The 142,615-nt window shown below is 46.1% G+C and overlaps 1 protein-coding gene across 2 annotated transcripts; it reads left to right on the top strand.

The window, feature by feature from the left end:
• Positions 1–43,446: 43,446 nt before the first annotated feature.
• Positions 43,447–140,145, top strand: TP63 (tumor protein p63; the record flags this gene model as incomplete). 2 transcript variants are annotated; one of them, XM_084212298.1, is made up of 15 exons in its annotated part: positions 43,447–43,574; positions 43,725–43,814; positions 60,791–60,919; positions 61,665–61,797; positions 93,602–93,856; positions 120,845–121,031; positions 122,708–122,823; positions 123,121–123,230; positions 123,466–123,602; positions 124,605–124,687; positions 125,610–125,746; positions 135,960–136,117; positions 137,008–137,152; positions 137,957–138,050; positions 139,290–140,145. In XM_084212298.1, 15 exons carry the CDS (start codon positions 43,567–43,569, stop codon positions 139,584–139,586), a joined length of 2,079 nt encoding a protein of 692 aa, XP_084068424.1. In that variant the 3' UTR covers positions 139,587–140,145. The 2 variants fall into 2 exon arrangements, with proteins under 2 accessions (XP_084068424.1, XP_084068423.1); XM_084212297.1 differs by lacking the exons at positions 43,447–43,574; positions 43,725–43,814; positions 60,791–60,919; positions 61,665–61,797; positions 93,602–93,856 and adding an exon at positions 75,717–75,758.
• Positions 140,146–142,615: the final 2,470 nt, after the last annotated feature.

The following is a 142,615-nucleotide window of genomic DNA, read 5'->3' as shown; positions in this document are numbered from 1 at the left end:
AACTACTCCTGAGAAGTAGAATTTTGAGAGCTTGCTGACATATTTCCGATGCAAGATGCAAATTTTTTGTTTTAAAAGGTTGCATGAGAAAATGTGAATTTGTTTCATTGGGGATTTTTTATTATTTGCTTTTTAACCAAGAGCAAAGCAAGAGAATAAGATGCCTTACATCATTTTAGTGGGCAAAAGTGTTACTCTTTCAGTATTTTAAATGTATAGCCCATGTTATGCCATAGAGCAATGTTTCCTTCTTGATGGAAGTGAGAAGCCACAGATGTTGTGATCAAGGACAGATCCTGCAAGGGCAGAGCAGTATGAACTGCCTGGTGACATCTGGGCTGCCTTTTGGGCAGGGTGCCTCTCTTGTCATTCAGTCCATGCTCTCCTTCATCCTGTGGTGTGGATGCAAACCCCACCGTGGGCTGTGGCTCAGGTGACCTGGGAGCAGTGGGGGGAGAACTCAGTGTCTCGTGCTATCCCTCACCATGCACCATCCTGCAGTGCCAATGGCACAGTCATGTTTTGCCTGACCTGGCTTTCCCCTGCACCTCCTCCCTCCTTGCAGCAATCCCAGGTGAGGAGAGAACCACTCTTGGAAAGGCCCCCAAGACCCAGAGCTGCTGAGGTCAGTGCTCCTCTGAGCTCGAGCCAGCACGGAGCTGAGCAGACATTTGCTGGTGAGCTCATGTGGCTCTACGGAGCCCTTTCTTGCTGGGCCCACACAGTGCTTGGCCTGGCCCCAGGGCTCACCTGCACTGAGAGCAGCAGGTGATTTCCAGAGCAGCCTTTCTGGGAGATGCAGCCCAGGATGGCTGGGTTCACCTCCGGGACGGATCCCGGGGGTTCACTGCGGGCCAGGCGGGAGGAAGTCGCTGCTGCTGCCTGGCTTAGATCTTCCAAAACTGCTGAAGGCAGAAAGGAGAACAAGCAGCAGACAGCAAAGGGAAGATTAATTGGCCAGCTGCCCGAAGGGCTGGTTGGGGTTGTATTTCTTGTTCTTACCCTTGCAAATTTCTCCAGGATTGTAAATCTTGAGCTGTTTCCCAAATGGGGAGACTTCAGGTGTGTTTTTTTAAATAAGTAAACCTGAGCATACTTAACTTTGACTCAACACCCAGGAATTCCCATTGGCTTTATTACACACTGACAAGCGTGCTGGGGAAAGCAGAGCAGATCAATGGCTGTGTTTGAAGCGGGCCATAAATCACTTGTGACACCAGGCAGCAGATTGAGTGACTCGCCTTGTTCCTCCTCCCCTCCCAGCAGCCCAGCGCTGACCCCGGCTTGCCACCGAGCCCCGGGGAGAGCTGCCCGTGATTAATGCTGCAAATGAGATTCTGCCCCAGTCAGCAGCAGGCAAACTTGAGCCAAAGGTCTCTGCAGGGAAAAGTCAGTGGACAACAGAACGAGTCCGACAAGGGGTAAATTTAAATGGGTTAAATCCTGCCCGGCTCCCGGCGCCTTTGCTCCGTGCTGTACCCACCCTTTTCTCTGTGCCCCTGTGAAATCCTGGCTTTCCATGAGTGCCTGTCCCTGCCCCAAACAGGCTGTGAGAGCCTTTAACGTCATGGGTTGGGCAATGATGATGTTAGAGCTGCAAATGGGAGAGGAGCCTTTCTGATGCCAGACGTGGGAATTTGGCCTCTGATGGGTTTTGACTTTTCGGAAGGAGCCGAGATGGGCAGATGGTTTTGAATTTAATACTTTCTTCACTGGAAATTGTAGCCTTGGGGTGATAGAAAATCAGACATAGCCCTGGTCTAGACAGGAGAGGGGTGTGAGAACCTCCAGAGTGCCAAGCACTCTCCTCCCCTGCCCCTGTGCGCCAGGGCTGGCGTGGGAAGGCAGGGACAATAAGGAAAACTGCTGGAAAAATCACACCATTCTCTTTTGAAGCTTTCAGACCGCTCTTTTGTATTTAGTGATAGATTGAGATCAAAATTAGGGAAATTACAATTTTAAAAATGAAAGCAATAGAAAGCACAGCCACTCATCCAGTCTGGTTGAAACCTTTCTTTTTGGTGGGAGGACAGAACGAGATCTATATTTTCTTTGTGGAGGAAATAGTTAAGCAACTAAAAGAAACCTATCCCTGTGTGCACAGAGCTTGCTCCTTCCATAGGAGCGCAGGATACTGGGAGTGCCTTGTGCTGGCAGATAAGAGATGCCAGGACTGTGGGTCTGCCCACAGGCAAGATCTTAATTAAAAATTATCTGTATTATATCAAATATTTTCCTGAAATTTTTCAAAGTTGTTTCCATGTCTTGTGCTAAAAAGTAATCAAGGGAATATTTTGCAGGATCCTGACATTCATACTTATATCATCAGCATCCCTTTTTTGTTCTAAAATAATCCAAGCCCTGTGCTGATACAGAGTTTGGTAAATAAGAGGTCTTGGTAACATTGACAGAAAATTCTTCTTTTTTTCTATGTCAATAAGAACTGTAGGAGAAGCAGGAAATGCCATTCATGATAGCATCTTCAAGCTTTTCCTCTTGAAAAAGCAGACCTGTAATGGACACCTAAGGGCCCTGCCCTGTCTGTGCAAATAACCTCAAAACTCAGGAAAATGCAGTAGAAATCAGCCACTCTGGGGATGGGACCCTTCCAGCCTTGCAGGCAGGGCAGTGTTAGCACATACCAAAGGACTTCTGCCAGTTGTGAAAAGGGAGTTTGATGTTTGTTGGCACTTTGGTTCCTGCGCTCTGGGAGCGGGCAGGCCTGGCCAAGTTGCTTTCCTTTGTGGTTTTTTTTTGGTTCTTTTTTTTTCTTTTTTTTTGGGGGGGGGGGCAAAGCAAAGCATTCAGAAATGGAAACTCTGGTGAGGAGATAGATTTTCTTTCCCTGCCATCATGCTCCTCTCAAGCACCACTCAGTTATACTTTACAGGGTTTCCCTTTCATCTGAAACCTTCCAATTTCAGGCAGGTTAGCTTGCCAAGGTGCACCTTCCCTTTCATAAATATTGCAGTAGCTACAGGCTATGGAGAGTTAGCCAAGCAAGTTCTCTTCATCTATCATAATCTCACCCCTCCCTTAACCCCCTCCTCTCCCACTCTCTCATTAAATAAGAACAAAAGGTAAACCATAACCCTCTCACATGCCACATTAATATATGGTATAATTTTCCAGTTCTGCCCAGTTCTGGTATGGCAGCTGTGTGCTTCTGTAGAAAATGGGGCATCCCTCATGCTGGGAACACTAGCAATCTTGTGTCAAAACTTGCTCCATGCTGGGACATCCTGGTCTGCCCAAATGCTGCTCAAATAACGAGCTATTTGGCACTTTTTGCCCTCCGGGCATTAGAGGGTGAAGGACCCACCCCTGCTCCCCAGAACCTCTGAGGCAGCTTCCAAAACTCCTGTTTCCCTGGTCTTCAGCTCATGGAGGGTTAGCAGAGCTGCTGTCCCTGATGTTTTAAGGGTCAGGTCTCTGGGTAAGTGGCCCTTGGTCTGCCTTGCCTGCTGTGGAGGTTTTCCTTCTGGGCCTGGGGCTCCAGGAGCTCTGCAGCTCATGCTCCTGCCAGGAGCCAGGGCTGCTCTGCCTCCCACCCGGGCTGCAGAGGAGCTCAGTTTAGTTCTGCAAACAGAAATGACTTGAAATACAGGTTCCCAGTGCTCAGCTAAGGAGGGGATGCTTTTCATTCCCTGTGGCTTTCTGGCACTGCTAACACACAGGAGAGTGGGGTTTGTGTGCACCCTCAGTGCTGGTCTGTTTAAGGCTCTGTACGCAGGCAAAAGGCAAAAAGGCACTCTTTAAATCAATGTGCTTTTGCCTTGCTTCCAGGATAAAATTACTTCTGGTTAAAGCAGTCAAAGCCAAAGATAAGCAAATAATATCTCGTGGAATTAACTCATGGAACCACTCCTTTGCTCTAATGTCATAACACCAGATGCTGAACTGTGCCTAGTCCTGTTAGTGGCTGCATTACAGCGGTGTCCAGAGCCCTGGATGCTCTGACCACGCTCACCCCTGTGCACAGTGAAGGTTACGCATGCATGTAAGCCTGAGCACATAAGATGATTAAATGGGTGAAGGATGAGACCAGAATCTGTGAAATGATTTGAAAAGGTTCTCCTCAATAATTTCATGTAAAGAAGGATAGTAAGAAAAAAAATTCTTCTGTCTGTTTTCAAATTTTCAGGGAAAATGTGACATCCAAACCATTGGCATTTTGTTTTTTGTGGTTTTGTTGTTGTTTGGGTTTTTGTTTGTTTGTTTGTTTTTAGAAAGCACAAACAATTATAAATAAAGTACAAAACTGCCATAAAATCTTAACATTTCCCCAGAAGATAGCTCATACATTGCCACTTACATGCAAGTTATATGGAATTGATCTCACAATCACAGCAGTGACTATGTGATGAATGTAGTCCAAAAACCATATTTCCCTTATGCTTTCTTAGAAACTTTCTAACAAACTCTGATCATCACTAGACAGAGCAGGTTATGTGGAGGTGGGCTTTAGGGCAAACATGCTTTGCCCTTAGCACCACCCTCCATTGCTCTCAGAGCAAAGATGCACTGCTCTGCATTTTCTCTGGTCTCATTCCCCTTCACCCTGAGTGCCTTTCGTGAACTGTTCATCAGGGGCTCTGCTGGACCCTTGGTTGCTGCTGAGAATGGTTTTCCCTCCTTCCCTCTTTCTAAAATGTCTCCCCTTGCATGCCCACACTTACATCTGTCAAGGACACCAACAGGTGACACCTTCCTCCTCCCCATCCTGTCAAGGCTAGAAAAGGCTGTGGCAAAGGGAGCACTTACAAATAAGGCCAGATTTGGGGACCGAGGTCCATGATGCATTTTTTTATTTATACCCATGCACGCACGCTCGCGTGTATGTTACAATGACTTCAGGGGACTGAGGGGACTTTCCACAAGGATTAACTGAGTGTGCCTGCAAGGTAACACAACGAGCTGGCCTCGACTGCTGCGTGCTCAATTAGGGCTTTTTGTCACATGGGAACTGGTCTTTTAAAGAGCTTAATGTGGTTAACCAAAGATACACTGGATCCTGCAGTCCTAATCTGGTGAAAACCTCACAAGAAAACTAAGCAGGTTTTTAATGGGTCTTCTTTTAAAATCATTGCCAGGTTGCTGATAGTGCAGTACTATAGAGATGGTGTTTGCTAGTTGCCATCTGTATGTGAGCAATGAGTCCCTGCTCCAAAGAGTGCACAGATCCAGATGCTGGGTGCAATCTGATGAAGAGTGGAGAAGATCTGAAGACTGAAAAATGTGCTGAATTTGTGCCAAGTACAATTCTCTCCCTAAAATCCAAAGTATATATGCGTTATGGTTGAACTGGATCCTGAAAAAAAATGAAGGGGGAAGAGTATGGACTTTCCTTTTGCACAACCTTTACCTCTGTAAACACTCAATTCACCAGGTGGATCTTTGCAAGAAGGTCACAAGGTCTTTGTGACCAAGCAATGGTCACAGAAAATGCTGCTGGTGTGGTGACAAGGTGAAGCATCCAAGGGTCTCCCTCTCAGACATTATGAAGAATTACCTGTAGTACAGCATCTTCTAAGGAAGCACGTCTAGTTCATCATTACTTTAAGGCATCCAGACAGTGCTTCGTACTTGCATTACCTATAAGGTACAGAGATCTGTGGGCATCACTCATTGATGCTAAAGACCTTTCCTGAGACAGAAATGAAGAAGTGGAGTTAGGAAGCTGTGGGTAGCACGCATATGAGCAGCAGTACACGTAATACATAACTAACATTTCACCATGGAAGATGCAGTGAGTGCACCCTGAACACTGGGTGTGTAACAGGGTATTTATTGAGCTTTGGGACAGGTCTTCTGCTGTGGGTGGTACATGTGCATTTGAAGGCTCAGGTCTCAGGGAGCCTTTACAAAGCATGAGAACACTGCCACTGACATCATGGGGCCAAACTTCCCTTTGATGGCATATGCAGGCATTTGAGTCTGAGCTGTATGTTATGAAAATAGGCCAATTTCCAAATGAGAGGTTTGGTGCTTACCTGTCCCAGAAACTGTCACAAAGGTGGGGTAGAAAGGTTGTTGGCTAATAGTTTTGGGTGCAAGATGAGGAGCCAGTTGTGTTGGTGCCCTAAATTGAGTTGAGAATGCTGTGAGGGTAGAATTTCTGAAAAATAACCCAAAACCCAGAGCAACCTAAAAACGCATCTAGGTTTCTGGAGGTTATGCTACAGTGCTGGAGAATGACAGAGTTGATGCATGCAGGAATCAGGAGATTCAAGTGAATTTAGACTTTTTTCAAAGGACAGTTTCATGTGCTGCAGGAAACTGAGAGAAGGGATCAAAACAATTTACTTTTATTCCATCAGGGGAACCACCCACTGATTGTGGACCTCATGGGACCATTGAGTGGCTGTAAGGCAGAAGTGAAACTCCTGATGTGAGTTTTCTCCTGCACTCTGAGCATCAGTGGGGGAGCTGCTCCTCAACAAAGGTCTTGCCGTGGTGCCTCCCAGACTTACCACACTGCAGTCACGGGGAGCAGGAGCTTCATCCTCTCCTTCACCTGCTCTCACCACAGCTCCTTTCATGAGTTATGTGCACACTGCATTCACGAGCACAGGCAGCCACTGAAGAATAATTTAATAGGGTTAATTTGCACAGCTTGACCCCAGCATGTTTCTGCTCATCCCAGGAGTCAGCTGTAGAAGTAAATTATGATTTTGACTAACCACATGCAGTTTAGTGTCTGTAGAAGCACTTGAGGCTCTTCAACACTCATACTTGCAAGAAACACCTACGTGGGGTGACCAGAAAAGATGAGTGGAAAGAGCTTTATCCTGCCCAAAAACCCAAGAGTGCTGGAGAGAGCAGGAATGGCTCAGCAGAGTGGCAGCTGAGAGCACATACTCTGCAACACTTGGTGGCTCTTTGCTTTCCTTCCTTCTCTTTTTCTGGCTGACATCTATGCTGTAGGATAGGCAAGGTAGTATTTTCAAAGTCCCATTGTCCCAATGGGGATGTAAGGGGGTTTTGGCCAAAGGTCATTACTCATGAAGCACTGCAGAATTTAGGGAGGCTGAACTCATTACCGTGTTGTTGGGCTCTGGTTGCAGCACTACCAGAGCCTGGCCAGGCAAATTCCTACTGGTTATTTCATGACTGCCAAGGTCTCTGTGCTGTTTTATTACATAGCATCAAAGCTCTTTGCTTGTCAGTGGGACATTAATGGAAGCTGGGCTCCTAAAGCCCCAAGGGTTCAGGGATCAGCTTTCTACTTGCCCTCCTGTCCAAAACCAGCCTCATCTTGAAAGCTTGGGATGGCTGAAAGTGGTTATTCCTGGTGACTGGGAACTTTGCTCCTACTGACAGAGTATTGATGGATGAACTCAAAAAGGCCTGGTTATCCTCCATCAAGGAAGTATCAAGCATTTGAAAAATTACCCTGCTTAGCAGTTTAATCTTTTGATACTTCTATGAATGTAAAGCAAATTGAAAGTTTTTTCTTGACAGGTTTTTATTTTCTTCCTCTGGTATCCCATGGAGAAAATAAGAGAATTTAGCCATGTACTTTACAAGGGTCTATTCACTGTTGGTGGGGCTGAGTCACATGCCTGCTCTGACTGATGCCATCACACCCATGAAACACATAACATGTTATTGCTCAGTGGCTTAGCAACATGCACCATAGCCTGCCTCCTGCAAGCCTCTCACCTTTGCCTTCCCTTCAGGGCCAGTATTTAGCAAACACAATTTGCAGTGCCATGGTTACCAGCAAATAGGGCTTGGGACCTTTGAGCCATTTGCCAGTGTCTTGGGTGATTTCATTAGCTTATAATATTGTAGCACCTTTTGCTAATTCAGCATTTCATAGGATTGTAGCTGCTGAAAGGGGAGTCAGATTTTGGGGAGTTTCAAGATGGTGTCATTTTGTCTCTCACTGCAATGACAGCTGGAGCTTTCACATGCTGAAAGCCAAGAGAGAATTAGGGAACTTGTGTTTAAGCTTTCCATACCATCTGCCAGCACTGGCCAGTGAACTATAATGTGTGTACTGTAATATAATGGGTATCTAAGCATTTATATGGGAGGGAATTAGTTCCAGGAGGAGCACTCCAGGTGCCCAGAGGTCTGCTAAAGGCTGAGGACTGGAGTAACCCAAGCGCTGCCTCTGGCTGTACCCATTTATGGCTCGGAATATGCCTGAAAACAGGACACGTCCTGGTGCTCGCAACCAGGTGCTTTCCCAGACCATCCTGATACTTTCATGATACTTAATAGCTGCAAATTCCATGCATGTGTTTGGCCACCTCTTCCACTCCTTTAAGCTTTTAGGGATCTGCCCTTTCCTTGAGCTGATGACCCTGGGCCACAGTGCCCAGTGCTGCACATCTCGCTGCCATTGAGTGGCAGAATCTTGCTCGTTTTTTTCTTAGTGTCCTGCCTCCTGGATGTGATCCTGGAATATGGCTCTTACTTGGCAGACCATGGCCTTTCCCATCCCAACAGCTGTCAGAGCATTGCTGAGGTTGAGGTATGTTAGGTCAGGACCTGGCAGAGGAAAAGGGGGCCCTCAAATAGAAAATGTCTCCTTTTGTCTCCAAAATCCAGTGTAACCATCACCTCTCACCTCAAGAGTCAGAATTTAATTTTATTACCTAATTTTCTCCTGAAGTCTGAGCTCATGTTGTGCAAACAGGCAGATTTACGAATTTGTTTGTGTGGAATTATTCACCCCAAGTCTGCTGGCTGTGTATCCACCCTGCTGGTTATTCAGATGTTCTCCAGTGCAGGGATTGTTCTGACTGTGCACCAGTCAGCAGCTGCTCCCTGGGGTGTCTCATCAGTCACCCACTTCACGAGCACAGCTCTCACCCCTCAGTGAGCTGAAGCCCACAATATTTTCATGGTGCCCACACAAGCACTTTCAGGGTGAATGTGCCTCAGTGAAGAGTGTTTGTGAACCTTCATTGTCTTTCTCCAAGGACCTTGCCAAAGGAAAGGACCCTCCTTTTTCTTTTTTAAGGAAAAATGCTCTCCATTTTACATGAAGTGAATGCACTTGGAGGAAAATTGTTCCATGAAATCTAGTATTTATTCAATATCACAGATGCAGGTATTTAAGTACCTGAGGCTTCATAGAAGCACCCAGAGGCACCAACTTTCAAACATCCCTTGTTCTGCAATGCCAGGTTTTTTCCAGACACTCTCAGGAGAGGTGAGAGAGAGTCTGGAAGACAGCCCAGTTCCGAGACAGTGCTTAGTCCATATTTTTCTCTGTAGGTAAAGTCTCTTACAAAATGAAAGCTAAGAATTTGGGAGTTTAATGCCTCTGGGGAATTGCAGCTCAACCTCTGTCTTGCTTTATGCATCTAGTTTTCTTATCAATGCTTTGCAGGATTGCATTTCTTTGACCAAAATCATGGAGGATTGGCTCAGCTGGATCCATGAGCCTGGCTCCCATCGCTGAGCTTTAGGTACACAACTCCCTGATGGAGTTGCAGAGAGACAGAGGTGCCTTATTCAAAAAGACTGTCAATATAGAAGCAGTTGACAGGAGAGCTCTCTCTGATTGGTGTTCAGATTTTCAGGATCTTTCCTTTCCTAACGTTTTTGCCCAAATTCCTCCTGTTTTACAAGCCACGCCATTTTACAGAGTTTTCATTTAACAGGTTGAGCTCCTGCCTATTGTGTCAAATGCAGCTCCCTAGGGAAGGACACAGGCACTGCTCCCTTTAGAGGAGTCCAGCAATATCCATTGTCATATGATAACAGTGCACACACACAGACACCTACTTTGCAGTGAATTGCAATTTAACGTGAGGAAAGAGAGCCAAGCTTCATTTGCTGCAGGCAAAGCCCAGGACATAATCTCTTGCACCATGTCAGGAGATGTGCAATAGCTCATTAGGCAATAGCAACTTCATCACACCTCAGATCCTCACATCCTGACCAGTGTGGGAGGAGGACGGGAAGTAGACCATCCAATTTCCTGACATCCTTGTGTGGTTGTGTCATCACAGTAGCTGCAAACCTATCTTGAAGGTATTTTTACTCAAAATTTCACTCCAGCCCAAAACCAGTGTGCACACTCCTGGTTGAAAAGAAGCATGTCTCCAGGCAGGCAGCTGGCCTCAGATCTCTCAGAGTGGCAATAAATGTTCTCCAAGGAGCAGGACAAATTCAGAAAAACTGTTGAAGGGTCCTTGGCATCATCAACTTCCACTTTGGTTTCCACTTAGCATCTTCCTGAGGCTAGGCAGATCTCCCTCCACCTGTGCTCTCGTGTGCCCTTGGTGCTGAGATCACAGCACGGGATATTTTTGTAAATTATCTAATGACCAAACTGAAAAGATAGTCTTTCTAAGGTTACCACTGAAGGCAGGGCACGGCTGCAGAGCACAGTATCCAAGCATCTTTGCTTACCCTGGGAGGGTGGTTGGCTGCAGTGGCTGCCCTGTGCACCCAATGAGAAGGGCTGCAGGGCTCGGGATCTCCGTGATACCAGCCCCCATAGGGTTTATGTCATACCTATATTTCAGAAGTTACAGAATGGGGAAGATATTATTACCAAAGAAGCATGTTGCAGAGCCAGCTCCTCTGGCCTAACGACACCTTCTTTTTAAAGGTGTCTGTGTAATGCAAATTTAAAATAAGGGCTGTGGAGTGGTTCTTTCTTAGAAGTAATATGAATTCCTCTGGTCCCTTTATGCAGAGAATGGAATGGTTGTGCAGCAGTAAATGGACCCCAGGAGGAGTCCAATGTGTAAAGCTGAGGTTTGGTTTGGGAGAGCACAGTATTAGCAAGGGCAGGTCTTGTGTTCACCATGACACTCACAGTCTCCCTTCTGTACCTGCTGTGAAGCTGAAATTATTTCAGGACATGAATACTGTCATATTGATCCTGCTGATGCATACGTTAGTTAAACACACTGTTCAAATATTGTAGTGTTGGAATTCAGATTTTTTTTAATGGTTGTGAAGACAAGCAAAATGTTTGTCCTTGTTTTTTAATGGAAAATTATAGGTCCTTTGGTTTGTGATTTTTGATCCTACTGAAATATTTTGTTTACTTGTAATCCTGTAATGTGAATAAGTTTACAGTAGATCTAAAAAAGGGAATCTAAAGTTGGTGGTGTTGGTTAAAAGAACTTTTCATTTAACAATTTTCTTCTCACTTTAGTTTACACTGTGGTGTTTGAACTTTTATACTCTTTTAAGCAATCTCTCCTGGTTAGACCAAGTATTTCCTTCAGAAGCAGTCTTTACTTTCCATAGGAGCTGTGCAAGGAAATCACCATGCTTCTTGTCTGCACCCCAGGGCAGCAGAGTTCTCTCATTCTGATTATCAAAACTGCCTGTGATAGGAAAGCAGTGATTTTAGTAGTTCTGGGCCTTGGGCTGAGCGAGGGCTCCTGCTCTCCCCTGGAAGGAATGCCAGATCTCTGGTCATGCCCAAGAGCATCCATTCCTAAATCTGGGACCAAGCCCTTGACCATGGCTGGAGCATTTTTAGGACTAGAGCACGTAGCACAGCAATGGTGGTCCCAGAAGTGACTTCAACCAGCAAATGGCAACTAAATACGGTTCTGTGCACTAAAAACTAGCATAGGAAAATTCTGTGGCCAGCTCTAATGGAACAGGAATTTTATTCTTACTTTTTCTATTACTAACTGCGCCCAAGTGGCAGTATCTTCTGTTTTGGTGAGTGGAGAACTCTGGAGGTGTATCTCATCCCACAAATGCAACGCCAAAAAATTGTTGTAGAATGATTCAGAAAGACTTTATTGCCTTTGCATGGCCTAGTCCCCATCATTCCCCCAGAGCTGGGAAGACTTGGAATAATTCACTGTACCACCTGATTATACAAATTGGGCTGCTGTGAAGGAGGAACCCCCAAAAAAGTACAGCAGAGAATGAAATCAGGGCAAAGTTCTCAGTCATGGCTCTGAATTAGCAGAAATTTTCACTGTGTACAGGAAACAAGGCACACAAGCCCAAAGGTTCATAGGCATATGTGAATACTTGCCCCTCAAGCAACAAGGAATTGTTTAAAGGTAGGATACTGGGGAGATCAGGTTGTAAGTTAAGAGGCAGTTGGGGCATTATGAAGGGTTCTCCTGAAGTTCATCTGGAAAACTGTTTTGCTTTTTGAGAGAGAGGATCATACACAGGTGGCTGTCCTTTGTAGGGATAGAGTCTCCTTCAGGAGATATGAAACCTCTTTGGATGCTTGAGGTCCTTATCTGGCTTTGGAAAAGAAAAGATGCAAAACCCTTTTTTAAAGGACAGAAAATGGGGCAACATTTAACTTAGTCCATTTCCAGTCCTAATTCCCTCTGCAGATTTTTGCTTTTAAACAATTTTCCTAGCCTTTTTCCTTTCCCTACACCATCTCTAAAATTGGTTGGACAATATCCCATCTCTGTGCCTGACTTTCTGTGCCTGACAGGCAATTCTTCTTTTCCCTCCTCCCAGGAGTCACCAAGCCTAAGGGGATGATGGGCAGGAGTGACTGTTTGCAGGATGGTGTGAACTGGAAAGCCCTGAAAGGGTCACCAGGTGTGATCTAAGGCTTGTGGAGTTTTGTAGGGTTTGAGGAACAAAACAGTAGAAGCCCAAAGTGTGTTTTTGCTTTCTCTCTCCCGACTTCATTTACTTGCTCATTAAACTCAGAAGCATGTAGCTACACCCAGAGAAAATTACTGCATTTCGTAACCTTTAATTGATTTGCCTATTTATGGGGAAACTGGTTTCGGGACTATCCAACTGTGCCATCGCTATCACCTTTCCATGGGTCTCTGTCTGCTTGGTTGCTGCAGAGAAGCCCTGCTGTGTGCTTGCCTGGCACAGAGCTGGCAGACCCATAGGCTGAATTCCTCACTGCAGGTTACTGAAATTGGGAGAGCTCTTATTTGTAGATGGGGCAGATATTAGTTGCAGCATGCTCAGCTCTGTTTGTTTGCCTGGGTGTTGGTATTCCAGCAAAGATTTTGAAACACATCAGCGTGGTGTTTGTTGCTGGTTATGTTCCTTTTCTGTACTGTTAGGAAAGGCAGGGACATGGCTGGCATGGAAAGTGCTTCAGCCCACAGTTACTGACAGGGTAATTGCTCCCCATGTTACCTCTCTCAGTCTCCTGGGATTTTCAGCCATTGTAAATTCAGGGATGTGGTAGGATGTCCATGTGAGCTGGGAAGGAGGTAAGGGTCCTCCCAACTCCTCTTCTGTCTCAAGTTGCTGAAAATCCAGTTCAGTGGCCCCAGCCTTTGCTTTGATGGTCAAAGCTGTAAGGAGACACTGCAGGACAAGAAAATGCTGCTTAAACCACTTTGTTGACCTCAGTTTTAACTTCTGTTCCTACCTTTTGAGGCTGGAAAGCCTCACAGATAATGTGCTGGCCATGAAGACTGATAACTCAGTGTCCTTCCTGTTGCTATTGCTGGGTTTGGAGCTGGTTATACTGCTAACCCTGCTGGTGTGAAAGGTATTGCTTCAGGCTTGGATGTTACAAGAATATTTCCATGCATAAGTAATGATTGAGCTGTCCAAAATAGCCCAGGACACGACCACCCAACCTACAGCTGACGTATGTCAGAACTGAGGTTCAGCTCCAGCCTCAGCTGAGGGGTTTGCAGCTGCTCAAAGGTGGTGCTGGGTGCCTGGTCCAGTAAATCCCTGCTCAACAAGCCTGGTTTCCTCAGGGAGAGCACAGTCCCAGTGTGCTCTTCCCTGCTTCAGCAGGGATTTGGAAGATATCAGCAGAGTGGGTCCCTGCTGTGGGGATGTCCAGACCTTCTTGGTGAAGCTACAGCCAGCTTGGGGCAGCCCAGGGTGTGCTGGGGGACAGCAGGGCAGTGGTGGCAGGGAGACCACGGCTGCTGCTGCCAGCTTTAGGAAGTGATGTTCAGCCAAGCTGCAGCGTTGGCAGGAGGACAGGCAGGGCAGGCAGGAGGCTCTGCAGGAAGCTGAGACCGTATGACACAGCAGTGAGGAGAAGAACCTGCAGCCCAGAGGCACCTGAGGTCACTCTGTGGCAGCTGGGATTCACTGAGGCTTTCAAGCCAGGCTGGCTCACAGCAAGCTGAGGGCACTGCATGACCGTAACGTGACCTGCCTTTCTACCCCAAGAGCATGAACACTTATTAAATTTTCTGTGTCTGGTGGGAAACACCATTCCTCAGCAGCTAGAGCTGATGCAAGAGTACTTTGTGGAAAGCAAAAAGAACATTCATCTGTAAAACACCCTGCCCATGCAGTGGGACCTTGCAAAAGTGTTAACCCAGGGTCTCTTTGCAGCAGAAACTGGAACTGTCAGACAGGGCTGTATTCACAAATGCAAACCCAACAAAAGCAACCAAAGAGGAGAAATAGTCTGTGTTTTCTTGAAAGCATTTCCAACACTTCAGTCTTTATGGGTTTTCTGTTCCCTACCTCCCCCCCCCACACCCCATTGTTTCTCTCTTCTCTTTCTCCATCTCTTTCTTTCTCTTCTTTTTGGATGCCAAGTTATGCCCGTTTGTCCAAGCATCTCTGCAAACCCCAGTCTGAAACCAGTCACATCATGTGAGAGCCTCATTTCACTCCATCCAAACTGTGGTCCTCAGAGGGGTCGAGCTGACTGGGGCCAGGAGCTGGATTTTCCTTTGCTGCACTTGGCCCGGTGCCTGGAGCTTATTGCTACACCAGAAGCCATCACACACCCTCTCCCTTGAGAAAAACGACCTCAGGCCATGCCACCATCTCCAGGTTATCCCCTGCTAATTGCAGGACATCCTGGGGAAGATGGTGGCATTTACACCTTTGATCCCAGTGCTGCAAGGTTGGGTTCTCTCTGCTGCAGGCTCCGGGAGAGTGTAGGTGTTTGCTTTAGGCTACGATGACATGAGAAATACCTTAGTGAGGCGAGGTGTGGGTGTATTGGGGCGTGACTCAGAGGAAGTCAATGTACAGGGATTTGTTTTGTGTGCAAGAGATCTATTCACTTTAGTTACCAGCATGGGTGTAATTACCTCTTTTTTTTCTTTTTTCTTTTTTCTTTTTTTTACATTTTATTATTTTGATTATTAATCATGGCTTAAGAACGGCTGAGCCAATGAAGATTATGTATGCAACTTCAAAATGTCCGAGACACATATTACCAAAAGCTGACTTGAGAGAGCCAGGGAATTTGATGACAGTTCTCTAGATTCTGACGAGGGACCAGTGCAAATCAAAGGGGCTGGTAGCCTAGGGCAGGATATCTTTCTTCAGAAAGAGAATAGTGAAGGATATACTGAAAATTGGGCTTGGAGCAGTCTTGTCAAGAAAACTGTGGAGAAGATCAGTATGGAAACAGCAAGATTCAAAGAAAAGATTCAAAGAAAAGGAAGCTGCTTGTTTAAGTAATCCAAATGTACTTGGATTTGGAGTTAGACCTCTTTTATTTGTTTTAATTGACAATAGACAAGATTAACTACAGTTCTTATCCAGGACAAGAATCACTCTGAGGTTATTCAAGTTTGCAGAGCCCTTAGTCTTGTCTTAAGACATGCAGAGTCAATCTCTCTGCAGCAAAAATCTTGCCACAGTTTGGGGGCCCATTCTGGTTCTGGACCCCTCAATTCAGGAAGGACATTGAGGTGCTGGAGCAAGTCCAGAGAAGGGCAACGAAGCTGGTGAAGGGTTTGGAGCACAACTCCTATGAGGCATGGCTGAGGGATCTGAGGGTGTTCAGCCTGGAAAAGAGGAATGTCAGGAGGGACCTTATCCCTCCCAACAACTCCCTGAAAAGAGGGTGCAGCCAGGTGGGGGTCAGCCCCTTCTCCCTGACAACCAGCACCAGGATCAGAGGACACAGTCTCAAGCTGAGCCCAGGCAGGTTTGGATTGGACATTAGTAAGGAATTCCTCACAGAAAGGGTGATTAACATTGGAATGGGCTGCCCAGGGAGGCAGTGGAGTCACTGTTGCTGGAGGTGTTTTAGCAAAGGCTGGATGTGGCACTCAGTGCCATGGTCTAGTTGACATGATGGTGCTTGGTGAGAGGTTGGACTCAGTGATCTCAGAGGTCCTTTCCAACCTAATTGTGACCTGATTCTGTGATTCTGTGATTATGTGCCAGTAGAGTGTGTCTAGAACAAATCTGAGGAATGCACAAGGACCACACAGCCCTGCTGCAGGAAAGCTCCCCTTGTCACCACCCTGCTGCATTCAGCAGTGAGATCACCACAGTAATACAACAATTTATGCCAAACCAAGTCAGCAAGCAGGTTGTAAATCCTATAAAAGTTAACTTGAGAGAAATATTACTTCAAAGCAAATGGTAATTCATTTTCCGAGAAGAATAGGGTAGATTGAAGTGAGAGGCACATGAATCATGCTGCCTGTAATTTGACTTCTGCCCCAGTTTGAGACTAAAATCACCATGTTAGGAGGTGAGTCAAGAGAAGCAGCTGGGCTGTCTTGTACTGATCAAAACCAAAAAAAGTTCCTACAAACTGTGCAAGCCTGGAATGTTCTAATAGGCAGGTTCAGAGGATCTGAGAATGTATTTCTGTTCCTCTGGAAACTCTAAGATGTGTTTGCATTCATCCTAAGAGGGAGAAACAGTGTCAAGACATTCAGGAAATAATGAGGGGATTTTTTACAACGAAGTATGGTATGTTGGTCTGGACATATTCTATAAAACTTCTGTAATATATTTGATTAAAATGAAACTTTTATTGGGTCTGCAAGTATTAAGAATTCTGAAGCAGTTCTCAAAAGTTGGTTTAAAATGAAAGGTTTTGGTTTGCTTAGAAATTTCAATTCAAATTATACTTGAGCCAAGACAGGCAAGAGGAAGAGTGAGGTCTGAAGGTTTTTGTCATGGGAAGAACTGGGTGGTTTTTCGAGGGCAGAACATAAAATTGTCAACTGGACACAGGAGACAGTATGTGCAGGCTGGAAAAGTGCCATTTCAGTGTGTTAACCCTGCTCAGAAACAAAGTGCCTGGGTGTGCCCAGCAATGGCTGGAGCTGTGGCCAGGCCCCCTCCAGAGGTGGTGTTAGTGTGCCATCAGCCCAGGATGATGTGCATGCACTGCCTTCACAGGGTCCTGTCTACCCAAGGCTGCCACGTGCTGAGCTGCTGGGGCATCTCTGCACCTCCTGCACTGACACACCTGTGTCTGCTTTGGGAGGAGTGACACTCTCACTGCAGCCTGGATGCTTGTAGGTCTCCTGGAGAATCAACCAACCTTCTTCCCTTTTCATTTCCAGCGCTGTCACAATGCTTCCTCTTTTTGTTGCTGGTCACTGCTGATGTTGAGGAGTTCTCAGCCTGTAGTACAGAATACATGAAATTACAAAGGTCTCTTATCAAGGGCAGAAAAGGGAAAGAGACAGAAAGAGGCCAGGACTGGTGAGTGTCAGGCACAGTGAGGACTAGGAAAACTTCCAAGCTCTTTCTTGCAGTTTGTCAAATCCATGGTTGACTTTTCCACAACTCATTCCTTGTACCTTATAAATAATACTTAAGTCAACGCAGACAATTGTGGCTACTGGTGAAAACCACAGAGAGCGGCTAAACACAATGGAAATTACTTATTCCACCATTTGGTTTTACTTTGGAGCAAGCAAAAAACTTATGAAAAGAAATGAGTCATTTCTTTTTTTCAACTGTCTTGGCTTTTGTCTGCTCAACAACATGTCCTTTTTGTGTGTCGTTGTGGTCTTAATGTTTTCTTGTTGTTTTTTATTTATTTACTTTTTTTCCTGCTTTGCTTTCTTGGTTTATGATTGTCTCCCAATGACAACTGCTAGCACCACAGGGCTAGAACCTGGTAAAAGACAAAGCAAAACCACCATGCCTTTGGGGAAATGACTCTGCTACCTTGCCAAGAAACATGTTTGGCAGGTTTATAAGCCAAGGTGGAGTTGGAGTTCTCTGAGCCCTTCTGCCCTCCTTGAAAGATGTCAGGTGGGAACCTCAGCAAAGCTAATATCTTGAGTAGCATCTCCAGGGTTGGGCAAACTGGTTCAGGTAGAAGGAACTGCAGCTCAGACTGAACCTTTGCCCATTTCTTGATGGGCTGAGCCTAAATTTTGTCTTCTTCCATCTCAGAAATCTAAACCTGGAATATGTCTGTCCTCAGAGCTTAACCTTCACAGGCATTGAGAAATGTATAGCTGGTATCTTAAATCTCCCTCCTGCATGTCTGCCCCTCTGCCCTACCTTGAGGCTGATTGTTTGAACATCAGGCAGAATTTACTGCATGCACACCTATCCCAGAGTGGTGTGGGCTTCAGGCCTCCAGTAGAGATTTACTCCCCACAGGACCAGAAACTGATGTGTTCCTCTGGCTCTGCCAAGAGGGTGTTAGAAAGCAGGGGCTGTGGGGATGCATGTGGTTAGCCCAGGCAGCCTCTTGTCATTGTTGGAGAGTCTGTGTGGTTTTTGTGAGGAAAGGGATTGAATAGCCTTCCTCTCAGTTGACTAAGAAAAAATAGAGTGAGGGGCTACATGGAGAGGTTTATTTTTGCCCTTAGGGCAATCCTGTCATTACACCTCCTTAAAGAACTGGTCTTTGCACAACAAAGTTGTTTTTCACTTGTACTAGCCCTAGCTCATTGCTGAAAGGGTTACAAGCTGCTCACCCAGCCTTGGTCCCAGCTGCTCTAGGAGGAAGAACAATTAGCCAGATTTTGTAAAAGGACCCTTGGTGTAGGGAAAGATGATCTGCCACAGAAGTAACCTGTTAAAGCATTGGTCCCTCCCAGGTCATGTAGAATGGGAAGTACAAGATGGCCCAGTGATAAAGAGATGCCCAAGGAAAGGAGCCTGCAGGGATGTGGCTGCAAGAGGACATGTAGTATACAGATGGAAAGAAGGGCTACAGGACACAGAGCAATGGGAGAAGGCACAGAAAAGGGAACAGCTTCTGACAGGGTAATCAGAAGCATTTGCTGGCTCAGCATCTTCTGACATTTACCAGCCACGGGAGAAAATGGTGAGTGATGAAGAGCAGGGCTATGTAGTGTATCCCTGAAATCTGGGATGGGCTCTGGACTGAGAATGTCTGTCTACATTTTGTCAGCAAGCCACAATGAGCAGGACAACACCAAGATTTGTTTTAAATTAAATTAAGATTTTTGGTTTAAAATGGCTCAAAATCCAGACTGCTCCAGTCTGTTGTCTTATTTTGCAACTGCAGCTGAATCTGTAAACTCCTGATGCCTCTGCCAAAGGGATGGAGGCACCCTTAACAGCTGCTCAAGCCTATAACATCAGCAGCTCCTCTAAGCAGAAATCAAAGCTATTGAGTTAGCAAAATAATGCTCCTCTGGCCTGAAACTCAGCTCAGAAAATGCTTCTTGGGCTCCTTATGCAGCTGCTGCCCTACTGCAAATCTTCATAGAGCAGAGAGCCTTCTGTTTATATTTTTGCTCGAAGTTGGCAGGGGTTGGCAGGTTATCTGAATACTCTATCTCTGTCTATATTTGCCTACTTCTGATCTGTTGACAGTATAAGAGTGTCAATATTTTTTTCCTTGTAAGGTGATATAAGCAACTGCTTAACTGTTGACTCAACTGAGGATTACTAATTCCAATAGCTAGTTAACAAATCAGCCTACACTCCAGGGAGAAGGTAAGTGCCTGCCACTTCTGAAAGAGCCCTGGGAAGCCAACAGTGATCAGTTGCTTGGAGCCCAGGGCTAAGCCAGGGTGGAGCACAACGATTCTCCCTCTGGGAGGTGGCTCACCTGGCCAAGAGATAACCTGGGTGGGGCAGGAGCAGGAATGGTGCTCCATGGGATGCCTTATCTCTTCTTCCAGTTGTTTGGATGGTAGTTTCCAGTTACTCTGCATTTAAACTGTGGCAAGTAACTGTTGGACTTCCTTTCGTTCTCCTAGCATGATTTTATAAAACTTATCCATCTTGCTTCAATCTCTTCAGAGAGAGAATGGAAGAACAGGCTGTAGTTAAGGTTTGTAAAAATGCTTGCAGGGAGATTCCCAGTCCCACCTGGCTGGGTCAGAGTGAGGTTTTTTTTGCCATGTGGCAGCTGTGGAGTGCTTTTAAGAAATGGGTTGGTTCCATGTTGTGCTGAGCTGTCTTCCTCCAAGCATACAGGCATTGACTCTTAACATGCACAGTGTGTGCAACACCTGTGCCTGCTCAGTAGTGCTTCCACTCTAATTTTTACTTTTTGTAATTTTTGAGATACTAGACAATATCTCACTAGAAATCTCCTGTTCCATTTCTCTTTGTCTTAAAGGCTCTTGAGATGGCCATGAGAACATGGCACAGGCTGACTGTATTTATCTGGCTCTACTTTCTATTTGTTCTGCAATTATCTTGTAAAACACTGTGTATGCTTTTAGGTGTGTTTTGTTTTGTTTTTTTCCCAGCTCTGCTCATCCTTTTCTTTTTCATGTATGCACTTACAGTTAATGTTTTCTAATGGAAATCATGTCCTGCAAAGGTCTCGGGTTGAGAGAAGGGGAGGAGCTGTGTGTGAGCTCTTTTCATTACACTGGAAATGAGCGTTGATCAAGTTCCACTGGAGAATTTAATGTAACAATAGACTGGAGAAAAGTTTTTTTGTCTTCTTTTTACAGTTCTGCCATGTGTATGAGCAAAACAAGCTCAAAATCTTAGTAAAAGATGTTGTGGTGGTGGGAGATGCCCATCTTGGCAGTCTGGGCACATGCCCACATTGCTCTGTTAACAGTTGGTCTGGTGTCCCTAGCTTTCGTGAATGTTTTTGTCAGCTTCTGTGGAAAATACTCCAAAACTATCAAACCTATTCTTATTTTCTGTCAGCGCTGAGGGACATCCATTGTGCCTACAAAGCTTGCATTTCAGCATTCAATTATCCACCCAAATGCCCCGTGACACATGAAAAGCAGCTGGCAGCTCTGCAGGACCAAAGCCACAGTTTAGTTACAGGTACTGTTCATTGCCACAAATTCTGGGTGCCTTGCTGTTTCACACCCCTTTTACATGTGGAAGGACTTCTCACACAGATGGAACAGACAAAGAGTGGGAGATAGGAAATATTGTCCCTGTTTCTCTGTGGGTGAATGATTGCCCAGACAATTTCATCAATTCATCTGAGGTTGTGTCAGGAGCTGTAGGGAGCTCTGAACTGCAGTGGAGTGTGAGAACATCACCCCTCTTCTTTCTACACAGCTGGGACAGTCGGGGTGTTGATGTGACAGAGGGAGCTGTGCACCAACTCTGGTGTCAGCCCGTGAGCAGAGAAGCTTCCCAAGGCCCTCTAGGTCTGTGCAGAGACACAAACCTGCACCTCCTGGAGACCCACTCTGGGGCTATTTTGAGCACTGGAGACCTTCAATTTACAGACTCAGCTACAGTTTCAAAATAATCCAATGGAGCTGGATTTTGAGCCACTTTAAATCAAATCTCTAATTTGGATTAAAATAAATCTTGATAGTTTGGATCCATTATTTCTCTTTCTGTGATTAAAAAGTTCCTATCCAGGTTGGTTGGGAAAACTGCTTGCTCCTTACCTTCTTGACAAGAACAAGTATTTCCCTGCTTATCTCACTCAAAATCATCTATTTCACATTCATCATCTGAATTCAATTAAAAATAACCTGCAGCTGTAATTGTTAAGGGCTGTTTTTAACTGAACTCCCTTCATCCCAGAGCATGTGGGATTTCCCCCTACAGTTTTAAGAGCAGGTGGTCAGTGGGAAATTCCTATAAGCTCCTCAGTGTAGGGTTGCTCTTGGGGGCTGTTCTGAGAGTATCAGATGTAATTTAGCATTCATCCCTCCAAAGCAGAAGACTGATTACTTCCCTGCTGCCCTTTCTATCAATACTTGACACAAGCTCTGTGAAAAGGGGGGCTATGGGATGCAGACTCATCCCTGAGTTCTCCAGAGCATGTGTGGGCTATTTGCAATAGCCAGCCAGAGCATCCTCCTGCAAATAAGTTTGTGCAGCCTGCACTACAGTGCAGGGGCAAGATGTGCCACAGAACCATTTTGGTTCATTTTGAACATACAGAACAGAAGTTCCCTGAAAAACTTGTGTGACTAGCATAGTTTATATCATACAACCATTAGAAGTGAATGGTTTTGGAGAGTATGTAAGCATTCATTTGTCATCCATCTCTTATTGTTAATGGGAAGCTTCCTGTTAAGAACTGGGTGAGGCACTGCCTGGCAGAAATGTGTACAAGCAGTGTGAGAGATTCTTGCTTTTGTTTCTACTTTGTGGGAAATGTGCAGGGTCTGCAGCTCAGCCTGAACTTCTGCAAAATCCACACCTCAGTCATGGAGACAGAACTTACTGTAGATATAGAAGAATGTGATTTGGCTTGAGTTGTCTTAGCTTTCCTATCCCCTGTTCTTTTTTCAGGAATCTTGGTTAAATGTACTATCCTTTTTTTTTTTTCTGTTTAATTAGAGTGATTTTTTTTTTCTGTGGAAACTCAAGGCTCAGTGGTTAACTCTCCTCTCTGACTAATAGCAGAGAAAAATGTTAAAACTTGTTACTCTTTATTCAACTTGGCACGTGAGGAGAAATAGTTTACTCAGAGAAAATTTGGCAAGGGAGTTATCTTGATTTCATTCAAGGTCTTTGAGTGTTGTAGTGAAAATGGATTTTGATTAGACAAAGTCAAAAGCCCTTGAAATTCTAATATGTACAATGTAAGAAGTGGAATCCTTCTCTTGCAACTTGTCATCACCGTGTAAATTTGAGCTCTTGGTACCTCTTTCATTGGCTTTGAAAAGGCTTTGAATCCAAGAGCTGCTCTTAGAGAAAAAGGCTTCTGCTGTCTGCTTTTTTACCTGACAACATGGTCTTTCACTTGTGGTCCAAGACAGAGACACTGTGCATGTCCCACCCCACTCAAATAGGAGCAGTCAGCGTGGAGCAATGCTCCCCACAGCCTGCTCTGAATTAGGGATCTGCTTGCACATTCTGTCATTTTTCAGCTGCAGAAGCTCCATTTCTGCTCCAGCTAGGGAACTTGGTCTCCCCCACACCTGCTTCCTCATCCCTTAATGCAACACTAAAAGTGAGGCTAAGTACCTTAGAAAGGTACTTGGCATCCAAAATAACACACCCACACTGGAGCTTGTCCAAAGCAACTAATCCTGTGCCCACTGATGACTTTCTCCAGTGGCAGGGTGGGTGTCCCTGAGGTCCAGAGACACATCTTCGCAGCCATTCCCTGGAGCAATGTTTGGCTCCTGTTCCCATGTGAGTCCCTCCCAAAGCCCAGCTCAGGTAGGCAGTTTCACTGCAGTGATGCTCAAGTGGTTGCAATCAGAGCTGCAATCACAAACCCCACCTCGTGTCACTTGTGTCTTGCAGGGTTCCCTTGCATGTGCTCATCTGCTTCGAGTGTCCCCAGGCCAGCCCTGTCCCTGCAGCAGGGACAGGAACCCAGAGCTGCTTCCCTCTGCAGCAAATCCACCCCCAGCTCCCTCCCATGCCAGTGGGAAAGCAAAGCTTGTAAAATGAGTGCTTTTCCAGGCTCTCTTTCTCCATGCTGAGACAGACCATGACATTTTTCAATTTTAACAATTTTCAATTTTAACATTTTTCAGTTAGCAGCTGGGCTTGGTGATTGGCAGACAATGAAGTCAGATTTCCTAGGGCTTTGTCTGGTGGATAATGAAGGGCTGGCTTTGTTTGGGTTTTTTTCCAAGACTTTCTTTCCCCTACTGCATAATATTGAGGCTGCAATGTAATAATAAGCATTATATATGCAGAGCAGAGAGATCCCCTGATGGACAAAAGGATCCTCTGCTGTTCAATAAAACAGTCTCCCCCGTGGCTACTTCTCCTACATCCTAGTTTTGTAGATGTTCTCATTAAGATTAATTTAAACCTGATGAAGGCTGAACCATTTCTTGCATTCTTCCCTTTAAAGAACATAGGGCACTCATGTTTTCTACCTACCTTATCACCAGGCAGCATAAAATTTGTAAGAATTGGGAATTTTCCTGAGCATCTGTCAGCAGCAGTGGGAACTAACCAGTTCCAAAAGGAAAGTAGGGAAGTTGTAAAGGCAGAGGGAGGAAAAGCATGTTATTGCAGTCTTCCTTAAAGCTTTCTTGCAAAGACAGTACCACCTTCTGCTGAAACCTTTGTAAGGAGAAATGGGAACAAAGCATTCAGACACTGTCACAGTGCACCAGACCCTGAAGAAAGACACCCTAACTGTTCTCTGGAGGTTTCTGTATGTGTGCTGTAGGGATGCAAACTGGAACACAAGTTTCTTTTTCTTGTGCTTGAGAAAATGGCTCAGTTCTTGCAGGTCTGTCTCTCTCTAGTGGCTTACATTTCCTGTCCTGTTCCCCAGCACCACCACAGATCTCCCCTACACAGAATGGTTTTCATTCACTGATTCCTAGAATGCCTTACCAAGTAAGAAGAGCTTACCAGGTTAAGAAGAGTATCTGGATGTGGTTGGCAAACAGATCTTATCTGAGCCAAGGCCCCACTACAGCTCTTCTTTGCTCCTTTCCATCTCTGCCTGGTACTTCTTAAGGGATGTGTGTGCATCTCCTAGTGCTGTTGAATCCCAAGCTACAAGGCTTTACAGAACCATCCAAAGCAGTCCAGTAATGTCCCTTTACTCTGTGCTGATCACATGGCAATTTCAAATGACTGGAGCATTTCACATTTTTGTGTAATCTCCTTAATGTGGGGGCACTTGGGGAGCTCTCGGATTGCAGGGAGCTCAGGGTAACTTGAACTTGTTGGAACACTACAAGTTTCCACAGATCTGAGCGTGGATGTTTGGTGGGGTTAGGAGCTGCAAAGCTTGCCTGGGAAATCAGCAGGTCCATTTGCCTTTCTGCTGGCATTTACTGAATGAGTAAGGACACTGGCTGTCACCTAATAGCCACCTTGCAGGGATGAAGGCACAAGGAGAGCTCCATGTGGTATTTTGCAGAGGTGATATTTCAGATTGAAGTGGATGATGATGCTGCCTGGAAAAGTTAATGTAGGTACTCGCTGAAGAGTTGGACTTCCTTTTACAAGGTTACCATTCAGTCAGGTTTTATTGACAGCTCATTGACACACAGATTATTATGCAAATTCTCAGAAATGCTTATCTGTGGTTTGTCACTGTTGATCTATTCACAGTTATAATCTCCTTGCCTCCATAAATTTTCCTGCTCTTTGGAGATGTAAATTGTTATAGGAGTAAAAGCTATTTAGGTGGAGCATTTACCCTGAGTTTCTTGCTCATTTTATTTCCCAGTGAATTTTTGGGAAACATTTAGGTTTCTGGTAATTTAGTCAAGATTCAAAAGAATCAATTGATGAGTAATGACATGAAGTAGTTCTGATAATTGAGACAGCTAAGGAGGTGATAATTCCAGCCTCAAAAAAGTGAGGGAAAGGGGAAGAGGAGTCCACTAACTAGTGAGTGACATGGAGAAGGTTATCCAGATGCTTCCTGCTCACTTTCTCTCAGAAGCTGGAACATAAAAGTAAATTGGTGGCTGTGAAGTGCAGAACAATCCAAAGGAGAGAGCCTGCAATTGCAGCTGTGTGTTTCTTTCCTCTTATCAGAGTTGCTCGTGTCACACTTAGCCATTACATGGTGTAACTTGTTACTGGAGGAAGCTGTGACTACAAAAAGCTCCTTCCAGTTTAAAATTAGGTACCTAATGAAAGATATATCACTGGGTTATTAAATGCAATATTAACACCTCTGACTTTACTCTGACTATTCTGGCTTCCCAAAGCTGGAAAACATTAAAGAATGATAAAGTGCTGCAGGTAGGGTCCTGGTGAGGCTGGTGTGCTGTAACCCACCACTTTAACCCAAGGAGAGCCTGGTCCCTCTCCCTTGAGTTTCTCTTTGGGGTCCGAGAGAACAGCAGAAAATGTGGGAGGTGAATTGTCCTGTATCAGCTGCAGGATAATGAGACTTGCAAGGCACCAGCTCAGCAGGAAAGATATTGCTGTGGTTGAGATCCCACCATCCCCAGGTGGTGCAGAGGGAAGCCTGCATTGAAAGCTGGGTTCAGCCCTCAGAGGGCAGATTTTCTGTCAGCCTCAGTGGGGATAAGGTGATGTAATAAACTTCAGCCTCCCTCTTTTTTTTTTTTTTTTTTAAAGAAACTGTGTCTCCTCCTTGTCCTTCATCCTCTAGCTGAAGCCCAGAACATGAAATGAATCTTTGCCTTGTGCTTGTGCTTGGGAAATCATGAAGAGAACAAATACTGAGCCCAGGCTGAGTCTGCTCCAGCAGTCAGATAGAGATTTTGCAGGGTTATGAGGAACATCTGGGGCTGAACACAGCACTGACAAAAACCAGAACATGCTGAAATACAGTGCTCAATAGGTGTTGTCTGGCTGCAGAGAAGCTGGTTCTCCCTGAGGTATTAGTTCTTGAAACAGAGGACTGAAGTCTGAGAGGTTTCCTGTGTGCCAGCTACCCCCAAAGCCTGAGGGCACCCTGGTCCTGCTCCATGCTTGGTGGCAGGGTTGGGGCTGCAGATGCTGGCAGCATCCCTGCCTCTGCTGACACCTGGGAGAGATGTGAGGAAAAGGAGCTTGCTGCCTTCAATAGCTAGACTGCAGCTGATTGTCAAAGGCAGCCTAATTTAATTAGAGTCGAACTGGATCTTTATTTAATGAGATCTGAGACTAATTAATTTTTGGAGTCACAGTATGAAAGATGCTTTGTTCCTTTTGAATAGGTAATTAAGTGAGGCATATGCAGACAGTCAATGCCCTGCTGCATTTGCAAAGGGTTTGTTCTCCTTCTTATCTTCATCTTCTTTGTATAAGCACTTTGGAATTAGGAATTAATTGTTTTGTTGCTAATGATGTTGGGTATAATTATCTTGCTTTAGAACGACAGACTTTGTCCAAGTCATGGGTCATGGGTACAGAGCAGAAGACAAGCTGCCCAGGATGATGAGTTGTCTTTGAACTTCCCAGAGCTAAAGCTACTTCTGCTCAGGAACAGAGTGGCCAGCTGGGATCCACTGCAGAGTGGCAGGTGACAGCATTTCTCAACATCAGCTCCAGCTGGCTTTCCAGTGTAGACAAGTTGTCTTTCATGTGGTTTATCCTACCTGGTTCTACCAGAGTAGCATGGTCACACCACAATATTTAGCTGCCTGGTTCTTGGAGAAGGAGATTTTTTTGTCCTTTTTCTTTCATTTGTAGTGGTGCTGTGTGTGCCACTGCACTGGATCAGAACAGCTTGGCTGTTTTGATCCTCACGCCCATAAAAGCCTCAGGGGCTCCAATGTTTGCAAGCACAAGGCAGCATCTCCTTAATTGAAGTGACATTCATTTGCAAGCCAAGAATTAATATTTTGAGTTCTGATGTTTATGAAATAATCTTGTGTGACTTGTTCCCCATTGGCTCCAGCAAATAACCCACAATGTTCAATATCTAGCAGGTCATTTCCATTAGAAAGCAAACTTGGTGTTTGAGCCCAGCATTTCTTAGCATGCCCTTGATGAATCTTTTTTCATTTGTGATGCTCAAGACAGAGGTTCATGGTCACTGGCAGCTGAGTTAGCACATAGCTTTGATTTTTTCCGAGGACCATCTTTGTCCTGACTATTTTGTAGGCTCTCTTTTCCACCTCACTGCACATTTATGCACATCCTCTGTACCTGGGCTGTACATCTGCATGAGTCTGCAAGGAAACCAGGTGACATTCACAAGAATTTTCTTCCATGTGCACATGTTCTTTGTTGTAAAAGCTCAGTCTTTGAAGGCTGTGGGTTGGTACCAGATCATGGCTGTGTGATCAGTTCAAGCCATTGGCATAGTGTATCTACTAAAACTTCTGACCTCAGCTCGACCCATTAATCAAAAAAAAAAAAAAAAAAGAAAATTGTAACTTCTTGGCGACTCAACTTTATCAGAAAGAAAAGGCAATACATAGAAGATAGGGCAAAGAGAGTGTATCCCCGTCAGGATAGACCCTGCCACATCTCTAGACTGATTTCTTATTTTTCCCTCCCATCCATATCTTTGGAGATCCATTCTCATGTTCCAATGTCTTTCCAAGATTGTAGCAAAACCTCTTCCAGCAGGCTGCTCCAGAATGGCACATATTTCAGACTTGTACTGCAAACAGGTCAAACCATTTCTGCCAACCCTAGTTTCTACAGCTACATATTTAACTTTGGAGGAGACCTGTACTCAAACACATCTTCAGAGAATCCCTACAGCCTTAACTTTGGGACTCCAGCCTACCCTCTCTGCTGGGGTCTGTCTGTGCTGAATACAGTTTGCTATAATCATGCTTTTTCATCTTTCATTGCTTAAGGGCTGCTTTCCTATTCCCTGACAGAGTCATTAATTTTTTCCTACACTTATGAACCTCTTTCTACACTTTTAGATGGTCCAAACCTCTTGGATTTTCTTCAGAAATTCCCCACAAGAGGCATCTGGTGCTCTTGCCTGTAGGGCAGTCTCTAACCACAGGCAGTCGCCTGTGCTAGCTGGCTGCCAAAATGCAAGGCAGTCCTGGCAAAGTTGCTCTCCATTTCATTGAGACTGGAGCCCAAGAAAGCTTTGCTGGTGGCCACACCAGCTGTGTGCCTGCTGCAGGAAACCTTGGCCCGTATGGCTCTTGCAGGGCAGGGATGTTTGCAGAAAGGGGCTGCTGTTCCTTTCATCCTTTCCACGTGACAGCCAAGCAGTGACCGCAGGGCTCTTTGGCCTTCCTCTTACCCTTTCCAGCTCCCTATCCCAGCTCTGCCTCTCTCCCTGCCCCTGTTCCTGTACTGCTGGGAATTCCTGCGCTGCCTCAGGCACGGAGAGGTGCATTGGGCTCGCATTGATGTGGCAGTGCGGGAGGGCGAGGTGAGGGTGCCGAGGGCTGGAGCAGGAGAGCCTGGGAGCAGGTGCACTGTGGTTAGGGCATATGACTCTACCCACTTAATCACCTCTGAGCAGGTCTCCACCTATTCCTCCCTCTCCTTTTCTGGAAAGTTACTGTAACTTGCATATTTGTGATGCTTTCTGCTGCTGCAAGCAGGATGACTTGTTTACCTTCAAATAACTTGTTTTTGGTCAGCTGCATTATCTAAGGACAGCCTGAATCTGCTGAATGGCTTCCCAGCCTGGCTTGCACAGTTCTGACCATTGTGAAGTGCAGGAGTTTCTCCTACAGCCTATGGTTGTTCTGAAGTGAGATGATGGGGCACAGAGCCCTGCAGGATCAGACTGGCTGGATGGGGAGGATGGCAATGCAGCATTTGCAGACAGATGTGAGCCCTTCTTTGGCCTGGACCAAAGCCAGCACTAGACTGAGGCATGGCCATGTTGGTGCTGAGTATATTGGTCTGGGGTCTCAGCCAGACTCAAAAAACTGCACAGCTTTGGGTCCTGAACTGAATCTTACCTGGCTGGGACTGAGCTTGCCATGGGTCTGCTCAGAGTCTGGCAGGACAACTCAACATACATGTCTCACAGACACGGCAAACTTGTCTACAGAATCTAGTAGTTGATCCATCCAGATTCCTCACCATTAATCTTCATCTGGTATCACACATCTTGAGGTCAACAGTGATGAGATCAGCCAAAATCAATATAATTCTACATTGTGAGTGTATGCTCAGTGCAGTGCAGCTGTCCTTGCTATGCAGGGAGCATAACTTCATCTCCCAGAGCGACGTGTTGAATTTATTGCTTGGGATGTTCAGTGAACATGGTGTGGTAGGTGGGGAAAATGCAGGGGTTTGATTCAGAATTTGTGCTATATCTGTGAGTAAGAACACATACCTGACTCAAAGCACGCAGCTCCTCTTTGGGCTCCTGTCTTCCACAGTGCTGCTTCCTCCTCTCTCGGGCTTTGCAGTACAGAACTGGCTGGCTCAGGGGTGCAGTAAAGGGAGATCAGGAGCAGAAATCATATTGAATAAAATTGATGATGTGTGGGAAGAAAAGCAGGTTTTTATCCTTGTATGCAAGGGGGAGGGGGGATAATTCAAATGAAGAGATTGATTCCCTTTTAACTTAGCTCTTGAAAAATGCCACAGTGAATTATTTAATCTCCTTAAGCAGATCCCCTCATCTGGCTTCCTTGCAGGCATTTGCTCACAGTGTCCATGTCAGGCTCAGCACAGGGAAAGTTGCTCACAGCTCTGACTCCTGTGCTAAGAGGGATTTCTGCATACCTGCTTCACAGGCTGCTTGCTTGCTGAACACTCCCCAGGGCATGAAAAGTGGGAAAATACAAAAAAGGGAAAGATACAGCCAGAGCCTGTTAATTAAACTGAAAACAATATCCCAGTGGCCAAAACCTTACTTAAGTCAGTGAGAATACTTTTGTGACTAGAATAAGGACAGTTTCAGCCTAGACCTGGATCCATGTGTCCTGTTTATATTGGTGTTGGGTCATTTAAACCTCTGATGCTTATATTTAGGTTTTGAACTTCATGTTGCACTCTTATCCATGGGCTTCTCTTGGCTCTGGTCATTTCTCAAATGGTTCCTGAATGCAGCACCAAAGTGCAAACCAAACAGACCTCTGTGGCAGAAAGGGAAGACACCAGCTTTCAGGATCTTTGCAGAGATAAATAAGACTTTTCTTTGCCCGAGGGCATAACTCCACATACGGTTCTGGAAAGCTTTAGGAGGTCTTTGGAGAATGCTAGACTTTGTTCTGCTTCTTCCTTGAGGCTGAAGCAACTGATATTATTCTGCTGTTGCTTTCCTTATGGCCTAAAGTTGAACTAGAATGACAGAGCAGGATTTTCTGGCTCTAGGACCAACTTCAAGGAAGTCATCATGGAGAGTGGCTTCTTTTCATGCATGGTGTCTCCTGCAGGGTTATTCTCAGTGTGCATGTTATCACCTTGTGTGATATATAATCACCCAGAGGCTAGGACATGCAAGCACATGGTAATGAATACCCACAGAAACACTGTGATCCCTTGCCCTGATGTCAGAGATAAATACTTTGACTCTGGACTCTATTATATTCTCAGAACCAAACCACTCAGCAAACCTGCCTCGTGATTCCACTCAGCCCTGTCATAATGATTTTAGAAGGAAACCACAAGAAACGTGGTGGTTTTGGGTCCTTGTCAAAGCACAGCAGAGGAGTGCTGGTTGATTACTTTTTAAAAATTCAATTTAACATTATATTCAGAATGAAAACCTGGGCGTATACCTAAATGTTAGAAATGTAAAGAGGGTCTTACATGTAATTGTGGTGAGAAACCACTGGATATCATTTGAAAACTTACTGTGGATGTAGGAGATGAGATAATTTAAATATAACTATGTGAAATCACACCATGGAAACTGTATGAGCTTCTGGGTTACTCTACCCTTTCTTAGCTTTCTCTTTTGTCTAAAAAGCGATGTTATTTCTGGTACACTAACAAATATAAACATTCACACTTCGGCTCTGTGAATTCAACCTTTTCTTCTCCTGTCCTCTTTGTCTGTGCTCTCCCCCGACACGCACACAAACAAAAAGTAGCCCATGGCATGTACCTGGGGAGGACGTGCCCTGCTCTCCACAACTGGGCATGGACACAGTTGCAGGCAGCTGCTGTGAAACCAAATCTTTTTGTGATGAATAACAGCTCTGGAGCTCACCAGGCATCTGACTATGACTGGTGAAGGGATTGCTGAGGTCAGTGGCGGCGTGTGCAATTACAAAACACTGGGCAGTTGTCCAGGTGGTTGGTGGAGGCACAAGCACAACCCTACAGCTACGAGTGTGCTTGAGGCTCTGGACAGGGCAGGGTTCAGGACAGGGCAGTGTGGTGGTGGCAGCTCGGGCAACTGCAGCAGTGTCTTGTGACAGTGAGCAGAGCTGTGGGGAAGGTGACTGAGAGGCTCCAGAGCCTGCAGCAAGCTTCTCCTCCTGGGCTATCCAACAGCCTATCCCAGCTGTGCAGGGAGAGTGGGTAACCATGCTCCCAGCTAGGCCAGATGTGCTGCTCTGGATGGTTGGGGCGCTATCATGTCTTCATCCAACCCTCTGCTGAGATAATTATTGTTGCAGCAGGCATGGAACACAATGGGGCTTTGCCTTCAGATGCTGCTGAGCACAGTAGGACGTCTGAAGTCCCACCTTTCTTCATGGGGATGAGAAACTGGCCCATGAAGTGATAAAGCTGAAGCACTTGCAGGGACTTACCCTAGCAGGATGTGTGTGGTGTGAGAACAGCCACAGCAAGAGGAGGCAGGTGGGCAGCTAGGGTTGAAGCACCTTTAGCATCCACACCAAAAAAACCTAGAATTTATGTCAGAGTCCTTTCCCAATGCTGTAACTGCTGATGCATCAGCTGTTCTGAATTGCTCATCTTTCTTTCAAGTCCTTGTGGGACAGGAACATCTGGGTTAGAGGCCACCAGCACGCAGCACTGCCGTGGCCCTCTGTGCCCTGGCACAGGGAAGTTTACAGTCCTTCCAAGAGGTGTGACATAGCAAAGGCCTCAGTTAATAACAGGATCTGCTTCATGTGCAGAGGATCCTCTCCTCTTCCCCAGTGGTTAGAAAAGGAGTGCAAAGGGCCCCAGTGAAGCCAACCTTGCACACTATAGATGGGGCTGTCTTAGATCTCTTTAACGGTTGGAATTGTGAAATATTTGTTGCATCTGTAATTAGGGAGTAGAACAGATGGCTAAAGCTTAGTTATAATTAAAGTCTAATGCACAGGAAAATAACCCAATGCAGCCAGTGATTCAGCAGCAACCAAAGAATTTTAATTCTTTCTTTGCTGGGCTTAAGCTTCAATTGTAGGAACTGGGACTGCAGGGAAAGTCTGTTGCATCACTTATTACATAGGGACATGGCTTTATATTAAAGGATGGTGTGGAAATTTTTGATTGCTATGTATTAAGTTATATTGTGTGGTCTTGCCTTCCTTAGTGACTTGAAATCATGTGTGAAAAAGGCATGTGAATTGTTTTAACAACACAGAATCTGCATGTTGCAATTCGCTTTAGAAGAGACTTTCTTAAAACCTGTCTGCCTAGTCATTGATTGCCAATGCTTCAGGTTAAGGTATTTGGAAAGAGGCATTAATTAGGTGCTCTTAGACAGGAACATATTTTATTTATAAATCTGTTTTTAAAGGAGCTTTTAGAAATATCACTTAAATCACATTTAACCACTTTCAAATAGAGACCTCATGATGTGAGAACTGGAAGCAATTGAATAAGCTTCTCATTTCCTGAGAGGCAGGAGACCAGATAAAGAGCATCAGGCAAAGAAACATGGAGTGGTGTTACTGTGAGCTTTGCAGACTCTGGAAATGGTTTATATGTTTGGGGTTGTTTTTTTGCACCCCACTCTTATTAGAGCAGAGGGAGGTCTATAGTACATCCTGCTAGAGGTGTGTGAAGCCAGGTCTCCCAGAAGGAGAATATGAACAGTTCTGGACCATTCCTGGGACTGGAGAAAATATCAGAGAAAAGACCCTATGAGCATTCTCCTTCCTCATCTTCTGAGAAGACTTGCTGGAAAGATTCACCTGTATCTCCTTGGGATATGGGGACATCCATTGGTCCATTAATGATGCACTTGCTGGGGCTACAGCTGCCTGAGAGGTTTAACAGGTGTCCCCTCCTCCCTTTGCAGCAGGCTGGAAAGGGCAATGTGAAGTGACAGGTTTTTCTCAAAGCTGTCATCAGCCTTGAGTAGCCACTGCTCTTTCAGAACCTGTCCCTGGTGGACCTGGCTGGCATCTCTTTGATAGTGACCATGAAGGGAACAGGGAATGCCAATTAGTTGATATTTATTGTGGATTGTAGGCATGCAGACAGCCCATAAATCCTCAGTGGCTAATCAGCATCCCTTGCATTTTGGTTGTCCCTCAGTGCTGTCTTGAGCTACAGCAGATTTTGGTGAAGGAGTGGTGTTTATTCTGTCTGGGCTCCACAGGACTTGTAAGAGATGCTAGGTTTAGTGGAGTTATTGCTGGGAATCCTTGAGCAGGAGGCAGGTGGTGTTAAGGTTTCTAGGTTTCTGAAATGATGTTGTTTGACCAACCTGTGCCATACTTTGAAGTTCTACTCTTAGGAAGGGTGACTTGGGGAAAAAATCAAACAAAACCACCACCAAAAAAAACCCCCCAAAAACCCAGCAGAAGTATTTCCCATCTCTGTACTTGTCTCAAATGTGGACCTAGGGGCTAAAATACCCTTGCTCTTCAGGGCTAGTGCACTCCTGCAAGACAGAGCTGACCTCTGCTTTCACACCCAAGCAGACCATGGTCTCTAAGTGAATCTGGAGAAGCCCCCTAGAAAAAGGAGTGGAAAGTTAATGACCACCACGAAAGGCAGGATTTGGCTCACACAGCCCTTTGATGGACGGCAATAGGATGGGGAATAGAGGGACCCAGCTCAGTTTCTCTAAAACTCCTGCCTGGAGGACTTCCTAGGAAAGCCAATATGCAGGGAGAACAAAAAGCACCCTCCTTCACCCTTATCCCTGCTCAGGAGTGTTTCTGACCTCTTACCCCATAAGACAACAGCAGTGAGACTTGGCAGTAAAGGGTCTGTGGAGCATGTTGGAGCCAGTCCCACTGGGACCAGGAGTTTTGGGTGCCACTGCCCAGCTGTCAATAATGCCATGGGCAGGTGGGCAGGGATCCTCGGTGGCAGGGATCTGCTGTGGCAGGGATCGCCAGTGATAGGGATCTGCAGTGACAGAGATCCCCAGGGGCAGGGATCCCCGGTGACAGGGATCCTCAGTGACAGAGATCCCCGGTGTCGGGGATCACCAGATGGCACTGTTACGCGCACTCCCTTTCCTGTAGGGCTCTGCCTCGGATCAGGCAGCCGAGGTTTTTGAGAGACTGATTGTTCTGCTTGTTGAAAACTATTGGTTCTCAGTCTGCCCACAGCGTTGCTTCCTGGGGGAGATTTGATCCCCTCAGAAGGAGGGACTGGGCTTCTCAAATGTAGGATTAACTGTGTGGGTACCTCTGGTTTTAGCTGTGTTACCGATGGTGTCACTTCTGGCAGCTTCATCTCCCAAGGATGAGCAATACTGGCTTCTGCCATCCCGTGGCCGTGGGAAAATTACCCTGCTTTGAAAAGCTGAAGGCTGAGTTGGAAGTTTGGGACAGGGAGTTATCTTTTGCCTACTACAAGGATGCAGTCTATGACGCGCTTAGGCTGAGTCACAGCAGAAATTGTTTCACTTTGGAAAAAGTGAGGTGCGAAGATTTGATCATATCACATGTGAGGCTTTGGTTTTTTCAGGGATGCATGTATGGTTATTAACATCAAAGCACAAGGATGGGGGTAACGCAAGAGATTCTCTTTTAGTTGTTATCTTCTCCACAAAGACATGAAACACTGGCTCTTCAGCTTTCCTCAGCTTTGCTCTGAGACAGGAAAGAAGGTTTTATTAACTTAAGGAACACCAAACACTTATTTTATGTCCAGGTACTGTACTGTCACTGATTAAGTGGATTTTGTGCTCCATCCTGAGGAGGATGGAGAGTTAACGAGCAGAGTTAAGCACATCCCACCCCTAGTGTTTTTTCAAACTGTGAGCCTGGAAAAGGACCTGTGCCCCTAACTGCAGGCATTCTTGGGTCTCTATCTCCAGCACAGACAGAAGGGAAATTACTACCTATGTGAACACACCCACCTTAATGGTGAGCTGGGTACTGCTGGCTGGGGAGCTGTGGAAGTGCAGGCTTTAGCAGAGGATGCGCAGGTTTGCAACCAGGGCTTCCATCGCTAGTGGTTAATGCTTTAGGGATTTTTGTTTTAATTGCTACTGTTCTTGAACTGGCTTTAATCCCATTAGTTCAGGTATGCCTGCAGGAGCTGTGCTTGCACCTTGGATTGCAGGAGAGACATAGCCTTAATGCTGGGAACTAGAGCTCTGCAAGCCAAGCAGTGAGTTTTTGTTGTATCCTGTTTGGAAATGAGAAATTCTTTTGAGACCAATGCTTTTGCATTGGGGATTTATTTTCTGCAGCTGCCAAAAGGGCAGAGAGGTTTCTACTATTGTAGAGCAGGCAGGAGATGGGAAGGTGCAGGAACAGCAGAGTTGATAGCAGCAAGATGACATTGCTACAATTCAGCTCAGCTCTGACTCATGAGGAAGAGTCAGAGGCTGTGAAAGATGAGTGATGCAGCAATAAACTTGGTTTACTGCATTTCTGTGCCTTCCATTGAGGCTGACAGTAAATGCTCTCCTTGTTAGGAACTTTCTCTCTGAGTTAATCTCTCCACACAGACAACTTGATTCAGCAAATCTTTTGCTTTGCTTCATGTAGAGGAAACCTCTTCTTTCATTTGCTGCTGGGCTGGTGCTGCTGCCTGTCACCAGCACTTCAGAAGATGATACCCTGGAATTCCATGAACCAGCCTCTGAGGCTTCTGATGTGAACACCTGGAAGATATGAGCAGAGCGTGAGAAAACTCTGGGATGGGTCTGTGGTGAGAGGATGAACGTGAGCCTGGGCTAGAAAACTGATGGGAAATTGCTCCCAGTCCTGCCCTCCTTCCCCACCTCCTCCACTGCGCAGCAGGGCGGGGCAGACCTTCACCACCACGAGGGATGTGGTCACTGAGGTTCCTGTCCCCAACCCGGGTTTGACCCTACAGGGTGTGATGACACTGTGTGTATTTGTGGCACAGCTCTTACCAGAATGCCAGACATGTCGTGTGGCAGCTGAATGGGGAGACCAAGCCTTCCACCTACACAGCCCCTGCCACCCCTTTGATATGCAATCCTGAGCCCATGGCAGGGTGCTGCCACCTGTCCTGGGGTGCTCTGCCCTCCAGACCCATGTCGGGCCGGGCTGTGGCCCCGCAGTGTCTCGGAACACAGCCTGGAGATGTGGCGCAGCTGCGCTGACGTCAGGCAGGGAAATTCCCTCCCTCCTGCCTGGGGTGGCAGGAGTTTCCCGTGGGAGTTGCACAGTGGCCTGCCAGCTCTCGAGGACAGGCTCTTCTGGGGCCAGAGCTGAGAGACAGCCTCCTTTTGGCCTTGCTTCTGATTTATCACTGTAGTCACTGCTCTGTGTTTTGCCTTCTTCACGTGTGCCTGAATAACCGTAAGGCTTGGCAAGGGAGATGGAGCAATATTCCAAATTTAGTCTCTTAGACCTGCTTCCCTCTGCTCCCTCTTCACAGGGAGAAGTGCCCTGGCTTTTAGTAACAGTGGAAAGAAACCTCTCCAGTGCTCATATCTGCTCTTCACTGATGGTATTACCCTTAGAGTTAGTTTTGATTGATGACTCCTCAAAGGGGAGAAAATGGAGACTGCAGCTTCCAAAATACATGTTCAGCTTCAAGTCTGCTCCTATGCCATCTCCTTCGAAAACAAGGGTCAAGCTTTCTGCTGCCCCCACTTTTGGAGAAAGAAGACACAGTGTGGCCCTCAGTGGTGGGAATGTCTCCAGGAGAGGGGACATCCATGGCTGTACTGAGGTTTAACCAACAGACTGTGATGCAGGAAACTACAACTTTGAGGATCTTGATGGGAGGGTCAGTGAGATAAAGAGGCTGATGGATTAGAAGTGAGGCCAGCCTTAGGCATACTTTTTGGCTTGGCCCAATCCCGTGGAAACACAAAGAGTTGGTGCTTGCAGGAAGCCCAGAGCACAACTGAATTAACCTGCTGAGATGGGTGCTCTGGGCTTTCTCCTAGAACCAGTCTCTGCCCTGGGACTTGGAAGATGGGAAAGCCTAAAGCAAACAAAGGATGCCACTCAGTGTCCCGTGGGAGCTGGAAGTCTCCATAAGCATGTGGGAGAACAGGAAAAGAGTAAAAAGTGCTTTGCTAGAAGCTGTGGGGTTGGAGTAGAAAGGGAGGCAGTGGGAAACTCCTGTTGTAGCTGTTCTGGGTTACTTAAAAGTTTTAATAGTTTCAGGATTGCTCAAGCAGAGAACTAGGGCATGCTCTGAAAAAGCTGCAAAGTAGGTGATGGTGAGGGATGAGAACATGGAAGACTTGAGCTTTTCCCCTCTGAGGCAGTCAGTCTTCCAGCCCCTGTCATCTGAGCTCCTGCTGAGACAAGATCCTGGGGACAAACACTCAAGAAGTGGTTTGTGCCTCATGAAAATATCTGTTAGCCCTGCAAACTATACTGACCTTTGCTGTGAGTGGATGATGCTCTGACACTACAGCTGTGACACAGGAGACACCAGAGGCAACCAGACAGCTCTGAAAGCAGTTCCCATTGTCCTGTTGAGCAGGGCTGGAACAGTGCCCTGTCCTTTGTGTCTTCCTACCTCTGCCTAAGCAGTTATGGCCAGCATAAGGATTGTGCAGAGCTCCAGGTGTACTCACATGGAGATGGCAGCTTGAAGCTGGTGTGTATTTTAAAGCCCACAGTTGTTGGCACTGAGATGTCCAGGTTTAGCTGGAGAAGGATGTGGGGAGTGGTACACTGTGGGGAGTGGTACCTTTGCCATCTTCTCTCCAAATGTGCCTGTAGTGCTGTGCTGGACTGCTGGCTCACTGAGCTGTCATCAGTCCTGAGCCACACTTGGTCATCAGTGACCAAGCATGACCTGCCCAGATGTTGCACAGATGTGGGGAGCTGCTGTCTGGGCTCAGTGCCTCAGGCCCCACCAGCAGGTCTGTGCTCCCCAGGCAGGGCAGTGCCAGCATGGGGGCCTGGGGTATGAGTGCCATTCTTTACTGCTTTGTGACAAAGGTGCTGGGGGGAACGGGCAGGATCGTGTGTAGAATTGCGGTGGTTTTGTTTATTAATTTATTTTTTAAAGTTTGCTCTCCTCCCCATCCCTTGTCTCTCAATATGGAAGGTGCATGGGGGAAGGCTTGAAATAAAGCCAGAAATTTGACACTTCTGAAGCACTGGGATCAGAAATTAGCCTGAGGCAAAATCTGAATTCTTAAGGAAGCTTTTCCCACCATCACAGCATTCCGGTAGATCCTCCAGATCCTGTGAGGGTCATACTCCTGTTTCCTCTTTCCCTTCACTGGAGTTACTGAATAGTTGTCTTTTCTTACTTCTGTTCATAAAACTCCTAAAACCTTAATTCTTTTGAAACCTTTAAACATCCCTAATATTTAGTTAAAGTTGAAAAATGTGCTCAAAAGGCATGCTGATGTGGCTTTCTGTTCCCTTGGATAGCCAAGCTAAAAACATTTTATTGATGGTAGGAGGGATTTAGTTCCTTCTCTTCAACTTTTTCTGACCAAAAAAAATTCCCCAAATATCCCACTTCTTGCTCTTAAAAGAAATTAATTTTAACTTAACAAAAAAAAAAAAAAAAATCCAAACAAACCAACAAAGGACCACAACCACTCCCCTGGAAACCCCAAGCTGTGAATGAATCGTTTCATCCCCTGGCATAAAGGGCGGGTCTGATTTCAGGCAAATCCTGAAGCCAGCAGTTGCAAAGGTGGCTCAGAGCAAAGCATCTTCCTGTCTTCTTCAGCTCCAAGTGGTTCAGAGGTCCCCGGAGCCACGGAACAGGACTGGAGGCGCAGAGATGTCAGGGAACTGCCTCTGCCTTGTGCCCTTTTCAGGAGCGGGGCTGCTCACAGGCATCCTGACCTTGGGTGGCGGTGCGGGGACCATCGTAAATCCCCCGCAGTCTCCTGCCGGGGATATAAATGTTTGCCTCTGCTAAAAGATAATCTCCCGGTCATTTCAGCGCCAGCCCAAGGCGGGAGCGGGTGCGCGGAGGGGTAACGGGAGAGTGTTCCACAGCTGTTTCCTGGCTGCTCGTCTGTCGCAGACGTGGAAGCGGCGGAGCGGAGCGAAGCACCGCATTCCTGCCCACCTACACACATGCTTGGTGCGCTGCCTGCCCGCCGGAGCACCGCGGGCTGGCTGTAAATCCGCTGTCCAGACAGATGCCCGGCAGCCCGGCTTCCTGCGGGACGCGTGCCTGCAGCCCGCACGTCCATCGGCCGCACGCTCCCCGCCGGCAGCGAGGGGCAGCGAGCGCCGAGGGGCTCACCAGCCCCTTTTCCTCTTCAGGTCTGCCACTGAACGGAGCTCCCCCCTGCCTGTGCTCCCAGGGTCACAGAGCCGCGGGCTGGTTTGGGTTGGAAGGGACCTTAAAGTCACCCGAGCCCGACACCTTCCACTAGAACAGGTTGCTCAGAGCTGCATCCTGCCTGGCCCTGAGCACTTGCAGGGATGGGTTGCCCACAGCTTCTCTGGGCAACCTCTTCCACTGCCTCACCCCCCACGCAGCAAAGAATTTCTTCTTAAAGTAAAGAATTTCTCCCTAGATAATTTCTCCCTAAATGAAGTGTACTAGTCCTCATGTACTCGCTCAGACCCCCCTCAGAAATTCCCAACTCTCAAATGTCTCTGGCTCCATCTCCCAGTAGGTTTCCTTTAAGGCAGTGCAAATGAACTTGGGCAAATACCACGGAGCCCCTAGAGCCTCCCAGCTATGCAAGGGGCACTGGCAATTCACACAGGCACACACCCTGTGCTTGTGTTTCCACTGCTGACTGTGCTATGCAACGTGCCTTGCAGCTGAGAGGAGCTGCATGCAACCTCACTGCACTGGTGAATATCCCTGCCCAAATTCCTGGTCGATCAATCCATAGCTATGTGTTGGCTGTGAGCAGGAGGGAGGAAGGCTGTTTGGGTTGCAGGAGAGAAATCAGGACACTCTCTGCTTTTGCAGGGGGCTTTTGTACACTACTGCCACTTCATTTCCATGGCTCTGTTTTCCAGCTGGGTAAAGCAAAAGATAGACATTCTGAGCTACCTCAGAACATGTCCAGATCTTTGTGGGAAGCTGAAAATGTCCAATTCCCTAGGAAAAGCTGGTGTATGCACTGCCAAAGAAAACCAAACCATGAGCAATTTGCGTTTGCCCAACCCCTGGCATGAGGGGTGGCACAGGTCTTAGGCAGTTGGTGGCCCCTTTTGAAGTTTTTGTGGAAATGTCCTTGCTAGAAACGTCTCTCATCAGTGCCTTGTGAGTGAGAAGAGAGCCCTGCTACAAGTCACTATTTCTCATCAGAATTATGTGGTGCTGCTTTTTTAAATTAATTTTTTTTCAGGAGAAGTTATTATTTTGCTGCAAATTGCTAGCTGGAGACTACCACTTCTTAACTGCAGCACTGCAACACTTGAGCAGCACTGCAAACAGGAACCACAGGATTTTGGGTTTGGGCTGCAACAGACTTGTATTTACTGTGCCTGGGGTACCAAGGCTGTGCAGAGCTGTAAAACCAGAGGGCAGCTCCACCCTCGGAGACAGCCCAGCAGCAGCAATGTCAGGAGCTGCCAGTTTTACTTCACAAAGCCCTTGGGATGTGTGATCTGGGCACGTGCTGGGTGAGGAGACTGGCCAAAATCAGAAGAGGGTCTGTCTCCAGGTGGGAGTTATTTCCTCCTCCCAAAGCATTGGCCATTGCACCCAGGACATTCTGGGAGAGACTTCTCCAGCTCCCATGAAGAAGTAGAACAGGATTTCACAAGAACAGCACTTTTCTCATGACATTTCTTTTGCCTTTTAGGTTGAAACCTATGAGGAGAGACAAACTCTTCCAGGCTGTTTGGAGAGCACACAATGCATGACCACTCTTCCATGAAGTCAGCCTTGAGGAGGTAACAGCTAATCCCACCATGGGCATGGTAGACAAAATCCAAGCAGCTCCTGGTGTTTCTCCAGGAGCAAGTACAAGGTCTCAGCAGTGGGTCCAGAGCTCAGCCTGCTGCCTGCATGCATGGTTGGTTATCCATACCCACATGCATGGGTGCAGATTGAAACCACGTCCTGGAGTATGAGAGCACGAACCCAAGCTCTCGCTCAAATGGTCTGGGCAGGGAGAGCACTTCCTTGCTGTGTCTGTGGTTAAGGGTGGATGCTCAAGGCCTAGACCAGAGCCAGGCTGGCAGTGTGGACCATGAGTTGGTGTGGCCCTCTTTGCCCATTCCCTGGAGGTATTTGCCCACAGCCCTGATTTCAGCAGCAGAAGAGGATGCAGCCACTCTGAAGCTCTCCCTGGGCTGCTTTGTGTGTGCGCAAACCCTGCTGTGAATCTTCCTCCCTCCTCCCCAGCAGATTTGGAACTTCCCATACCTCTTCCCCAATAACACAAGCTAAAAGGTTTGATGTTTATTCCAGGGTTCATCCTAAGAGAGAAAAGGAGTTTGATATTACTGTTCTTCCATGGGCCAGGCAGGGCAAGCAGTGTCCAGCAGTAGGGAGCCCTTAACTCCAGTTAATGAACATATCCTTCACGTCCAGCCTCTCTTCCTTGGTGAGTGCCACTTAGTGAAAGCTGCTTGGACTTGGCTGGGGATCAGCCCTGCGAGTTTACAGGATTCACAATTCACAGATGTTAGAAGCTATCAGGCTGAGTGTGGGTGGAGAATGTCAAGTCTGAAATAGCTCTCCTGCCACCCTGGCACAGGCAGCAAAGAAAATGTTTCCACGTGACATTCTTCGAACCAACATTTCCTACAAGGAAAACACAGAGGGGAAAAACAAGAGGCAATTGCTGCCACCTCAGAGGGTTCCTGACTTTTGCTCCAGGGGTGGCTGGAGTTAGTGCTGACACTGGCACAAAATATGCACTATAGGTGAGCTATAGGGCAGTCCCTTACACTTCTCCTCGTCCACACAAACGTATAGGTCTGCTTGAAGATGCAATCCCTCTGGTGCACAGATATGTGGGTGCTATTTTTTTCCTGCTGGAATCCATTTTAATTTAGCTCCTGATTCATATTTCATTCATTCTCCAAACCCACAAAACCAGGATAGGTTTACAGTCTGTACTATTTGGATAAATCACGGAGGGGGAAAAAAAACAGGGGGACAAAACAGGTTGCTTTCCTGAATGACTTTCTGTGTGACTCAAAAGAGAGTAGAAAAGAAGAAAAAGAGGTGGTGGGGAGAGAATTAAAGCCATCTTTTCTTGCTTTCCTGTTTCTTCTGGAAAATCAGATCTGCTTTTCATCTTTGGTAGTTTGTTTTGGTGGATTTCACTCTTATTTCTCTAAGCTTTAATGTCTGACAAAGATATGATTTCTATTTTCTTACTTTTACTTTCTCCTCAAAATCATTGAAAATATTGTGTTTTTTTTAATGTGGAAAATGTATATGTTATTTAGAGGACACCAGAACAATGCAAGATTGTTCTGTTTGTGCATCATCTCACTTTTTGGGGGCAAAATAAAAAGCTATGAAGGGAAAGATTAACAAATATATCTGATAGCTTTCTTGCAGGGAGGAGGGCAGGAAGGGGAGGCAGAGAGGCAAAAGTTTAAAAAAAAGTTATTTTTAATTGAGGAATTTCCCCGTATTTTGTCATTCCGTTTTGAAACTGTGACCACAACAGACTGTGTGAACTGTGTATGCTGGGAGGGAGACTGAAAATTTCCCCAGGCAGCTATAAGCAGGTACTAACCCCAGAGCTGACAAGGGAAGCTTTTAAAGGAGGATGAAATTCAGCACAGGCGCTGCACCCAGCAGAGGAAACTCCGGCCATCTGGAGACGAGGATGACCAGCGGCCACAGCAGTTTGTAAAATTGCAAGAGCTGCCAAAATTAAACTGTGAAGTCAGGCGGGAAGGCAACCAATGACCGGCGAGATCAGAAGTTCAGAGAAGCCCCAGATGAGCTCCCAACAACAAGTGTGGCCAGCGTACACCAAAGTTTATTAAGGATGTTGAGAGGAGGGGAAAATATCTGTGCAGAAGATGCCCAGCTGGCGAGGAGGGAGTGGTGGTGATGCTGGGGTAACTGGATGAATCCCATTGGCCAAGCCCCTGGCAGATCCCACCCATCCGCAAGTGTAAAATAAATCTCTAAAGTTGTACCTCGTGTACCACTTGACCTTATTGCTTTTAGCCTGCTGGCTTTATATCTATTTATTTATTTTATTTCAGTTTGTCCCCAAGGAGGGGCTGGAAGGAAATGAATTTTGAAGCAGCACCTTTCAGCACCTTGCCGTACTACCCTGATCCCTGCATCCCGCGGTGAGTGCGAGCGTGACGTAACCCCGCTATCGCAGCTTTGATCTCAGCCTCCTGATAATCGTTAACTTTCCTGCTATCGGCCGCCGGCAGCTGGGCTGCACGCGGAAAAAATGTGCCGCCCTCTTCATGCTCAGTGGAGCTTATTATTATTTTTGGCTTTCTAACAGGTTACTGTTTAATTATAGGCATCCGTTTAAGATATCCCCTTTTCCTCTTTGGCATTAGAGGGGAAAAAAATATATGATAAATAACACGAAGGCTGATAGTATCTTTCCCTGGTGTTTTGGAGCAGAAGGTTACACTGTGCTTTGGGTAGTGCAGGAATGGCTTTAGGTTTCTGGCGTGTGTTTGTTTGTTTCTTTAAGTGAAAAAACTCCTGGGAATAACATGAGCTGAACTATTGAGCCCTGAGATTTTGGAATTTAAAGGATATATAATTAATTAAAAAGATTCAGAGAAGAAAAAACTGCCTTCTAAGAGAGAGCAATTTTCCAGGAATATTTTTTCCTTCTGTCTAACAGCCAGCGTCAGAGCCTGACAACCACTCTTATTTTAGCTTTGTTGTTACGCCGAGTTTTATAACTTTCCAGCAGATAAAAGAGCATGTCCACACGAGGTGTCACAGTATCACATTGTCGGTTTGTTTGTTTCTCCCAATAGAAGATACTATATTTAAGCATGCAAATGACATGTAGATGGTATTTTTCCAGTCATAAAGTTCGGAGAGGTGAAATCCTCTGGGCACAGTCACTTGTTGAGCTCCTTTATAATACTGGTTTCTGTCTGTGTTTTGCAAAAGCCCTGGCTGGTGTCTTACGGAGGCATTAATCCCTGGAAGAGTTAACTATTAACTCTGCATCCTCCACAGCATGCTGGGGAAGGCTGCCCTGCTGCACAGCTCTGTGCTGGAGAAAGGGCTTGGCCACCATCACCCAGCCCGTGGCATTGCAGGCAGCTTGGTGATCTCTGGGCTTTTTCCCCACTGTTGTGCTTTGTTACGAGGTTTGTGGGGTCTTTTATCCCCCCCTAATCCGGCTGTTTGGTGCCACTGCTGTGTGAAGGTCCTGGGGAGGAGAGTGGAGACCTGGCAGCGAGGAGGGGCCGTGTTTGGGGCCAGCAGAGGGAGAGGAGAGAGGCTGGGAAATAGCGCACGGTCCTTGGCAGCGCTGCCGGGGCACAGGAAGATGGAATGAAGCCGGGGGTATTGGATTCCCCAGGGAGACCTTCCACAACACCAGCCCAGGGCTGGCCAGGCACATGCAGCCATGCTCTGACCTCCTGCAAATCCACCCAGCCCTGCTGACCCCGGCAGGGATGTGCCTGTGGCCAGCACAAAGTGTGGGATTCACAAGAAAGCAGTACCAGAGCAGTGCCCACCCAGCAAGGTGGGTTTGGGCTGACAGCAGTGGAGTCTTTAGCACATTAATGTTTTCACAGCTGGAAGCCCCAGCCAGGCAAATTCCAAAACTGAAAATGAAGAAAAAGGAAAAGAGGAAAAAACCCTGACATTGGAAAGCGAGAAGATGCACTGGGAAGCGTACCTGAGCTCTGGGACAGATTCCCAGCCTGTCAGCTCCTGCCAGTTTGTATCCCACCTCATGCCAAATAGTAGGTTCTGAAAATTGGTGCTGTGGCTCAGGCAAAAAAATCAGCTGGAGCATGAATTAAAAAGAATCCATTGGCTGTATTTGGTAGAACTTTTTAAACAAGCCTTTTAACCCCTGTAAATCTGCCTCATCCAGCAAGTCAGGCCTTACAGCAAAAATGCTGCTCCTCACCACATGCCTGAGCAGCATGATGAGTTTTTATGTGACCATTGCAGTGTGAGAAGCCTCAGGACAGACAGAATTTGTGACACCCCTCAGTCATAAAACCTGTTTGAGATATAGCTCAGTGTCTCATGTCTCAGCTGTTATGCATGTCTGTTTACATGAGCCAAGAGTGGCATTTGTTCAATTGTTAGGGACTGTGCTCTGCCACAGGTCAAAATCAGCTCAAAGCTGATCCCAAAGATACTTTTCTCAGTCTGAGACATAGATAGTCGTCATCTTTAAGCTCCACTGGTTGCATATTCATAATGTGTTATGTGACATTTCTCTGACTGCTTTAACAAAATTCAACAGTTTCAGAATTGCATTTATTCTACACAGTCTGAAACACTTCTGCTTTGATGTGGCAAAATATTTAGCTAATATCAGTGTGCTTCTTTGCAACTTTAAAATTACATCTAGTAATTATCTAACCAGCAAACTGATAACGTTGAGGTATGCTGGCAAAAAAACAATAGTGAAAAATGTTTTAAACCCTGTTAAACTGCTGGGAGGGATGCATGCCACACAGATTTCCCTGTAGTTCGATGTGGAGGGGGAAGAAGTTATAAATTCTAGTTAACTCTAAGATTTGTGGCTTTGATTTACCCACTGCTGTTGCTTCATCTACTTATCTCTTAGGTTTGGGGGTGTCCAGCAAGAGGACACGTGGTAGCCAGCTAAAACATTTCCTCTGTCAAGAGGTGAATGCAGAGCACACTGAGGAGCATTAGCTAATGTGCATTTATGATGTTCATGTGCCTTATGCCTGTCATTTCACATGCCACTGTGAAATTATATATCTATAGAACACAGTAATTCAGTGCCACAGATCAGGAAAAACAGCTGAGAGCCCCGACCCTGTGCTGTGTGTGATTGTTTAAGCCACTTCAGCCTCTGTCTCAATAGCCCAGCTCCCACATTTAGGCTATTAAATTATTTGTAAATGTGTGTATCAAAGCAAAGCATCACAAAAAATCATAGGGAACTCAGCTGGGTCACAGGGCAGCAGCTTCTCCTTCACAACCCCACTCACTGCTGTGTGCTGGAGTTCAGTGCTGGAGCTGCAGCCCAGCTGACAGAGGGGCAAAGGAACAGTGGGTGCTCAGAGGGGGATGTACATCCTTTTGCAGAAGTGAAGGATGCAAATGTAGGTTGTGACTGAAGTGAGGCTGTTTGGACAGGTGTATCCTGAGTCTGCCCATCTTTCTTCTTCTGAGATGATGCTAAAATTCAGCAGACCTCAAGGTCTTTCTCCTTCTACTTCCCTTGTAAAGAGAAATACTTGAAATCAGGAATATGCACACTCAGTGCTCTGGCTCTGGGACTTGGGAAGTGCTGCTGTAACGACAGAAGCACCTGCACTGAAGTGCCAGGCCACTGACCCCCAGAATTACTGCCTTGGATGGTACTGTGGGAGCTCATCCTGTGCTGCAGAAAACCCAGGTCAGGTCTGAGTCATAAAAAGAGCTGATTATCTGAAGCAGGCGGGATTTCCACCTTCCAAGAAGTGCCCACCTAGCTGCAGCTGAAAGCCACTAATGTAAGATGAAAAAGGCACTGTAATTATGATCAAAGTCCAGCTGTTGAGAGCTATGTAATTAGTATCTCTCCCCAAAGCTGCTTTTTTCCCAGCTAATGCCTGGTTGGGGGAGTGATGTTTACAGATAAGTTACTTGTGTTCTTGGAAATAATGGTCATTAGGCTGTGTTTTACCCAGGAGCCCTCTTCTCTGGGGGCTGTTGGGAATGCACCTGCTGGTGCACTGGACTGTAGTCCTGCCTGCTCTGCTCCTCTCTCTCCCCATGCCCAGGCTAATTGATGGCCTCAGGATTTCACATCATTGCTGTGTTGAAGGTGTTCACCGTGGCTCACTCTTCCCTTTTGAATGAAAGGGCTCTCATACAAGCTGCTCTTTCTCCTTTCATTTCTCACTTTGTATTCTCAGCACAATGTGATACAGTCCAGCCTCCCAATTCTTGCTAATAACACAGAAACAGCCCTGAAAGCCACTGCTCTCTGCAGCATCTGTGCTGGAAACCTGATTTCTCAGGCATGGTCCTGGGCTTTAAAGAGGTTGTTAAAACCAAAAAAATCAAACAAAACACCCCAGCCAGGTATGTAGGAAAAAACAAATCTATTTTTAGAAAACAATGAGGGAAACTGTAAGTAATTACTTCAGAGGGGGTATTAGAAATTGGAATGCAGGGGAGTGTTTGGGCCATGGAAACACCACCTACTGGGTGCTGCATCTGGATGGATTTTGGTGAGCAGGGCATAGTTCCAGGCAGCCAGAGCTCCAGAGCTCCAAGAGATCTTTCATCAGGAGCACTGCATGTGTCACTTCAGCTTCCCTCAGTGGCTCCCACACGTATCAGACAGGGCTGGCCAACAGACTGCAATGATCAGACAGGAGTCTGGCCAAGGTCAATGCTGCAACACAGCACAAAGGTGGAAACGGACTGCACCCCGTGCCCATCACTGCCAACAGGCACTAGTGACACTGCAGGCTTCTGTCCCTTGGGCTGGGAGGGGACAGATCCAGGCAGAACCTGCAGTTAATTTGTTCAGAGGTGTTTAGAATGTTCATGGTACATGTTATAAGTTATAATTCCATGCTGATTTACATTGTACCTTCTGCTACAAGCTAATTTGCAAAAGTTTCTCTCAACAAACGCCAGGATTTCTGGTATGAAACAAAGCAAAAGGGCTCAGCTTCAGCTTGGGGAAAAATAAAACCCTCTGCCTTTCAACACGTGTCCAAAAGAGTATTGAAGCCTTCTGCATAAAAACATTTCAATAGTAGTAATAAGGTATGGAGGAGGAAGGAGGGGCTTGGATGAGGAAGAAATCAAGGAAACTTGGCTTTCAGTTTGGTGCCTGGCTCTAATGTGAAAACTTTCCTGGGAACGTGGACATGGTGGTAGGAGCCAGTGGTTATTCTGCCATACAAATTTTGACTTCTTTTTACCTTAAAATTTTGTATCCCATGATCAACACTGAAATAATCAGAAGGAAAGTGTTTTGCTGTAATAGATTTCTGAGGTTGGACTAGCTCTGCTGATAACAGATAACATCAGTTCAAATAGCTTCATGAAAACATCTGTGTCTGTTCTTAGGCCTTACTTGGGAGTTTTTGGTGCTGTTTACAATCACTCCTGTGTAGCAGATTACCTCCCCACAGGATTTTGCTGCTGAGTCATTTCCAATCAGGTGTTTAAATGCCACAGGTGGTCTGATGTGATAAATACCAGTACACACAAGCAAGGGGAATTCAGTTAGTGCATGGAGCTATAAAGAGAACAGCCACCTCCCCAAGTGAGAAGGGGGAAACCCTGCAGTAAGTGATCAGGGCTTCAGCAGGTTCTTTGCAACATAAAAATAAGCCTGCTTACAAAACCTTGCCCTGGGAGGTTCAGTGCCTGTGTGGTTTAGTAATGTTGATAGGCACAAGAGTCACTGCAGGCTGAACAAATGCATAGAAAGAAGCTTGGATTGTGCTGGTGAGCTGGATGTTGCAAACAGCAGTGGCTCAGCTTGTATTGCCAGTAGTGTCTGGGGAGCAGGAGCTGGGGAAAATATCAATGGGATGGCTGGAATTGCTGTCAGTGGGGTATATGAGATGGTGGTAACAAGTGTGGAACTGTAGTTCAGCTGGCTTTGAGAGTTAACATGGGCATTAGGTGGTCAAATATTGCAGGGTTAAAACTCTCCATGTAAAACAACAAAATACCTTTACACAGTTTTCTTGTTGGGCTGTTAATATTTGTGAATTTTCATCTTAAAATATACAGGCTGGAAACATCATTCCTGTTTTTGATGAAAAGGGTGATGCTCTATGTATTCATAGCACTGCAGAAGCTACAGCTTTAAGATTATCACAAGCAAAAATCATAAATCACATTAGGTGTGGCAATGTATTGATAAAATTATAGGGAGCCAACCCTGTAATTTCTTAGCACCCGGCATAGTTACAAAAGCAGAGATCCTGTGAGCGCTCCAGGTAGCATTCCCTTACACACCAGCAGGGCTCCTGACAAACAGTTCATTTGTTCCTGTCTTCCAGGACTATAATCTGCTCTTAATTCTTTGTCCTTCATCTGCCCTGTCTTGGAGCTATTTTGTGACACACAGGAAGGTTTTTGTAAGTGCTCTTATTTCTGAGAGAAGGATTCTCTGCCCTTGGGCTTAGGAATAGCTGCCCTGCCACAGAGTTGCTACACGCTGAAAAATGCAGCCCACATGGTATTTAGCAGAAGAGCTCCTTTTCCTGTAGGAGTACCACTGGTGGCAAAGGTGAGGAGTGGCAGTTAATGCTCAGTATCCAAAACACACCAGATTTCACAGACTGGCTGGGGGGGTAACAAGTTTGGGGAGCTTCAACGAAATTCATATTACAGGAATCTGCACCTAACATCTGCTTTGCTGGTGTTTCTGTTCTGCATTTTAATTATTTACTGAAACTCAGGATGTTGCTGTTTACAGTTTCCTGCTTCTGAAGAGTTCTGTGGACTTTCTGTATTATCATGCTGATTTATTAGATATTTTTTAAAAATTCAGCCTGTGAGAGAAAGCTTGTGAGAAGGACTTTATAAGGCCCCTGAGCAGTTCATAAGGAGTTTGTGTAACTAAAGATAGAAGCAGTTTTTGTAAGAGTAGGTACCTTAGGGAGCCAAGCGTTTTACCTGGCTCAACATAAAATGTCACAAGCCTTTTGCAGCAGTCAGTCTGAGAAGCCTCCTGTTCTAAAAAAGAAGCATGTATTTAATGCTCCCTGTCAGTCCCTCTCTTCTCTCACTATATTTATATGACTAAATGCCCTGCAATGCATAGTTTCCCAGGGCTGAAAATCAGCATGGGCTGCATGATTTCTCTTGCTTTGCTTCCTCTTGGTGTGGGGACCACACTGAGATAGCCCATGTGGGCTGTCCTCTCCCTGCTGCCTCCTCACAGTGGCAAAATTTGGGAAATGCCTGTCCTGTGCGTGCTGGGACAGCAGTAGCTCAGCACCTGCTGCTCAGCATGCAGGGGTGCCCAATGCTCTCCTGGAGGTTGCAGCTGCAGCACATCAAGCACTTGGCAAAAAAACCCCAGGAGCTGTTGGGGCAATCCTGGCAGAGGCACGATCTGACTCCTTGACATGTCAAAAAAGTTCAAATCTCAGCAAGTTTAAAAGAAGCTGCACTCTTGGCAGAGTGTGTTACGGTCCTTAGGACCATGTGCCCTTGATACTAGTGATAGTGATATGGTGCGAGCAGGGAAGAGGCTGCAGGCACCATGCCAGACTTTGAACAGAGCTCAGAGCATGTTGCAGGGCCACAACCCCATCATGAGCCATTGGGGCCACAGCCTTTTGCTCTTTGTGCCACAGTCTCCACTCGTGTTTCCAAGCAGGGCAGCCAGGAACTCACAGAGTCCCCCTGGTTTGGGGGCCCAGCCATACTCGTGATGAACCCTTCATCTGGGGGTTTCTCTCAGGCAAATAAATAAATAAATAAATAAATAAATAAATAAATAAATAAAGCAATTTTTCATTCTGTGTTGTGGTCTCTGTATTGGTATGATGGAGGTAGACCAGTGAAAACTTAGAGATGATGGTTGCACTCAACACTGCAAAAGTTTGGCAGACAATAATTAAGACAGTCCCATTTCTGTGGGAAATACTGAAAGCTCCTTGTAAAAAAAAAAAAATCAATGAAATCAGGTAGATTTCAATCTGTGATAGCAGGAAAAATACTAATGACCAAATCTCAAAAGAGGGGAATTTGATTTTGCAAGCCTCAGGAAGATGAGACCTCTGGCTCTTGCCTCTCCAGAACTTTGCAATTTTCCTTATTAAATATCTAAAATCACTACAGAAGTGCAGTGCTGAAGACCTGTCATAGCTGTATTTTTCTCATGACTGGTACCTCCTGAAAATGACCTTGCCCTTTTTTATTTCTGGGTCTGTTGCTTTATTTCTTTTAATATTCCCTGGCACTGCAGAAATCTGCGGACCTGAAAGGATATGGTTAACTGGTTTAGGCTGCTTTGGGCACTTAACACTGCTCCTCCAGGAAAGATGAGGGGTCACCCCATCTTTCTGTGCAGCAGAATGCAACAGCAGAGGTGTCTGAGTTCCTACTGCCCCACGTGCCCCCAGGCACCTGCTGCAGATTATTGATGGTGGACGAGTGGGTCATGGAGTGATTTTGGGTTAGGCACTGACCCCAGAGAGAAAAAAATGGTCTCTGTTGTCTTCAGCTGTAGCTGCAGCTGGACAGCAGAAGTTGGCATGTTGCAGCAGGGCTGGAGGCAGCACTGACCCATCAGGAGATGCCTCAGCAGAGAGCTGCGCTTGTCCTCTCCTCCCCTGAGGGGAGGATGCATCACTGCATTCATCCTGCTGTGAAACTGCCAGGGCTGTCTGCCTACTAAACTCCTGTGTCAACTTAGAGTTGTCTAGCTTCAGCAAAGGTAGACCCAAATACATGTTCTCAGCTGGGTATTTGAAATAGAGCAGATAATACCTAGTACTTAGACCAAAGAGATTTTTTTTTTTTTTTTGAAGGGGACTTGCAAATGTTTTGTGGCTTCTGGACAGTTTGCCTGTGAAGTTTTTCTAACAGCACTTATTTTTGGACTTGGACCAAAAATACCTCAGAATTTTGAGGGCTGGGCCTGGATTTCCCACTTGTGCTGCCTTTGAGAAGACTTTCTCACTTACGGCAGTAAAAGATCTCATCTCTGTCCAGCAGCTCTGACTCTTCCTTCTCCAGATGGGCACTGCTTCTCACCACCACTACAATGGGTTTGGGAAAGGGATTGACTGGAAAAGTGAGTTACAAAACAATGCAAATGCTTTTAATTTGTTTTGGGTTCAAGGCTTTCTTAAAATTGATTATTTACATTTTCTTTTATTATCTAAATTTGGAAAGTCTTGTTTTTCCAGAGATGCACTGATTATTAACAAGTGTCTATGTGCTTTACCAATTTGGGGATTATCCCTTAGGAATGGAAGAACGAAGCCGGACAGGTCACCCAGGGGCTGGGGGTTGAGCTTGGGTGTCCTGAGCTCCAGGTTTGCATTCTAACTCTGGGCTTCTCCACACAGGTGGTCTTCTGTGGGTTATGAAGAGTTTGCACCCCAGACTAGAAAGCACCAATTGCAGTGGGCAGGTGGGGGAATTGGTGTGGCAGTGCTTCACCTTGGCCAGGGCTGAGAAAGGGAGTGGGTGTCAGGGCTGAGCAGAAAGGAGGGGATGTCCATGGCTGAGCTTCTGAGGATGGATAAGAAGGGGTTGTCAAAAGTTGAGTGGGAGATAAGAGATGTCTGGGAAAGTTCACAAGATGCTGAAGGAAATCCTGAAGGAAAAAAAAAAATAGGAGAGAGAATCTCAGGTGCTGGTGGAGTGCTGAGCTGCCTGAAGCCCTGAGGATGAAATCTCTGTTATGCAAAAGTGGTCCCTGTTGTCAGGCTGAGGATGATATGTAAATAGCTCATTAGATGAGCTGTTGATAGGAAATGCAGTGGGTTCCTGGGCTGTGGAGGTACTGAAATTGCTCAGCTTCAAGAAACCACTCCCAACAGTTCGCAGGGAGCAGGCCATGCAATGCTCATTCTGGGAATGCCAGTGGGAGTGCAGAGGGAGTCTGTTCCTCCCAGTGGAGCTGTGCAGCCAGCACTGGAGCAGGGCACTGGTGTGGGGCACAGGGCTGCTTTGAGGGGCTGCCACAAAGCAAATGTTGCCTTCACTGCAGGCAGTCTTACTCAAGATGAAAGGACATGACGAAAGGAGAAAAATCCCCCTTGTGTTTTGCAGCATGGTGAATTAGGAGGATTACTCTGTACAGCCAGTTTCATTTTCTTTTGGTTAGGTCAGTGTTGCCTGTGCTCTGAAGACTTGAGTAAAGAGTAACCAGGAAGCTGAAGCATCCCTTCCTACTGCTTTCCATTCATCTCACACACGCTTCCAAGAGACAAATCTAAGTCACAGGGAGATCAGGAGGCACTGTTAGAGTAGACCCTAGCAGAACACTCAGCATTCCTGTGAGACAGAACTGCTTTATTTCTCCCAAATACCATAGAGCTCACAGCTGCAACAGGGTGTGTGCAGGGCAAGCACCCTTTGCCTAGAGAACAGGAGAAGCTAACAGTCCTCCCTGGTCTGTCCTTGACAGATGCCATAGGACACCAGCAGTGTCACAGAGCCCTTTGCTGCTGCCACTCCCTGTTCCTTCATGTTCCCTACATCTCCTTGGCTGTTGGCCACTTCTGAGATCAGGGTTCACCCTTCTGGCAGTCAGCTTCTTTCATTTTCTAATGCATATCCCTGCACGACTTGACCACTTTCTCACTGCTGCCCCTCCCCATAACCTGTGCTGCTGTCCACATTTTTTTGTGAGAGACCAAATCAGTGAAACATCTGACAAAGGTGGAACCGGGAAAAAAATTGAACCATAGGTGGAAGTTCTATTCTGTCTCAAAAGAATCCTGTGTTGGCGTTTGTTATTCCTTACATTTGTCCTTTCTAACCCATCCATCTATCAGCATTCTCTTAAAGTTATATTTTAGGACTGACACATAGGGGCAGCATTACTTGCAAAGACAATCTGAAGGGTTTAAAGAGCTTGCTGGAAGTCTAAATTTTAAAATGCTAAACCTGAAAGCTCAGCTTAAAATCGAAAGGAGAATAACGGCTTGTGAGCTCAGTTCAGCACAACCTGCCTCTGCCAGCATGGGAGCCAGTCTCTTGGGCTCATGTGAGTTAAGACCTTGGAATATGGCATCAGGCAAAGAAAGAAGCAGGAAAATGCATTCTACAGTGCAATTCGTGCTGCAAAGAGAGGCTGCTTGTTGATGAAGTAGACACAGAATGAGGTGCAGTAGAGGTAGATGAAATTCAACTGCAACCTTCTCCGAGGGGGTGGAGAGCCTGCCTGTCTCCCATTTGGCTTTCATTCTGCCCCCCTGTTTAGAGGGTAGCAATGAACCTGTTTGATTTCCAATGGTCTGTAACCTTTGGGAAAGGGTTACAAGGGGGTGCTTCCAGGGTGTGCTCTGCTGGCTGAGGGTGGCTGCTCCAGGCACGGGGACAAGAGCGCTCCGCAAGTCGGGGAATTCCAGATGACATCGCCTGCCAGGCGCACGCTTGTCCCGTGCTGCCAGACCCAGCATCCTTCTCCTCTTGCACAGCTGTGAGCTTCATTAGGTACCGAGGTCTACAAATCACTGCAGTGTTACAATGCAGAGCAGGGGGAATTCCAGCAGGACGAGGGCTGCCAAGTTCCTACAGTTTTAACGGTGTGATCTGAAAAGGAGCCCCCTCCCCACGCAAAAACTAAAAATACAACTGACTCCAAGATTCAGGCATTTAGACATAATGCTCATGAACTTTAAATTGTTTACCACGGCTTTTGATGCACTTCAAGGTGTAACTGGAGAAGGCAGGGATGAGCATGTGGATTGGGATTGCTGGAGCTGAAGCTGCCGACTCCTCTGTGACTTAAATCTCTATCCAGCTCACACCCTGTGGTGGCTGAGGGCTAATAATTAATATGCACACAAATTAAGGGATTTTAAGGGTTAAATGCTGTATAAATTCAGGAAGAAAGATTAGGTTGCAGTCTGGAATGGAATTCTCCTTCCACCCTGAACTCTGTGTGCGTCTTAAAGCTGGTCACGGCATTTCTGCAGCCCCTTGATTTTCATTCCTGGGCATCAGCATTTTGTTGCCTGAAGATAAATGAAGTTTGAGAGTTTCTTAGTACAGGAGGTAGTGTATACTCTATCGGAAGAAATTAAGGCCTTTCTGAATTTCTCTAGTAAACACCCAAAATCACTAGTTCCTTTTAGAGCAAAGTACCACATTGTGACTTGGGTGACCAAGGTTATATTTATAGCTTGCTGCTTCCTTTTTTTACAGGTAATATGGGAGTAATCACAGTATCTTCCTTTGGTAGAGCACTTTGAGAACTATGAATAAAACGAGGCATATTTGATATCATTATTTAGACCTTATTAATCATTAATAAACAAATGTTGGGTACATTTGTATAATGTGGAAGTGCTATCTTCATAAGAACAGAAGTTCTTCTCTCTGCATCAAAGTTTCCTGAGTACTCTACTAGCATATTTTTTAGGGGACTGTAACTTGTGAAAAAAGATCAAAAGTTGTAGCTTACAGACAAAGGCTTTGCTCACCCCGTCTGCATGTCCACGGACTGAGAACTACAGGTCTAGTGACAGAAAATTGTAGACCATCGATAGACATTTCATAGGGAGAAGCAGAAAGCAACACTCACTCTAGTTTGGGAACAAGCAGAAAGAAAGCTCTCAATAATTTTGCTCATTTCTGCTGTGAAAGACTTTATTTTATAAAATTTTACAGTGTGGCCTTACACCAACATCACACCACAAAGTTCTCCGCCCATAAACCATACTGATAATTTCTGAGGACTTCAATGCTGCTGGAGAAACACAAACCAAACCAGACCTCCAGTTTTTGAGGGAAGTGATGGAAAAATGGAGGTGCTTGGACCTCTTGAAACCCAACCCAGCAGCTTCACTGATATACCTTATTAATTTCCGGCTTCCTCACAAACCACGCTATCACCCCGGAGTAGCTCAGGGTGTTGAAGCACCAAGCCGGTTTCGGATGAAAACACAAAGGAAACCAGCTAGCTCATGGTTGCGACAGCCTTTATTTTTGGAAGGAGGTTGCTGGACTGGCACTTGCGCCCGCGGTGCTCGGGCTGCGCCCCGTGTCAGATCTGACCCCTACGAGCGCAGGCAGGCGGCATCTGCCTTTAAGGTTCAACGCTACAGAGGAGGGGCTGGGCTGTGCATGCTCAGTCTCTAACCTGGGTCTTGCTTTTCTCGGGAGCCTGTGGCTTCTCCCCAGGGGTAAGTCAAACCTGGGTGTTTTGGTTTGAGCCCTTTCTAAGAAAGATTGGTTGCAGTGGAAGGTGGTGTTTGGGGTGAGAAGTGTTGCGGTGTTGCTATAGTTGAGTTTAATGGCTTTCTGTCATTGTTTCCTGGGGTGCTGAGTGGCTTGTTTGCTTCATCTCTAATCTCTTTCATATGAAGGTAGGAAAGGGGGTAATGTGGTGAAGAATGGAAGGATGTGCTTAGACTGAGCAGTGGGAGCAGAAATGGTCTTGTTTTCTCTCCATTTCACCACCACTTTTATGTGATGCTGGGCCAAGCAGTCAGGGCTTCATTTCCTCCCGTGGTGGGACACTCAGCTGGAGGGAAAGGCGACAGCGGTGTGGCCACAGTTTGAGAGACAAATGCTGTGCCTTTCCTTTTTTGGAAGGGTGAGTTGATTTTACTTTGGGTTTTTTCTTGTAAACTCTGAAGTGGAGTGCTGTGTGGGCACAGCTACAGGTGTGTGCTGTCATTGCCGTGTTTTCAGAGATGTCACTCATCAGTGGGGTGGCAAGGGGGATCAGCTGGGGCACATCCCCACTGGGGGCTGTAACACAGCTCTGCTGGGGGAGTGCTCAGGAGGCAGCACAACAATCAGTGTGCCTGGGGCTCCGGCCCACCTAGCGACTGTGGAGAAGTGCTTTCACCTGGACTCTGGGCAGCTCTTGTTTCAGCAGATAAATAGGAGCTCAGTGGGAGGGCACGGCCGTCTGAAGCCTGTCCTGGGATCCACCGGCTCAGGAGCAGTGTGCCAGTGCTGCACAAAGGAACCCTGCTCTTGGTGAGGTGCTGCTTCGGGGAGAAGACTTAACTTGCTTTTAATAATCCCCTGGTGGTTTTTAGAGGAGGGGCTTGTGGATGCAATGTCCTATTCAGCTTGCAGTTTGATGGGGGCTGTAAATCCCCCTGTAGTTCCTGGTGCAGTTAGTGCTCTCTGTTTGTGAAAAGCATCCTGCCAGGTAGTTCAGCAGTTGTTGCAGAGACCTTACAGACTTTGAACTGAGACAATCTAGACAAGACTTACTGCTATGCCTTGTTCTGTTCTAGTCAGTATTTTGGTATAAGAGGTTGTGTTCAATAGTGCCATTTCCTGCAGTGGCCTTTGGGATGAGCAGATGTAGGTAAAAGAGATGTTGTTTAAATGCTTGTTAATAAAAAAAGCATCTGGTTCGTAGAATAAATTTAAGCAATGCAGTCTTGTGATGACCTTTAGGCAGTCAACAATTATCTTACCGGAAACAGCATTTGCTGGTGTGGGAAAAGACAATTAACTAAAGTAGTGACACAGATTTTACATAGGCTTTAGCTGTTATTTTCCAGTGGAAATTCAGACACCTAAGTATGTGTTTGGTAGACAGAAGCTTCTCCTCTTTGCTGAAGGCTGTTAGTTCAGGAAAATAGCAGGAGATTTAGATTCTGTTGAGACCACGGTGAAAGATACAGTTTATCTGGCATGCAGCTTTGTGCTGAGCTGAGGTTGGTTTTCTTGCCTTCTGACAGCTCTTTCCTGCCTGAGAACAGGGTGCACCAGACTGAGTTTACTCTAATGCTGGGGCCTCCTCTGTAATGCTGTGGCCTTGTCACAGCTGCCTTGCCAAGGCTGACTGCCTAATCCTGCTGCCTCCTTTGGAAATAGAGCTGTGCAGGTAGTAAAGGTGTTGCAGAGGGTGTTGAAGGAGTCTCTGTGAAAACATTAACCAGGAGACTCCTTGTGCTTGGTTTAGGGAAACATGCCTTTTTGGTCATCAGATAAAAACTGGCAATGCTTTTCCTAGAATCAGTAAGCTAGGAGTTTGTCTGGCTACAGGGATAAAGATGATGCAGCTGGAGATGTCCCTCTCTGGAGAAATTCAGAGTTGGATTTAGTAGGGGGATCCACCAGGTGTGTCCTTAGCTGGTGCAATGCTTTCCAACAGCTCTGTTAGCTGCAAAGGTGTCGAGGAACAAACCTGGCTGTATCAGTTTCTGCAGCTGGTATCTCCTGCCCTGCTTGGTTGGGGCAGGTTTGTGGAGTTGCATCTGAACAGGACCGCCAGGGTGAACTGGCACACTTTGCCTTTTTGAGACAGAACTTTGTCCAGCAGTGAACCAAAGCTGGGGCGTGCTGAGGCATGCAGGAACCTTGTCGCACTGAGACCTTTTGAAGGGGAGGTCTCTGAGAAAGGTCTAGTTTGGTATAACCCTTTTTTCCTTGAAGTCAATTCCTGTCTGTGCAGTAATGAAATGTGATTTTTAGTGTACAAGTCAAAAGCAGTTGTTATAAGTGGCAAGTAATTGTTAGAAATGAGCACTTTGATGGTTTGAGAGAACCCATTGTGGGGTTTCTCTGCCCATTCCTGGTGGTCAGGGCTGCGTACAGGGTATTGAGCAATGCCTGTGGTCTGTCTGGGTTTAGCAGCAGAGGAGGTTGCAGAGCTTCCCGCTCGTGGTGGCATTGATCTGCAGTTTGTATGACAGGCTTAAGGGCAGATCTGTTCTTCTGGGTTTCAATACGGCATTCTTGGAAGTGTCTGACCTGACTGAAAACCTGAAAGGAGTAGGTCTGGGTACTTTGTGGGATAACTGCTGTTCTCAGAGGATTTGTGATGATTTTTTTTTCCATGTGGCGTGGGCATGTGCTCCCTTCAGCAAGGGAGAGCTATTACCCCTGCATTTCTGCATTTCATTTCTGTTTCTGGCTGTTTGTGAACTTTTAAATTATGCAGGAGGTTTTTCTCCTAATCACAAAAAGGATGAGGAACTGAAGTGATGCTTTCACCTATTTTGAGGCACACCCAGCACTGGCTCCAGGGGAGGTTTAAGCCACTTTTATTTCCTTTGGCTTAGAATAACAATCTGGTCTTTTCAAAGAGCATGAAGTTCTGTGGACAGCGGAGGTGAGGAAAGCCCAGCTTTTTGCAGACCAGAGTCATCCTCAAAATGAAAGAGGCTATAAAAATTCAGTAAAGAGAGCTAGATACCTTTCTGACAGCAGCCAGAAGTGAGTACTTCAGGAAAAGTGGAGTAAAAGCCCTATAGTGTGATCCTCCCTCTGTAACACTCTTAATTTTGGCAGCTTAAAAAATTAGGGTCTTCCATACAATTTGTTTAGACCATTGTATTAATGAGGACCCATATGTGCCAAACCAAATATTAGTTCAAGACTCTTTGGAATCCAGTTGTAACCTTGGCTCCAGCCATGGCCATTCCCCTGGCAGGGAATGTGGCTGTTCACTTGCATTGTGCTGAAATAACTCTCATATGGGAATTCTGTAGGACACCCCCTACCCTATAGCAGGAAAGGTGCTCACCTGCCTCATACTCTGAAGTTGAGCTGAGAGTTTTTGTCAACTGCAAATATAGTGGAGAAATTCTTCTCACCCCCTTTACATCCCTACTAGCCGTCAAGTATTTTGACAAGGGTCTAAAAGCTGCTGTGTTTGAATTTAGAAATTGGCCAGTGGGATGAGAATGTGCAGCTGTGGAAGGCATGAGTGCTCCAGCTCTGTCACTGCTCCTCTTGGGCCCACCTATTTCTGTGAGGCTTGTGGGAGCTTAAGGGGATAAAAATGGCCAAGGTAATTAGCAGATCTGGTGGAAATCACTTGGTCGGGCTCAGAAATTGGTGGAGGTGAGAAGGCAGTAGACAAGCCGATAAAATCTGATGTGATTTAGCTTATTTCCATAGAAAAGAAAAAAGAAAACAAAAATATTATTATTTTAAATAAAAAGAGAAAAACAACCAAAACCCCCCCAAACCAAGTAAAAACACAATCCAATACTTAGTTCATGACCTCAGCTGCAGTGGCTGGGTGTAGAAGTCACCTAAATCATTCAAGGGCATTCCATTTAGACAGGCACACAGCCTGGGACAGTGGAATCCCACACTGCTTAGCTGCTTCACCCACTGCAACTACCTGCTTCATATGGGAAGTTGATTATTTGGGGGAAAAGGGAAAATGGTTTGTTTGGCTTTGGTTTTTTTACCCACTCTAGGATTCTTATGACACAGCATCCCAGTGGACTCTGATAAGTATTTAACTTACTGGGAAGGCCAAATTCTCTCCCATCTAAATGCAGCATCTGCAGCAGTCTGGAATGTGTGTGGTACAGCTGTGAATGTCTTGGGCATTCAGCGTGTCTCCTTTTTCACACAATAGCTTCTATTTATGGGTTTTCATTGAGCTGGACTCATGAATTCAATTATTCAATGATTATTCAATGTCTCTGTGTGTGTTTTTCTTTTTTTTTTTTTTTTTTTATTTTTTTTTATTTTTAAGGTTTGTAGAAACTCCGAGCCCCTTCTCCTGGAAGGAGAGTTACTACCGATCAGCCATGTCCCAAAGCTCTCAGCCCAGGGAATTCCTCAGCCCAGAGGTGATCCAGCACATCTGGGACTTCCTGGAACAGTAAGTAACCCTTATGTGGAACATGTGCAAGGTGTTTTAGGGCAGGATGCCTCTATAGTTAGGCTGCTCAGGGGACTGATGCTGGGGAGTTTGGAATCTTCGGTGCTTGTTGGTTGGACGTGGCTGCGGTGGCTGGACGTGGCTGCGGTGGCTGGACGTGGCTGCGGTGGTTGGACGTGTCAGTCTGTGGTGGCTGACAGCTCTGGGCTCCCCAGAGGCCCTGTGCCCAGGCTGGGGGGACCAAGGGCAGCAGTGACCCTGATTCTCTGCCAGGCCTCTGGTGGCTGAGCTGAGCTTCCAATGGCTCGTGGTTGGCATCTGCCCTGAGGAAGCGGGCTCATCGCCCTGTGTCCAGGCTGCATGTTTGCCCCTTGCTGATGCCAGGGAGGGAGAGGAGGTGGAGATGGTGCAGAGTTCACCCTGCCAGGTCCATTGGCTGAATGCAAGTTGACTCTCTTCCCATTCCTGACTTGCCATGACTGATGCTGAAACAATCACTGCTCTAAATCCTCCATGAGTTCTGTCTTTGAGTGATTTGACTCCTCTGCTCTTGCCTCAGAGCGAGTGAAATGTCCCTCAGGGCCCTGTCCTGTTCAGGGCTGCTCCTCAGTAATTCCTGACTTTGCCATGAGACTGGCTCGTGATAATGCCAAGTCCTGGGCACAGGGGAAGGGAAGGAAGGTGGGGTGGGGTGGTGGGAAACAGACCTTGGCCAGTTTTAACTCCATTACTGTGTTTTTTCCAGGCCAATATGCTCGGTTCAGCCAATTGATTTAAACTTCATTGATGGCCCATCTGAAGATGGCTCCACAAACAAAATTGAGATCAGCATGGATTGTGTCCGGGTGCAGGACACCGAGCTGAATGACCCCATGTGGGTGAGTAATGACAAACTTCTCTCTCAACCTTTGGGGGCAGAAGGGGAGTTTTTGCAGGAGCTATTCCAGCTGCATTGCCCCAGGGCCATTCCCACCTTGGCTGGCTCCTCACCTGCTCTTCTCCTGCAGGAGAGAGGGATGAGGCAGCTGAACTGGCAGGAGAGCTGAGGAGCCTCTTGCACAGGCTACTCAACCATCCCTGCACTCTCCCTGCTTAGAGCTAGTTTGACCTCAGGGTTAAAATAATTTGGATTCTGGGCACATTGCATTTTTGCTGACCAAGGCCAGAGGTTCTTCACCGGTTTTTCTTCTCTTGAGGGTCATATATGAGTGAAAACTTGTTTTCAGACTGTGGTTGGGTTCTTTCCCCCTCCAGTTTCTTCAGACTAGAGAGTGTTTGTAATGAGTCTTGGTCATGGGTGTCTCAGGGATATGGCTCAGGACTGGAATGCAGATGAGGCACTGGTGCTTGCTGGCTCATTGCCTTTGGCACTAACAGACTGGCTCTTTCTTAGCAATAGTTCTTCTGAAGAAGCCAGGTGCTTTTCTTGCAGGCTGGAGCAGGAGGTGTTTCAGGAGTTTAAGTTGCTCATGTCCCATTTTTGTACTTCTTGGGTTTTGTATACTTCAGGGTAAAAATAATGTATAGTTTGAAATTTGTGTTGGTATATGTAAATTTTCTTGTTGCTTCTCTGGATGCTTCCATCCTGAGAAACTGTTGTTGTTTAATTCCCTGCCTAATCAACCACGATTTTTGATGTGCCCAGTGGTGGTGTGTTGGCAGTATCCTGGTAGTGTTTGTGACCTGGAGGATTGTGTCTGCAAGGAAGGATCTCCTGGGTCCCTCTGGTTGCAGTCCCTGGTGACAGGAGGCTTGACCTGTCAGTGCTGCCCTGGTGTGACTGCTGGGGAGGCTGCCTTGCTCTTCCCTTTCCATGAAGGTTGCACAGGGTTAAAAAGCTGCTTTGAGGTCAGGTATGTGCCTGGATAATGTGGTGAACTAATCCAAGTGCACAAGGAGAGGTGACCTACATCACATCTGGTTATCTTCTGATTCAGCATTTGGGGGCACAAGGGGTGGGGTGCAAGCCTTCCATCAGCATCTAGATCTTGGTTTTTTCCACCATTATAGCACAGCTCCAGTGAAATGGTGTCTCCTCAATCTACAAAAGATTCTCCATATTTACAGGAGATTTGGCTTTTCAAAGTGGACTCTAAGGGTCTGTTTGACCTATGTCCTCCTAAAAACCAATTCCTAACAGTTTAAAGGTCATTAGCAGTAACTTTTCTCCTTCCATACTCAAATCTGGGTTTGTGGCATGGAGCACAAGCCCACCTCCCCATCTTCTGTCTCTCCAGGCTGTCTGCAGAGCCCTGTGGTGGCTGTTGGCTCACTGAAGGCCTGTTCAGTCTCCCCTTCCCTCCGTGCTGCAGTGAAACATGAATGGAAAGTCCCTTCCCCTTGTTCTCTCTGAGCATTGCTGCCTGGGAAGGGGACAAGAAGCTTTTTCTATGCAATTACTTCTTGCTGATGATGAGTTTTAGCCCAGCCTTGCAGGAGGCATTTCTAGAGAGGCCAGGCTGCAGGGCGACTACTTTTTAAGAAGTGTTTTTCACTGATGTGACAAGCTGAAGGGGGAGCGGGCAAATTCCATCCCATCCTCACCCTTACTGTAAAGGCAGCAGCTCGAAGTACATTAATGTATGTACATTAATAAATGTTCCAGTTTGTCTTCAGTGGAAGACAGAACCTTCTCTCAGTTGAATGCCGGACAAAAGCCTTCACAAAGCAAAATATGCGCTGCAAACCTGTGCAAACAGCCCGTCTTTTAAAATGAGGAAAGCTCTTTTTACTCCCCTTACCACCACCACCACCTCCCTATAAATTTGCAAACATCCCTGACAGGTGACAACTCCCCTTGCAGAGAAGTCTGTGTTTGCTTTGCTGTTTCTGGGGCTCAAAGCGGCTGCAGCTTTCATTGGCAGAGATTGTGTAGCCTGGGGCAAGGTGTTTGCTTTAATCTGAAATACCTTACAACTCTCTTCCCCTGCAGCTTCTCTTTTCCTTTGGATGGCTTCGGGGCACGAGCTTCCCTTGCACCTGTCTCTGCTGTAACCTCAGCCATGTCACTCCTAGACACGAGGTGCTGCACGCAGCTGATTGCAGCAAAGGGTTGAAGAGGGCAGATAAACACAAAGGAATGCAGCAGAAACAGAGGGGCCCAGGGAGATGAACAGTGAGATCAAGGCAGAGTGCTTTATAGTATTACATTTGTCTTAGGAAAAGAGCAAGGCCAGTTTTTCTCCAAAATGCATCACCATGTGAGATTTAAATGGGTGTAGAACAATTAAGAGTGGTTTATTTAAAGCAATTGTCCTTGTGTGGACTTTAAAGCAATTCCAATCAGCTTTTAAAATAAGATTTGCACCTTCTTGCAATTTATGGCTGAAAAATGAAACGTCTTAAAAGATGTCCATTCTTGAGCCTAAGAGTTGTGTTGGTGGAACCTGTGATTTTTAGTTTTTTTATTATTTGACTTTTGGGAGTACAAGTGCTTGTTCACAACAGAACTAGTAGTGGGGAAGGAGCTGCAGGGCCTGAAGAAACTGTCCCACAAGTGGGCTGGAAAATGATCACGAGTTCTGCCCTGTTGAACACCCATCAGTTGTGTTCATTGCCTTGAAAATGCAGCTCTTTGGGGAGATACCCAGGGGAGAAGGCTGGGTGACACAGAAACCCCTCTCGTCTGGGCTGTAGCCCTGTCTCTTGCTGAGACCTTGCAGCTCTCATGCACTTGTTTTGAGGAAGAAATAATCTTCTGTGCCTGTGTAAGAAACTGGTGATCTGCACTAGCTTGGGATGAAGAGATCTGGAGGGGGCAGGAAGAAGTTTCAGGCTCTGGTATGACATTAGACAGTCAGCAACCTTCCCCAGCCGTGTGACCGGCTCTTTCACAATGTCCTGGGTGGCCCATCCTGGCTGTCAGCTGTGGCCTTTCCTTTCCCCTGGTGTGAACCACAGGCAGACTGGGAAACCCCAGCAAAAATCTGCCTCTTTTGCATAACTGGAGTGAAGGGCTGGTGGTCCCTGTGGGTGTGGAAAGCGCTCATTTTGTGCCATGGCCCTGGTGTGGGAAGGAGCTGTGGATGGCCAGGAAGGTAAGCTGCGTGTGTGTCCTTGTGTGCCTCCTCCAGTCATTCAGTGACCAAAGAAGGTGGTCCCCAGCCTGTCCTCTGATCAAGGATGTAGCCAGCAGCTGTGGGGTGTGGTGGGGTAATGTCCAGTTCCCTGCATTCAGGATGAACACTGATTGCGAAGCCTGTATCCTGCAGTGCTAGAAATCAGGTAATGTTACAGCAATTTTTTATTTGTGTCTGACTGGTGAAATGCCCTGGGGCATCAGGGAGGAGAGGTCTGGAGATCCCTCTCTAGGAGTGGGTGTGTGGCTGTGCAGTAACCCCTGCATTGTCCTGGCACCTTCTTAGTGCTGTCAGCTTGCTCTACCAGGTGCAAAATTGCTTTCCCTTACCGTGTCTCAAAAGTCCTGTAAGCTCATTGATGCTAAGAGATGCTGGTCTGGACCCAAAGCTGCTTTGGGCTACAGATTTCAGCAAGAGCCTCCCGGTAAAAGGGTTATTTGAGGGGGTTGGCAGTGTTTGTAAATCTTCTGCCACCACCACCCCAGCAGTGTGGCCAGGGCTCTGGGGACCCTGCTGGCAGGAGCTGGAGTGCTGTCCCCAGGGATGGAGCAGCTCACCCCTCCCCCTGTACATACCTTCCTGTCATGCCCCTGAGCGAGCCGTCCTCCCTCCCGCAGCCCCTTGCCTAACCAGTTCAGCGGAATGCCTGCTCCCCAGACAGTGCCTGGTCAGAGTTTTCTTAACCTGGATCCATCCCTCCCCATAAAAGGCAGAGAGAATTCCTTGCCTTTTTTTTTTTCCTTTTTTTTTTTTTTTTTTTTTTTTTAATTTATTTGTTCTCCTTCATCTTCTGCAAATAATCGTGGGGATTTGCTGTGTGTGGCTTGCTCAGGCAGTGCTGAGCAGCCTGTGGGGAGGGTTTCTACCCTGGGCATGGTGGTGTGTGTAGGGCTGTGTTTGGGTTTGGGTACATAGCTTCATGGGCTGTGGGTGTCCCAAGCCTGGTAGCTACAGAAATTTTGGAAGTGCTAAGTGTGTGTTTCATAGTTTTAAAACTGAGAGTTTCAGCTCTGTGGCTTTGCTCTTCTTTATGCTTTATGCACAGGTAACCGTAGGCTGTAGGGTAGATAGACTGAATGCATCTTGTGTAGGAAATGGAGGTGTTGAGGCTCTCAGCCTCTGTCCTTTTACCAATGACACACCTCAGAGTTGGTATCTGATGCTTCCCAATGGAAACAAGCAACCTTTCCCATAGTTAATCTGCTGTAGGCTCATGAAAATGCCACCAAACCACCTTGTACAGAATACATTCCCAGGCTGCAGCCCAGCAAGCTGTAGAGGAGCTGTTCTGGCCCAAGGTGGCTGCTGGCTCTCTTGTGCAGGCTCTCAGCCTTAGCACCATGGAAATCAGTAATTTGTATTTGACGGCCATGCACAGAATTCCTGGTCCCCATCATGTGGGAGCTGTGGTGAGGACCAGCTGTGCACCTGATAGACAGAAAAAGCTTCCCCCCCCTGTCCTGCATGACTGCTGTGTTCCATCCAATGCTTTAATATTAAAATGCAGGCTCTGAACTGTGTTAAATTGCTTCTTGAAAGTGTTTTTCTGGGTCAGGAGAAGAGATCTCCACTTGTTGCAAGGTAATAGCTGAAGAAGCGAATGAAAGTTGGTTATGGGGTGGTGGAACTGTGGGATGGAAGGATGTCCCTGTGTGCCCACAGCAGGGCGGGGAGCTGATGTGGTGAGCAGTGCAGGAATGGTGCCTCTGTGCAGGGACTGGCTAACATGTGATGTGTGCTGCCACGGGCTCTGGCAGCTGCCACAGCCCTGCATTTTGTTGGGAAATGGTTTTGCACCTGGAGGATGAGGCTGATTTGATAAGGAGATGCAGCAAAGTGGCTTGTGTGCTCATCCGTTTCCATGCCTCAGTATTCCAGGACTGACCATAGCAGAGAAGGAAGGAAGGACTTTGTACAGCACAGGGATGTGATCAAAGCTTTTATTACTGTCTGGTTTTTGTTTGAGAGAGTTTGAGGCTTGCCAAGTTTCTCTTCTTTGTGGTTATTTATTCGTTCCCTAGCTGTGCAAAGAAAGTTGAGATTATGCAAAGATATTTCCATAATGAGCAAAGACATTATTCTCTTGGAAGCTTCCCTCCAGCACCTCTCCTGTTTGCAGTTGAACTCAGAAGCTCTCCTAATTTAGGCTTGGCTTTGTAAGCCTGCTGATGTTTAATCTTCTGCTGCATAGGTCCCTCCAAATGATCCAATCATCACATTTAGGGCTGCAGACCCAGATCTAGAAATGGTCAGTTCTTTCAGATAAGAATGAATGCATCTGTATGTTCAGTTTAATCAGAGTCTGAAGACTTCCCTTGTCTTGTGTGTAGCAGGGCTCTAAAGACATATTTGTTTCTTTAAAATAACTTTTCCCTATTTCCCTTTCCTGTGCTATTTGGCCCTAGTTCTGGCTGCAGACCAGGGATGGGTACATTTCTTCTTGTAGGAATGTAGCCAGTTGATGAGTAGTATCCTTTTACCAAGTGTTTTGTTTTTAATGTCACTTCCCAAGATTCTCAATGGTACTAAAGAAAACTAATGGGCGATCTGTGTGCTGTGTGATCATTTTAGAAGCATATTTAAAATTCCTTTAAATATTTCTTCCCTTTCAGCATCTTGCTGTACATTCATCTTGGGAACGAATTGTAAGCTGAAAAGCACAAACCTACAGGGAGAGAGTCACAGTGAAATGGGTTGTTTAAGGAGGTGTGGCTTTAACTCCCCAACTCTAGTGCTGTAAGCACCTGATGTGGAAGAGTGTGGTAACTGGAGTCCTCTGCCTAGATGCAAATGCCTCCAAACAAAAGAAGCAGTCACTTCAGAAAACATCTTCCTCAAGCAGCTGTGCCTGCCTCCTGAGGTTTCCATGGTGCTACACATGCTCCTTGAGCAAGTATGGAGCAGTAATGTGTTAGTGCTTATTTTACATCTTTAAAAGGTCTGCACAAACACCTAATTAAAAGGCATCTTGATCTTGAAACAATAGATTGTAGGCGCTTTTCTCTGGAGAAAGTTTAAGGCTTATGCTGTCTTGATGGGAACTTCACTCATGGTTTCTATATAGTTGATAGAATCCTCTTTTTTCCCCAAAATTCACCTTCCTCTGGATGTTTTGTTTGTTTTGTGTTATTTTTTGTTGGGTTGTTTGTTTTGTTTTAATGATAAACCAAATTGTGTGAAGAAGGAAAATAAGGTGCTTTTCTCTTGTTAGCTGTAAGGGTGATAATTGAGCTGTCCATATCCAGCCAAATGACAACTCTGTGGAGCTTTTTGGTACCCCTCTGTGGGGTGAGGTGAGTAGAGGATGGGAAGCACCTCACAGTGCTGTTTCAACTGCAGAGCTGACCATGCCAGGGAGGGGTTTCTCCTTCCAGGCTGAGACAAACCGGGAGCACAGCCCTGGGAGTGTCCTGCTCCCCTTCCTTGTCCAGCACAGCAAAGTGTCTGTGCTGCAGCCAGCTGTGGGGTGTAGCTTTTGTTTTAAAAGTTCTCTCTTGCATTAATTGGGATTCTTGCTTTGAAGAGAGTCTCAGGCATCCAAAGTCTCACTGTATATGTTGCTTTGTGGTTCTGCAGATTCTGCCCACAGTCCTCCTAATGACTATTATTTTTTCCCTCCAATATTTCACAAGGAGACTTCTGGACTAGGTAATATTTTCTACTGAATGAATTTCTACCATCTGCTTTCCACTTCACTGTCACTGATTTGATAGCACTGAAATTAATGAGGGAATGAATTGTCAGGCAGTCACAAAAAATTAAATCTGTCTCTGTGAAGCGTAGATTTAAGGAGTGGTTTGTGGCCTGGGTTCATTTGCTCACTGCTGACTGAACTCTTCTCTAATCAGCAGCTGAATTTGCAGAGATTAATGAGAGATCAAAGGAGCTTTCAGTAACAAATATAACTGTCACTCTAAAAAGTGTGGACTTCTATCTCCAGCCTGTTTAAATAGAAGAAAAAGGTACTCTGAAGCACTTTTATTCCTCCTTGAGAGCATGGATGGGTGTAGTGGACCTCATGGTGATGTCCAGACTGGATTAAAATTAAACAAGTCTGAAGCAAAAGTGATCAATCTTCTGAGGAAGACCAGCACTTCAAAGTGCAGCATTTCTTCATAGGAAAAAAGGCATAAACAGGCTTCCAGGCTTGCTGCCTTGGGAAGCGTGTTGCGCTCCAAAGCACCTGGGCAATATCGGATAACAGTGATGTTTTAATACAACTGTGAATGGCCATGGGTTGCAGGGTCAGGGTGTAACCAGGCGCTCAGAAGACTCTTCTTGAATTATTGCAAAGTGGTAACTTTCATTTAAATACCGGATTATTGTAAAAGGGCTTGGGTGGGAGGGAGTTGGCAGCACACAGAGGCCGGTTAGAAAGGGCTGCCGTGGTTGTGCCTTTAGAAACAGTTGTGCATTTCCCGAGACCTGTCTGTAGTTTATATAAGATAAGGGACTTTCCCCTCATCTGCTTGTGCAAGACCAGCCCTGGTCTGTCAACAGTTGCTCCTTTCTCTAAGTGAAAACAAAAGCTCTGTAATCTGTTGCTATCTCCTTCTCCCTTTCCCTGGCTGAAGTGCTTGGTCTCTGGGATGTAGGTTTGTGCCATGACCCTGTCCTGTCTCCGGCTGGAGGTATGGGACTGTTTATGCCAATTAGGAGCAATTGTTATGAATTTTCTTGTGTAACTTCCTCTCTCTTAACTTCTGAAAAATATTTTATAAATATGGGGATTAGGGGTGGTCAGTCATGCTGTGCTGAGCATCCAAAGATGCTCATGAGACAGAAATGCAGTTTGAGTGTTGAGGGTTGTTACTCCAACCAAAGAGCTGCCCTAGCTTGAGCCCCCAGAATCCCCTGGACACATCTACATGCATGAGTGTCTACTGACCCATGGGTTTGCATTCATCAGTGTGAAATTATCAATTATCTGCTGGCTTTTAGTTTTGTAAGCTTATGTGCTGCCTTGCCAAGATATGTGTCCAGATGGTTTTACCTCTAAGCTTTCATAGTGAATGTGAAGGATCGCTAGGGTACAGTAAAAGTGGGAAAATTAGATGAAAGGTGCACCAGGAATAAGCGGAAACACTTTTTCTATAAATGATTTGTATGCTTTGTCCGCCTCCTATGTCATACACCAGCTGCGGGAGGTCAGTCACTGCTTGCACTTTGGTGGGAATGACCCTTGATGGGGTTACAGGATTTTTGGTTGTGCATACAGTGGGGCAGGTGTGGGTACCTTGCATCACCTTGGCTGGAGAGCTGAATCTCTCCAGAGGAGTGTCTTGCTCTCCCTCATTAAATGAAGCTCAGCAGCCGGAGGGCAGAGGCCCGGGGGCTGCGTGCGCCCTTCCTAAACCAATATTGCACAGCGGTTGTGAAGGGAACTGGTTTTGTTTCACAATTCCTTTCCACCTTCCCTCTCCCCCACCACATAGCGTTATCTCTTGACACGATGCCATTAACTCTCTAATTAGCCCTAGGGGTGTTCTGGAGGAGATAACGAGACTGTAGGAGCTCAAATAAGCAGCGTGCGCAGATGTTTACCCAGGGTCGGAGGGCAGGGCTGTTGTGACAGGGATTGCCTTGGGGAGGGCATGTTCCTTGGGAAGGAGAAGCCGACCTGCACCATGGGCAGAGCTAGGAGCTGGGCTCTCCTCCTGCCTTTTACCCTGCCCTTTTAAAATGTGGGAAAAAATGCACTTTGGAGTCCTTGGAAGAAGGGATTGATCCTCAGTACTAAACACTTGCAGACGGGGCGTGTTTCTAATTTGAAGGTTTGTACATTTGAGTGCATTTCAAAGAAATTTCTGGACTTCAGACCTGTCCCTGGGTCAGTGGTGAGGAATTAGGAGGTTCAAATTTGTGCATCAGGTGCAGCAGAGAGGTTTCTCTGAGAGCTGGGGGTGCCTGGTCCCTCTCTTGCATATGGATCTGCTGCAGTTCCATGCAGTGCTGGGATGCACACAAGGCTGTAGCCAGTCAGCAGCAAGTAGGATGCTGCCTTTTATACCTCATCTCTTTATTTGTTCTGTCTTGCCATAAATGGTTAGATTAAAAACAAAAAAGAGGAAAGTCCCTGTTTGAGGGACCACATTGTTTTTTTCCCTCTCTTCCTTGTGGTTTGAGCAATGCAGATCAGCTCTGCATGACTTTTCAAGAAGGCAGGTTGATTTTTGGTTTTTGGTTTTTTTTTTTTTGAAAATATTTAAGTATTTTCTTTTGGCTCTTTAACCTGGCTTCCTGCTATTGCAGAGTACACATCTATCCCTGTAAGATCTGCCCTGGAAAGACTGTCAAAGCCAATTGGCAGAGGCTTGTTTTTTGAGCATTCAGCAGTTATTCAGAGGTAACAGGAAAAAAAAAAATCCTCCAAAATCTCCGTTCTATTTTTTCCCTCCTCCTCCTGTTATCTCAGTCCTAATTTGTAAACATTTCTGAGTTAAGTGAATGTCACAGTCTGTGGTGACGCAGTGGATCCAGATGCTATTTTTATACAAGTGGAGAGGTCTGAGCAGATTTTTTTCATTTGATCTGCAGGGAATTCTGCATGAACTGCCTAACACGCAGGCAGGTGTGCATGCACACGCCCCCCTTCTACAAGAAATTACACAATCTCCAATTAACACTGCAGTTGTGGTAATGGCATTTTTAATTGTCACAATTTTGCGCACTCCCCTGCGACGGGAGAGGGTTACTGAGAGCTTGCCTGTGGTACTGGTGAGAGGAGCTGGGATGAGCCATGTAAGAGCACGGGGAAAGAGCATTCAGACAAAGACTCTGAATCAGCAGTTTGACTTGGCCAACATTTTGGAAACTTTGGGGTCTTCTTTGCATTTTATTTTTTCTTTGGCATACCAGCAGGACCCACAAAGCATTGCCACAAGCTTTCTAGAATATCTGAGTCAGACCTGGGAGGGTTGTAGCTGAAACTTTCAAATCTAACTAGCAATTATTATTTTTAGTTTCCTACAGTATTGGAGGTAAATTACTCTAAGAAGACTTCCTTTCCTGGGGCTGATCTACTTTTTTACTTTCAATCCAACTAAGCATCCAGAGCATGAGTGCCAGGCTCTTCTCTTGACACTTTGTTTTCTTTGTTTTCTACTTTATTCTTTTTGGAGTGGGAGAGAGTTTGTTGGACTCTAAAAGCAGTGTTAAACCTTGTTCATCTGCCCTCAGTGTGCAGTCATTCTTATTAATGTGTGAAAGGAGGGCCTTTGCCTGAATCTGTTTGCTTTTTCTGATTAGGCTAATTGGTATGATAAGGCATATCTCTGTTTACAAAGATTGTCTTGCCATGACTTCAGACCATTACAGTTGATGATTCCCTTGCAGGCCTGTCCAGAAGGCTCAAACAAATTATGACTATCACTGTCCCACAGCTGAAAAGTGAATGTGCAGTGTGAGGAGGATGGGGGTGTCCTTTTGTTTTTATGACTCAGCCATTTAAGCATATGATATTTCATGAAATCAAGTTTTCCTCTGAGAACCCCAAAGAGATGCTGCCTGGCTGCCATTAGGTTGTTATATGCTCATCGATGTGAAAATTTTGTACCTGCAAAAGGAGAGAATCAGATGAGGGTCTGGGAACTTTTCTTCCTCATTATAAGGTAGAAAGGTTCAAGCCTTTACTTTTCACTTGTGCCACTGGTGCCAGTGTGAATATCCAGGGCATGGCACCAGCCAAGAGAGCATCTCAGGAGGAGAGTGCATTTAGATCTGAAGCCAGTGAAAGAAAGCTTGGGTCCCTGGCGTGATGAGAGGGGCACACCTGTTGCTGGGCACAGTGTCTGGTGCCTGCTGTGTTACCTCCTGCCACCCCTGCTGGCATGGTGGTGTCCTCTTCTGTGTCCCTGGTGGATGATGGAATTGCAAAGCCACTTGTCCAGCATCTGATTCAAGGTGACCGCACAGGGTAATGCATCTGAAACATTGAGCCAGGTTGGGGCTGTGTGTACAGAGGGCAGGGATTTGTGCTGACATGTCAATTTATTCATGCTATATACACCTCTCCTCGTGTTTGACATGCAGATCTCTTTGGATAAACTTCCACGTATCTCTCTGTATCTGGGTGTTGCTTCACCCACAGCCACCTCCAGCCACCTGTGGGGCAGAAGATGCAGATACCTCACACAACAATGCTGCATTAATGACCTGGAAAAGGAGGATCTTCTGAATTTCAGAGCATAGCTATGAAAGAGGATTTTACAATGACCTACTGAGGTTGGGAGATTTATTTATGTGCCTTCTGCTGTCTCCTTCCCCTCCATAGTTTTTGAACTCATGGACCAGTATGAAAAACTGGGCAATATTTAGGGATCAAAATGGTCATCTGAGCATAGCATAACTTTCCCTCACTGTTAGACAACGGAAGATCCATGGGTGGCATGAATGTCCAGCTCTGTGTAAGCTTTGCAGTGGGCAAAGAGCCCCGTTCAGCTAACGGTGCTGTGGCTGCTCCCTGCAAACTTCACCTGGATCTCCAGATTAGCACTGGTGTGGCTTTTTGGCTTGTGCCCATCCCGGGTGAGATCAGATAAGTACCTTGGGCACAGTCCCTGGTCTAAGGTGGTGCTGGGGAAGATGGAGAGGAGGGCAAGGGGCTGTGGCAGTGGTCTGTTGAGTTGTTCCTGTGCTGTGGGAAACTGGCCGTGTGCTCGACAGCTCTTGCTGCTAGCTCAGGAGCACTGAAGGTGTGTTTGAAGCCCGGGTGGCCCCGACCCGAGCTGGGATATTGCTGGCCGTGGTAGGTCGGGAGGGCTCAGTGCTCCTCTCTGCAGCCTATTCTCGGAAGTGCCTCCTTGCGCTGTGCTTGGTGAGGAGGAGTTGGGAAGGAGCACTGGAAATGCTTCCAGCCTTTTGCTTGCACCCAGCAGCTCCGGTGAGCTGTGCTTGCAGGCTGAGAGCTACATCAGACCCCTGGTTCTTGCGGCAAGCGGCTGCTGCAGGGGAGGGGGACACTCTAATCCTCTGCTCTGTGATCTTGTTTCGCTTCCTGCCTGAAGACGGTTTTGCCCCGTTTTATTAGTGGCAGCCTTAGGAATGTGCTGGCCCCTCCAGCCTGGAATAGGCTGGTGAGCTTGCAGTGTCCTTTAATTCGCAGAGCTGCCGTGTGCCGGCAAGGCAGCCCAGGAGCCGCCAGCCCGGTGAGCAGCACAGCCTGCCCGCTTCCATCTCCCCGTGAGCGCCAGTCCCTCCCTGCGTGCCCGGAGACGCTGGGGTTAAATGATGCCCGGGGCCAGGCGTGGCAGGAGCAGCAGCCGCTCCGGGGCAAAGCGGGGAGGTGCTGAGGCTGTGTGTGGGTGGCAGCCCTGCCCAGGACCCTTGTCCCTCCCTGCAAAGCCCCTGTGGTCTCTCGCTCGCCGCCCGCAGCGAGAGACTCGGTGTTCCCTGGCAGCGCTGGCGTTTCGGTAGAGACCTCCGTGAGCACCGGTCCTCAGCTAAAGTTCGGAGCGCTGTCATTAGGCTGGGCCGCGCTCTGATCTGGATGTTGGGTTTCCTCTCTCCCCCCTCCCCAGCCCTTTGGAAAGGTGTTCTGTTTCGCCCGGCTCGATGGCTCTCCGGGAGCAGCTGCCTTTGTTCTGCCGTGCATCCCGCTCGCCCGGCGGATCCCCACGGGGCTCGGGGTGCCGCCTGCCCAGCGCTGAGCTCGGCTCCCCGGGGGACACCAGGGCAGGACAGAGGGCTTGTCTGCTATTCCAGAGTAAAATCACAGTGGGGATCTCTTCTGCAGATCTCGGCTAAGTGCTCTTCCTGTCTTTTAAAAAGTTTGCCGTGGGCATCCTGTCCAGGTGTTTTTTACTGAGCGACACCCAAAAACTTCTCCCGTATATTAATTTAACACCGTGAATCCATGTGGACGAGTTGGGGTTTTTTACTTGTTTTTAAATCATGGTGCAAGTTCGAAGCAACTGCAGAGGAGGGGAAAAAATGTAGCTGGAGTGATGCCCTGCAAACACAGGACCTGTTGGCTGTGAGTGTGGATGTGAGCACACAGGTGACAGAATGTAGCTGGATTATGGTGCATGGAACCAGTGATTGATCCTCAGAAAGCTCCTTGGGGCTTTTGTCCCAAATCTGCATACAGCAGCAGCCAAATGCTCGGCTGCAATACTGTACCACTGATGTCGAGCATTGCGTCTTGATCCCTTCGTGAATATTTAGGTTCTTGGTAGCAGCAAAGCCTGTGCCTGGAAAAAAAACAGCCCTGGAATCTTTGCAGAAAATAAATAGGAGAAGTTTCTTGGAGCAGCTCCTTTAGAGCAATTCCATAGCTCTCCGAGTTCCTAAACTTGTACAAAAGTGACAGGGGAAAGTTGTTTCCTTTCTTTTCCCTGCCTGTCTTTCTTTTTTTCTTTTCTCTTTTTTTTTGACCATTCCCCCCCCTTCCCTTCCCTTCCCTTTGCTTTTTAGAGATTGGTGATAAGGAATTCTAACTACTTAATGAGCTGGGAGAGGCCTCTCTCCATTGGAGTGGAGGACTCCAGGTGGCACTTTGACAGATTGGACAGGTAAGGCAGGAGAGCCCCACCTCCTCCTCCTTGCCTATAGTTAGGTATATAAGGGAAACTTCAATTATGCAGAGAGGCACACTCTGAGTCCTGTTATCTCCACAGTAGCATCCCATATTTTTAGGGTCTTCTAGGGGGTGGGAGGTGTTTGTCAAAATCCTGGAGCCAGAAGAAAGAACAGCAGCGTTGATCAATTTGACTGCTAACATGTTGTACCTGGAAAACAATGCCCAGTCCCAGTATAGCGAGGTAAGGACTCTAGGTTTCAGCTGTGGTATCGCTAATGTATTTTTAATTTTAAGTGAATACGTGCAATTTCTTCACCCCTGAAGTTAGGTGTGGAATATACACCTGTTTTTTTATGACTTTTGCATTTTACAATGGGAAGCAGAGTTTGTTGGGCTAAATATCTGAATGAGAGTGAACTTCAATTCTTCACATTTGGGACAGCGAGTTTGTTTTGGGAAGCCCGATCAGCCAACATAATTTTCTTTCATTGGAGAAGCAAGGCAAGGCAGTTTTTATGGTGGGCAATGCACACAGATTGCATTCCTGTAGCAGTCTTGAATACTAGCTGTGTTGTCTGCATTATAACTCTTTTACGAGTCTTTTATTGCCAAAATTACTGCTTGTGGTTTCAAGTGGATGGTGTCTAGGAGATAACTAAAATTGTGTTAAAAATCCCGTCTTAGGTTACTTTTTAAAGCAAAATAATATGCAAACAAAGGTCCTCCACTGCAAATGCTGCGTTAGCGTCCACACCAACACCTCTTTTACTCAGTGCTGTTAAATACCTTGTCTCATAACATGCAGCAGCAAGATATTTTACACAAGGTGTTTGTAGAAGCATATTATAGGAGGATAAATGTATGTACAATAGATGCATTTTACTTTCTACAGCCCTTTGCACTTCATGGGCGTGAGTGGGACGCAAACTTCAGGTGCAGCTTTGATTTCGTTTTTAAAAATTATTAATTGAATTGCTTTTAACCAGCTTGGGTCGATGCTTTGTAAGGTGGCAGTGGAGAGGATTGCCACACGCTGTGCAAATCTTGGAGGAAGTTACCAGGGGTTGAGGGAGATCTAACGACAATATTGGTTTACATTCCAGCGGAGACAGCAGCTGTGTTGACACTTGCCAGAGTGGCAAAGCAGCTAAAGCTCTGTGTGTGTGCGCGTGTGTATATCCCTGAAGAAAAGGCTTCAAGTGGAGGGCACGGGGTACAAGCCCCAAAGCAGACAGAACCTCAGCCACTTGGGAGAAAAAACAAAATAGAAATTGAAAGGCTGAGAGCATAGCTAGGAGATGAGGCAGGGGCGAGAAGTCAGTCGAAGGTTTGCTCAAGGCTTGCACGCCTGGGGTGGCGGGTCTGTGACTCGGGGAGAGCGAGAGGTGAACTGAAACCAGCGTGCTCTCCCCGTCCCTGTCTGCAGGGAGCCCAAACCCCCGCGTGCGCCTGCTTCCTCTGCTGCCTCCATGCAGGGGACCCAAATGGGTGAATTTTGTTTTTTCCCTGGGTTAATTATAAACTCTTAAATGTGCAGAGAGCACCTCTTGGAGTGTTTGCTCGGTGTTATTTGTCTGCTGCTATCTGATCAACTTTCGCTGAATAGCAGCGGAGGGGCTGTGGAGTCCCTATGGTTGACTGGCTGGGCTCATCTGTCAGGAGCGATGCGCTCAGGAGCGTTTTGCTCTGCTTAAATGCCACTCGTCACTGTTGCTGTCAGGGGAGATTTTTAAAAGGCTTTAGCTCTGATGTGTGGTTTTGTTTTTTTTTTTCCCCCTCACTGTTCCTCTTACCTCCTTGGATTTGAACGAGGTGGACTGGCTTTGTTCATCCAGCGAAGCATTGTACTCTGGGGAAGGAAAACCCGATTAGCATTGACTTGGCTTCATTTCTGAGGAAGAGCAGAATGACTTGTCTCAAAAGAGAGGGAGACTTGTTAATGCTCAATTAAAATATATTGGTGATGATGAACCTCACCCATCTTAAGCTTGCAAGCAAGAAGTAGACTTTGGCATGAATTCCTTAGAAAATAAGAAAAAAATAAAAAGCTCTCAGTGTGCAAATAGAAGCAGCGCTTTGTTTTCACTGGTAATTGCAGTTCAGATTTTAGAGCTGTTGCTGGGTTGGTCACAAGGCAGACATACCAACTCATGAAAAAGTTAGTATAGACTAGCTTCTGGGTTTAGAAATGGACCTTATTTAATGGAAGGAAATAATTCCCCCCGTATTAAAATCAAGTTTTAAGATGAAGAGCAGGGATTCCTCTCACATCCCAAGCTGTTTCTTGGGGTGCTATGCCCAGCCACCCCAGGATGTTGGCTGTGTGCTGGGAGATGCCGAGCTCCGCGGTGCCTTTGGCCCTGGGAGTGCATTCCCAGCCTGGGAACGGGCCCTTGCACCCTTGCACAAGCCCCAGTGCCGGCTGTGTGGCCAGGGCGGAGAGCTCGCGCCATCGCCCACGGCCCTGGGCTGCCCGTGCCTGTGAGCGGGGTGCCCAGTGCCCCGGCCACATGGGCTCCTTCCAAATGGGTCAAATCTGCTTGGGAAAAGCTGAGAGAGGGGAGAAGGGTGTTAAAAGTGAATCACAGCCTGGAGAGGCTGGAGGTGGAACCTGTTTGAACTGCCTTTTCAGCTTAATCTATCCCAGCATTTGATCTGGGTCAGCTGTAAGAACAATTAAACTCTTTGTTGGTAGAGCACTGGACTTGATGACCCTGGAGATCTGTTCTCGTGTGCTTATGAGTAGGAGATGTGAAAAGGAGAGAGACTTTGGGTGGTTATTAATAGGATGATGAGGTACTGATGAATAGGAACCCTTTGAGGGTCATTGTGTCTTCCTGCCTCATCTCCACATGTGGAACTTTGTGTTGTGTACAAACGTTTGTGAGGAAGCATGCACAAAATTGGGTGTGAAGGAGAGAACCTGCAAGTTTGTCTGGTCTTGTCCAAGTTTCCTGTGTCCTTGTGAGGGGAGATGAGAGCAATAGAGATTCCCTTTAGCGACTCTGGGTTCCTCTGCAATTTGGCTGAGTGATGATGCAGAGTTTGGAGTGCTTGCTAAAATCAAATTAAATCATTGCCAAAAGAATAAACACATCTTGTTCAAACACTGATAAGAAATATGTGCCATGACTTTTGATTATATCCGTCATCCTTCCCAAAGATCTTCCTGCTCTTTGTGGGAGACAAATTAAAGAATCTCTTTCCGTTAAGATTTTTATCATCATTTTGGGAGAGGTGGGGGAGGGGAAACTTTTATACTAAGAGAACTTGTGCACTGCTTTATGGGTTTTTGGCAGCATTCCTTCATGCTGAAAATTAAGAAGAGAGTTATATACATATGACTGCAAGTATCTTTGAGGGTTAGGATAGCCTCTTCAGAAGGGTTCATTTTGATTTTGTTTTTCTTTTCCCTCTTAGCTTTTAAATAATAATTCACATGTGGTGTGTGTTTGAGCTGCAGTGCCCTGGGTGTGAGTCCTTTCTTTGTAGGAGCAGGCATGTGGAGCTCTGGGGTGGCCTGGAAAGATGTCCTGAGGGATCGGGACCTCCTCAGTGAGAGAAACATTTCTTGCACCTATGTGGGATATTGGTTCAGTAAGCCTTAGTTTAAGGTTAAAGACTCTGGGGGTTGAGATAGAACTGATATTTTGAGCATCAGCTTCATTTGCGTGCAGTGAAAGTGTGTCGAGGGTTTATCATGCCTGTCAGCTTGGATTTGGCTGAGAACTACCAGAGGACAAAGCTGTGGCTTTCCTTGGCTGATTTTGTTACATGGCATAGTTGTCATTTGACAAAGGCTCTTTCCCTCTTGCTGCCCCTTTTCTGTGCCCCTCAGCCAAACCTGGGGTAAAGGAAGCAATCTCTGAGGGATGCTGCCTGGTTGCTGCCCAGAAGAGCAGCCCACCTGCTTCCTTCCCAGAAGTACCAGTAGGAAAGGATGATCTGTGCATTGCCCTCTGAACCCCACATCTTGTCCTACCCCAGGATGAAAACATTTGGATAGATGCTATATAAAGCCTAATTTTTTTCTCAAGGTAGAAGACTTCAGCTAAACCTGACCCTCTCTCCTGCTTTGCTATTTGTGATACTATCTTGGAGTTTTGCTGGCTCTGAGCAGGCATACAATTCCCAATCCCTGGGGAAGGAAATCTCTTCCTGAGCTGTGCAGGATTCAGATGTGAGTTCCATGCCTTCCAGTGGCCTCTCTTTTTTTTAAATGGTATCAACACCCCACATATTTGGGCACAATCTGTCATTAGGAGCAAGAAATAGGGAGATGCATTGGACGTTGTGTTTCATGATGGTATCCCTGCAATTCCAGCTACGCTTCTTGTGCATTCATCCTTCAATTTTGCTGTAATTGCACTTATGGGATTAAAGTTTTTGTGATGTGGTGACATCTGTGCAGGCTTGAGAGGCATATGTCTTATTCTTGAGCTGCAATGGTCTTCTGCAAGAGTGTAGAGGCCCTATACAGCCAGGTAATTTTTTTTTTTTCCAAGAAGTTTTCAAACTGCATTCCAGTTGCAAAGGTTTAATCTGAGGTAGACAAGCCTTAAGTTGGAAATGAGCTGATATTTTGTTTGGAGGGACTAAATGGATGCTACTGCCCTGTTTGGGTTTGCCAGGGAAGAGGGTTAAGTAGGCCAGAGAGATGGGTAGTGGGAAGCTGAGACCTGCCTCTTGCCATGTGCCCACCTCCCTCCTGGCTGAAACAAGGAGATTGTGCTGCCGGAAAAACACAGGGAAGGGCAAGAGTTGAGTGTGCTTCCAGTAAAAACCCACCCCCTCTGCAGCGGGTCTGTCCTGCCATGGATGGCCTCTTGTTCTGTTGTAGGGTACCAAAATTTTCCTGTGGTAGTACAGGTAATATGACCCCCATGCTGAGCAGTGAGTTGGGGATTTTGCCTGGAGAAATCCTCTCCTTGTTCAGGTGGAGGGATGAGACCTCAGTGGATTGTAACCTGCAGGTGGATGGAAAAAATAAAATGTGTGCTTTATCACACAAAAACAAAACTGGCTGACATTTGACTGTCTGCACCGCTTTAACTGTGCAGTACTTGTGCAGAAATCAGGACAGTCTGGCTGTGTGTGAAGTGTTGGTACTGCTCAGTTACATACATGCTCTGGGGTTTGTGCATTCATGTAATTACACTTGGCATCAGATTGGAAGTGGCAGCTTCGTTTTACAATTTTCCATGGTCTAAAGAAAGATTAGTAAGCACTATGAAATCAGGGACAGATGATCTTCTCAGTTTCTTTTTTCATTTGGAAAAAAAAAAAAAAAGAAAAAACGAAGTATTTTCTAATAGGCAAATACAGTTTTTCAGTGTGAGAGGTGAAAAAGAGCTGCCATTGCAGTGTGGTCAGGATGTTTTACATCTTGAAGTGGTTGCAGCAGATGATCCATTTTGTTTGCTGTAAGTTGACCTTGGTTGAGACAGGATGAAATTATCCATATATATGTGTGTGTGTATATATATCTCCATGGTCTGGTAATGTTTTTTCCTTGGGGACTAGAATTGCTCTTTTGACTAGTTATTTTTATTGGTCCGATTTGAATCTTCAGCAGTGTCACCAACACCCAATTTCTGATTTCTTCCAGCATGAGCCCAGTTATGCTATTGCCTAGCTCCCTCAGGAGCTATTTTTCTTTCTTTTTACCTGCTTTGTTTTCAATAGTTATCTAATGGCTTTAAGTGGAGTGAAATAGCTTCTTTCTTTTTTTTTTTCTTCTTGGGCATAGAGAAACTTTTTCTACCTTGTGTTTCAGCCCATCTGGTGGCAGCCTTTTTGTTTGCATTTGTCAAGTTATGCCTTGTGGAAGGCATAAACTCTGTGGAGGGGTTTATTTCCAGTTGCAGCTCTGTTTACTGTGAGACAGAAGCTTCAGTAGATCTATGAAGACATGGCATCTGCAACAGGAAAGTTGTGGATGTGGGATGTGAGAGGGTGTAAACCATTTGCTTTGCACTTTTTCCTCTGGAAGGCATTAGTTATAACTAGTGGAGAAACTACTTATTTCATTATCGTGGAGGGCTGAATAAAAGCGGGTGTTGCCTGGCTCAAGGCAAATTTTAAATTCTATTTACAAAATGTTCCCACTGGAAAAAAAAAATCTGGAAACGCTTCAGAAAGGAGCTCTTGCACCGATGGATTTGTGCTAGACATTGTTAAACCCTGTTATTTTTCTGGCACTGCCTCCAACGCCTCTTGAGAATGTGCAGAGTAGGCAATAAAATGAATGCAACTCTTTTAAAGCTAGGTTGCATAAATCATCAGAAAGGAGAGGAGCTTCTTGTACTCTAACAGCAGCGCTCACCCCATCCTCTCCAGCAGAGAAGTGAGCTCAAAGCTCTTTGTGCCACTTGGCTTGGATTAGTATTAAGTCACTTTTGGTATCAAGTAGAATTAAGAGGAAAATAATTACTCTCCAAGGGTGTTAAGGTTTGGCTTTTTTTTTTTTCCCTCTTGCACATGTTTTCTGGATTCTCTGCAGTCTCAGTGCCATGATCCTTGCAGTCCCCTGTCAGCTCTCCAAGGCCATGATCTTTAGAGTGACACATGAGCTCAGCCATGGTCCGGCATGTGGATGGGTCTCTCCAATGAATAAACTTGCTGTTCTTAAAAATCTCCTTGTTTTGTTTTCTCTTCTTCAGTTGCCATACTAAATTATTTCTGAGAAATCTTCCAGTTTTCAGTCTCCCAGAGCTTCCCATCAGAACTTTGCTGTGCTGGGAGAAGAGGCTGTAATTGTCAGATGAATTAAAGAGCTGCTTTTCAGTAGGAGCAGACTATGGCATAAAGCTTTTTGTATAGCAGCCCAGAACGTACAAGGCTTTGCAAGTGATGATTTGGCTGTGAGCTACTGACAAGAAAGGGCAGAGAAACAGGGGTGAACCTATTTTGTATAAACACACTGGGTCCTGGGTGAGAATCTTGGCTCTCTTCTAAAGAAGGGCCTATGAGAGGCTGTCCAGGGTTAGCTTCGCTGCCGGGGCAAGGAGCAAAGAGCAGGATGGCGTTTAAGGTGATTGGGGTTTTACTTCTGTAAAGGCTACTAATATAAGGGGCAAACCCTTTTTTTGGTGCCTGTTGGTTTTGTTTTTTGGGTTTTTTTTTGATTTGTACTAGAATTGAGTCACCTGGGAGTCGATCCAAGAGTGCTCAATGATATCTTGTATTTTTGCAAATCCCTTGCCACTGCTGTTTCACCTGGGGTCTCGGTGGAAGAGCTGAAGGAGCAGTGTTTTAACCAGGATGTGTGTGTTCATATCTTGAGTGGATGGCTTGAGGTGTGATGTATTTCCGGGCTTGTGCATAGTCGTCCGCTCACTCTGGAAGTGGACCCAAGTGGCAAGGCTGAGCATGCTTGAAAATTAATGCATTGATTGGAGCCCAGCAGCCTCTTGGGATCGATTCCAGAGTTTGGATCCGGATTAAACTTCCCCCCAAGGACTTTGGGAAGTGGTATACAAGGGGACTGGTGAAATTTGAGATGAGTCCAACTTCCTCGAGATGGCAAGAAGATGAATGTTTTTACCAAGGGCAAGAAAGTGGGAGGAGGCGCCCAGTTTAGGGAGGGAAGGGGAAATATTTTATGGTGGGGTAGTGTCTGGGAATGAAAGGGATGGATTGTGTCTCGGCAGATATGAATCTTTCAGTTTTAATCCACATCTAGGAAGTAAATACACAGAATCTTGCCAACTTCGAGGAGAGGGGAGGAGGTGCTGGGCTTCTGGGCTGTGCTGCTGAGGCAGAAATCTCTGTGCTGCAGAGCTGTGGTCCAGCTGTGTCAGGGGATGATGCACAGGGCTGGAGCGTGGTGCCTCGGAAGCCAAGGGGAGCAGAACAATAGGAATAGGTGGATGCCAGCAGAAGTGTTGAGTCAGCAACTGGATCTCTGCTGGGTGGGAAAGGACTGAAAAGTGTATTTAATAATTTTGCTTATTTGTTTTGGCTTTTTTAGGTAATGTCATGGGGTCTTTGAGAATCACAAAAGTCTTATTTGGAGAGCGATGGCTCAAAAAAAAATTCTAAATTAGTGCTCTGTAAAATTTGGATTCTGCAGATTTATGTCTGAGATTCTCAGTAGCCTCTGCAAGCCTTTTCTGTGATTTCTTCAAAGGATTGGTTCCCTCAGGAGCTGGTGGTGATTGACTAGAACTGAATAGATGAGTAAGTCTCCCTCCACCTTCTTTCAGCAGCAGGAAAGTATGCAAGAAGCTCTTTTAAAGGAAACCAGAATGTGCCCTGGCTAGGTGTCACCAGGACTTCGGAAACAGGAAACTACTGCTTGATACTAGAATGGGGAAGTTGAGATGAGCCTAGGTCAGTCCTCTGTGTCTGAAAGGAACTGTGAATGTTCAAGTGGAGGGGTAGGGAGTTTAATGTGGTGTCAGATGGACATTAGTAGGTATATTGTTACTCAGAAATCTGGAACAGCTTTCTGTCTGCACAGGGAAAGGTCTGTACAGCTGAATTCCTCAAATGTAAATCTCTGAAGCTGTGCCTTGCATAAGTGTCCATGGCACTGTGTGTCCTGGTGTTTGCTGCAGTCAGTAGTATTGGACAAGGAGGGAAGTGCTGAAAACTGGGTTTAGTTTTGCTGTTAGACATTGGAAGCCCCATTGGAAATCCTGCATGTGCAGCGTATGTGGCAAAGTGATTTAAATAGTTGGGGAAAATATTCTTTATGTTTGTAAAGGTGATGAAGTCAAGTCACTGTGCAAGAGGCAGTGCCTTTGCATGGATGTTGTGTCTGTGTACACTCACACTCCCCCCTCTCAAAGAACAGCTTTTGTGTTTCATGTATGCACAACCTGGCATCTTTGGAAAACACCACATAAAGTTCCTGCTCACCTCTGAGTAAGCTGCAGTAGTGGTGTGAAGCTGATGTGAGCTAACAGAGGCAGGGTGGGTAGGAAGGTCTCCTGGCTGTGTGTATCCTGCTGTGCTGAACCCCAACAGATCCTTGGGCTCAGGCAGTGCCAGCTCGGTGCAGCCCAGGAGCTGCTTTCATGCAAAAAATAATGTTGGAAGGCAAAGCCCTGCCTCCTTTTGTTCTCTGTAGTTGGGATCTAATCAGAATTTGGCATCCAGTCCTCTTGACTCCCCCCTCAACCCTGAAGGCTTTTCAGTCTGCTGTTTGGTGTCCAGGCTTTTGGAAGCACCATCCAGGAGTTTTCTTGCTTGATTTGGACAGAAGAAATGGCCAAATACATTGGAAAATCCAGTAGATCTTCCTTTTAATCTATAAGGACTGTGATGCTGCTGTGTAACCCTTTTCCTCTGCTTGCTCTAACTTGTTTTAATCTGCCCTTTGCCCTCCTATAACTCTTCTTATGAATTCTTATATTCCATAGTTGCACCATGCTTCAAAGAGTGGGCGTGGGGGGTTTATGTGTGTGGCTTTTTTTTTCTTTTTTCTTTTTCTCTTTTTTTTTTTCCTGTGTGTTTAACTGCTTGACTTATTTAACTTGCAGATTATCTGAATTTCTTGTTCTGACTAAAATGCTACCTAGCTGGAGTATTTTACTTTCATGTCTAAAAGATGATGCATTTGGATTTTATTGAGCATAATAATGAATTTGGGAGCTAACTTCAATTCCTGGTTCTATTCTGACCCTGGTTATTCACTGTCCTTGTGCCCTTTGGCCATACTTTGTTAGTTACTGAGCCTGCAGCCTTTCACTGTGGATGACACACAGATATCCTGTCCGGCCTAAGCTGCCCTCTCAACACAATAAAATGCTGCATGTCTGAGATGACTGATAACATCAATGGTTACTGTCCAGTAAAGAGTTTAAGAAACAAGGCAGCTTTAATCAACTACTGGAGTGTTCCTCTCCAGCCCCTGCTTCTCCTGCCCACCTTCCCATTTGTATTTTAATTGGTTCCTTTTAATGTTTAAAGTTCTATTTTTATTTTTTTTATCCAACTTTTCAGCATTATTGTACAAACTCAGAACACAGGATTTCTGGAGAGCTGTCCGAGCTGGGATCTCACAATTGTTCTCAGCTACTGAAATCAGGCAAAAAAAGGCTCGCCAAGATCTTGTCATCTTTTTCTGGTTTTTCTGATGCAGGTCTTTGTCTTCAGTTATGTTTACATCTCCTGGGAGTGTGAGGGGGTGCTTTTCCTATTTGTCTGCACTTTATGGCTCTTCAGATCTTTGTTGACGTTGTGTTGTCCAGCTGGTAATAGGAGAACGTAGGAAACTCTTGGCTTCTCTTTCAGTTTTAGGAAGCTGAGTGTTTGGGTTATTAATCAATTTCTTTTAAGATCATGGAGTTGCAATGTCTTGTGATTTCATGCATTTCATAGAGATGATATTGTAGGATTTACTTTTTTTTTTTACTGCCTTCTCTTTTTTGTTTGTATGTTTTCAAATTACATGTCAAATAAATCGCTGAGCACAGGCTCAGGGACAAGAAATGACTGTGTGCACTGGCAGTGGGTCTTGGACTTTCCTATTTTAAACTGTCTGAATTTTCAAAATAACTGAGCACAGCCGAGATACTCTAATGAAAGTGGTTTATGTTTCTAAAAGGTTTTTTTTTTTTTGTTTTATGAAAGCTTTATAGTCTGCAAACCCTAAAATTATCTGACTTTCAGAAACACCGTTGCTTTCTACGCAAGTAGAACTTTTTTCAAGAGCCCAATTTAGAAATTTTTTTTAAGAGCCTAAAATGCTGCTCTAGGGAAATCAGGGATTTTATTTTTATATGCACTGGAAAATATTTAGAAGTACTTAGACAGTGTAGGGTGTCCAGCCTTAATATTTCTGTGAGGTGGGATGCACTGTCATTCTGATAATCCTTGAATTAGACAAGGTCTTTTAGGTGAACCTGTGGCAGGTGGTAGGAGTCAGGAATTACAGGCATTCCTGCTTTGGGCTGTACTTGTTTTAAAAGACACCCCGCTCCTGGCTGAAAAACACTTCTTGCTGAGTTAAATGAATTAACCAAGGGGCAAAACTCAAAGTTTAGCCGAAAGAGAAAACTGTTACAGCTGGGGGGAATGAGACAACTCCAAAGCTTACAGCCATTGTGGGTGGACAGGAACTCGCCCTCACGTTGCTTTTTGTTCATTTGTCTCATTCTCTGAGCCCACAAATACTTGCATATGTGGACTCCAACTTGAACATGAAGTTCTGCTGTGTTCGACAGTTTTGTGGCTCAGTGAAATGTGACCTGCAGCCGTACAGGGTAGGGCTCTGAAACTGTGCTGCTTCTGTGAACCCAAGGGGTGTCGATGTGGCACGGCTGGAATAGCTCATCCCAGTGAAAATGGCAGACTCTTCTGCCTCCTCCAGTGTACAGGCCACATTGTTTTTCAAGTGTGATTCTGTGTGTGTTTGCAGGTGGCTGATGTGCGCTGATTTCTCCTTTCAGCTTCTGTGGTGTACTGTTCACCACATGGGCCACAGGGCTGTTGGGGATGGCTGGGGCAGAAGGGATGCTCTGGTAAAGTGGGCAGAGCAGTCAAGTTTTTCAGCTTGGATTTCAGTGATTTGAGTGGGTCATTTAATGGGGGTTTTTTTGAGGGGAAGGAGAGTAGTTGTGGGGGGGTGGGTTTGGTTTTTTCTCCTCCCCAGCTGATTGAAATGGAGTGCCTTCCTTAGGCTTTCCTTATGTGTTTAGGTGTTGGAAGCTGTCCAGGCAACTCCTAGGTTTATCTAACTACTTAACATGAAATACCTGTGCAGGAGGATTGTGTGTGTCACTCATGGGGTTTTGGTTTTTGTTCTTCTTGGAAGAAGAATTTTTTTTTCTTTATAAGTATTATAGAATTTAGTTTCTTAAAATTACAGTGGTTGTACATATTCCACACATATCTGTAGATATCAAATAGATTCCCTTCTTAATAGTATAGGAGGAAATATGCAGAAATATTTATGCTCCCTGCTTACAGGTGGGAATGAGCTGAGGAGAGGCTTTGGTTGTGCTGCAGTAGGTCTGAAATCCAGAACAGGAGTGATTGACTCCAGGGCTTCTTTTAATTCAATGCCCTCCATTGCACTGGGAACTTGTTATACCACTGGGATGGGAAATAGCCTCCTCTCTTCCTGGAAGAAGCAATGACCCAAGAGTGGGATTACTCAAATCAGATAGGTTTCCAGGCACTATACTAGAAAAATCAATCTTGATAACTGTTGGTATCTTTGGTTCAACTGAAGTTACTCGTTCCCTTGCTTTTCACATTGGGTATATGGTGCACATTATCATTTTATCTGAGGGTTTCCAAGTGCTTGGGCTGCACAGTAGCTCTGTGGAAAAGCCTCTGCAAAATAGACCCACAGGATTTGTTTCCATTTTAGAATGGGAGCTGGAGGGAGTGTGCCCTAGCTGGGTTGAAACAAGCTGTGCACTTCTTCCCCTGATAGCTTGAAGGGAAACTGAGCAGTGTCCAAACTGACTGTAAACTTTTCAGTCTTTCTCTCTCTCTATTTTTTGTTTGCTTTTTTGGTTGGTTTTTTGTTTGAGGCTTTTTTATATGAGAAAACAGCCTAGAGAGGCGAAGCAAATCACAGCTTTCATTGCGATGAGTGAGCCGTCTCTACTTCAGCCCTGATCTTAGCTGAGGGCCATGGGTGGAGCCCTTTATTTCTTGGCACTGCTCTGCCATGGCACAGGCAGAGTGCTGACATGGGGTATTGTATCAGCTGCCATCAGAGCAACTGGCAGTCAGCAATATCTTGGTTAATAATTGTGATAGAAGCCCTTCTGTTGAGCTTAAGGGACTTATTTCCACCTACTAAAATCCTTTGCTAGGAAGGTTTGAAAACTTAGGTGGATTTCCATATTTCTGGATATATTTGAGGTGTCTGTCATCTGATTAGATAGGAAACAGTTCTCCTACTGCTTTTAAGATTGCTGTTCTCCAACAGAAATCTGAATGTTGCCCTGGGCCAGCACTGAAATATTGCTCTAAGTTGCTTACTAGTCCTACAAGAGTTAGCCCTAGTGCATCATTCTGGTGTGGTTAAGGACAAATCACAGATTTCCAAAGTGCTGTGCAAATCTTCTTGTTGCTAATAACTATGGTAGTTTATTAGTTTCATCATCTCATATCTTTGGAGAATAAGCACCAGGTGTTTTGCAAGGCTTTTGGGTAGTTGGACACAACTCTTCAGGTGCATAGATAGACCCAGTGGTGAGAATTAAAATGCAGTCAGTAGGTGTGTATGGTAATGCTTGTTCTTTTGTTATAAGGGAGAAGGGTTTTGATAGGGGTGGAGGCATCTAGGTGTTCTACACCTGAGGATGGTAACTTTTCGTCTGTTTTCTCAAGTGGAGAAACTCTGAAAATTCTCTGAAATGCTGCTAACTGGGTAGTTAATCGCTGGAGCTGTGTATTTTAGGGGATTTTTTGGCGTGGAAGTCCCCTTCAGAGCCTTTCATGACTTACATTAGTTACTTCCTTTCCAACGGAGGGTCTTTTTGCAGATCTTTCTCATAACCTTATTAATTCACACAATGGAGAGCCGTGGGTGGGTTCTTGCTGCAGGGCAGGGCGAGAAGGGTTTGGGTGGGCTGGGGCATCTTGGCTGGCCCTGGCCCTGCCGTGCCGGAGCATTTGCATTGCCCTCTGGTGGCAGGTGCCCCGGAGCCGCTGGCAACCGGCCCTGCTGTACCCCCGTGCTCCCGGGGGACATCCACCCTCCCGGCGGCAGAGCTGTGCTTAAACCATCGCCGGTTCTCGGTCTGGTTTTAACTCAGCAACCCCTCCAGCAGGAGCATGTTTTCCCTAACCCACAAGCATGAGTTAGCATGAGAACCCGAAAGTGAAGCTGATGGGATGTAGGAAGTGAAACTGATAGTTCAGAATGCATTGTTGAAATGATGTACCGAAATACGTGGTCTAAGATCTAATTGTAGCGCTCTAATTATTTGCTGTTAGACTTGCCTGAAGGTTTTTATAATGGTTCAGTGATAGTAATAGTTTCAGAAACTCGGTGGAGGGAACAAAACAGCAAACAAAGGCTCTGAAAATTAGATAATCCATTCTTTCAGCTTTATATGCAATTCATTTCTTTCCACCAAATAGCTTTCTCTTTATATCAGGAATCAGTGGTCGGGCTACATTTCAGTCATTTAAAACAACCCCACAGCAAAAAATGAGCATGTGTTAAATTCTGTGCTCCCAACCTGCCAAGAATTAATTTCTGGATGAAATGCTGTCGTGTTCCTTTCTGTGAATGGTGAAAGGAAGCGGTGTGTGTGCAAACACACGCCCTGCAGCCCCCTCCGGAGGGGCAATGCCTTGCAGACAGTCTGCAGCCTCTCTTTGTTCTCCCCACCCAAGGGGCCAGGGGGGTGAATTCCTGCGTGTGCCTTCCCCGGGCCTGCTGCCCCTCTAATTGTCCTGTTGTCAGAAGGCGTGTGCCTCCCCGAGCCTTATCAGATTCCTCCAAAACCTTGCAGGCGGCTCAGGTGTTGACCCCTTGAGCGCAAACAACTCCGCGCCTGCCTTGGGGCGTACCTGAGAGACCGCGCTTAGTGCTGGGGTGTGCAAACCTGGTGGCTTTGTCACAGGGATGGAGCACCTGCCTGGGGAGGGACCCAGGGGCCGGGGAAGGTGAAAGGCTGGCGGGACTCGAAGCAGCAGGAGGGGAGTCCAACAGCTGCTTGTGTCAGCATGAGGATAAGTGCAAGGAGATTAATAGTTATTTAAAGAGCAAATGGGGACACGGCATTCGGCTGTGGCATGTGAGTGTATAAATGCACTGGAATGGCTGCTCTGCCGATAACATTTAGACAGATGGTCCCTGGACTGAAAGGAATGAAAAGGATCTTGGAATATCTGAAGGATATCTTACATTTTAATGGGGCACTTATTTTATTATTTTTGTTTAATTGGATCCCAGGCAGCACCTTCAGCATTTCCAGGCTGTGCTGTCTTGTTAACGCTGACCGCTTGTTTGGCCATCTTTCCCCATTAGCTTAAGTGGCCTGGGATTAGAGAAATAGTTTTTAAGTGAAAGCTGAAACACTATTGTTCTGCTGTCTGTGTGTCTGAGCTGGTGTAGGAGACTGTTTTCATCACAGCTGTCTTCTCATCATTTGCTGGTTAGGGAGTGTGTCTGATTATAATCTCCATAAGGAATGAAACAATTGAATGATACTTCTATATTTTTGAGAAGTCTTCAGGTCTCACTAGAGTATTCTGGGGCAGGAGGATTGTTTTTTGATGAAATGCAAAATTATTGATCAGGTAAAAGACTCTTCCTGGTACAGGACATCAGAATTCTGGCTCTTTCCATATGGAATTAGCCTCGAGGGAAGACATGAACCAAAAGTCCGTTAAATAGGTCTTGGTTGAGTGAATAGCCTGCAGGAGATGAGACATAACTGTCATCTGTGTTGCCAAAGCTGCAATCTCCTTTTGGAGAAGAAGAACCAGTCTGGATTGCTCTCTACCCCATCAACTATTTAGCTTTGAGTCCAGTTAAATACAAGCTCTCCCATCTAACAGGGGTGCTGGGCGCTAATAACATCCACACTGCTCCAGAGGGGGAAACTGAGGCAAGGAGGGCAAATGACTAACCTGAGTCACTGGTTCACCCAGGATTAGGACTCAATATGTAATTGCTTTTATTACTCCGCTGCCTGCAGGCCTGAGACAAAGGAGGCCCATTAAGTGCAGGGCTTTTTACAGGGTGAGGAGCAATCCCTGCCCTGCAGACCTTGCTGCCTGCAGTAGGGTGAGGGTGGAGGGGGAGGAGAGGTGCCTTGCCCAAGGACACAGCAAGTTGCTGACAAGAGTGAGGGAGGGAGCCAACTCTCCCCTCTCTCTGCAGCCTATCCCAGCTTCCAAAATGAAGTTTTCTGTGCTGTTCCTCCCAACCAGACCTTCACAGCGCAGCTCCTGCGAGCTGATCCATCTCTGGAAGGTCCCATGTGCCTCCCTGAAGACCCAGAGCACCAGCCTCATCTTGAGTGCTTAATAAAACCCCCAGAAAATATTAGCTTCTTCTAGTGAAACAGAAGCCTAAGGAAGTATTGCAGTGGGTGGGTTAAATTTCTCAACTTCCATTCTGGAAGTACAGCTGAGAGTGTGAAGTCTTTGGGCACATGGAAGACACTTCATCTTTGCAAAGGGATCATCCTGTTTTCCTCTGTGAAAGGCTGAAATGGCTGGTAGAGCTGGATGTTAAATGGCTTATCCAAAGTTCCCAGGAGAGCTCAGCAGATAGGTTGTGCCCTTCCCTTTCAGGTCTTTGGAGGAATGTTATGCTACTCGAAGCTTCAGTAGGGCTACTGGCATTCCCAGTATTGAGAAAGCTTTTTGTTATGGATCTTGTGGTTGGTGCTCTGACTCAGGGAGCCTTTGCTTCGTGGCTGATAAGAAGAGGAATAACTGTTGGAAAGATGAGGGAAGTTGTGAGCAGAGTAGCTGAAATACTGACAGATAGGTGAGCTTGATCACTCTGGGTGGGACTGGAGCTATAGGATGTTAAGGGGCATGAGCTGCTTGGAGCCTTGGATCAGAGAAAGAGCCAGAGTCCCTTCTGCTGTGTCAGCAGCTAACAGCAGAACAAGGTGCCTTTATGTTCTTGGCTGAGCCCAGAGCTGCTGGGAATGGCACCACAAACCTTTGTGATGCTACTTGCCCTGAGATGGGCTCAGTTAGGGACATACACAGGGATGAGGCTGTGAACCCATTGTACCTGACTGAATCCCACTTGCCTGCTGCCCTGTCACTCTGGCCAGTGCCATGTCCTTTGGAGGATTAAAAACATGTGGCAGTTGTGTAACTTTTGCCAGAATAGTTTCCCAGCTCCAAGCATTGGTAGTTCAGAATTTTTTAATCAGATACACTTGTTGTGATGGATTTTTCTCAAGCAGAACTTGTCTCCTGCCTTTTTGAACTTAGGCTTTTAGTATTGTGATATTTTGTGGCAAAACAAAATCCGTGTTTATTTGTGGGTTTTGTGAAGCATGCGTCTTTTGTGACGAATAACTGTGTGTTTAAGCCAAAATTCTGCTCAAGATGTTTGCTTATTCCCCAACTCCTCTTTTAAGAGAACAAGAAAATTAATTTTGAATTTGCTCTTTTTCCATGTCGTCTAGGAATTTATCACCTTGTATCATGCCGCATTCCACCTTTCTTCTCATAGTCTTTTTTCCACGCTGAAAAGTTATTATCTACTGTCACATTACAGGATGGCATTAAAAGGATTTTCTAATTCTTCTCACCTTTCTCTAAACTGTGTTCCCCTCTTTTTGATATGGGGGACCATGGCTACACATTGAATTTAGGGTATTAGATGTATTTTTTCCTGTTAACCTCTCCTTAATCTAACCTTTGCCCTTTCTGTACTCTATTCTCAGAGGTTTGTAGTTTTGATGTCTTCCAGTTCTTTCATATATTGTTTGTACTTGAAAGCTTTTAAAGTGCTAAGTAGCACTTAACTACTACTTAACTGTACAACTGATACTTCTTAAGAGAAGAAACCTTCCATGCTGTTTCCATTCTACTTGATGAGAGCTTTAATTCTCCACTACCATCTGTGACTGGTCACTGGGAGTTGAATGCAAGGTGCAGATAGTGGCACCTAACCATTTTTCCAGTGAGTCACGTTTCAGCACAGTTACCACCTGAGTTTGAGGTCCTGATGTCATCCTGTCTAGTGGGATCAGATCCATAGCCTTTGTGTAGAGCATCAGCCTGTTGAATGTGGTGTAGCCTTGTACAAGTTAGAGCCGGTTGCACTGTAGGGGACCTGCTGGCGTTTATCAGGTTTCAGCAGTACCTTTGAAAAGGTCTGTGTTGCTAGATACAGCAACCCTGTCTCTCTGTGATGGCTTTCTGCCCTGCAAATCGCCTCCTGTTATGCACAGGCTGTTTTTCCAGCTCTGCTGTTGGTCCAGTGTATGGAGGAGCTGTGCTCCTTTCTGTTTCAGTCACCAGTGTAAAGTGGGGGATATCCTTTGCAAATCTCCCTCCTGGTGTGACACGAGCAGGGGTGCTGAGATGATGCTGTGCGTCCTCCATGGTGGAGGCTGTGCCATGTCCGGCCAGCCCGTGCTGATGCTGCTCCTCTAACACTCCCGTGCATCTCTCTGCCTGCAGCCACAGTACACGAACCTGGGGCTCCTGAACAGCATGGACCAGCAGATCCAGAATGGCTCTTCCTCCACCAGCCCGTACAACACGGAGCACGCGCAGAACAGCGTCACGGCCCCCTCGCCCTACGCCCAGCCCAGCTCGACTTTTGACGCCCTCTCTCCCTCCCCAGCCATCCCTTCCAACACAGACTACCCAGGACCTCACAGCTTCGATGTATCATTTCAACAGTCCAGCACAGCAAAGTCAGCAACATGGACGGTAAGGACGCAGCATCCCTTTGCTGCCTTTGGTCCCCCTGCCCGCAGTGACTTTATCATGTAATACGTACCCAGGCTTGTGCAAGAGCAAAGTGACCCGAGTCCTCTGCAGGGCGTGATGTGTCACACAGAAGGGAGACATTTATCTTGGTTGCTCTGAGAGGGTGTGGTGGGAATTTAACCCTCAGTAATACCACTAAATCCCAGGAGACTAAAATGCCTTGCAAAAAACCAGTCACGTAGAGATCACGCATGATGAACGAGTGGCTCTTTTTGGGCCCAGCAGGAGCACTGGAGTAAAACCTGAGGTGGGCATTAGCATTGCCTCAGTGCTTCCCTTGGCTTTCCCCAACATCCCTGGGTTTGTATGAGGTTTGGCACGCAGGGCAGTGCCAGCAGGGTGGAGGTGGTGCTCCTTGCTCAGACCCATGGAGTGTGAAGCTGGCATTTTCTGTGTCCTTCTCTTGCAGCTGGTGGGGGAGCCCCAGTGTGTCCCCAGCTTGGGTCAGCCCTGTGTGTTGTTTGGGGTTCTGTTGAAGGGTGTGGGATTGTTTTCTTGTGGAGTTTTGTTGTTAGTTTGGTGTTTTGGTTTTTTTATTTAACACTTCTCTTAACAAAAAAAAGGCAGAAGCTTGAAGCCCGAAGCCCAGCTCTTGATCCTTGGTGGTGCTGGCTTGATTGTTCAATCTCTAGAGACATCATAGCTCAGGACACAGCACTGCTGGAGCTGTTAGTCCAGCTGTTGTGGTTTAGGGCTCTAGAGTAGAGATGTTTACAATGGAGAATATTGCTATCTTAAAGATGTTCAATATTTGCCTTCCTCTCCTGCTGGCACTTGGAGAAGGTGCAGTGAATAATGTCCTGCCCCACGCTATCCAAATAAAAGCAAGGACTTAATTTTTTTTTTTTAAGAAAAAAAAGAGAGACTTTACCAAAAGCTAAGAGCATTAAAATAGTGTGGGTTTTTTTTTTATTTTTCTTTTTAATCTGAGGAACTGCTTTGATCTCAGATACCATCTAGCTGCAAATGCAACTAAAAAAAAACCTCCCAGCTACTGCTGCCAGTAAAAAAGGCAGAGCCCTTGTGCTCTCATGTGGAAAAAGGTGCCATATAACCACAGATCACTGTAAGGTTATGTCCCTTATATTTTAAAAGCCTTTTCTGGTAAAATTTGTCTAGAACTGACATTAATAACTTTGTTCAGAAAATTGTGTTAAGTGAGCTTAAAATGTGATGGGTCCAGTCACAACTAGATTTTCATTTGTTTATGCATAAAAGGGTGAAGTATTTCTAAGTGTGGTTGAAATTGCATTTTTTACTCATCAGCCTGGGGAGTGATACTCTGCTGTACTTCACACTTGTTTTTATGTCCTTGTTTCTCCTATTGCACTACACACAATATTTATTTTCAATTCCCTTTAGGTAAGGAAACTCTTGGTCAGTTCTACTTTGCATTTCTCAAGGCAAGAAAATGCTGGCTTGGATTTTTGCTAACTGTTCTGGAGAGGGTCCTTTGAAGGAGATATGAAAAGACGTTTTCTTTTGATACGTATGGTACAAAGAATTATCTAACGCAGCTGCAAGGAGCCAGAGTGTTTGATGCTGTCCTTTCAACTACGAAAAGCAGTCTTTTGAAACGAGGTTTGAATGTATGTAGTAGGTTGCTCCAGCAGAGATGAAGGCAAGAGAGCTACTAGCAAGCTTAAATGAGATGTTTCACCTCAGTGATAGTGGCTTTTTGGGATAGAAGTGAGGGCTGAATTTCAATGTGGATCTAGGTAGTGGTCAAAGTTCAGATTACATGCCGAGTTTGAAAAAGAAATTAAATTACTGTTTGGTGACTGCAGTCATCAGATGTGTGCAGCCTGGGGAAAGGCTCATTTAGCCTTCCCTACTTTTTCATTGCCCTGATGTGGACCAGCAGATGAAGGTATACTCCCCATGCATGTTGCAAGTCTGTTCAGGTCTAAGTCCATGTATTTTTCTAAAGGAATGGGCTCTTAAACAGCTGTCTGACTAGGGAGGAGGGAGAGTGGTCTAGGTGTCCTTGCACTGAGCCAAGTGACCCAGATCTAGCTGCTCGTGCCGGAGCTGACAGTGAGCTGTACATTCACAGTGGATTATGACAGTCCTGTGGTGCTGGCTGGGGACCTTCAATCAATACACCTTGTGAAGTGGAGCATCTATCCATCTTCAGAGCTCTGCCCTTCTGCTAATTAATCCACCAACTCATTTCACATGAGCTCTTGAGCAGTTGGTAATCTGCGTTCGACAGCTTTATCAGTGGGGTGGGTGGGGAGGGACGTGAAGGCTCTGCTTCCCACTGTCGTCCTGAGAAGTGTGGAAACATGCATGAAATGTTGATGAAAGCAGGAGTGATTGCCCCATCGTCTCAGCAAGAGCAAGTTCTTGGAGTTGCTCCCCCCCCCCCCCGCCATGTGACTTCATACTCTTTGATTAATGCCTGTCGTCTTTTTTAATGATGGATTAGGAACTTACCCAACTGGAAGAGTTTCTTCCACTGCAGTGACCTATTAAAAGTGTAATTACTTGATGGCCCCACCCTTATTAAGAGTCCAAAACTTGAAAGCCTTGTTTCTTAGTTTATTTGGTTTAGTTTTCTATTTTTTTTTTCCCATTTTCCCTCTTGCAGTTCCCTGGATAACAATATTAAGTAAGGAAATCCATTGTGTTGCATTTTCCCCTTTATGGAGGGGATGACCAGTCTGACCCACCGTGTGCTTCTGGGAAGGGGTTGGTGGTGCCTGGCAGAGGATCTGCTGTCCTGGCTGGCAGTGTGCTTCACCAGAGCTCCTCTGATCTTCTGGGCTGAGTCATGTCAGATTAGGTCATGGGAGTGAAGGCAGTGAGCTGGGTAAGAGGAATGGATTATTTCTCCAAAAAGCAAAGAGCTGCTTTCATGGAGTGATTTGAGACCTGTGAAGGTGCTTCAGATTTCTAAGCTACTTTGTGTATTTAGATCCCAAGGTTACTTCTGTTGGAGGTGGGGAAAAGTAGAGAGTGTACTTGCTGGTTACCTAAATGCTATGTTTCTGAAAACAGACAGGGAATAATTTTTTTCTTAAAACTTTTGGGTATTGTATGTTTCTCCTCCAAATTCTGCAGTGGGGGAGGTTTATTGTCCTAGGACAGTGGGCACCCTTTGCAAAATCAGCAGTATTTGTGTAATATAGGCTGGGAGGGAGATGACTGTGACAGCTTCTCTGCTCAAGGTTTTGATGGGCTCCTAATTGGGGGGGTGGGGGAGAAGAAAAAAGGGCAAAAATTACAAAGAGAAACACTAGCTGATGCTAGGTGACAGTGTGATTCCATATGTATGAGCAGTTCACTTTGAAAATATTGCAGATTTTCCCTCTGAAGTCTTTCACGACCGTCAGTAGGAATTCCAGTAAAACATGCTGTCTAATCAGGTTAGGTCTCATTTGTATGCAATGTTGATCTAATTAATGATGACAAATTGAGATTGGATTGCAGAGGACTTTATAAGCATCCTTGATTATTTTTTTAATTAATGACCTCAGAACGTGAGTAAGGATATAAGCAGGTTAATCAGCCTTTTCAGAGGGAAAATCTTTAACAATTGGAACTTTATTGAAGTGTTTGAAAACAAAAGCCTTTATAGTCTAAATTGAACAAAGTTTCTCGCATGCACCCTCATACAACAAAAACCTTCTTGAAAACCATGCTGCAAAGGAACAAGCAGTTATTGTTTGTAATGATGAGACAGAGTAGGCTGTTGAGGTTGAGGGAGAAGCCCTCTGAATTGGGTGAAGTAAGAACTTCAGCAGGATAGTGTCTCATTTATTGTGGGGGAATGCCCATATGCCTGTGCACTGCAGTATCTCCTCCTGTTTCTGCAGCAGAAGAAAACAAGGCATTTCAAAAGTGTGCCACCTCAGATTTTTTTGCTTTGTGGAAGTTGCATGCCGATCTTCCCCACCTGGAGCTCAAATAAATAAACAGCTGCACTCCCTTTTCCCCCTAAAAAATATTTGGCAATCACCTGCCACTAGCAGAACCTGTTAAATGGGGGAAAGCATGATTGCAGTAGGAAAGTAAAAATTAGAGTTGTATGTCAAGGTAAGTAAAAGTCAACATTACTGCCAAATGCAAGCTATCAAAAAATGAATCTGATCCGCCCATCCCCAAAAGCAAGATACCACCTTATAAGTCATGAGACTCTTTTAAAGGACAAACAGGTTCTTCTTATTCTCTCCCAGGTTTTTGAGCCTTTAGGGTGCATCTGCTAAATATTTTAAAACTTTTCTTGATAATCACAAGAAGGCAGAAATTGCTCTGAGTTTTTAAATGAAAACTGAAATTTATTTGCAAATTTTTTATTCTGCTGAAGACAGACACCAAGCCCTGCTAGACTTGCATAATTCAGGTGTTGGCAATACCTGAGTTTAGCAGTTTATTCTCATACCCTGCAGTAGGTTGGAGCTGAGCTGGGTTGGTCCTTTCAGGGTTTGTTATGAAACATGGAGCTCTCCAAAGCTGCAATCCGTGTTCCAGGCAGGCTCACTGGTTTTCCTGTTCTCAGTAAACTCAGCTGTACCTTCAACCACCAGAAAATGCTCAGATTTCAGACTCTCTTTGCTCGCAAAGCTGGATAATAGTGTGTGTGACATGCATGAAAGCAACTAAGTGGATTGTGCTGACTGGGGTTAGTGAATTTGGAAAAGCTGCATTTTAAGGAAGCTGAAAAGAATGCACTTAAATTAGTCCACACAAGCAATAACAGGTTTTTGTGGTTGAGAGAACAGATTCCTTGGCTGGGCTATCTCAGTATTTCTATTTCAGATTGACTCATTCCATTTTTATTTTAAATGCATTCTGTGTTCTGATCCACGTAGTAAATTTGGGATATTTTTTGCTAGTCTCTATAAAATGAATTAGAGGACTGTGCATAAGCATAGTGAAGCAGTGCCAGGGCAATTAGATGTGTACATTGCCTTGACTCAACAGTTCCTAATTATGTGTTCAGTGTTCTCTTAAATAATCTGTTCAAATAGTGCATCATTTCAGTAACTCCGGTCATGTCCAGTATGTCCTGACTGTTGATTACCTCTCAGTATCATAAGAGAGAACTTCTTTTAAAGGCTGGTGACTCTCTCAGTGAATATACCTGAAGGCTGTGCTGAGCATTCCTGTGCTTTGTGGTTCCTTGGTGGTGTTGGTCAGTGTCATTTGAGCTTCCCAGTTTCACCCTTTAATGTTGTATTTAAAGCTGTCAGGAGGGGAGGGATTGAACATGGCCTTGTGAGAGGATTTGGGTTTTTCTTATTGTCAGAGGCTCCCAGTCAGCAGGGCTGTAGGCTGTGCCTGTTTGCACAGGGCACTGGAGAGGGGTCCTGGTGAGGCTCGTTTGTGCCGGGGGTTTGCAGACAGACTGGGCACCTGTGGGCCACTCTGGGGCTAAATGCCTGCAGCCCAGCAAGTTCCCCAGCAACATTCATTTCACTGGTGATACCCCCACTTGTTATGGCAGAGAGGAAGGGAAAAGATGGTGCAATCCAAAGGGGAAGGCAGCGGAGGAGAGGATGGGGATGCAGTTTGGGATGCAGGCTGGTGCAGTGCTGCTCTACTTGGGCACTGGTCTCAGGTGAAAAGTGGCTCAGACTTGGCTTCCTTAAGCCCTGGGCAGCTGTGCCTGCCTCAAGAGGCTGCTTGCAGCACACGTGGGCTCTTGGTACAGGGCAGGTGTCAGCTGCCACCGTGCACGTAGAGGTGGCATTTGTGTTTTCTTGCTTGAGGAGCTTCTGAGGTGTGTTTCCCTCTGTGTGACATTACAGGGCCTAACACCAAGGCTGTTCAGGCATAAGTAACTAGTCCTAGGTCATCTACCTGGAAAGAGAGGAGCCAGGCCTATTGTCTTTGAAGGAGGTGCCTTTCTCACGGCAGGGAGGTGTTTTCAAGCTCACAAAGCTGGGAAGAACCAGTTCACCTGTGAGAACCAGTCAGGAGGGGACTGCTGGCTTCTGTTTGGGTTTTTATGCTTGAGTAAAATGAGATCTCAGTGCATTAGGTTCCCATTAGAATGTAATTGTGTTTTTTCCCCATTATATCTTTGTCATGTATATTTTGTTTTTATTACCAGCTATCATCTTCTGTTACTCCTTACAAGCAGCCGTACAGACCTGTGGAGCAGTTTCTAGAAAATGCCTTGTGATGTAAGCTGTCTTGCCTTTTTTTCTGCTTTTTTATCTCCCAGATTGTTTTGTAAATCCTCCTAAGGCAGTATAGCCTCTCTGTGTGTGAGCAGGAGTTTTGCTCTGTGCTGTTGCACCAGTGCCCTCCATGGTGACAGAGCTGAGCTGTGGTGCAGGACTGTGCTGTGAGGGACAGTCTGTACCCTGTGCAGTGAGAAGGGAAGTTTATTTACTTGCTGTATGAACTGGTACTTGTCAGCACTGGGAACTGAAAGTTTGGCTTTCCTGCTTTGAGTGTGTACCCTGATCTTTGGACAGCACAGTCAGCGTGGGGCACCCAGCATGCCTGTCCTGCTGGTCAGATGGTGTGAATGGCCTCCTCTCCCCACTGGGATTTAGCTTCTTGGTTGCAATGTTTGTGGCTGATTCCCTCCCACTGTAACTGGAGATGAGTTAGGGCTCACTGCAGGGATCCTACCCTGCTCCTGGGATCTGCAAGTGAAAAACCATGAGGCATTAGAATAGAGGATGGGAAGGAGTTTTGTCCCTTGCTGGGACAGAAGGTCCCTTTGCTGTTTTGTACAAGCAATTTCTAGTTTCGCTGGCATCATAAATTTTTTCTTCATAATTTAAGTTTTAAGGTTTCAGCTATTTTTGAAGGAAAAGTGAGGGAAAAACTTAGGTGCAAAAAACTTTTTTTAGTTTTTAGGAGACTTTTTTTTGTCTATGTGGAGAGGAAAAAGCATAATTAAACATAATTTTCATCAGTGCAACTTGCACAAAAAAAAGCCCCACCTACTTTCATGAGAAAGGAATAAAGAGAATCATAATCCTGGATTAGGTATCTTTCACTACACATATATAAAAACACCACCGTGTGAAAAGGGGGAAAATATAAATGTGTACATACACACACCAAACATACCAATGTGCCTCCAGCAGTATTACCAAAGGAATTAACTTTACAAGAAACAGCCACAGCCTGGAAAGAAGCCATTTTTTCAAATAAAAGCTGAATGAGACTTGTGGTTTCTGAGAACTGTGAGAAGGAAGGGTTAAAAAAACATTTACAGATAAGAATAGCTGATGTTGGGAGATGAGTGAACATCTTGAAGTAGGGAAGGGTCACTATTTAAATCAGCTTTTCTTTTTTTTTTTCCTCCTCTTAGTTAGAAATTGGCTTCTACTAAGAACAACATGTAGGATTAATGTAGTACTTTAAATCTTCAAAGTGCTGCACAAACATTACTTCCCTAATCAGCAAACACCTTTGCTGGGTAGGCAAATCAGGCGTGGAGTCGCCATTTTAGAGAAGGGAAACGGAGGTGCCAGAAGTGCCAAAGTTTCTGAACCAGCAGTTTTTGGAGTGGAATTTTTTTTTGTCCTTTTTATGCTTTGGTTTTTTGGTGAATTTTTGGGGTCTTTCTTTTTGTTTTTTTTTTTTGTTTGTTTGTTTGTTTTTGTAGCATTCAACACTGAGACTGCCTCTGGGCTGGCATGTAAAAGCTGCTGAGCTCTCCTGGATTTCACAAGTGCTAGGCATGCAAAGCAGCCTGGCAGAGCTGAGAGAGGCATCAGCGCAGTTGCCTCCTTACCTTTCCAAAGGTCACGGCTGCTGGCCCAGAAGGGAGGCAGCAGCTCCAGGGCAAGGAGGGTTTCCTAACAGGTTGCCAGTCTCCCCCACTCCATTGATCTGTAACTTAAACTGCATCAACTGAGCACTGTTAGAAGATATTTCAACCTTACCAAAAAAAAAAAAAAAAAAAGTTGAGCAAAAACTATTTGAGTGGCTGTTGAATAAGTTGCTTTTGGGTAAATTTTTTCAGGGAGGCTGGTGCAAGAGGTATTGCTCACTGTGTAGACAAAGACTGCCCTTGGAGATGATCATTCCTTTCTTTAGGTCAGCTGAAATACTGCATTTGTCATAGATATTATGTCCCTGCCAACTCTATACAGAGCACACAGCAGTTTGGAGGCGTGCTGAAGTGAGAATAATTCTGCGTGTGTTGCATTGGTGATGCTCTGTGTGCTGAGGGTTTAGCTGCAATGCTTGGCAGGACATATACTGTGAAGAAATTCCTACTTTGTTTTAAAGAGAAGTGTCCTGAGTAGGGCTGGCTTCTATATAGAAAGAGCATGAACTTTATTATGCAATGGAAGTCTTTTCATGAGGTTTTGCTATGTGCAGGTGTGTCAGATTTGTTATTGTAAACACAGCAGGATAGCTGCCCCAGTAAGAGCTTAGATCCTCTTGCAAATAGAGCTGAGTATTGATACAAACGTTACCATTTCCAGTTGTTCAAGATAACACTTAAACCTTGGAACAAAGCTTGGTGGAGCCATAGGAGGAGAGTGCTATTTCTCCCTCATTTGTATTGTTTTATTTCTTTTTAAATATGTTCCGTGAAAGTTTTTTTAACAGAGCAAAATAGTACATGTCTGACAAGAAGCAGCGTTTTATGGTCTGCCAATACATGTTAGCTGCTGAAGTCCATCTAAATTCAGCTTTGTGGAAAGGTGGAAGATGTGCTAGAGGAAATAGGAGAACAGCACCTGAAGGCTGACCTGGCTTTCCTAAACAAATGAGACAGGACTTGGGTCTACATTTTGTGGCCCTGTTGTTTTCCCCATTAGCCATGATGGCCACACTGCCTTGGGGCTCTCCTCCCTGCCTGTTTTGCGCCCTGGGGTGCACCACGCTGATGCCCTGGAGGGGAGATGCCCTGCTCAGGAGCAGCACTGCCTGCGTTTGGCTCCCAGCCCAGCCTCAGAGCTGCTCCTGCCCTGTGATTTAGATGTGATCTGGGTAACATTGTGCAAGTCATTCCCTCTGCCTCTGCTCCCCCCTTCCCCCTTTCCACATACCCACCCTCAAATACAGAACTGTGCTCCTAGGCTGTAAAACACTTAGACCCCTGATGTGAGATGCCCGAGGGGGACAACTGGATGCTGCTGCTTGCTGTGTGTGCCCTATCACTAGCTTTAGCTTTCAGGCCTCTTACTTTGCTTTGTTTACAGGACATCAGTCTTTCTACAGACTAGCTTTTGAGGCAACTGAAATGTGTCTTCAGGCTAAGAATTGCTGCTTGGGTTATTGCTTCCCCTGCTTGAGATACTGAGCTTTACCAGCACTGGGCCTGCCAGGTGTGAGAATTCCTGACACAGAGGCTGTCTGGGGGCTGTGGGTAGAAGGATAGTCTGTTCCTGGTCTCTAGGCAGAGCACAGGGCTGTACCAGTGCTGTGGTGCTGAGCCTTAACAAACTCACCTACCACTTGTCAGGGCTCATTAGCTCAACTGTGTGAGCAGTGGTTGGGAGCTGCCTCCCTCCTGACCTTACAGTGGGAGAAAAGTGAGCTCAGGTTTGCTATCTGACCTTCACCAAGAGCTCCTTGGACCCCCCCTTAAAAGGCAGGGCTGGAAGGGATTCCCATGGGGAAGGGATGTGAGCAGTGCCACTGGGCTTGGTGCCCAGCCTGGAGGGTGTTTGCAGAGCCAGCAGCAGGGCAGGCAGTGCATCCGCTCTGTCTGCCTTTGAGCATCAGCCTTGCCATGGGTGGGAGAGTGAGAGTCTTCCCATGAGATGTTTGTCCAGTGTCTGAGCACTGAATGATCCCTCTTCGTTAATCAGCAGGGTGGTGGCTGGTTTTGCAATGAATTCCTTGTCTCCCATCTCTTCTCCTGCAAACCTCTCATACAACTCATTCTTAGTCATTTTTTTAGACCCATATTTGGTGAGTTCTCAAAGGCATATGAGCAAACAGGACTTCAACAGAAAGGAGTCTGTGCCCTTCTAGATATCCTACTAAAACCTCTTATGGTATTGGTACTCAGAATGTAAGTGGTGAGGCCCTAGGAAAATCTTCAGAAGGGCTATTATTAGTTCTGTAAGGTTGATGAAGAAAAGGCATGTGGACTGACTGCTTTGTGATCAGTTTCCACAGTGAATTCACAAATATGAATTTTATTTGGCATTTCCTTTGTGTGCTGACTTCTCTGATGAGTCATTTTTGCCCATTTCCTTTGCTACCTCTTGAGGTTGGAGTCTGTCTTTCTGGGGTTGTTTTTCAGCAGTCTGATCTGTGCAAGATAAAGATGGGGAGCTGGGTTGTGCTGGTGCTGCTGGCGTTCAGAGGGAGCGCTGCAGCACAGGAGGAGCAGCTGCATGGGTGAGATGAGTTCCAGCGTGAATTTGCAGGGACATGTGCTGGAAGAAAACCATTTCCATGCTGCATGTCTGGTGTCAAGAAACAAAAATGCTCTGATGCTGTTAGTCACCCTGCTGATCTCAATCTGTTTAATGGAGCTATTTTGTTTCAGTGCACTGATATTCTGATGTGTATTTTGTAGCTTATTTCAGAGAAGCTTCCGAAACACAGAATTCATGGGGGCCTTTCTCTTAAGGAAGATGGCTTGTTAGCATGTTAAATGTTGATAAATCACCTGGCCAAGACTGATTCTGTTAGTGATTGGGAATGACTGCCTTGTGACCTCTTCCCTCTCCACCAGACAGGTCAGAGCTGTTGGCAGCTCTTGTCTCTGAGCGGGCAGCTCCTGGGGTGCCCCTTACACTGGACCCCTGGGATGGCAGGGTGTCCACAGTGTGACCCCAGTGTGACCTGCTTTTTGGGGAAGTCAGCATTTCTCTGCTCCCTGGAGGGGCAGAACTGAGCACACAGGCAGGTGCTGGCTGCCAGGGGGTGGTGTAGGATGGCCAGGTATTCCTGCATGCTGGGGTCTCAGGGCAGCTTGCTGCCTTCAGCCTTCCCAGCATGGCTCAGCAAGGGTGTAGCAGTTCACTCAGCCTTTTAAAATGTTTTTCTTTTTTCTTTTTTTTTTCCCTTTTTCCACTGGCCATACCAATCTGATTACACCTTCGAGGGATCATCTGCCCCTAAAGCTTAATTAAGGAGATCGTCTGACTCGTCACTGACTCACCTGCCACTGTATGAGCTCATGTCTGACTTGTCCTAGGAAGATAGTGAAATATGTCAGGCTTTTCTGAAATATAGCAGGTTTTTTGTTTTATTGCACCCCTGACATTGCTGTTGGCTCCTGCAGAGGTGAGCAGAAAGATGACTGCCCTAACTTCGTTACTTTTATCTAAACTTAGTCGCTCGCCTCTTTGTGCCTTGAAAAACCAGATGGGGTTTTGCTTGCACAGCTGTAGGTATGTTAGAGTTAATAAAAAAAATATTAAAAATTAAATAACCTTTGAGTTTTGGCTTCAGGCAAACTAGGTGAAATGATGTGTTTTGGAGATGAATGCTCTTGCAGGAGGCAAGATGTAGCTTGCAGGAGAACATCTGCAACCAATCCATTCTGTATGAGATGGGGCCAAGACTTGTTTGTATCTCAGTACCTGTTCAAACATGTTATACCATAGCAAAAAGAGATTTTGAATGCATTGAGGAAGGGTGGGTAAGAAGGAAAAGAGACATCAAGCTGAATGTTTGCTTAATAGCCTTGATTTCTTCATTAAACTTTTAAGCACTTTAATAATCTGATTAGCTGCTTTCAGAGCATGGAGCAGTTTTTCCTTTCTTTTTTCTTTTTTTCTGAAAAGAGAAAAAAACCTCTCCTCATCTTGGTGCTGTGAGATGAGCTTGCTTTGTGACCTGGAGCAAATCCGCTAACTGCTGCTTTTCTGTACTCACCCTGAGGACTGTTGGTGGAAGGATGTTCTGTAGTACATTTGATCAAAGGCAGTGCAGAGGTTCAGTTGCAAGGCTGTCTGCCTGGACCCCGGAATGCAGCTTCCCATCCAAAGCTCCTTGCCAGCTACTCCCATCTCCCATCCCCTGTGTCCTATTGGAACTGCATGTAGCATGAACGTCTTGCAGCTTGCAGAGCTCATTTTCCTGCCTTTAATTGTGCATTTGAAATGCCTCCGAAGGCCTGTGGCAGCAGAGAACAGTTAGATGACTCAGGAGTGGCTGGGGTGGTGAGGCTGGCAATAGAGGCTCTCATGCTGAGGTTCTCTTATCATTGCACTGCTGGTTCTCATCATCATACTGAGCTCTGCATTGTTTTGGGTTTTTTTTTTTTTTTTTTTTTTTTTTGGTAAGACAACCCTAGAGATGTACATGCAGCTGTATTTCTGGTTTCACGTGTAGCTAGTGTGGGTGTTGAAGGTGCAGACTGTGTGTGACTGGGATTTGTTGTTAGTGGAATGTAGCAACTGTTATTCAGATCTTTTTGCTTGTCTAATAGGCTGAATTCCTTGCTGAGGAGATGAGAGAACTGATTTGGGCTGATTCAGGCAGAGAGTGTGAACACAATGCCTCTAAAATCCTTTCAGAGGAAAGGGGCATGCATTCCTAGTGGTCTGTTCTAGGGAGAGATGGGGTTGTAGTACTGCCTGGGTAGTATTTTGCTAGTGTTTAAAACCATTAGACTGTTGAGGTTTTTTCTGCCCTTTTGTCAAACCAAATCCTGCTGTGACTTCACCAAAAGTGCTTGTGTAAGTGGGGCAGCCCTGGTCATGTGCTGATCTTTAAGACCTCAACACAGAAGCAAATTAAAGAACAGCAAGATGCACATGTGCCTGTCCTCTGCCTTTGATGTCGACAGGGCTCTTCCACTTTGCACTGGCTCTTTGGGGGGAGGTTATTCTGACTCCCAAGTCTCCATGCCTTTGTCAAATCCCTGATGACTCTTGGTGCTGCTGTTCACATGTGGCCAGCTACCAGGAAGGCCTCCTACAGCTTGTCCACACTTGGCAGATGAGCACCCATGGGAGTCATGGCCTTGGGCTCTGTGCAGCGTTGTGTGGACGTGCAGATGCTGTGTCCGTGTAGGGATGCAGGAATGGGCAGGGTCATTGGCACATTGCAGCTGGAATGTGATGGTTTAGGGGCTGTGCAGGGGTGGCTTGCTGTGCTTGAACTTGTTCTCCTGCATGTCACACAGCCAGCAGTCCCTGTAGCTGCACCATGACCATGCCTTCAGCAGGAGCACGGTTTGCTTTTGCCTTGCCCTGCAAAACTCATCCTGACCTGGAGAAACGGTCAGGGTTGTGTTCAGGTGCAGATTATACCTCACTCCAGTGTGTTTAGGGCTTCAGACAAGAAGAATTTAGGTGGCCCTCTTGTCCTTCCTTGAGTTTGCTCTTGCTGGGGCTGCAGGAAGCAACTGATATGTATTTCAAGCTGCCCAAATGGGTCTCTGTCCTCATGCTCTGGTGTCTTATGCAATCTTCTATTCCTTCTTTCAAAGCTGGGTTCCTGAGACACTTCTGAGAAATAGCAGGGCTCATCTCTGGAGAAATCTTCTTTTGGATGGAGTTTCCAAAGTGATTGACCGTTTGGGGTTCTGTTTGCTTGCTTGGGAGCTCCCATCCCAAAATCACTGAGGAAGATAGCTGAAGCTACTAATGGCACTTTCTTAGCCAAGCACTGGCTTAACACTCCAGTTTTCTCCCTGTTGTGTGCAAACATTGCCTTGTTCCCAGAAACCTCTGTTGGCTCCTTATCTGAATTGGATGATGTAATTATGCCTCCCAGCCCACTATTGCAATGGGAAAATGGGTTCTTCTTGTTGGAATTTTCAAGGAGCTTGCTCCTTGGAGAAGCACATATCAGCCTGTGTGGGAATGGGGTGTTGGGGGTGTGTGTTTTGTTTAGTGTTTTTCCCCTTGGCTACACAAGCAGCTAAAACCTGTAACCTACAGGACTTGGAAGCTTCATGCAGAAAATTAGCTTAGGTTGGTAGAAGAGTTGAGATCACATTTTTCTTTGCTAATTAAAGGATTAAAGGTGCAGAGATTTAGAGCGAACTGTTGGTGTGCTACAGGAGAGAGCCTTTGATGGCTGAATCCAATTTGAGATTAAACAAATTGCATTTAAATAAGAAATACATGGCAACAGTTACAGTTTATCTGGGCCTCTCTATTCCTTGGTGTCCTTCAGGGTCAGTTAGATGGTGTGCTGTGGCTAGGGCTTCTTCTCCCTCACCAGTTTCCTTCTTCCCATGTGCTTCCCTCTGGAGTGTTTGAATCTGTTGCCTCCACACTTAGGGTTTTTTTTCTGTCTAACCCGGTGCCTAGTGCAGAGGAGCCTTGCACTCTTCCTTACACAATAATGAATTGCTGTCTCTCATAGCAGTAGCATGGTCACATGCTTTTTGTGTGTTTTGTAGTATCTCTGATCCTGTTTAGGGTTTTTCTGCATCCTGGTGCTTTGCTGTCTGCAGCTGGAGAGCTAAATGTTTACTCCCCTGTGAATTTTTTTGTGTTGTTCAGTTGTGAAGCTGGTGGATGGAAAGGTGTTTAATGGTGTCTTCTTCTACATAGTGGCTGGTAAAATTCTAGAGAGGCAGTGAACTTGTGCAGGTTCCAAGTCCTTGACTTCTTTGATTCCAGTTGATTGTCTTCAATGGGCTGCACTTGAAAATGGCTTGCTAGTGTTAGTTCCAGCCCTTTTCATCTGGATAGCATTACTTTCAGAGCTGCTAAGGGGATGCTTCTAAGTGTTACCCTTGACAGCACTTGCAGTGGTGCAGGCTTATGAGATTGATGGTAGCTCTCCCAGAACAAAGCTTGCTTTCTGCTAGGGCAGGAATTCATCTGCACACCATGGTGCAGGGCAGCAGCCTGTTCAGCTCATGGAGACTTTGCACCTTTCTCTGATGCACCACATATGAGCTGTAAGGAAAATGGGAGTGCCAGACAGTGTGAGTGAATAACTTCTGATGTTGCAACTCTGTCTTGTTTTGTTCCATTTTGTTTTACTCCTTTTCAGTGAGGAAGAGGCTTGCCTTTTGTTACCTGCCACCTGTATAAGATCATGAGGGGGTTTTGTTTCCTTTTTGTGTTGTTGTTGTGGCAATAGAAAAAATCACAGAATTGAAACTGGTAAAAAATCTGCTGGGATTCCATAATCACTCAAAAACATGGCATTACTTACTAATTGGGTGTGGTTAGTTGGGAAATCTGACTTTAAAATTATATTTCCCAGGGAACTATTCCTGTTCTCATTGTTATCCAGTAATAAAGACTGCTTTTTGGTTGGGAAAGCAGTCTTGCTTTGAATGGGCTAGGTCTTCTCACAAAGCATCTGTTGCTTGGGGTCTTCAGAGCTTGCAGTTTGCAAATGAAGCAGTGCAGAGTAGTGAGGTCCGCAGGGACAAAGGGCTGTTTGGTGTTTTCCTTGGAAAGCTATCTTCAGGTTGTGGTTGCAAGGATTTGCATCTAAAATCCACATGAATTCCTTTTATATTTCCAGTTAGATCATGCAGATGGCATAATTATCTTTGCTACCAAGTGAAATAAATCAATTGCTAAGTATTGAGAGACTTGATGTAATCTATTTCCAATAATTTATAGATCTGTTACTACGTCATGGAATATTTGGGTAGTCATTCCTTTGGAGTTTACCTAGCAGGCTTTTGTAGATCTGCCTGTGAAGTGCATCCAGCTCCATGCAAGCTTGTTTTATACACTTGTGCTTTCTTGCTGAAATTTCAAAGCAGCCTAAATCCCAGAGATGCGGACTATGCTGCGTTCAAGCCTTCCATTTCTTCTGTGGCATGTTACTGCACAATTCCCTTTGGCTTGCATGTCCACTGAGATGTGGTTTTACATTCTACTCTTAGGGGGCAGTAGATGCAAAACTGAAGATTAGTTATTTCTCTGAGGGGTAGGAAGGACTGCTGCTAACATTTTCTGACCTCACTGCAAGCCCTCCTCCCTTTCTAAATGCTTCTCTGTGGAACAGCTTTCTTCCCTTTGCTGCAGTTGTACAGCTCCAGGGAGTATGAGACAAAATGAAGGAGTACCCAAACCTGGTATGGGCTTGTTGATTTTCCTAGCAGAGAAGATGCCACAGGGTTGACCTCACTGGCTGGCTGGAGGTGAGGTGCTGTGTTTTTGAGCAGAGAATGTCCTGATGGCTGCTGCAGCAGCTCTGCTGTGTTCCTCAGCCTGGAACTTGATTAATTGTTTCCCACGGTACGTAGGAAAATCAAGGTCTCAGTTCGGTAAGGCACCTGAGTGAGTGCATAACCTCTAGCACGTGAATATTCCCAGTGAAATCTCTTGGGTTCTGTCGGAGTCAGCAAGGCTGCTCCCAACCTTAAAGGTAGGCATCTGCTTAAACGCCTTGCTGAATCATGTCTTGACTTTGAAAGTAGGCTCAGGAGAAACCACATGAGTTGACTCAAGGACTGTGCTTAGCCAGGTCATTGAGGATGGAAGGAGAAGGCTGAGGAGGAAGATCTGGGTGAAATACAGATCCCAGAATTCTGCAAATGCTGGTAATAGCTGACTTTCTTGCCATTCATCCCCAGAGCTTAATTGTATGAATAAAAGGTTTAAAGGTTTGACTTAGTCACCATTCATCCTAAATATTCTGGAGCTGCTGTCATGCTTTATTGACCTAAGATCTGAGTTACTGCATCTTTGATTGCTCAGGTTTAATTTTTGTCTTTCCTAATCCTTATGTTTTCACTGTGACTCAGATCTAGAGTGTGGCCTTGTTGGATCAGTAATTCCAGAAAACAGAGGGATGTTTGCAGAAACGGTTTGGTTCAGTCTGAAACCTATTGCCTAGGAGAAGGAGAGGGCCCTTTTCTGCTGGTCTTCATGCATGGGAAGAGCATTTGTTCCTGCTTGGTGTCTCTGTGTGAGTTTGTTGCCTTGCTCACCATCCTGTACAGAAAAGCTTTGCTGGCTTTTCACTTTAATTATCAATGAAATGCTCGACAAGCAGGAGAACAATATTTGCATAGATGTAATTCTGGAAGTCGAGCGTAATGTGATCAGGAAATGGGACAGGCCCTGGCTGTTATCATGGAAGACACTTGCTGGTACTTGCACTTAGCTTAAAATGTAATAAGATCTGACTCAGGATAGTTTCCTGGACGTTAACAGAGAAGACTCAATGCCATTTTGGCAAGGGTCTGGCACTATCCTTTCTGCACAGGAACAAAAGAGATTTCTGGCAAATTGATACATTTGTTCTGAAAGGGCTTCTAACCAGTGCACTGACGATTTAGAGGGAAATGGTCTCCCTTGGAGCAGAAAAGCAGGGGCGTGTGTGTGTGTTTTCAGGACTTTCTTTTTCTGAGCTAGAAGCCAAGGAACAAGGCGCTTGCGTGCTGTGCCAGTGAAATCTCCCTGGGAAGACATGATGCTACTTGCAAGGTATGCACAAGACAAGACCAGAGGCGCCGCAGTGCTTGATTACTGTCAAGGACTCAGTTGGAACTTGCCTTTGCTCTTTGGCCTGCAGCATTTATGTAGAAATTGGGGACGCTGCTGCTTGCTTCCAAAGCTTTGCCTTGATGGGTCCTGCCCACATCTAGGCAGGGAGGAAGGAGCGGGGGGGCTCAGAGCCTATGAAGTAAACAGGAAAATTACTCACCTTAATGATGCATTTCACTGGCATTGCCACTCTGAGAGCCTGTCAGATTTAATACTTTCTGTCTTCCCTTCCATTGCCTCCCATCGGTGTGATTAATAGTCTATTAGAAGGATGAAGTGGAGAGGTATCCACACCTTCCCTCAGGTGGAATAAACAGGAGGGGAAGCAAAGTGAGTAGGAGAAAGGGGATCACCTTTGTCCATCTGAGCCATTTGGTCTTCGTTGAGAGTGCACATGCAGAAGAGCACTCATTTACTGACTTGGTTGGTGGCCCCTTGATTTATTCCAGTTCACAGGTGAGCCCCTTGGCCTCCCAGTTAGCTACCAGCCCTGCTCCATGGGTTGCATTGGCCAGTTCCCCACTCCAGAAACAGTCAGGGAGCAGTCCTGCACTTGGTCACAGCACAACACCCGCAGCACTATAGGAAGGCAAGGAAAAAAATACAAATGATTTGTATGTGAAGTTCTTCAGGGATTATTTGCCCTTTTTGTAAAGTACATTGAATCTGAAGCCTAAGTCAAGAAAGAACAAATAGGATAGAAAATGTATCTGGGCAAAGGTGTTTAGTATGAGAAGTCACAAGACACTAAATCTGTTTTTTAGCTTGGAATTGCTTGAACTTTCTTTCCTGTATCAGAATGAATGTGCAGAGACTGGTTTGCATCTCCTGTGACCCTGTCCGTGCCCCAGCTAGGAAGCTGGGCCAGTATTTGACGTAAATACTCCTACCCTCACAACGTGCTGACCCTATGGTATTTTACAAGTAGGCCTGTCCTTTGGCATGAGCCAGAATTTGGGTGGAAATCTGTCACCATCTAGTAAATTGTCCTGCTTCCCAGGGTGTTGAATGGCTGGGGCAGTCTGTGGCAGAGTGCCTCATAGTTCTGAGACTGACTCTGACACTAATGTGCAGGCTTAGGATGTTGCTGATTGAAAAGACTACATTGCCAGACCAACTCTGTTGTTGTTGTTGTTGTTGTTTTTAATGTGTTCTCTTGTCCAGCTTGGCTTCCGTCTGGTGTAACAGATACTGTATGAGTGACTCATTCACTTTCCTCTGAGTTATTAATGAAATCCCCTTAATTGCAGATGGAAGAACTAAAAGGAGTTTTGCACTAATGTCTTACATTGGGCATTTGCCTGTACCCTGCTTCTTCCCCTGATCTTTAGCTGGGGTGGAGCTACCTGAATCTGTGGCTGTGTCACAAATTGCAGAGGACCCAAAGCCTCTATCTGCTCTCTGTGGGGCTGCAAGATCTGTCTTGCTTGTCTGGGACTTCTACTGCTGGCTCATGTTTTTGAAACCAGGTTAGAAATGGTGGGAGCAGACTAATTTTGGAGAGCTTTGGGATTTTTGCTTTGCTGTTCACTTTATCTTAATTGAGCAACCTTTATTGCTGTGCTCCCTATTGCTGTGCTTCTTTCCTCATGGTTGAGTTCATCACCCTTTGACTTTCAGCAGGGGACAAAAGTGACAGAGAGATGCACTAAAAATTGGTGTCTGGTTACTCCAGACAATGTTTCCTCTAGCTGATTAGAGATTTTGGAGTTTGGCTGGTAGGATGGAGCATGCTGCAACATGTGAACTTGAAACAAATGGGATCTGGGAGGCTAATAGGAAACACGCTGCAGCTTTCCTCTTTGACTGAGCCTGGAACACATGACTGTAAGAAAATTGAATCCCCCCACCAAGATAGAGGAGGTTTGAAATGGCCAATCTGGACTTTAAATAAAGTAGTCCATGAGCAGAACAGGTTCTGGTGCTCAGTTATCAGAGGCCAAGGCACGTGAGTCAGGAGCAGTATGTGGTGTGGAGGTTTTGCTGTTGGGAGCCCTCGTATGTTCTTTTCAGTTCATTTCTTGAGTCCTTTATAACAGAAGTCAGATTGTCATTAAAATACAGGTTGAATCAGATCTTAAATTCAGGTTTGAGCTCACAAATTCCCTTACACAGAGGCACACTGGCTTGAGCAGGCAGTGGTAAACAGTGCTACCAAAAGTTAAGCGTATGCTGAAGATTTTTTTACTAAATCAAGTCCTGGAGGTTTTTGCCTGCAGCATTGGAGTATGCATTCTGGTGTAATGAGTAGAATTGCCTGGAAGGACTATTGCTGGTTATGTCACTGTTGAGTGTTCAGCTACTCTGACACTTGAGGTCATACAATCAACTTAGTTTCATGTAGGCAAACGTGTGGTCATGTGTGTACTGTCCACTCACTTGCATTACCTGTAAGCAGGTGTGTGTATTTTATAGAGATGCAAATATTTGTAACTCCAGTGTAGTGCTTTGTTAGCAGTGAGTTACCCTCTTGCTAGGAGGATGTGAAGTAGACACGTGTCTTTGAGAGTAGCAGGCCTGTAGAAGGAGGGAAGAAATGCAATGGAGTTATCCACAAAGCTGCTTTGGCAATCACTGTAATGATTAAAAATTTTGCTGTTGAATTTTGTTGGCTTACTAATTAATGCTTAATAATTGAAGTGGATGTTTTCCAGGTCCAATATTAAGTAATTCTTTAGACTAACTTTATTCATCCCTCACTATTCTGCTGGAATTTAACACATCATAGCCTGTAGGTGAGTTTGGGTAGAATGAGAGTGGACCTCCTATAGTGCATGTTTCATAATGTCGTATTTTCTATGGTAGGCAAATAGGTTGCTGATTTGCTGTACATTCATAGTGAAGAGGTTGCTGGCAGATGTAGATCTTGAGGAAGATGTTCAGCATCAGGTCAGCTTGCCTTTCACCAGATTTGCTCTCATTTCATACTTCTACCTCACAAAATTTCTTCTGCAAAGCAATCTATTGGAAATGTAAATTACTAGACATTGTTAGCATCTGAAACTTGTTTGCTACTGCTAAAGTTTTGATTTAGAAACTGGCAGAGAAAGTGGACACAATACACGGGCAGTGTGTGAGCTGGCTGCACAAGCTAAGGCCATTTTACTGCAGGAGTCTTATGATTTTGGTTTTTAAATAAATCAGTTTCAAAAAGATTTAAATAATAGACTAGCAAAGGAAGAGAACTCATAAAACCAAAGAGTAGAGCCTTCCTTTACACCTATCACTTTGTATCAAAAAATGTGTAAAGCTTGCCTCCAAAGTTTTCCATTTGAGGTTGTTTCCTGTAGGTACAGGATACTTTCAGTCGATTGGTTTTAAAACGGTTTTCAAGCTGAACCTCAAGAGGTTTTCATTTGTTGATGAAGTAAGTCTGTAGATGTGAAACTGAAATGTAAGAGCCCACATGTGTAAAATTTTCAGTTACAATAGTTTCATAGTGCAAAAGCAGTAGGGGAAGTTATCAGTGTTACTTCTGTTTCTATCATAACTGCTATTTAGAAGTTTTAGGTAGAGGTGATACATCCTGGTGGAAGTAGTTATGAATTAAAACCCCTGGGGAGCCTCAAGTGAGATGCTGAATATTGTCATATTGAGGGAATTATCTTTATTATCCTACAGATATGACAATCTAGCAGATGCTCTCATTTTTGGGAATTTCAGGGAAGTCTTCTACACCATGTCCAGGTGTGCATGTCCCCTTTCCATCCCGCCCTCCGAGTGGGGGTGTGTTTGCAGGCGGTGGGGCCGGGGAGTGCTGTTCACAGGGAGCTCCTGCGGGCAGGGGAGCGCGGAGCTGTCAGTGTGCCAAGGCGGGAGGCGGCTGTGCCTCTGCCGGCGGGGCAGAGCTGCTGTTCCCCCCGCTGCCCTGCGGTGGCTCAGCGCAGGAGCGGCCCGGGGGCTGCGCCCCGCGGTGCCCGCGCCCGGGGAGCGGCTCCACGGCGGGGCCGGCCCCTGAATCCCTGTCCGCAGGCTACGTTTCTGCGCTCTCCTCCCTGCCACCCCTCCCCTTGCCCGTTTGCCTAAGCAGGTCGGCACACACACGCGCGCACCCATATATTTATTTTTTCGCTAAGGCTTGCGAGGCGCAGCAGCTGCCGGCGCTGGGAGCGCCGCCCGCCCCGGGCACCCCGCGCCGCCCGTGCCCGCTGCCCTGCGCTGTGCGCGGCGCTCCGGGCCCCGCACAGCCGTGCTCGCTCCCCCCTGGGCGAGGGGGGATGCGGGGCCCACCTGCCTGATGTCAACATCCCGGCGGGCGAGGCCAGCAGGAATGTGCCGCTCCCCGCCCGGCGCAGGTAATTAATCCCCGCGACTGACAGGTGGCAACAGGCGGCCTTTGGCTGCGGCTCCCGGGGAAAAGCGCTCGGAGGAAGGATTTTAATAACTCATCAGCGCCGTTCGTGAGCGCCTGGCGAGGCGGTGGGGACGGGGAGGGGGCAGAAGAGCCCCAGGGGAAAATTAAGTTTAAGTCTTTGCAAAGGCGAACGCCCTTGGGTGATTCACTGCCCTTCCTCAAGAGGGAAAAAGTGTGACATGGTTTTTCCTTTGCCCCGGGGTGGAGAAATTTGGTAAATGCCTGCAAAGCACTGGTGGGGCTGCATCACCACTCCTGCTCAGTGCTCCGGGGCATCGCACGACGGCTTCCCTTGCAGATGGGGGATGCTCGCAGGCGTGCCTGTCTCCCTGGTGCCCGGGGCTGTGAGGCTGGGGACTGTTGCCACACCTGGTGGATCTGTGTCACTGGACATGTGGCCCGTGCCCATCCATGGTTTGAATGCCAGCTATGCCCACTAGCAGCAAGCTGTCCACGTCTCTCTGGAGCCTGGTGGGACAGAAGACTTCAAACTGAAGCTGCAACAAGTCAGCTCACAAGCCATGTCGCTAAGGTTATGCTGAGCTGAAGGTTAAATCTGGAGGGGGATATCCATGTGTGCAGCACTCCTGGTACAGCTCCTCTTCACTGAGTGTCCTCTGGGTACAAGTTGGTTCCTAAGAGTGCGTGTGCGTGTGCACATGTGTGTTTGACGTGCCCCCACACGCTCCCAGCAGTTTTTTATAAATGAAAAGGTAAATCATGGTCAAGCATAGCAAAAATGTTTAAAGTGGTTGTGTGAATTTCACTTTTTGTTCTTTGTTGGTAGCTTCCTTTCTTCCCACTGCCTTTTGTTCTCCTGAATAATTAAAACATGTTCAAATCATTTTCTGTTTCTTTGTGACTCTCCTTGTTTTCACCTGTGAATACTTTGGTTCAGGTAGTTATTCCATTCCCACTCTTCTAACCTGTTCTTTTTTCCCCCCTTCTTAGGGAGCTAATTTGGTAGGGGAGAAAGCATAGCTGATTGACAGCTTTGAAAACAGCAAGTAAAATGAATCTAGTTAACTGAGTTGAACTAAAACATGACTGCTTGAAAGAAGCTTGCAAAAGATTTGAAAGACCTGTTGATGTGAGCAGGAGGGGCTCAGGGAGCTGTAATGCCTTAAGCCAACCTCTGGGATCAGCTTCAAGCTGACATCCGTCAGCATTTGTAGAGCTGACTGAACCCCACTCCTTTTAAAGATTTAGGAGCCATAATCCCTCTGCTGGATCAGATGGTAAAACAGATATTAGAGGTAGATTTCGAAAGTAGTGTTTGGGGGATTTCACTGCATCAGTTTTGCAGAGGAATTGAGTACTCGGTAAAGGCTTGTATTACATTGAGCACTTCCTTTCAGGAGACTACAGTCCTTTCTAGCAAAAATTCTCCATTTGAGAGTCAAGTGTTTTGTTTTTGCATTTCAACTCTTTGTTGACACACCTTCAGTAGAAGGGGCTTACTAAGAAATCAGACAGGTGTTGCCTGATGGTAGCTGGCGTGTGTATTGTGATACTGAATTACCAGCCAAGGTGCCAAGAGTGGGTAATACAGTATGTCTGCATAGGCAGGTGGGGAGAGCAGAGCTGCAGGCACTGGAACGTTTGCATCTTTCATTTTAAAATGTGTTATTAAGCAAAAAGCTAAATTCCTGACAGGCAGCAGTCAAACTCCAAAGAAAAGTCCAAGCCAAGGCTCTTTCCTCTCCCTCTTGAGTAGATCACATATCTCCAGGCTCAGCTCTTTTGTTTTAAATGGCTTTCAGGTCTTTTCTCTGGTGGAAGTGGTGTTGCACTCCTCAGGCTCCTCACAGCTTTGTTCCTACTGCTAGATAATGATTGTTGACTTCTTGTTAACTGATAGACTTGTTTGTTTGGTCAAACTCATTTTTTATATTGGTACTCCTAATTAATTTAGTTTTCCTGCTCAAGTGTGTTGATTAAAGTCATGCTTGGGATTTCTGGGAATTGCTCACGATCTTACCCCTTGTACAGTGAGTGTCAGTACACAGCAAAATGGTGAGCAGGGGGGCTGTCACCTCCTGCAGGGTGGGGTGGTGTGGGACCACTGAGGAGCAGCACCTGTGCCAAGAGGGTGATCCTTGCTTTCAGGCACTGAGTGCACAGACAGCTTCTGCCTCAGGTTTTCTTTCTGAAGTGCCTTTGCTTTGAAATCTATATACAATATCCTGTCTTCCTCTGTGGATATAGCGATTATCACTGATCCAGGACGAAGTCACTATGACCTAGTTGTTGGCATCTGTTTATGCCAGTAAATGGCTGTGCATCAGGTTACTCCTGGTTGCAGCAAAGTTGGCGGGGTGGGAAACTCAAGCCCGTCTCTGTCTGACAGCAGGTACCCCGTGGACAGATTTACACCGGTGTTAAATGACTGTCTCTTCAGTGATTACACGCTCACAGGCGGCTGTGCCTGGGGTAGATGTGAAATGATGGCTCTGTGCCATGTCCCCAAGCCCTGTGCAGTGCCTGTGAGGCTTGAACTCCTCTTGCAGTCAGGTGACAAAAAGGCAGCTCAGCCCCCTTTGCCTCTTTTGACTCTGCTGGGCACTGCTGCTAAATCTTCCCACGTCCTGACTGTGCTCTGAGGCAGAGGTGGGCTCCTGGTTACCCTCCTCTCCTGGCATGCCAAGTTCAAGTTGTTGGCCGGAACCTGCGGCTCTTGAGTCTGCCCTGTGTTTCTTTGTTGGATAGACTTGTTCATCATAACTCATTAGCTCTTGGCTGTTTGCTTTCTGTGAATTTAGGGTATAGGTCCAATGCCTTCCTTGCTGGTTGTAGCAAAAAGGGTCCAACAGTTGGGGTGCCAAAGGGTGGATGAAGAGCAGATCCCTTTCTCTGCTCACAGAGGGGCTGTGCTCTTTGATCGGGAGCCTCAGTATTCGTGCTGGGTTTGAGTACATCTCAGTCCTTCTGCAAGCAGTGATTTTTGTTTTTCCCCTTTCTTGTAACCCCAGCTTTCTGTCTTTGAAGGTACTATATGTAAAATTACAGTCAGCACCAGGAGTCCTGATCAGTGACTGAGGGTGTCTATCTCTTTCCATTTGTTCAGTTCTCTGGATGCCTGCAGACACTGGACACGCCTCCTGGCATATGCCATGCCCTCTGTGCATCAATATTTATGCTTGTATTTCAGCCCATCACCTTTGGGTGCCCAATTCTTTATGCTTCAGTGGTGTTAAGGCATCCAAGTGATTAGTTGGATTTTTGAAGCTTTCTGTCCTTGAAACCTTCACAGTGCTATGAGCAAACTGATGTGTTAAAGGAAACAGTGCTTTACAGGTTTTCTTCCTTTTTGAATGTAAGTGATTACTTTTCTACCTCTTGAGATGGAAAGACAACATGGTGAGCTCACTCTTACCTTCAGTAAGGAATTGCTTTTTAATTAAAAAACAATAAGGAATTTCAGGTTTAAAAGATGTACGATACAAATCACCATCTAGATGTGTTTCGCAACTTTTTTTTTGTAATTGTTTGGCATGTTCCCTGTTTCCGCGGGCTGGGTAAATCCTTTGTGGGCTTAATCTCTAGCCTGCAGGCACATAAAATGCATTGCACAATTTGGCCTTTGCATTTTAAAGAAATCTTTTTTTGTATCTTAAATACCTGTAGCATCTTTTCTGCCACATGGCAGGATGGTGTTGAGTGAGGAGGGAAGGGACTGGCTTGGCTTATGTTTAATCCCTCTCTCCTACCCAGTGTCTCTTGCAAGTTTGGTTTTCCCTATGTTAGCAGTGTGTGCATTCTGAAATGCAAATAATCCCTGACTATCACTAGCTAATCCTTTTCCTGCTGCATCATCTGCCACCCACCCTTGCACACGCTGGCTGTCCCCGTCCCAGTGGGGTGCATGGCCACAGGGTGCTCCTGACCAGTATGAGCATGTCACTGCTGTGTTTGAACAGCTGGGAACGGGGCTCTATTGGCCCAGGGCTGCTAGGGCCCTTTTCCTGTGAGGAAACAACCACCTTGGGGCTTTCACTTTTCTTTGTCTGCAAGAACTGAGGACACAGGGATGGGGAAATGCCAGCAATTCCTGTGGGTTAGGTTGTTACAGGGAGAGCTCTACACTCATAAATGTCTGAATGCCAGGTGAAAACTGAATGCCTGTGCAGCAGGGTTCTGAAAAACCTGCTGTGTTTTGGAACAGCCTTATACAGGAGGGGAGACTGGACGGTCTCCTTCATGGGAGATATCCAGGAAAATGCGTTTAGGTTGTACAGTATTGAACCACTTGGGACTTTCCTTGCTCCGTGCTAAGCAGATGCCTTTATTTTGTCGAGGGATTTTGGAAAAAAACTACCTACTTCAGCCTTGATGTTTTGCTGAGCTAAGGTTTCCAGATGTTTCCACACTCCACAAAAATGCTGCATGAGTTTACTGTTGTTGTGGGGAACATCTTAAGAGAAATCTAATATGCTCCAAATTAGCCCAGTGAATAAGAGCATCTTGTTCTGTTCCAAGTGCTCATTGCATGGTCACAGCCTCCCTTTTGGAGCCAGCTGCTGGGTTATGCTCTAGGTTATGGTCACTGTGGGCTGGTCTTTGGGCTCTTCAACTCTTCTGGCCTTTGAAAAACAAAATACTGGATTTTATTTACCTCATTTTTGGATGTAATGGTTTGAGTTCAGAAGTGAGGGGATTATTACAGAGATGTTCAGTAGGTGTAGGAGATGATTTTAAAAGACGGCTGAAATGTGAGATTTGGTATAACTCTCAAATTGATCAGGGTCTCGTTTTCGAGTACTGTTCAGTTCCAAGGTTGATGTTTTTATTTAATCCCTCAGCAAGAGTAGGAGGGCTTCTTAGAAAACAGGATGAAACACTTTTATGTCTGTGGTTTTGAGTGCTTCCAGGATTACAGGATGCTGTGAAAAGAATAGCATCTGTTTTGTTAGGTGGGTGTTGGGTGTCCTTTGCAAGAGGGAGTGTGTGCCCAAGAGAAATAAAGGCTTTATTTGTTCAACTAAATGAAGTGCTCTTTATCTGAAGATTTCTGCCTTTGGGGAAGCTAGGATGTAAATTTGTGCTCTGCTATTTTACAGCAGGTAAAGGTCTGGAGGTTGTGTCACTTCTCTGGAAGCATGGTTGTTTTACAAACAAATGCAGTGCCTGTGCACCAGTGGCTGGTGCTTTCAGTTACATGTACAAAGCCATCTCCGTGTTCCTGGTGTGCCTTTATCCCTGACTTCTGACTCTCTTTTGCTGAACTTCTGACTCTCTTTTGCTCTGTTCCCCATTCAGTATTCCACCGAACTGAAAAAGCTGTACTGCCAGATCGCCAAGACGTGTCCCATCCAGATCAAAGTGATGACCCCACCGCCTCAGGGAGCTGTCATCAGGGCTATGCCAGTCTACAAGAAAGCTGAACACGTCACTGAAGTGGTTAAACGCTGCCCGAACCACGAGCTGAGCCGGGAGTTCAACGAGGGTAAGGAGGACAGTGCTGTGCTGGCAGTCCCTCTGCGGAGCTGCTTGGCTGATGAGCGGCCACTGAGAGATGTGATAGCAGCTTCAGAGCAAACCTTCTGGAAACAGAACTCCCTGTGACACCTTGTGCAGCTTTTTATTTCCTGTGCTTGGCAGGAAGGATCATGCAATCAATGCTTTAGCTGTCCCTGTGCACGCTCGTCCTTGGGAGGAAAGCACTGAAATAAACGTCATGCCTGCCCAGGTCGGATGGATGTCTGTCCCTATGGCAGGCACTGCCCCTCTGGCAGCCCTTCTCTGCTCTGCTTTTGCTCCTGCAATGAGCAGCAGCTGTTCTTGTGCTCAGGGACGAGCTTCCATGTGGGACAGGGATCTAGTAACAGGATGCAATATCATCTCCAGTCCTTAATCCACACCTCAGAGACGGAGGGGCTGTTTATCTCTGGCAGGGTAATGCTAAGTGCCAGCATCAACTGTAGGCAATGTTCTTCCACATGTAATACTCCCAGTTCAGTATAAATGTATTAATCTTTACTTGCTTCTCCTCATGTTGGTGGAGTAGCAGCTGTTTGTAAAATGCCCTTTGGTTTTCTGCAAGCTCACGAGCTGGGTTCCATTTTGACTAGGTCATTTAAGTTCACGTAAGTTCAGATGAGCATCTGTTTTATTCTACATACGTTATTTATCTCCTACTGTAAAAAACACGCTTGGTGTCAATTAGCCGGATGTCTTAGGAGTCTGGATCCCATTGCTGGTTACAGTGCAGCCAGCTAGACAAGCCCCAGAAATAAACAAGGATTTGGAAGTGTAAAATCAGAGTGGAGCGAGACATTTCTTCAAAACAGTTTCTAATATTAAAAAGTGCTTTTCTGACAGGACTGGATTTATTGAGGTTTTAAAAAAGGAAAAAAAACCCCTATAAGTTCTTATTCTGAAATAATTATTTCTGTAGAAATAGTCTGTATTTTGAGTAGGAAATGAACAGTTAATACCCAAAACAAATTCTTGAGATAAACCCATAGCAGGCTCCACTCCTCAGAATTTAGTTGTATGTTGTAGAAACACTAAACATAATTTGTAGGAAGGAAGCTTTTAATTATTGGATAGTGGCCTAGGAACCAAGAAGATCATGTTCCCTTCTGCTGCTGCTGTAAGCAACCATGATTTTTCAAGCTGACCATTAATTAAATGCATATTTCTTTTGCTTCTTGGTTCTTTTTTTTTAAGGATCAAGACTGATGGAAGGGAGCAGAAGAGAGCTAGCAATTGATAGGAAGAAGAGTAGGAATTGAGACTTGAAGGAATTTGCTGTGTATATGCATTAGAGGGAGAAAAATAAAGGCTTTCAGCTGGTGTGAAAATCCAGTAGGAGTTATCTGCTGGAAGAACTGCTGTGGGCTGCCGCTCAGTTCATGTTTTGGCTCACTTCTGGGATCTTGGGAAGCCCTTGTTCAAGTTTAGCCACAGGTGTCCAGAGTGAGCTTGAGAAAAGCCCATGTTGCCTTTGGTGTCTGGCAACAGGGATCTTGGGAAGGGATGCTTCAAGGGCTGAGAGGCACCTGTGTGTGCTCTGATGGATCTCTGGGGCCACATGCATCTCTCTTGATGGCAGATCTTGCCACCCTGTGCATGACCTTACTGAACAGTCTCTTGGTTTTTTCCTCTTTGCCTTTTTAGGGCAGATTGCACCTCCCAGCCACCTGATCAGAGTGGAAGGGAACAGCCATGCCCAGTATGTAGAAGACCCCATCACCGGGAGGCAGAGTGTGCTGGTCCCCTACGAGCCACCCCAGGTATGTTGTGAGCTCGAGCTGGTGCCATCCTGGCATGAAGGGGTTGGGGGTTGTAACCCTGGTCAAAGGAGTTGGGATCTTGGGCTTTCCCTATCCTCATCACAATGAATCCCTTCTTCCTTTCTGTCAGAAATGAGCTGTGAAACACCCTCCTTATCCCTTTTAAGGAAGCTTTGTATTGGGGGCCTATTTCATGCTGGTCCACTTGTAGTCCAGCTCGGGAAATGCAAGAGTAGAGCTTGGAAAAAGCAGAGTTTTCCATCCACCATCTCTTCCTCTCCACCTTTGTCTCACCAGGTCGGTACTGAGTTCACCACAGTCTTGTACAACTTCATGTGCAACAGCAGCTGCGTTGGAGGGATGAACCGCCGCCCGATCCTTATCATTGTGACCCTGGAAACCAGAGAGTGAGTTGTGCACCATGAGTGTAACCCTTCTGGCTCCTCTTCCACTTAGGGCAGCATTCCATATCCTTAGGAACAGCTTAATTCATGGGGCTATAGGATGTTGTTTAGATCTTTGCAGCTGGGAGTTGCCCAGCACCTGGGAAATGGGAGGTGCAGAGTGTGGTGTGAAGTTGAGGAGACTTGCTGGCCTGTGCCTGAGATGCCAGCTGATGTTTCTCCTCACCTGTGTTCCCAGTGGGCAAGTCCTGGGCCGCCGATGTTTCGAAGCCCGTATCTGTGCTTGCCCAGGCCGAGACCGCAAGGCAGACGAGGACAGCATCCGCAAGCAGCAAGTGTCTGACAGCACAAAGAATGGTGATGGTACGAAGCGCCGTAAGTAGCTGCACAGCTGGGCAGATGTGTCTCTGGGTGCTTGTGCCACAGGGGCAGTGGTGCTGTGCATGGGCTTGCAGGCAGGAGGTCATTAGGCATCTGTTCTCCCAGGGTGAATCAGCCTAAAAACTGAGCTGGTGTTCACAAAGCAGTGTGTGACAGTCTGGGTGCGTGGGCTCCCTTGCAGCGTTGCTGGTGTTAGATTAGCCCTGCCAGTGGTGAGTGGAGGGGGTGTTTATTTGCCACCTTCCAATTGTATGTCTGGAACTCTAACCTTTTGAACCTTTACTGCTTGTTTGGGGTCGTGCTGTTATTCTTTGCTTTATCTAGCCAGTGTTCTGTGCTGTGGCAGGTGTCTTCCAGCCACAGGGATCTAGACCGAGGCTGCACACAAACCCTGCTGTGCATCACAGGCGCCCTGGCAAGCAGCCTCTCTGTGCTCTGAAGGGGAGCCAAGTCCTCACTGGACACGCAGGATGTGGAAATCCACCTTTGGTTTCCCCTGTGCTCAGTAAAGGCAGCAGGCTGAACAGCAGGCACAGGTTATGACTGGAGGCAGACTAGAGAGGAGCTTTGTTTTCTCAGTGAGTTCTGCTCCCTGCCAGTGGCCTCACCTTCATGGATCACTGATTCACCAGCAGCTTGTGAACCTTGTAATACCAAAACTTTCTGTAATTTTCCTGTAAAGAGCCAGTGCTTGTTCAAAGTGTGGCTTGCCAGGGTTTTGTCATATATCCAACACTCCTTGGCTGATGTGTTTCCCCAAGTGACATGGCCAGCCAGCATCTGCAATTGCGTCTGCCTTAAAGCGCCAGGAGCTGCAAAGACAGTTCTGGAGTGGCTCAGGCAGAGATCCCTTCAGAGCACTACAGATCCGAGCTGGTCAAGCACTTCATCTCTCTTGTATCTCTCTTTTTGCCTTTTTTCTTCTTTGTATGCTCCTCCCTTCTCTCTCTCCCCCTTCCTTTTTTTAATGGGATGCCTTTGGGGTTTCTCTTCCAGCTTTTCGGCAAGGAACTCATGGCATACAGATGACATCTATCAAAAAAAGACGTTCCCCAGATGATGAGCTCTTGTACTTGCCAGTGAGTTCTCTCTATTTTTATTTACCCTATGTCTAGTGTCTTTAATGGTGACTCGAGGTTCACCTAGGCTTCAAAAACAATTGAGGATGGGGTTGGGGTGTGAAGGAATAATTTTTATTTTCTTTAATTCCATGAACTACTAATTTTAAATACATATTCAAAATAAAAAATATATAAAATCCCACTACGTGCTAAGAATGGCTTATGCAAGGCATATGAGAATATCCCAAGGGATCTCTCTGTCCTGGTGGAAACACTGTCTTCAGGATATAACTAGGTTTCCTCCTCTGTCATTTCTGGGTCTGTGGCACATGGCCTTTCTCTAGAAAACTGATAGGTGGATGCTTCTGTGGCTTTTATGTGTGTTGCAATTGTAATGCAGTGATAGAAGTGAAATATGCTGTATTAAGTGCAGACTTGGAAAGGGCAAGAAATATTTCTAATTGGCCATTTTGCTCCTTCCCATGAGCCATGTTTAGTTGCTTAAATCACAAGTCATGGTGTGTTTGGAGAAGAAGGGAGAGCCAAATCCAGCTCCCAAATTTATGTGCTGTCTTTTCTGAGGGCATATAAGATTCAGCACCAGATCTGCTTACATCTGAGGCAAGTAAAGACATTTTCTGTCTAAATAGGTTGGATCAGAATGTTGCTTTTGGCTGGCATAGATTCACACTGAGCCATATGACAGCCCCAAGATGTTCATCAGCCTGCAGTGTGAGATTATCACTCTTCAGCATTATTTGCTGCACCTCTAGAACAAAGCTAGCATTTTTATTGTGTGAGGGTACTATATAAACAGATTATTTGCATCCTGCTCTGGTTATTTACTTGACATTTCTAAGGTGACTATCAATAAGGTCTGTAAATGCAGTCCTTTAAAGCTTTTCTTTCCCCCTATCCCTGTCCTTTCCCTGTGACCCAGGTGAGGGGACGGGAGACGTACGAAATGCTGCTGAAGATCAAAGAGTCCCTGGAGCTGATGCAGTTCCTTCCCCAGCACACGATTGAGACCTACAGGCAGCAGCAGCAGCAGCAGCACCAGCACTTGCTCCAGAAGCAGTGAGTACCAGTGTGCTTGCAGTGCCAGTGCAGTGGGGAGAGAGGAGAGAGACACAGAAGGCTTCTGCACAAGTGTTCACAGGGACACGGTGCTCAGTTGAGGGCTGAGCAATGGACAGAGCACTCCTGCTTCCCCCAGTGCATGTCCTGACTGCTGGCAAGGTCCCTCTCTAGTCTTTCATCCCACATATTTCAACTTCTGGCCTTAGAGGGTGAATGAGGATGGGCTCAGTGCCTCATTTGACTTCCAGCCAGAGCCCAAGGCAGAGACATTGACAGCCTGTGGACAGAACCTGCTGTGTGTGCCCATCCCAGCTGGAGGATGGGTGCTCTCCTGTCCCATTGCTCCATGGGAATGGCAGCAAACATGAACCATCTCCAGTGCCTTCTCCAGGGTACTCACCTGACCACCTTGCTAAGAGTGTCTAGAGCTGGGACTGTGAGCACGAGCTCAGCCGAGTGCTTGCACCCCGTTGCAGTGCATTGGAGGGCTGGTGTTTCAGTGGTGCAACAACATTTCAGGTAGTTCAGCTGTGGAACAGGCAGCTGGAAGTCGAGAGCAAAACTGAAACACAAAAAATTTCCTTTGCAGCTAGTGGACATTTCAGAAAAAGATTCTATACACACTTCTGAAGTATTGTCACAAACTGCACTTTGCCAGATGACTCTTCACATTGCTCGTGAGAAATTTTCCGTCCTTTCTGAACTCAGCTGGCAGGGGTTGCTCTGGGTGCTGTATGTGTGAGGAGGATGGGGAAAAGAAAGGCCAAATAGGTGTCTGGGTCCCCAGAGCTTTGCAGTCAGAGGCTTGGGCAGAGAATGACTTCCCAGACTGCAGTGAGCAGTGTCATTGATGGGCATGGCTTCACCTGCTGTCTCGGGTGACAGCAAATGGCCCCGGGCTGAAGGTGGCTGCCAGCGGCAGTGCTGGGGATCTCGTGTCAGGAGGCTGTGGCTGTAACTCATTCCTCTGCAGAGGTTAGCGTGGGGCCAAGGCACCACATAAGTCCCACTTGAGCCTGTAGGGATTTATTCCAGTGCCTTGGCCTTGTCTCAGGACTTCTGCAATACCACAGCTTTCTGCCAGATCTCTGCATGTGTTCACATTTCGGCCTGTGTGTTTTTAGTGTCAGCTGGAGTCTTGTGGAGGTGTGAGAAAAGCCTTCTGCCAAAACGTCTGGAGCATCCAGGGGCTCTGGACTCTTTTTTTTTTGGGGGGCACTTAAAAATCTCATTATTGTTATTTACTTTTATCAGTCATCTGCACTGTTTGTGTATACTATAGCTTGTATTTACTAGCTCCTAGGCATTGTGGCATTTGTGTGTTCTACTGCTTGTCTTCAAAGCTTCACCTGAACCACAGCCATTTCATCTGAGAAATGGTTTTGTAAGCAGAAATGGACAGCAGCAGATGACAGCCTTCCCTTGGTGCTGACAGTTGGCTTTGCCGTAATTACTTTTTTCATTTTTTCTATATCAGTAGAATAGGTTCCTAGCAAATGAGGTTGGTATTTGTGTTACCTTTAAGACCAGCCTGTAGAAGTTCAGCCATTTAATTTAATGAAACTTTTTGGCATGTCTCCTGGCACTTGTCCAGTTATATACTCATTTTTCTCAGTTGCTGAGTGTGCTCATGCAGGAGAGAAAGATTAAGAGCTGTAAAGGGTGCCAGGAGCACGGAGAAAAATAACTTTTAGTTTTGTCCAGAGGTGCTGCAGTTGTCTTTGTCCACAACCTGCCATCAAGCAGTGCCCTCTGTGCTGCAGTGCATATTCAGGCAGTTTCTCAGGTGCACTTTGGGTTTTGGTGCTTTTTCCTCGGTAATCCATGCTATGATTTAGTATCTGAAGGAATGTGTTTAGAGCACAGGGATGTTTGGGCTGCAAAGGCTCTAAGATGCAATTGCACCCTGAAAGAGGAGCTTCAGGTCTCCATGTGAGAGTGGGGAGAGCAGCTGCTTTGTAGGGAATGGTTTGGAAAAGAGCAGCCTTGCATGAGAGCAGGCTGCTGGGAGATGTCTTGCCACTGCTTTCTTGTCAGAGTGGCCAAACTCAGGAGCACAGGGACTCCTTTTTGAGTCTGTTCTGGCCTTTCACTTTGTATGCAGGGATGTACTTTAAAGTTTTGGTCCCAGTTCACCTTTAGCTCAATGCACGTGTGAAAAGTGGGAGCTGGGAAGGTGTGTATGCTGTGACCAAGCTGGAATGTGCTGGAAGCTGTGGGCCCTAGCAGGGCTCCGTGGGAATGGAATGTTTGAAAGTTGCCTTTGGTTCTTCCTTCTCGAAATGGAGCAGCATCGACACGTGCTCCGGAGTCACACCTTGGTGGAGGTGCTGCTGGATTTTTCAGTTTACTTTTTGGGGCAGTGGTTAACATAGAGAAGCTGTCTAGGTGTGTGGAAAGAGTTTTCCCTGTCACTCCTGCAACATGGAAAGCTTCATCTTTTTTGAAGAGTAGGAAAAGTAAGGTTGAGATGATCATGGTGAAAGATAGTTTTAAAAATTTAATCTGTCATTTTGGAAAACAACTGTATAATGGCTCTCGTGCACATATGGACCAGCATTGCATTTGACAGGCCAGCAGATGCAGCTGTCTGACTGTTCTAGAATAGGATGGACAAATCTGGTGACAATCAGCATTCTTGTGTCCCACTAGATGACCAAAATACTGCAGTGCTCCACATTGTGCCAGACCACAGTATTTCTCTGTCTCATCTCCTCTCTCTGCTTGCTCCTTTGTGCATGGTTTTCTCCTATTTACTGTTATGCCAAGTACCTTCATGATCATAGGTGGGAAAGTTGTTGGGTTTTTTCCTTTCAGTTTCTATTCTTCCTTTTTCACTGTCAAATCCTGGGGCCCTTACTTGAACTGCAGCACACACATTTATTTAGAAGAGTTCATAGTCTGCTACCATTTGTGTAAAACATAGATTTGCCAGATGATTACTGCTGCAAGAAGGATCAGAGGTGGCTCATGCTTTGAGAAAGGAATGTTTCCTTATTACCCTGCTGTGAAATATGTTTGCCATCAATATTCCCACAGAGGTACCCGCACAGTCTTTAAGGGTTTCATTAGAAAACACTTTTTCCTGTAGTGGGTTTTACTCTGCTGAGCACTGTTTTCAAAACTGTCTGTATTTCAGTTTCCTACAGCAGAGAATCACTGAATATTTCAAGCTGGAAGAGGCTCATAAAGTTCATAAGGAATACCCTGCCCAACTCCTGTGGTTGAGGGTTTTTCACAAAGTCTTCCAAAGGCTACCAAGAAGGGGGCTCTTACATCCAAGTGGGATCTTGTACCCCAGCAAACATTTCTTTCCTATCAGCAGGGCTGCAGCTAGGAGCCCACTGGTTGCCTTTCAGTCTAGTGAGCAGCACAACTCATTATCCAAACGAGAAGGAATTAACCTCATTAGTGAGCTGTGACAGACCCGAGCTATCCAATGCCTGGAGTGCTCCAGCTGAGCTGCAAGGATCCCAGTGCTTGCTGTTGTGGGAGGGGGGCTGGTGGGGAAGGCATTCTTTGTACCTTCACCACATTAATCTCACTTTTGGTGTGAAAGCTAACCGTGGATTTTGCATGATTTGGTTTGGTTTTGTAGTGCTGTGCTTGCATGTGAACTCCAGGCACCTGGATAGTGTTCTCACTACAGAATGGCCAAGATGAAAGGAACCAGGTAGAAGTGCTTTATGGGCTCTGAGGTTACAGTGTCCTCTGCATCAGCTGGTGGCCCCAGGGATCCCACAGCTTTTCAAAGGAGAGTAGTTGAGCTGAAATCACTGTGGCCAGTAGGCACTGTTCTCCTTCTCTAGCACCAGCTTCTGGGTTTGAAGTGATTGTAGTTAGAAATGGACTCAGTGGAAGCTGCTACTCCTTTTCCTCTTTGTTGAGTGCTTTTATTCCTCCTAGGTTTGTCACTGGAAACCTTATCAGGGCCTTATTTGTACCCATGAGACTAGGACAGCTCAGGTTTCTCTATCAGCTGGTTGTTTTCCCTTCCTTGCCAAGCACTCGCTTGTGCCTGGGGCTTTCCAGCTTCCTAAATCTCCCTATTACATACCCTCACTGTAGGTGCTAAGACATCTGCTTTTTCCCTCTTTGAAAGCCCATACTGTGATCATGAAGGTGGAAAGTAACTGTTTCTCTCTTAGTGGCTGGCAAAGGGTCCTGTACATTCATCTTTTTCTTTTCTCTGGTTCCTTCTTTACAGTCTCCTTTCGGCCTGCTTCAGGAGTGAACTCATGGACTCAAGGAGAGACCCTCCCAAACAGACTGATGCCATCCTAAAACATTCCAGCCCCCCAAACCCATCAGTATATCCATAAACCGAGCTGGCACTCTGCCCAGCTGGCAGGACTAGGAACAGTGGGGCAAATACACAGCCTGATAGCAGCAGAGTGAATAGTGAGAGTAAACTTCTGAAGGGACTCAAACCTTGCAAAAACAACAGACACTTGTACAGACCTCTTAGCTGTAACCCATAGCATTGCGAGGTCGGGAACCACGATGTCGTCTGTCTTGGTGTAACTTTTCTCCCCTCGGTGTAACGTTTTTGTAACCTGTTAATACTCTTTCTTCTTACTTCTGTATTTGTGAAACTCAGCAGGGTTTCTCTGAGCAGGTCTCAATTTTAAAATGCCTTTTGTCTTGTTTAAGTTAAAAAATGTGTCCATGGATTGGGGGGATGGAAGCAGAGGATATGTGTTTAAATGGTCTGTGATAGTCAATTTGGCCTGTTTCAGTGCTGGTCATGCACTAGTATAAGTAGCTGATGTATTTTGTACTGCTGGACAGGGAGAGGTAATTATTATATGAACTGGCACTGCTGAGAAATCTTTTTTTTTTTCCTGCAGAAAAGCCCTCAACTTTGGCATCATGAATTGTTTCCACTTATTTCCAGCCCTAAAGGGTCTGATGTAAAAGTACATCAGAATTGTAAGGAAGGCCATGTGACTTTGACTTTGCACCAGCTCTGCTGACCTTGATCCAGATTTATTGAACTGGGGAGTTCCTCCCAACTCTGTGGCCTCTATCCAAGGGGTGGGCTGAAGTGCACAAGTTGAATGTGTGGTTGAGTTGTAATGATATCCATGTGTGCCCAATGTCCTTTTGCAGCCCAGGGTAAAGAGTAGAGTGTCCAAAACTCCCTAGTGCCCTAGCTGGGAAAAGGGGTTGGAGCTAGCTCCTCTCCTTACAGATGTTCAGAAGTTTAGATGTTGCTTTAACATTTTCATCAACCCTCCTATCTTTTGCCCCATCTCTACAAGCATCATAGTTCAAAGGAAAGCAGTGTCATCACATGTTGCAGTTGACTCAGCCAAGTGGCCTCAGGCCATGTCCACCTTGCCCATTAATCCTGCAACCAGAGGGTCTTGCTAATTGTGTCTGAAGTGCTTCTGGGTTTAGCAGTTCCTGCACAAAAGACTTTTTCTCAGCAAGGACTTGTAAATTCTCACACTCCTTTTATCAAACTCTGTCTCTGGAAAAAATGCCTGATGCAGTTGGAGAAGACTCTTATCTCTGACCATCACATCATCTGCTTCCAGGCAGCAGAGCAGGGATCTGAGCAGGTGATGACTCGTACTGACATCTCCTTTGGGAGCCATATCCCATCTCTGGCTGTCTCTATTGTCTTAGCAAGACTTGCTCTTCCATAGCAGTGTGGAGGAGGGGTGATGGAAAAGAGCCCCCAAAACTGGCGTTAAGTCTATAAATAACAACTAATTAAGCACTAGCAGTGCCTATTTCATACAGTTACAGCTCTACCCTTGCTCCTTGTGTAAAGCTAATTAAAATCAAGCGCCTTGTTACCTTGCCTGGAAATTCTAGGAAGTTCTTTGAGATCACAAAGCAGGTCACTATTGTTCTGTGCCTTTTTATTTGGGAAAAGAAAGGCAATGTGATTCCTTTCCCTGTGAGAGGTGGGAACCTGAACTGTAAATGCAGCCCGGACAGAGGATTATGTTTGGCACTCTTTTCTGTTCTTCCAGTGAATGTTTATTCCTGGATTTTTGCATTTTCTCCTTCTGGATGGCAACATGGAAGTACTGTGACCAGGTAATACTGATCTGTATTTAGAGCACTGCTCCTGGACCTGTTCACCAGCAAGTTTGAGGAGGCATCCATAGCCTACACTGGAAGATTCCAGTCATCATTTGGTGTGGCCTCTAGGAAATGCTTTGTACTGTAATGGGCAATACAACATCCCAGAATTCCACTGAACAAGAATGTAAAATATTTGGATCCTATTGTTTTCTGGAAAGCCTTTCTGATTTGTCCCACTTGACTGTAAGAGGATGATGATTGTGATGCTGATCTTAGTGGTGACTTGATTTGCTTTCTAACTACCAGGTGGTTATATTAGAAGGTGCTATTCTTTTTTTCTTTTATCAAATACCTGGAGCTGAAAGCAATTTTGAGTTGCTTTGTATTCTATCCTCTGCAGATAAAATGAAAACTTTATCCCAGCTGTCTTTTCATTGCTTCTTTCCCATCTCTGTGTGTTCAGGAAAATGAGCCTTTTCCTTTCAAGGAATAATCAAGTGGACTAATTGGGCCTTATCAGGTACTCAGGTTATATCAGTCTGTGTCAACTACTTGGTATATATCCACTCCCTGTATTACAGCTCCATTCCCTGGAGAGCAGATTGCATCCATGGCCTGCCTTGAGAAATTCCCATACCTGAAATCAAGGGGAGTCATTATTGCCACTCTGGCCCTGTGCTGTAGTTCCTGTCTGCCCAGTAACTGCTGGAGCTCCTCCTTTCCCTGCTCCCAGTGAGGTACCAAGCCTTCAAACCACTGGAGTGATTGAAAAGATGCACTGTTATTTTCTTTAGAATAGAAACATTTTGGTATGGGGGAATAAGGGCATCTCCCTGCTTTTCAGTGTCCTGCTGCTTCATGGACCTTCAAAGCAGATGAATGGAACTGAGAAGCATCTGTGTCACCTGTGTGCCCTTATTAGACTACATCAGTGACAGCCCAGTGTTACACAGCCCTGTGGGAAGCCTTGCTTTAAAAAGCATTGTCCATGAGCACTCTGGCCTTGGTGTGGCTGCTGAAAGAGAGGGCAGACACAGAACTGGACAGCTCTGATTCTACTTGTGTGTCTCTGCACTGACTGGCTCTGGGTCTGCAGGGACAGCAAACTGCAGGCACAGGGGCTTGGGTGAAATCTTAAACTCTGAGCCTGAGCTGCCCAATTGCATTTAATGAAGCTCTGATGTCATGTAAGGCTGTTCACACGGCTGTGTGCTCCTCCAGCCAACCAAGGACTCTGCTCTGCTCAGTAGTTGGTGTGTACCAGCAGTTTGCTGCCTCTGGTGAAGGGCTGGTATCCAGTGAGCTGGGAAAATGTAGAGTTATACGAGGCTGTGAACTGAACTTTGTTCATATATGGGACAAGAAAGTTCCTTCCTGACCTCTTGAGATGATCAGTATATGCCTTGAAGCATGAGAGACTGATTGCCCTCATATGAGCTTGCATAACTACAGATGTTATTTGCTAAATAATTACATAGCCTCTTGAAGAGAAAAAACTCAGTTGCAGAATGTGACTCAGTGCCTTTTGTATCAGACTGTTCCAAGAAGTATAATAGTCTCTTAATTGAAGCCCTTATACCTTGATATTAAAATGCATTTCATTGGCATTGATATCAAAGAAATGTTAATGCTCTGACTTCTAATCTTTCTTGAGACCTAGTAAGTAAAATTTTAATGAAAATCACTGTGCATGACATTCTTATATCTGTTTTTAAAAATCGAGGAAAAAAAGCAATATCTTTTAAATGGGTCCTCAAACACCATGTAGTCCTTGTGCTTAATACCAAAAACATTTTCTTGTGTTTCTAAGGCTCTTGCTATATTGATGTGTGACATTAATTTTCAATAAAATTTTGCATCTTGGTTTACCTTGAGACTTCTCTTTGGCTAGATGGCCTTTTAAACATCTGCTCAGGTGATGGAATAGCTTAGTTGAAACTATTGTGGGTACAAAGAAAAATGCTTTTGTTTTCTGTTTTACTCCTTTCAACTTGATGATGTTAATCTTGACTCTTATGAGTATGAATGAGATACGCATGGAGTCCCTAAGCTATATGTTAAAGTATGCCTTTGTTTTCTAAAGTGTTTTCTAAAGTTTTGGGCTGGCTTGTGTTTGATTGCTTTTTGTTTTTCTTTTACCTGCAAGTATTTTGTAGTCTCCTGATTTGCTGACATCACTGTTGGTGGTGGAGAGGGCAAAGATAGGCCCACTGCTGACCTCAAACCATACAACTCAGTGTCCTTTGGGAAGCCTTTGTTGAGTTGATTTGGAATTTTGCTGTGTTCATTGACTTCCTCACTTGTAGATCATGCAGATTTTGCTTTAAGAGACTCTTCAGGTGTGTGTTAATTTCAGCTGCAGCTTAAGATAAGTGCCTGAACCCATGAAGTAGAAATACTCACTGGTCCTAAATCCAGAAGACTTTTAGGCTAAGGGCGGTGTCAACTTGACTTGAATTTCATGGCTGGCCTCAACTTTCATAATTGGGGAATTGAAATGTCAGATCTGAATCTCTCCCTTCACTCTGAAAAGTCAGGTCTGAACTTCATGGCTCGGTTTCACTTCCCCTTGGGAGCTGCTGCCATTGTTAATATTAATTTGTGAAGCTTCTTGTGCTTTCCACTTCCTTGAGTCTGTGAAGTTTGCTGGATCTTGTCCTGCATCTTCACTGCCAAAGGACAGTTCACACCCTTCTGTACCTCCTGTAATTGTGTAATTAGGTAACATTTCTTCAGGGCCTTAGATACTCTAGCCTGTTAGCATAGATGTTTTCTCCACCCAACACTGCAAGTCTTGAAAGTGCAGGAAGCTGGAGACAATGTAATTGTGTGGAACTTGACCTTGAATGCTGAAGGTTTTAATAAATTGTCTAGGAATAAGCCTTTTCTTTCCTTTTACACTTTGCTTATTTGGAGTAATAATTATTTTATTTGCATAGAAGAAAAGCCAGTTCCCAGGAATTGGTGTAACCAGTTATACCCAGATGAGAACAAGTTTCCCAATGGGAAATGAGATGAGAATGTGCCCTTGGACACTCACCATGGGGTCAGAGTGATAGGAGTGCTGGGCTCTGTGGTGAGCTGGGTGGCCTCTGCTCTGCAGGGTGACCACAGCTTCAGGGTACTTGTGCCTGGGGAGCAGGCACATCTCCCAAACCTTTGCCCAGTCCTACAAATGTCCCTGGTGTCAGAGAGAGAAAAACCTGCTCTCTTGTGGCATGGCAGTGCTATGCCAATTGTGCTGTTGGACCAGCTTTAATGATAATTTTCTGCATGTCCCACATAGGACCCCACTCCAGATGGGATGCCACAGCTGTAACTCGATCTGGGAGCTGGGCTGCCATTCAGGAGAGGCTCAGTCTTGGCAGTCTGGATCACTTACAGGGCAGGATTGCAGCTGGGACCCTCAGGCTGGGCAGCAGGGAGTCTGGCAAGCCTCTCTGGCCCACTCCATCAGTATGCTGGGTGGAGTTTGGGGCTGGATGGACTTGAGGGAGGATAGTGCTGTTGTCAGGTGGTAGCAGGAGCTCAATCCTCTTTGCAAGCAGCCTGCAGGGTTTGGATACCAGGTTTGCATTAACACCAGCAAAAGCTGCCCGTTGACATCCCAGGCAGCTCTGACCATCTCAGTAGTGGTCCCTGAAGTGCATGGAATCTGCCTTCAGCAAGGAGCCTCTGGCTGTTATAACTAGGAATCTTGGAAAAAACAAGGTGATAAGCATGACCCAATCTGAAAACTGTTTCTGCAGTCAGGTTTCAGAGGTGTTCAGGATGGTTTGAGATGGTTTCCTCAGTTTTTGTTCCTATGAAAAAGTTTTTTACTACAGGGAGAGTTTAACTTAAAAATACTCTTCAAATCTTGGAGCATGTTTGCTGGCATTCCATATATTCTTTTCGACTGAAAAACTTGCATAGACACTTCTCCTTAAATAAAAGGTTTCAACCAAAAAGTTAAATACCAAAAATGTCCTTTTTTTGGTATTTAGCTTTTTTTAAGTGCTGAGAATATGTGGGAAACCTCTTTTTTCCTGTTGACTCATTCTCCAGGGATCTTACTCTGTGATGATCATATGGTATCAGTGATTTTGCTGGCCATGTAGCCCTTTGGGTGCACACTCTCAACAACCAGCTGCTGTGATCCCTGTCCTAACATCTCCTTGGTTTGCAGGACCTCCATGCAGTCGCAATCCTCCTATGGCTCCAACTCTCCACCTCTCAGCAAAATGAACAGCATGAACAAGCTGCCCTCGGTCAGCCAGCTCATCAACCCCCAGCAGCGCAACGCCCTGACCCCAACCACCATCCCCGACAGCATGGGAACCAACAGTAAGAAACTCTTATTCCTTCTTCCCCTGTTGCCTGTGTGCTCCCTGCTAGTCTGGACAAGGAAACTTGGCATCTGCACATGGCTAGTGTTAAGCTGGAGAGCCTGGAGTCATTCGCTGTAAACTTGCGGAGCCAAATAAATATTGCTCGCCGGCGTGCCACAGGGCAAGGCTTCAGCATCCTGCTCAGAGCCTCACAGAGTGATCAGAGCTGCTTCTTGCTGCAGATTTAGCTGGCTGCAGTGTCCTCTGGCTTTTGAGACTTGTTTCTTCTTCCTTTCCCAGCAGAGGAGATGCAAACGTTGGCAGCAGTTTTTTCCCTCGGTTCAATTAAGACTGTTCTTAATTTTAAAGGAAACATCTCCCAGTTCTGTTCCTCCTGGCTGCTGCTGTGTGCTCAGCAGCCCTGTAAATCTAGGATGACAGACATGGTTCTGGGGCTGAGTTTTGTAGAGGCTTTTTTGGTTGGTGTTTTGTTTTTTAATTTATTTCAAAACAGCTGGACTCTTGCCCACACCTGTTGCTGAGCCCCTTCTGGTGCTCTTGCTGTCTCTGAAAACAAAGCTGTTTGGCTGCTGTATTGGGTTACTCTGCTGGCTCTGTCCTGCTCCTCTCCTGTGGTGGGGCAAGCCAGGGTTTCTATCCAGCCTGTCTGGGAGGGAAGGTGATGTGACAGGGGCACTTTCTCCTGTGAGGGGAGAGCTCCAGAAGGACAGTCTGTCATCTGGTCCTTGGCCCTGCCTGAAACTTCTCATGAGCCTGTGCAGGGTTTTACAGGGAATTTCAGGCCGCTTCAGCTGCGGGTGCTGTCCTTGGGTGCTGTGCTGGGGGCAAAGCCAGGGTCTGGGCATGCCTGGGTAACAATGTGCTCCTCCTTCTTCTCTCCTCCAGTTCCCATGATGGGCACCCACATGGCCATGACCGGTGACATGAATGGCCTCAGCCCCACGCAGGCGCTGCCTCCTCCCCTCTCCATGCCTTCAACGTCCCACTGCACCCCCCCTCCTCCGTACCCCTCAGACTGCAGCATCGTCAGGTGAGCGGGAGCAGGCTGCCCGGCACGCTGCCCACACCAAGGCAGCAGAGCCCTTGGGCCTGGAGCCTGAATGATCCTGGAGCACCGTATCCCACTGGGCTCTTGGCATCCTCTGGGCACCGAGCCTCAAGTCCCCACCTCTGAGCAGCTGAGAGAATCAGGGATGTTAGGACTGCGAGAAAGATGAGGATGCAGCATCTGTTGGACTGGTGGAGTTTGAGGGTGCCAGGCTGTCTTGCAAACATCTCTTGTATTTCTTTTTTTCCCCTCTGGCCCCTTGACAAGCCATGGCTGGGGTCAGAAGCCCCTCTGCCCTTTGTGAGGTCAAACCAGTTGAAAGATGCTGCCTGTAAATGAGGAATCCTTTGCACTTAGGGAAGAATGTTCTGACTGGCAGTGCATGATGTGTCTGAGCCCTAGACCCCATGCCTTGCTGAAGCCCTCTGTGCATGCACCAGGCTGCCGTGGGCTCAGCCACCTTCTGGGTGACGTGACCTGGCAGGAGGGTCTGTGTGAGCCCTCCTGCCTCAAGACCCAGTCTGTGCAGCACCAGCTCTTGACTTAGCCCTCATGGCAGCATCTTGCCTATCTGCTGGGTGCTGAGCTGAAGGGCTCCCTCATTTGTTTGATGTGGCAGCAATGTGGCTTGCTGGCCTGGGATGTCTTGGAGGAGGTCAAGCCAAGGGTGAAAGCTTTGTTTCCTGTTGCTGCAGATTGGCTGAGTGTTTGGTTTTTCTGTGGTTTGGGCTGTTGCAGCCAGGGTGATCCTATTTTCTCTCTCCTTCCTTCCTTCCTCCTCTGCAGCTTCTTAGCGAGGTTGGGCTGCTCATCCTGTGTGGATTATTTCACGACCCAGGGGCTGACCACCATCTATCAGATTGAGCATTACTCCATGGATGTAAGTAACTCCTCACTGTTTCCTTTGTTTGCGCTCTTGGCCCTGCTCTAGGAACAGGTCAGAAATCCAGACTGAGTATACTTTTATTTTTACATTATTAGTTTGATTTAAGGCTGTTGCTCATAGAGATGTTGTGAGGTGAAGAGAGGCTGGACTTGGGGCCAGCACTGTAAGTGCCTTGCCTGGCACAGAGAAAGAGTGTCTCCCCTTCCCCTGCTCTGTCTGAGCCCCTGAAGTGGCCCCAGCCCACGTGCCTCTTAATTCTGCAAGGCTTGGTTTCAGTTTACAGCTCACTCGCCCGCAGACAAGTAGGCTCTCCACAAGTGGTCTGCAATTTTCCCTCCCTGCTTCTGTTTTCTGGCCTTACCTTAATCATCTTCCCTTGCCACTGGCATCTCATCCCTGTTTGTTGTTTTCACTTTTTTACTCTTGCATGGCTTTTGCTGCAGGGTTGCTGCTTCCTCTTCAGGGCCATTGCCCTCTTCTGAGCTGGCTGTCCTGTTTTTTTCCCTGAGACTTTGGGAGACTGTGGTGCTTCTGCTCCCTAGCATGGGCTGCCTTCCTTGCTGCTGCTCTAATTAGAAAAGCTGACCCAAATTAACTGAAGTTGGTGGCTAATTTTTTCAGAAGCTAATACTGTGTATCCCAGAGTTTAGGTAATGCGACCCTCATGTTTTGCACCAGAAATGATGGGGCCTCAAAGTACAGGTTTTCTAAGGCTATGTGTCTGTTACTAAATTAGGTTATGTTAAAGTACTTAAGACAGTTCCTATGGAGTCACACCCAGAGCTCTGGATACTGGAGCTCAGGTTTGGATTCTAAAACCCTTTGGCAGGCTTTGTAGTTAACATGGACATTTTTAAGGCCATTGACATTCAGCAGCCCAGCATCCCCCACCACTGACAGCCAGCAGATCTACCTGAGGTTGTCTTGGAGGCCTTGCAGTCCAGTTAAGCTTCTAACTGTAGGTCACCTCGTCTTGGGCATGAACAAGTGTTTTGTGCGACTTAAAAATAGACTTTGTGCCTTCACAACAGGCCGTTGCTGCCTCGTGGCCACACATGCCTGTTCCAGAGTGAACCACCACTTCCAGGATCAGTGGTTTATCTTCTTCTGTGCATCGTGCCCACTGGGATTTTAGCAGCTGTGGTGGCTCTAGGTGGCCCAGAGGCTGTGTTCACTCCTGGAGCCCAGCTTGCCCTGGGAACGCCCTGCTAAGCCCTGCGCTTTGCCTTGCAGGATCTGGTGAGCCTCAAGATCCCGGAGCAGTTCCGCCATGCCATCTGGAAGGGCATCCTGGACCACCGGCAGCTCCATGACTTCTCCTCCCCTCCCCACCTGCTGCGCACCCCCAGCGGCGCCTCGACGGTGAGCGTGGGCTCCAGCGAGACGCGCGGGGAGCGCGTCATCGACGCCGTGCGCTTCACGCTGCGCCAGACCATCTCCTTCCCGCCCCGCGACGAGTGGAACGACTTCAACTTCGACATGGACGCCCGGCGCAACAAACAGCAACGCATCAAAGAGGAGGGGGAGTGAGACCCGCGGGCCCCCCTCCACCCCGCCCCGGCCACGAACTGCTCAGCCCTTCGTTTGTCTTCCTTCTGCTTGGTCCTGCACCCCTGGACAGAGGGCGGAAGGAACCTTCTTGCTCACTACTGCTAGGTCATGCCCTGGGTGCTGTCTAGGTCGTGCTCCTGGACTGCAGCCTCCACCCCAGCTCTTGCAAGGGGAAGAGCTGAGCAAAGGGGGAAGGTGGGTGGTATTTCCTTGACTACCATTGACCTTCTTGAGAAGGCCAACTTGTTTTGTGTTTTCCTATGGGGAGAGGGCTTCTTTTCTTAACTTTTGAATCCTCACACAAACCTTTTGGGTGCCCTGACCTGAAATATGTTTCTCTCACCCAGCTATACCACTTTGTAAAGCAGGAAGGTTGAAATAAAATTCTAAAAAGCCTAAAAAAAACCCCAAAACCCTGGAAAAAAACCCCAAGCATCTTAACGTCCTGCAGCAAAGAAACCAAATGCCAAAAACCCAAAGCAACTCAACCCTGAACTGACAGTTAATCTGAAATATATATGGGAATCAGTCTGCTGAATGCTGCACTTAAACAGCCTCTCTTCCCATGGAGCTGAGTGCTCTGTTCATGTGTAATATTCTCCAGCGGAGACAGCACATGCACTTTGCTGGGCAGGCCAGCACTGACAGTACCTGCATCCTACTTTTGCCTTGTCCCTCGCCTTCTGTGCAAAAACCAAGCCGGCTGTGTCTCGTCATTTTGGGTATACATTCATCTGTATGTCCTGGTTTGCCTCTCTCAGGCTTGGAAGTGTGAATAAACCTACTGGTCACTCTTGAATTGTCCCCGCCTGACCTGTAACCGTATACTGTTATCCTGTACATATAACCATATGCCGTGGTACTACTGACATTTAAGCTATAGAATTAGGCTTTGCCACACATGCAGCCTGCCTAGTTTAGCATAAGGATTTGCCCACCTAGCCTCCAGTTAAATGGAGGAGTGAGAGATGTGTGTCAGTTTGTAGGACTTCAGTTACCCTAAACTCAGGCTACCTTTTGTTTGGACCATGCTACATTACTTGGGAGGAAGCCAGACTTGTCTTTAAATATCTTTAAATGGTATGGAACGGGTTGTGTTTGTTGCTATAGGTTAAGTGACAAGCAACTAGAAGAATAACCGTAAGAGGCCTTAAAGCAAAGAATTTCTGGGAATTATGATTGCTGTGATTGCAGTAAGCCATGTTTACATGAGAAATTGATTTTTCTCTGTTTTTTTCTTTACTGGTTCTACCACAGTTGTGTTCTGAGGCATTTCCTCTGACTGCCAGTGGTCCTGTGCATGAATAACTGAATAAACTGTGTTTTCACATTTTTATTAGACAAAGTACTGATACTCAAAGGGATACAACCTAAGCTGAGGAGCAAGACTCTGCACAGCTGCTTTCAAGTTGGCTTGTTCTTTTTAACAGTAAGCCTTTTTTTTTTTTTTTTTTTGAGAGGGTAAAAATAATGAAAAAAGCAGCTTAAATGACTTGTTATCCTACCTTAGTACGCTGAATATTCCTGTTTCAATGCAGTGGCTGTTTGTGGGCCCTGCTCTGTGCCGCAGATTTCATTTGAGTACAATATGGTTAGTGTCCTGCATCTGTCTCTTGTGCCAGATCTGTGTTGCATTCAAAGACTGCCTTTTGGTGGCTCTGCAAGCCTGTTTTGGTTAGCCATAAATGGTAATGCCAGTTGGATATGCTGTCAAGTTTGTATATAAATATTTTTTGTATGTGTAATTTTTTGTTTTCCTACAGTGCCTCACGATCAGTTTTATTTCTTCTTGGGAGACTGGGTCTGACAGAACCACAATTAAATGTTGTTGTTTGTTTTTCTGTTTTTTTAATTATTATTTTTATGCGGAAGGCGTGCAGTTACAAATCATGTAACAACCAGCCAGTCACTCGATGAACATATTTGTATTTTTCATACTGAGATTACTGTGTTACTTTGCAGTTGAGGGGGGAGCAGGCATCTACTGAAAGCCTGTGGTATCATTTTATTTTGTAACACTTCAAAGAGCAGTGTCCTAGATTTCAAAGTATTTAACATGCTCAGTGTGAGAACTTACTATAGCTCTTTATTTTTTTTTCTACATGGTACAAAACATGAGAGTCGTTCTGCTCTTGACTTGATGCAATGATTAATTCAGCAGGGCAGTGTTAGTGTGGGGAAAGAGTTAGAGCAGATACTTTACAAATCCCTGGAGGTGAATTAGGCTGTGCTCTTCTCACCTCCAAGGTTTTGCATCTCCATTGTGTAGTCCTTCTGAGCTGCTTCAGTATTCTACATACATTGATGCAAAAGACACTGTCATTTTAGGATCTAGGGAGCTTCTGACTATAAAGGTTAATGCGGTTAATGCTGTGCCCAGAATCGGTACAAGAACTTCAGTATCTGCTTTTCAACTCAGCAGTGAGATGGAGCTTTTCTGCTGCACCACTAATGATTAAAATATATGCTGTGAAAGCCTTTCTACTACGGAGAATACCTTTCTACTATGGAGAAACCTTTGCCACTATGGAGCCCACTTCTGTATAACTGGAATCTTCAAGTGAGTTTAAACTGCTGTAGCTTTTGCCCTCCCCTGTAGAGCTGTGATTTTGTTTTGTTTTGATGCATCAAAGTGTTATGGCTTAATGGAGCTGAGAATCTGCCAATGCTTGTAGCAATGACCATGTTACCTGCCCCAAGGCCTCTGTGTTTTTGAACACCTTGTTGTTGAAGTGAATGAAAATAAAAGCCAAAACTGAAAATTACTCTGAATTCCCAAGCAACTTCTTTTCCTCCCTGTGCCCCTTCTTGGAAATGTCCTCCTCTGAGCAGCTGGGGCTTAGTGTCACCTTTGCCTGTGGGTGCAGTTTTCTGTCCCCACAGAATCTGTGTCTTGAGCGTGTGGTCCAAAGTGCCATCACACATTCATCTGCTGCCTTTCTGACAGGTGCAGCAAGTCAGCTCCCTAAGCCTCTTGCTGAACTGTGAGGTCTTCAGCCTTTGGCATG

The sequence above is a fragment of the Fringilla coelebs genome (genome assembly GCF_963513975.1).
Source record: "Fringilla coelebs genome assembly, chromosome: 10".
NCBI classification, from domain to species: Eukaryota; Metazoa; Chordata; class Aves; order Passeriformes; family Fringillidae; genus Fringilla; species Fringilla coelebs.
The sequence above is the reverse complement of the archived record's forward strand: the minus strand, read 5'-3'. Positions and strand labels throughout refer to the sequence as shown.